Source organism: Bemisia tabaci, chromosome 4 (genome assembly GCF_918797505.1).
Source record: "Bemisia tabaci chromosome 4, PGI_BMITA_v3".
In the NCBI taxonomy this organism is placed as follows: domain Eukaryota; kingdom Metazoa; phylum Arthropoda; class Insecta; order Hemiptera; family Aleyrodidae; genus Bemisia; species Bemisia tabaci.
Window position 1 is genome coordinate 1,665,023 of NC_092796.1, and position 144,179 is coordinate 1,809,201.

The 144,179-nt window shown below is 40.0% G+C and overlaps 6 protein-coding genes across 9 annotated transcripts in view; 2 read left to right on the forward strand and 4 right to left on the reverse strand.

Annotated features, from left to right (window-relative positions):
* LOC109031318 (probable cytochrome P450 6a13) overlaps positions 1 to 5,609 on the reverse strand; it is a 15,124-nt gene extending 9,515 nt beyond the window's left edge. The window contains exons 1-3 of one of the 2 annotated variants that reach the window (XM_019042773.2): positions 5,469 to 5,609; positions 1,437 to 1,598; positions 1 to 144 (exon numbers count right to left, since the gene is read on the reverse strand). The exon at positions 1 to 144 is cut by the window's left edge and continues 53 nt beyond it. In XM_019042773.2, the coding sequence (XP_018898318.2) occupies positions 1 to 144; positions 1,437 to 1,598; positions 5,469 to 5,549 (387 nt within the window). In that variant the 5' untranslated portion in view covers positions 5,550 to 5,609. The remainder of the gene's footprint in view (positions 145 to 1,436; positions 1,599 to 5,468) is intronic. The other variant, XM_019042774.2, reaches the window with a different exon arrangement.
* Positions 5,610 to 5,716: 107 nt separating this feature from the next.
* LOC140224408 (probable cytochrome P450 6a20) lies at positions 5,717 to 14,344 on the reverse strand. Of its 2 annotated transcripts, none has more exons than XM_072299134.1 (3): positions 13,404 to 14,344; positions 7,363 to 7,516; positions 5,717 to 6,007 (listed from the first exon to the last, which is right to left on the reverse strand). In XM_072299134.1, the coding sequence occupies exons 2-3, from the start codon at positions 7,495 to 7,497 to the stop codon at positions 5,732 to 5,734; spliced, it is 411 nt and encodes a 136-aa protein (XP_072155235.1). In that variant the 5' UTR covers positions 7,498 to 7,516; positions 13,404 to 14,344; the 3' UTR covers positions 5,717 to 5,731. The 2 variants fall into 2 exon arrangements, with proteins under 2 accessions (XP_072155235.1, XP_072155234.1); XM_072299133.1 differs by lacking the exon at positions 13,404 to 14,344 and adding an exon at positions 12,532 to 13,163.
* Positions 8,121 to 12,726, forward strand: LOC109031319 (uncharacterized). Its single transcript, XM_019042775.2, has 2 exons — positions 8,121 to 8,981; positions 12,364 to 12,726. Exons 1-2 carry the CDS (start codon positions 8,667 to 8,669, stop codon positions 12,724 to 12,726), a joined length of 678 nt encoding a protein of 225 aa, XP_018898320.2. The 5' UTR covers positions 8,121 to 8,666.
* Positions 14,345 to 22,102: 7,758 nt separating the features above from the next.
* Positions 22,103 to 61,274, forward strand: tefu (Serine/threonine-protein kinase tefu). The gene is made up of 22 exons (XM_072299135.1): positions 22,103 to 22,286; positions 24,428 to 24,502; positions 26,248 to 29,090; positions 29,854 to 30,180; positions 31,026 to 31,151; positions 34,084 to 34,201; positions 38,002 to 38,154; positions 38,815 to 39,213; positions 40,128 to 43,834; positions 45,198 to 46,151; positions 47,403 to 47,571; positions 48,676 to 48,998; positions 49,308 to 49,660; positions 50,319 to 50,466; positions 51,025 to 51,159; positions 52,289 to 52,461; positions 53,368 to 53,594; positions 54,362 to 54,861; positions 56,085 to 56,275; positions 56,908 to 57,324; positions 58,553 to 58,704; positions 59,503 to 61,274. The coding sequence occupies exons 4-22, from the start codon at positions 30,100 to 30,102 to the stop codon at positions 59,700 to 59,702; spliced, it is 8,526 nt and encodes a 2,841-aa protein (XP_072155236.1). The 5' UTR covers positions 22,103 to 22,286; positions 24,428 to 24,502; positions 26,248 to 29,090; positions 29,854 to 30,099; the 3' UTR covers positions 59,703 to 61,274.
* mRpL46 (mitochondrial ribosomal protein L46) lies at positions 36,483 to 37,659 on the reverse strand. Its single transcript, XM_019042729.2, has one exon. The coding sequence runs from the start codon at positions 37,446 to 37,448 to the stop codon at positions 36,585 to 36,587; it is 864 nt and encodes a 287-aa protein (XP_018898274.2). The 5' UTR covers positions 37,449 to 37,659; the 3' UTR covers positions 36,483 to 36,584.
* Positions 61,275 to 61,739: 465 nt separating the features above from the next.
* Positions 61,740 to 90,424, reverse strand: CdGAPr (GTPase-activating protein CdGAPr). 2 transcript variants are annotated; one of them, XM_072299137.1, is made up of 18 exons: positions 90,288 to 90,424; positions 89,036 to 89,284; positions 87,279 to 87,503; positions 86,539 to 86,726; positions 85,787 to 85,929; positions 84,393 to 84,495; positions 83,558 to 83,788; positions 81,064 to 81,305; positions 80,388 to 80,510; positions 78,989 to 79,209; positions 77,750 to 78,014; positions 76,920 to 77,050; positions 73,238 to 74,431; positions 72,583 to 72,829; positions 71,463 to 71,687; positions 69,609 to 70,045; positions 67,218 to 67,741; positions 61,740 to 66,090 (listed from the first exon to the last, which is right to left on the reverse strand). In XM_072299137.1, exons 1-18 carry the CDS (start codon positions 90,387 to 90,389, stop codon positions 65,982 to 65,984), a joined length of 4,959 nt encoding a protein of 1,652 aa, XP_072155238.1. In that variant the 5' UTR covers positions 90,390 to 90,424; the 3' UTR covers positions 61,740 to 65,981. The 2 variants fall into 2 exon arrangements, with proteins under 2 accessions (XP_072155238.1, XP_072155237.1); XM_072299136.1 differs by having other exon boundaries at positions 80,388 to 80,513.
* Between the last annotated feature and the right edge of the window lie 53,755 nt (positions 90,425 to 144,179).

The window sequence follows — 144,179 nt, forward strand, 5'->3', positions numbered from 1 at the left end:
AAGACCAGGGCAGATAGACTCTAAGGTCCAGATGCTGAACCTGCGGAAGCTGAATTTCATCGAAAGCTCCAAGACTCGTCGGAGTTGGCACTCTGGATTCTGGATCGCGTTGCACTTGATACCCAGAGCAGAGGCTCCGATCACCTGGTAACAAAGCATGTAATGAGAAGTGTTCCATGGAGGTCGACTCCTGACCACTATACGCTGCCCAAATCCCCAACCGGCGCTTTGCGCCTTCAGAGAGCCGCCTCTCAGCGACAGAGACTGGTTCTAGATTGGACAATCTTGAGACCACTGGATTATCTGAAGATTACCATCTGCCCTCAGCCGAATAATTGTGGGAGTATTGATTGAAAAATTGCAAAAACGCCTACCTCTTTTGCGGTGTTTCAAAATCTCCTCCAATTTTATTTTATTAGATGGGAACGAACTGATATTGTTGCTTGACATTCTTACAACATTTTCTTCTCACAGAGAGAAAAAACAAGTTTTCAAGGAATCACGCAGTGGTAAAATAGTGCTGTCTTGCACTGATACACGATAGAACTCTGACCATAATATTTGAAAATTTTTGGACATTATTTACCTTATTTTTCCCGAAAGATATCGTGGCCCTAGCAGTATTCTATAGTGGTGTTTTCTTATTTTCAAGAAATGACGTTGAATATTTTTCTATTTAGGAAAAAAAATAAAAACAAGAAGTCGGCAGCGTCTCAAACCAAGATTCCCGTTCCTGCAGTTTCACCGTCGATATCGCGATATAACTAACAATTAGACAGGAATTAAAAGTTAGGGCATCGCAAAACCAATAGTGTTGATTGTTTGCCTGGGAAAACTACAGGCGCATACTTTGTGTCTAAAATTAACCGGAAATAATAGTTCCTAGATGGTAAATGGTATCTGACAAACGGAACCTGAGACAGGTGGAAATGATGGGGTCCAGTGACGTCAGTGGCGACAATGGCGCCGCCTCGTTCGCTCGTGGATCGTGGTCCGCATTAACTTATGAGCCCTGTCCACAACGCTCTTTCGCCATGCCCACGGCTCACGGGTGCCGCAAACAGTCGGCGTTTAGTTCCGTTAGGTAGAATGTAAAATCCCGCTTTTACATTTCCCCAATGGAAACTACTCCCACTTTTACATTATTTTGACTGCATTTTGCAATTTGGAACTATAAATTCTGGCTATTCTGGAAACACACTTATGTGCATTTGGAAACTAATGGCACATACGTTGTTTTTAAACCGGGCTAGAATCTATAGGTCCAAATTGCAAAATGTAGTCAATTTCTTATCCAGTTTTCTAGAGCACACCCCATCTCTCCCACTCGTCCATAGTTTCGTTTAGCAGCAATACGTCCAAATGTAGTCAGTTTATTCCATATACTTTTACCTCTCTTCTGCCATAATACAATTAAGTTTTAAAAATATTCTTACTTCCATAGAGTAGTTAGACATGAGCTCGTTGACACAAAATTCTGCCCCCTCTTGCCCCTGCTCCAAGCAAAGGCGCATAATATGAGCATCTAGTTCCCTCGCGCAATCCAGCAGTGTTTGGTACAATAGCCTCAATTTCACGGAGCTGAATGCCTGCGCCGCCTACAGCACAAAACATTTTAAAAGCCCTTTGTAAAAAGACAGGAGTTCAAATTGTCTATCTACTTGAGACTGAAATGATAAATGGATTGCATTTCGCAGAAAGGAACCAAGAGAAATTCGATGTTGCTAAGAATGTGCTCCTTACACTTTCTGCAATTAAAGTACTGAAATCTTGCAAAAAATTAAATTTATAAGGTAGTTTTCATTTCACAGTTATAGTTGATTATGAGTGAAGATAAAATCTGTTTAGGTGGTTAGTTTATATTTGCAAGGTAAAAAAAAGTTGCATAATCGTAGCGATATTGGAACACTCAGGGTTCCTTTTTGCAAAATGCAATCCAAATGTGACCATGACCCTCTCCCTAAAACTGAAGTCAAAAACCATGAGTCAAATGTAATCATTGAGCGGATTTAACCAGAATCTTTCATACTGCATTTCACGTTGCCCGATTTTCTATTCCATGGCAAGACTTTTTACGAGAATATCAAGGAACATGAAAGAGCGACGCCAAAAACGACCGTTTTTTGGCACAATTTGGGCCAGAAGGGATTTTTCTGAAACCGGGCCCAAACGATACCTTATGATACCCTAAAACTCTGGTTAAAATTTTAGCTTGAGTATACGCTCGGTTTTTGAGAAATGAGGGGGCAAAGTTGCCAAATCGCCATCATTCTGGACAGCATTTCTACAGCAAAAAGACGGGGAAAATGGACGAAAAAGTCAAATATTTGATGGGTTTCGGCTGTAAATGTTCTCATTGGGCCCCCAAGCATTTAACTGTGTTCAGTTTCAAAAATTTTGGTCGCACAGTGGTCCAAAATGGGGAGAAATCGTCGACAAATCAGGATTCTTTGTCAAATTTTTAGAAATGGAAGTAAAATTTTCGGTCTGCTGCAGTTTTCATGGCTAACAATGTTCTTATTGGTCCTCAATTTATGAAAATGTGTTCAGCTTCACAAATGTACATCGCACAGTGGTCAAAAATGGGGGAATTAGTGGACAAATTAAGATCCTCTGTCAAACTGTTGGTCCCCAGTAGAGTTTAAATCCCGGAAAAATGCATGTTTTTATTTTTTTTTAATTATTTATATATGTCAGACCGTATTGTTTATAGAACGTTGTTATAGAATAGACTTTGTAGCATTATTTCAATAAAATATGCAAACTTTCAGAAATTTAAAAAAAAGAAAGAAAAGTGGAGAGAAAAAACGTAAAAAAGATTTAAATAGTCAAAAAAAGAATTTAAAGAATTTTTCTGGGATCTAAAGTCTACTGGAAACCAATAGTCGTACATCATTTTTAAAAAGTTAGGCAGAAGATCTTAATTTGTCCACTAATTTCCCATTTTGGACCATTGTGCGATGAAAATTTGATAAACTGAACCCAATTGAATGCATTGAAGACCGATAAGAACATTGTTCCCCATGATCTCTGCAGGAGACCAACAATTTTACTTCCATTTTTAAAAAGTTTGACAAAGAATCCTTATCTGTCCACGATTTCTTCCCATTTTAGACCACTGTACGTCCAAAATTTTTGAAACTGAAGACAATCACATGCACGGGGGCTCAATAAGAACATTTACAGCCCAAACCCATCAATGGTGTAACTTTTTCGTCCATTTTTCCCGTCTTTTTGCTGTAAAAATGCTGTCCAGAATGATGGCGATTTGGCAACTTTGCCCCCCCATTTCTCAAAAACGGTGCGTATACTCAAGCTAAAATTTTTACCAGAGTTTTAGGGTATCATAAGGTATCGTTTGGGCCCGGTTTCAGAAAAATCCCTTCTGGCCCAAATTGTGCCATTCTTGGCGTCGCTCTTTTGAAATTTTCTAAAAATGTACCCAATATTATGATTTGCAACTGTAATCAGTCATACTTATTGCAAATCGCATATTTCGTCGTTCGCGAGGGACTAAGAAACTTTTCCAAGGTCACAACTTTTTGTCATGATTAGACCAACCCAGCCCCTCCTCTGGTCCTCCCCAAAAAAGTTTTTACAATAAGCCCTTCCCCGCAACTTAGCCACATTCGCAGTCGCACTCATTGCAAATCGTGTTTTTCGTCAATCGAAGTTACAGGCATAGCACGAATGCGTGCCGTTAAAGTATTTGAAAATTTGTTCATATGGGCACAAATTAATGTATAATTTTACGTGATTTGCAAATTTTTCACTCAAAAAATATTTAAAGCCTCTCTTTTGCAGCAAATTTACCACCAACAATGTTGTTTCAGCTTAATAGCTGGAAGATTACATGTTTATTGCGTAAAGTACCGATTTTAATATTAAAACAATCGTCATTTCGTGGATATGCACGACGGTCATTTAGTGCAGGGGTCAGGTATCTTGCTAAAATCAAAAATACAAAATAAAAACTGATTGTACCGTTGAAATCAGTATATTCCCTGCTTTAGTTTAAACTCAATTTGTTTAAAAGTTCAATCGAAATGCAGGAGGGACTTTAACACAGCGCAGAAAAGTAGGCGATTCAACAAATGGGAGTTACTTGCCGCATGAAGACATTAATTATTATTTAAAAATTTGATCATGCTGAACCACTCGAGGAATCGCCAAGACGGCAAAACGCAAGGCAGTAAGGATCACTTCAGAGACTTTAACTCAGCGCAGAAAAGAAGCCGTACCGACAGATGCGAGTTAGACGCATGGAGACCTTATCAATATCCAATATCATTTGAACGTTTGCTCATGCTGAACCATACCAGAGGTTTTTAAATCCTCAGTAGCACATTTGTTCCTTTCCTGAAATTTCGATCTGCAAAAATGTGATTTGCAATGAGTGCGACTAGTTATGGCTGCAAATGTGGTAAAGTTCCGGGAGGAGGGGGGTGGGCATTGCTAATCACAAGTTTTCAGATCTTTAGCGGCAAGTTTTTGTGCCTCGCGGGTCACTTCGATCGGCAAAAACGCAATTTGCAATGAGTACGACTGATATTAGTTACGAATTCGGCTACATTAAAGCATAATAAAGAAAAGACCTCTACTTGTGTTGAATTAAAGTATTTTCACTGGCCGCTACACAAATATTCCGCTCATGAAAAATTACAAGGTAAATTTCACAAAAAATGGTGAAATTAGAGGAGACGAAATGAAAATGCTCAATCCGGAACATTAGAAAATTTTGAACTTTTGATGGGATTACGACTAGTGTTCATCTTTTTTACCCTAAAAAAATATTCCCTCTGGCAGCAAACGATTCCGGGGGCATTATTTCTTCGAGCCACCCTGCTGAACATGCTCATTGCTCATGGAGCTGTTTTTTCACTTTTCACTGTTCATTGGACCACCGGACATGATGGGAATTTAATCATTCTGATAAATGCTTCCTAACCAGAATTTCATGTGGAACACGATGTTTGCATTGAACATTACTGAAATCAACTCCTAACTAAGATATTACCGTTTTTACATTACAATGGTCACGGGAAATTTTAATAGCCCGTTCACATAAAACGCAATAATCTATGTGAGTCAAATCGCGCATCACAACAATTGGTGGGTTTTTTCAATCGAGCGGTGTTCCTTTCCCTTCCTGTGTTGTTTAAAGTGTTAACAACGTGCAACAGCTAAATCGAAGCACTGAAATCAAAATTGCGATATTTTCATACCACGGAGACTGTTATGGTATACCGTTTAGTGCGCGATTTGACTTGCGTAGACCGTTGTGTTTTCATGGGCGGTGGGTTTAAATTCACGCGCTAAGAGACATTGAATACCTTGGTTAGAGTTAATTTTAGTAATTTTCGTTTCGGTAAACTCGTGTTAAATGTAAAATTCTTGTTAAGAGTCATGTATTAGAATGCTTAACTTTGCACTTTGTCTAGCGGTGCATTTGAAGAATTCAGGTATACCTTTTGCCGCACTTGATTCCAGCGGGGGCCGCGCAGGTGGACAAGGTCCCAGTGCACTGGGTCGTTCTCGCTGAGCTCCATGTTGTGCCGGTCGTGGAAATTTGAGAAGTTGTTGACGAGGACGGATCGTATGAGCTCGGGGTCGCGAGTTAATTTTAGTAATTTTCGTTTCGGTAAACTCGTGTTAAATGTAAAATTCTTGTTAAGAATCATGTATTAGAATGCTTAACTTTGCACTTTGTCTAGCGGTGCATTTGAAGAATTCAGGTATACCTTTTGCCGCACTTGATTCCAGCGGGGCCGCGCAGGTGGACAAGGTCCCAGTGCACTGGGTCGTTCTCGCTGAGCTCCATGTTGTGCCGGTCGTGGAAATTGGAGAAGTTGTTGACGAGGATGGATCGTATGAGCCCGGGGTCGCGGAGGACGAGGCTCGGGCGCACCATCTGGAACGACCCTCCATACTTGTGCCCGCGAAACGCATCGTGCATCTCCATGAATATCATCCATACATGAGTCCGCCCCAGCCACAACTTTACCGACTAAAACACAAGAATTTCACTCAGATTTATCAAGGCCGCGTGGGCGTACAAAGGAGGGATCCGGGAGGCCTGCATGGCCCCCCTAAAATTTATAAACCTCGTAACATCCTTTTTTTTGTATTTGTATTTTTATTTACTTTTTTTGCAGCAATGTATCATGGTAAACCCTTTTAATGAGCCCATTCAAAAGTTTAATTGCTGAATGTTACTCCAAGTTTGCAGAAATGGTTGCCTTCATGATGTCACGTTAAAGACTTCCTGAGAATGTTAACCATATGGCGCCTCATTGGAAGAAACCCCTCCCCCCTCCTTCATACTGCATCGAGACTTTAAGAAATACGTCTTTAAAGTTTTCAATGTAATTCATTCATTCCTCTCAAGTCACGTTCAATCCAATTCGTATGCATCTTAGCAAACGATCAATGCGCGGCAATGATAGAAACGCCTTGAGATGCAACTATAACTGTTTTGTAGTTGTGTATGTTGCATATTCATTAATGAGAAGGCGTTTTGATTTTGTCGCGTTGACTACGAACTATTAGCGCCACGAAATCCACGATCACTCGCGCTTCACTGTTCGACGTAGAGCAAGAAGGAAAGACGGAAAACAAAGCTGAAATACTACAATAAACAACCCGAGATGTTTCGACTCAAAACTGAGTCATTTTTAGTCGGAAAATACATTAAAAATTAATTAATTGATGATCATCAATTCATTGATTTCATCATCATCGAATCATTAATTTCATGGATATTTTTTAATTTTTATTGTATCTTCCGACTAAATATGACGAGTCGAGACATTTCGGGGTTTTGATTGTTGTATTTTGGACTTGTTTCCCGTTTTTCCCCCTTGTTTTACTCCTGTTCGACGTATTTGACATTATTTTGTCCCGAGGAACAAAAAGAACGAGCCAAAAAATTCCCCTATCGGCGCCTCTTTACGAGGTGCCATCTGAAATCAGTACTTCCATCGAACGACGATTGAAATTCAGAACGAACTTTGAATCTTTTGGAAAATAAATTAAAATGTTTCTTAATAGAAACGTCAACTTGATTTTCATCATTTCACCTTCCCAGAACTTTAACGGTGCGGCTACTAATGTTCGAGTACTTTTTTTAAAAATCTTTCACGAGCGGTTTTAGAAGTTAGAAGAAAATTTTCGGACCATCATTTTTATAGGAATGGCGGAAATTTTTCACATCCCATCGATGTGTAGGAAATTACTTCATATACTTTTTAATACTTCTCACGACATTCAGCAGCTTAACTGATACAGAAAATCATATTTGCTATTCAGTTGTACGAAATTCAAAGAACAAAAAGTTTTGGACCATTCGGTTGTGATACCTACCTGAACGAGGATTTCCCAGGTAGACATACTTGGGACTCCACGTCTTTTCCAGTATTGGTGCTTTTTGTGAACGTAGTATGAATTATACGAGACAATGCCCACCAAAACTAGAAAGAGGACACTTACAATCTCCATCGCATGGCATTAAATCTACCTGTAACAAAACAAAGACCATTCATGAGCAAAAAAAATAAAATATCCGAGCTTTTTCTTCGGTTTCGTATAAAATCTCAGTTGCATGAGCCGATGCAACAGTTCGTAGAAGCAGGATTACGGTTAAATGAAGCAAATAGTAATTACTGCAGTTATCCCGATTGCTCCGTAACTAGACTTGTTTGATGCGACTTGAGCCCTGAGCCTCATGAGAATGTATTCATGACAGGGCCTATGGTTCAATTATTACGTAACACACTTTGTCCGATTTGTCGCTCCCCCCCCCCCCCTTGTAACGCAACCGTAACGCAGAACTACCCCCTTTTGAATTACGTAACGCTTGCATCCTCCCCCCCCCCCAATTTTCAAAAAATCAAGAAAACGCTGAGTAAGCAGCTTGAAAGTTTTCTTTATTGGAGATATTTCGCGTTGCGTCGGCTGGGTCACGCGCTGAAAAGATTCATTCGGAAAGGGCGGGATTTTCAATTTTTTGCACGTTTTTTCAAAAAATTTCCGCCGGGATTGTAGACGCTGGCTTGACCAATGACCCCCCTCCCCCCATTGTCAAGCACGCCGTAACGCTGGCGCAAACCCCCCTCCCCCCTAAGTGCGTTACGTAATACTTGAGCGGCCCCTATGTCACAACTGAGAAAGTTCCTTCGCACGTAAATACGTCCAAGTTGAGGTATCTGACCTATCCGTAAAGCGTGACGAACGAAGCAGAGGCATTCGCATCATCGATGATGGAAAGTAGGAGGATATGTTTACGACGAAATTAAAATAGATGCCGGAATCACACGCTGAATTTGGCAGCTGAATATGGAAGTCAACAGTCATCGCTCAACAGCGGAAATTTCTCAAATTCGAGTTATTTTCATCCAGATGTGTATCAAATTTATTCGAAAAGTTCAGACAAATCAGACATTATCCGATGGTCTCTGAAAATCGTAGCTGAATTTTGCGCGACACGCGCAAAACTCAGGCACCGGGTCGCTGACTCCCACATTCAAGCCACATTCACCTCCCACATTCAGCGTGTGATTGCGGCAAGAGATAGAGTGCATCGCAAAAAAATGGAGGGGAAAAAAGAAGGGGAGAAAAACAAATTCCAGCTGCCGACAAGCGAGAGGTGAGTTTTCAAAAAAAAAAAAATGCACAGTCTTCCCGTCACGATGCTGATGAGGTGTCTCGTTATCGTGCTCATCGTAGCAAGTCTCGGTTCAAAGGTCACCGCTCCGAGGAAGCCAGCCAGTGCCTACGGTCAGCACCGGGACTATCTTATCCCACGGCACCAGCAGCGCAGGAGCAGAACTCAACCCCGCGACATCCCCCCACCCCCACCACCGAGTCCGCTCGAATCGGTGGGGTCGAATTATTCGAACTACCCATCCAAGTTGCAGCGACTGGCCAAGTCTTTCATTAAGTTCAACCGGCATGAGGCGACCCAGGTCAAAGTAGATATGACGGTGAGCAATCTTATACTCGTTGATACAAATTTTTACGAAGCAGCCCAAGACAACGGCGACAGGAGGAAAACGAGGGGAAAATCGGGAAACGAGGCTAAAATGCAACGATAAAAAACCCGAGACGCTTCGTTAGTTTTTCGTTAGTGTTTCCCGGACCTTGGCTGGCCACAAACATATGTACTGGGTACTGCCGTGCTAAGCAAGAACGTCGTAAATCCATCAGAATTTTCCCGCGTTTTCTGGAACTTAACACTTCATTAAAATAAAAACTGTTTTAAAGCATGCACCTCAAATTTTCAGGTTAAGTTCTTGATAGTATTTGCAAAAGAATTCTGTAAAAAAAATTTTCCTAAGGTACACAAGTTTTTCTGCTATGATACGTTGCTCCCAAAAAAATTAGAATGACCTTTACGGCGTTTTTGCGTTGCACGGCAGTGTAGGTCCCAGCTTTTTTCATAGATATTTTTTCATTTTTGATATTTCTGACTGAAAATGACTCAGTTTTGAGTCGAAATGTCTCGGGATTTTTTTTCTGTTTTTTTGTTTTTGTATTTTAGCCTTATTTTCCGTTTTTCCCACGTTGTTTTTTTCCTGTTCTCGTTGATACTTGGACTACATCATTAGTTTAGAATATGACGGTTTTTTAAGTAGTTAATCTTGATCTAGAGAATACATTTAATGTGACTTGAAAAATGAAGTCTCTTGTATGTGAGGTCAAGAGATGTTGAATGTTTTTAAAAAAATCGAATGAATCTATATAAAATAAATTAATTATAAAATGTTAATAAAATTAATAAAAATAATTAATGGCAAATAAATTAAATAGATGCAAAATAAATTCGCCATAAGAAAAATAAATAAAACAATAAGTGAACAAATTAAAAACAGAAATAAAATAATAAAACATCAATTAACTGAAGAAAAAGAGTAATTAAAATATTGTTGCATGGACTTGTCAAAAATTACTATTTCAGCATTATTACATATTGTTTTTTGTTCATGTGAGTTCAAAAAATGTGAGTAAGTGTATGAGTTTTATAAATGTTTATAAGTTTTTTAGAGTAATTCAAAGCTATAAACTTGGCAACGCTATTTCACCACCAATTAATAAATCACTTTTTGAATATAAACTTACAAAGACAAATGAAATATACGGTGGATTTACGCCTCAAATGTTAATGAAATATCCACGTAGGTCGCTTTGAAAACAAAGAACCTATAATTCAACATTTTAAAGTTCAAATGTATACCTTTGCAACGGTATGTCGTTTAAACTATACTTGCACTCTTGGTACGGTCACCAAGTTCGTTTTTTGATTAAGATGCTTGATAAAATGATCATTTTTCGGTGGTCTATAATGTTAACTTTGCAACGTTGTATATACAGAATTAGTAGTAGTACCCGTATCGATACAAGCATGCATTCAATATTAACACCAACTGTTGGTAAAATGTCAAAGAATATCATAAAATACCCAAAGCAGTGGTTTTTTTAAAATAAAATTCTTGAAAATATGAGACGTGTGCAAATTTGCAACGCTTTATTGCGAAACCAGACGTATACTGAAGCTAAATTTTTTCCGGAGGCTTGTTTCTCTGAAATAAGGATTCATTTATTTAAGCCACATACTAATGAAGCCCCTAAGTTCTCGACGAGGGGCCACTTTTGGGAAGGCTCTTAATTTTTTTTTTTTTTTTTTAACAATTCGTTGTACCATTCACCGTTAAAAAAAAACACAGTTATTCTACCGTTACAACGGTAGTAATGTCACGCGGGATTCCACGGTAGTAGAACCGTGGATTTTGATTCTTGTAACGATGAGCACGGTGTTATGACCGTCGAATCCCGTGTGACATTATTACCGTGCGTTACATTATTACGAGTTGCCTTTGTTTGGATTTTTTCCTCTTTTCGGGAAAATATTTTCGACGTATAAATGGAAAATTTTCAAAGAATAATCCCGGAAGCCGACCTAAAGTCCCTCGTATTAAGTTTTAGTTAGAGTGTTATAAAAATGCATGTATGTGTTTTTTCTTAATTTCCTTTCATTTACGAGCATAGGGTTTTGCGCTTTTTGGAGTGAGGCGCGCGACACTCCCTTTGCGCTATCGGGCTCATTTATCACTTTTTGGGATTGCAATTTTAGATGTTGCACTTTATGTCATCAATGATGAATGAACTTTACACATTATGGTGAAAGAGTGAACTCCAGAGCTCACCCTGATAAAAATTGGCAGTAGAATCTGTGTTCCAAAATACCATAGACCTACAGCCGGCTGTAAGATTTCCAATAGCTTCTATAGCCGGCTACAAAATTTCTCATAGCCTTTTATAGCCGATGGCGATTAAGCAACAGCCAGGCAATAAAGTGTATGCTAAACGTTACTAATTAAGGATGCTAGGACTTAGTGAGTTTTTGGAATACATGCTCTCTTTTTGGGCCGTAGTATCTTGATTTATTTTGCGAGGAAAGCTCCGTACTTTTGATGGATGCCTGTCATTACTAATATAATAGAGCGCCTTCAGTTTCGTATGATACTGTGCAATACCTCTGGTGTGAAATAGTTGCTTCAAGCGCCGTGGCAGGCGGGCAGCCAGCGCGGAACACGCACTGGCGCCTACAAACCTAACAGGGATACTTCACGCGTTGCGCATTGCGTGAAGTATCCCTGTTGGGTTTGTAGGCGCCAGTGCGTCGCCGCTCCGCTTTGTGTTAGGCTCTAATATTTAATCTGGCGGAGTCAGCGTTATTCAACTCATGATTTTGAAATGTTTGCACATTCTGCATGGATTATTCTCATTTTAATTGATGAAAAAAAATATGTATTATAAAGGAAAATATAATGTGTGTTTTGTAAATATTAAGGTGGTTCCGTATCAAACTTAATGATTTCCAAAGCACCTGAATTTCTACACAATTTCCTATAGCCTTTTATAATCGATGGCGAAAAAGCAACAGCCAGGCGATAAAGTGTAAGGCCCGGCGATAGGAACTATGGCCCGGCTGCATAATTTTTTATCGCTTCGTAAAGCCCGACCGTATGATTTTCTCCGCATTCTACAGCCAGTTATATGATTTTCTGTAGCCTTCTTTAGCCGGCTATACGAATTCCTGTGGTATTTTGAAACGCAGCTCTTATCGCCAATTTTTACCAGGGCAATTTTTCCCCGGGGTATTCACACGGAGACTAGTTTCGGTAAAAATACTATAATTTCGATTTTTTTTTAAAAATAAAAATTGACTTTATCTTTCCTCTGTGCTATATATTTTAAATTATCAGCAATAGAAAAATAATTAAATTTACATTGTCTATTGAAACAAGATAGGGGAGGCACACAACTCGTGATCTTCTCCCAACGATCGATGGAATTTCTTTTCAGGTGGGAGAAGTGGCACAATTGCTGCAAATGATGTACGCCGTGGTGCAAAATGACGAATGCGCCAATTTCAGTTTCGGTTTCCGGACGGGTTACTACAATTGCGTTTCCATGTACCGACAATTCAAACGAGTGCCCATTGAGTACCGGGGAGCCTGTGCGAATGCTTACCTTGCCGGTTGCTACAAGTGGCGCCTGTCCAACGGCGCGAGGAAGGGATGCGCCTTCTTCATCAAGACGTCTCCTGGAGAGAGCTCCCCTGTCCAGGGCCAGTGGCAATCCATCGAGACCTGCGCAAATGGACTTTTCGCAGTTGTAGCCCCGTATTTTCAGCAGACGGCTCCTCCCCCTCCTACCTTCGACTAATATGACGCCCTGTCACTCAAATGAATATAAATCAAAATATTTCTGAGAAAAAAAAATGGTCTTATAATTGTATCACTACTTTTGCCGTGAGTTCTATTACTTCTGCTAGTTTCAAGTTTTTTGCGGCGATTAAATCTTCCACGAGAAATGAGGGAGTGCCAACTCTCTGACGGGTTGTGGCAGGGCCTAGTTTTGTGGCGGTCAGGCGTCGCAGAGCGCCAGAGAGCGTTATGAAAGCGTCTCCTATTTATTTGGATATTTCATAAAAAATCCAAGGTAAAACTATTTTTTCGCACTTTGCACCTAATTTAAATTTTTTTCCTATTGATTTATCGTGACCTCTTCTACATGATAGGAATACACACCTTGTGCATAAAGATAGGATAAATAGAATATTCACAAACGACCGACTAACTTGTATCTTACTTACATTATTATTTAGCGAAGAATATACCTATTGGTCTAATTCAATTTTTTAAAAAAAAAAAAAAAAAAAAAAAATCTTAGACACCTGCAAGTTAGGATCCTGATTTTAAGTCCAGAGTAAAAAGAGCCATGAAAAGAGCCCGAGATAACATAGTTTTTTTCCAGAAACTTGTCGCCACTGTTCCATCCATTGTTCTAATTTAAATGAAACCAGATGAGCGAGAATAGTTAGATCATATAAAGTAACGTACCTAATAAGGTTGCAAACTTTAGTGAAATCGCGTGGTTCTTCAACTTCCCACTGAACAATGCACACAGGTAACCTGAGCTACTATCAAAGGCACGTAGGAATAGGGTTGAAGGGGAGAAAATAGTTATATTTTGTATTCCTGCATGATCTCATAGATACTCAAAAGTCCACTGAGATGGGTACAAAACTGTCTTTCCTCCCGAAGGACAGACGTTTTATGTTTAAATTCTTCCTGAAATTTGATTGATGGACAAACAAAGTCTTCCCCTCGTTAATAACGGCAAAAAGGTGAAAAGATGATGGATTGCATTTAATTAATTAGCGGAGTCAGTTGAGAGGTCAGGGTTCATCATCGCCCACTCAAACAAATTACTCATTATGTTATTACACTTACATACTGCACTTTTGCACTTTTCTGAATCACACTGCTTGAGTCAATTGTTTTCACAAGAGGGAACAAGTTCATTTTCAGGTAAGATCTAGTTTGCGTGTATTTTCACGCACCTCCGGGATTATGGAAAAAACGGACTTTATCTCTTTCGAAAACAGTTGATTCGATTATGCTGATTATTGCTGATACAGTCAGTGGTGCGTGGCGCGCTTTGCGATATATCGATTGACCTGCCACTTATACCTTCGGAAAAGGATCGATAAACAGGGTGTCTGCAACTATGGATCTTCATAATCAATTCTCCAGCACAACTTCAAATGGGTTCAACCGATAATCGATCATTGACGCCTCGCCACCGGATGCAGCTGGCATTGTATGGATATGCTTGAGGCTTAGCTTGAGCCACCATTTCAGGTCCAAGCAAAGAGGCCTTTCTGACCTATAGATCATGACGGGGCCAGTGTTATTTATAGCGAAGAAGCGTCTTATCTCAATGTTGGAGTAAGAACACATTTCAGGATTAGCTTGTGTGCGTGGACCCGGACTCCTATTGAAAAAATTGAACAAAATAAAAATAAGTATGCAATACCAAAAGAAAAAAATTCAGAGGCCTTCCAGGCTTATGTGATCTCAGTCTATCCATGGAAATAGACCTCCGATTCTAGAACCTTCCTTGAAATCGTTAAGATCAATGGAGACTGTCTTCCTTTTTCTTCAGTATTTGGTAGGTACATTATGTCAACTGATAAAAAATGCTAAAAACTAATATGGAGTAAGAATGAATCGAATTCCGAGTTTACGTGAACACCCAGCGCGTCGAAGAGGTAATTACTCAAACTGCAAACTTATGATGGGATCAAAGTTAAGTACAGTGAAATACCCTAAAAGACACGTGAAATTTAAATGCATACTAGTCCAGGCGCCTGGTAGCTAAAAATGAGGCTACCTGGAATTTTGGGTACACAGCGATTTTTTTGGCTTACTATAATTTTTTGGGTCGCTGAATCCGAATCTGAAGTTTCCTACCGCATATCTGGTGAGCATTTTCCGCTATTTTGAAAAAATGGACTGAAAAGGCCTTTTTTTGCGTTTTTTTATGTAGCGGCTACGCATGAGAAAAAAATTGGCCTCCGGCCAATTTATGCGCGGCGCTTCGCGCCGCGTACCGGCGCTACGCGCCGGCATTTGGGGGGCTTCGCCCCCCCATCCGCTTAGCGGATTGGTGCGGAGACCGCACGGGACTTTCTCGCTCGAGCCGGCGCTTCGCGCCGGCATAGACACTTTTACTGGAATATTTAGAAAAATACTGCCAATTTTACAAAATCATAAAGTTTGATCGGAATTTTGATCACAGGATAATAGTTATGAAATTTTTATTCAAACCACTGAACTTTATTGTAAATGTCTTCGCGATATGTGATGAATTCATATATTCGGACTCGACTTGTTGATTTTATGAGGCATCTTCAATTAAATATGTAATTGATTAACAAAGTCTCCTGTCAAAGATGGCGATCCGTAAAAATCTTACAAGGGGAACTTACGGACCTGCCGCCTCCGATTGGGCTGAATTTTTTTTTACAGACTCTATGGACCAATTCTAGAGGTCAATTTGAGCCGTTTTCCCGAATGCGCAATAGGAAGGGCGTAAAAAATTCCCAAAAGTTGCGTTTTCGGCGTGTGATTTGGTCGTGCGGCGCGTGGCAACACTGAAGCAGCCTCTAGTACCGCTTTATCGGCCTGAAGGTTTCAGCGGAGTCCGGAGCCCTACTGCACACGTACTGGTTCAATGATAGTGATGTCCCGGGTTCGATCCTCGACTTTTTATTTTCCGCATGATCACGTAACATTTTATTTTTAATTCTTCATCCGCATTTATAAATCAAGCAGTTCCGATCACTATCCCCCCCTCCCTCATTTTACGTACATTTTCCCCCGATATTTATTCACATTGGCCACATATAATCGTATGAAATTTCATTGATATAAATTAATGAATTAAAAAGCAAAGGGCTAAAATAATGTGTTTCTTGGTGACCCTTGCATGCACATGGGTTTGGGGTTGCTCTTCGATTTATTTACACATTACATATTTTTCCAGGAAAACATTTGAAGATAATGTAGTGACAAATAAGGTTTTCTTTTGCTTTTTAATTCATTAATTTATATCAATGAAATTTCATACGATTATATGTGGCCAATGTGAATAAATATCGGGGGAAAATGTACGTAAAATGAGGGAGGGGGGGATAGTGATCGGAACTGCTTGATTTATAAATGCGGATGAAGAATTAAAAATAAAATGTTACGTGATCATGCGGAAAATAAAAAGTCGAGGATCGAACCCGGGACATCACTATCATTGAACCAGTACGTGTGCAGTAGGGCTCCGGACTCCGCTGAAACCTTTAGGCCGATAAAGCGGTACTAGAGGCTGCTTCAGTGTTGCCACGCGCCGCACGACCAAATCACACGCCGAAAACGCAACTTTTGGGAATTTTTTACGCCCTTCCTATTGCGCATTCGGGAAAACGGCTCAAATTGACCTCTAGAATTGGTCCATAGAGTCTGTAAAAAAAAATTCAGCCCAATCGGAGGCGGCAGGTCCGTAAGTTCCCATTGTTAGCTTTTCTACGATTCATTAGGATCCATTAGATTCATTGACATCATACTTCAGATACGATTTTATATTATAATCTCTCCTTAAGCACGGTCAAAAGCCATCAAATATCTACTTGAATGGGTAGAATGACTATTCGATGTTCAAATAGTCTTAAAACTAAACGGTTTTCGCTTAGCATCTCCCAAATTTTAAATTTGGCGGGCGAATCTACCTGCTGGAAGGTTCACCACTTGCCCGCCAGGAGCGCCATCTCCTTACCGCGTATTCCCGTAATTCAAAGCGAAAACAATAGAGAGCGCTGCGCGCGATCTCCTTGCTGCTGGAGACTAGAGTCCCTTTATACCGTCAACAAACAGGTTATAACAATTATAACCTCCTTTATTAACAAGCATTAAATCAGTCATATTTGTGCCGAATTATTATATTATATTTGTGCTTAGTACCTCGTAAAAAGGAACCGCAAAAGATGGAATCTGCCGGGATTCTAAATTCATTAACAACAAACATATTAGTTTTTAATAAAGATCTAAGTGTCAGTTCTTGGCGTTAGCTTGATGATTCATTGTACCTTTATGTGTAATGTGAGTATGTACCTAATTAGTTGTCTAATTTTGCTTTGTGTATACCTACGGAGTAATTTTGGAAATAGTATATGATGCATTATATAATGCATTTGAATTCCTAGGTTTCACCTGACTCAAAGCGTTTGCTGCTATTATCTAGAAGCGTTCCGACTCATTTATCAGAGAATTGAGCGTCTCCTATCGGCCCCTCTGCAATTATGAGATTAGTCCAAGAATCCTTTAGGAACTTAAATTAATGACTCAGATGGTGCTTTTGAGCCAACTTTCAAAGAATTAAAGGCATTTTTTTCAAAATCTACAGTCCATGAGCTCTCCGTGTGACCGAAGTGCTCTCCTCGCTATATGACGCGCAACCCTTCAATTTTTAGTTTAGTCCAAAGACCTCATAGGAACTTACATTATTGAACCAGGTGGTGCTCTTATGCCAACTTTCGAAGAAATGAAAGGCATTTTTTTTCAAATTTACAGTCTTTGAAAATGAGTTGTTTGTGGAATGTCGCGGAGCAAAGTGCTCTACTTTTGGGCCTCGTAATCCCTTGAATTTTGAGTTTAGTCCAAAGATCTTTTAGGATCTTAAATTAACGACCCAGGTGATGTGCTTGATGCCCAATTTTAAAGAATTAAAGGCATTTTTTAAAATTTACAGTCCCTCAAAATGAGCTTTCCGTGTGATTTTGCTAAAAATGGACAATTGAGCGTAGCCCCCCCAAATTTTAGCGTACCTCAAAATCGTTGGACGTGCATAAGGAGACCATAGATATGGTGTCCTGTGCCAATTTTGAATGAAATCGAACAGATAGATTCTGAGATATCGCTGTACACAGATTTGGGGGACGCCACACGGACGGACACACATTTTTTCAAGTATGGTTATTTTGACTCCTGGGACCTTCAAACGTCTAGAAATGATGAAATTTCAACTTTTTTTTTTTTTTTTTTCTTGGAGGATGACAATACTTCCTCTCTACCCTATGGGAGCGAGAAAGTAAAAATCCCATATTTAGCTAATGTTTTGAATAGCTGACAAAATTTGGAAGAAAATGGTGTATACATATGCTAGGTTTGCTTAAAAATTGAGGAAGATCGCGCCCATTCACGTTTTCGCGGCGCACCCGTTAACGCGTGATGCGGCTCGCCGCGGTCAGCTAAGTTCCGAAGCGTTCCAAAGTTCCGAGATCCGAGGTTCCTCAATCTTTGAGCAAACCTAGCATATTCATATACCATTTTCTTCCAAATTTTGTTAGCTATTCAAAACATTAGCTAAATCCGGGATTTTTTCTCAAGCGTAGCCGCTATATAAAAAAAACCGCAAAAAAGGCCTTTTTAGGCCATTTTTTCAAAATGGCGGAAAATGCTCACCAGATACGCGGTAGGAAACTTCAGATTCGGATTCAGCGACCCAAAAAACATATAGTAAGCCATAAAAATCGCTGTGCACCCAAAATTCCAGGTGGACTTACCAGGCGCCTGGACTATACGGTAAGGATCGAATTTGCATTGGTTGAGATTCCGTGCGAGGGAAAAACGCCGTATAAACTCTCAGGCGTTGCCAAATTTCTTTTGGTAAATCACCAATTTTCGGGCAAATTTGAAAATATTTTTCCTCCGATTTTTCAGTGAATTTTGTTCTAGATTTGATCTAAATAATCTGAATTTTTCAAGACACTTCTTCACTTCACAACTTTCATCAAAAATAAAAAATTTCTAAGAGGAAATTTGGCAACTCTCGAATAATAATACGGCGTTTTTCCTTAGCACGGCAGATTTGTACCTCTGTCTGCCTGATGAGACCTATCACGAATGTTTAAAGAAATGGAATTCAGCAAAAAATTGCAAGCGCAATGGCTTGATCACGGGGAGAAGATCGTATAATTTGATTTTTTCCGATCAGGGACTAATATTTTCGGCTATCGGCATATCCAAGTGAAGCAGAATGAGTATTATCCCGGTCTTTCTCTCCAACTTTTTTTTTTAAATTAACACGATTCTCTGTTTAATATTCATTTCGTCATGTTCCATTGCCTCCGTTGATATTGGAGTCATCCAACAATATTCAGTATAACTTCCTCTAAGCTCCTCAGTTAACCGAGAAAAAACATTGCAAACAAAATAACGTGATATAAATCAATCGAGGTGCCTTTCCGGAAGATATACTCGGCATTTGAATGATGCGCGTAGCGTAAAACAAGGGAAGAATATTCGAAGTTAGGTTTGAACCCGACATGCAAATATTTTAACTCCGCGGTGGGCTGGGTTGCATACGCTTGATTTTGCGGGCGAAATCTGAGAACTGCCCACAGCCTCCGCCATTGGGTACAGTTGTAATAAGTGTTTCCCTGTAACGCGACCTCTATTTCAGTCGACTATTTGGACGCTCCTATCGCACATATCTGTAACGCGACACTAAACAGAATGAGATTCTGTCCGACAAACGTATTCGGCCTTTGAATAAGGCGAAAAACAATGGAAGAGTGTAGGAAGCAGGGTTTGAACACAGCATGAAATTTTCAAATATTCTTCCTTGGATTGAAATTCTAGTTATTTTGATAATTTCAAACAAAATAAGTCTTTACTTTTGTGAAAAAGTAATTCACTGTACCAATTTGAAATATAAAATGAAGTCTCTAATGATGTTTAGCTCTTGGACGAATATCCATATCAAAAACAGCGTGTCATAAAATGTAGAATTGTCAGATCTTTGATGATTTAAAATTATAAGGAGCATTTTGTAAAGTAAAATACACGGAAAGTCCGTAGATTATATAAAGTTTTAATTTCAAAACGTTTATAACTCCAGAACTCTTCGTAAAAAATGCGCTGAATGTGGTACGCTGTGATGATGAGTTAACTATTTACGTAGGCCTTCGAGAAAACGTCTGGTTTGATTACTTGCCTGCGACAAATCTATTTTATAATTCAGCAGTGGGCCGGGTCAAATACGCTAAAATACTGTTTGTACCTGTATGCTATCGCGAGCGCACGTAGGCAGTATGGGTACATCTCAGATTTCACCCACAAAATCCAGCATATGCAACCCGGCCCACCGCGGGGTTAAAATAGTTGCATTGGATCATGCAGAAGCAGAATCCAACTTTGTGTATTCTCATTGATCTTCGCGTTGTTTTGAGTTAAAAGAGCGGTCCTTCATCAATGATGCTAAAGGAAAGGCTCAGATCTTATCGAAGTGCTAACTCTTTAAGTATTCTCAGTCCGGTCATATGAACCGGAAACTGATAGAAGTGCGCGTGACAAAACAAATGCAAACTTGCAAATTGAATGCGGAATTTAAGTGGAATCTATAAATCAGATAATGGATTAAGATTCACTATCGTACTTTACATTCTCCGTAATGGGCCTGTTGCATGCAAGAGATACAGCCGTGCGAATAGACTTTTTAGAGGTTAAAAGACACGAAAATTACGATGGTCACATTAAAAAAGTCTGAAATACACTCCTTACTGCGCAATTTGTGTTGTTAGGAACGCGCTTTTTCAAAGTTCCCGCGTCTGGGGGCAGTTTTCTAACGGAAACAATTAACGGCAACTCGCGGCTATTTCCGTTCAACTAAAACTGACAACATAACCTAAAAATCTTTTTTTTTTTTTTTTTTTTTTTGCTGGTTTAGTGGCTTATATTCCGTTGGAACCTACAGCCATCGATAGACAGTATTTATTGTCCTTAGACATCATGGGATTTCGGGACATCCATGCTCCAGGCTTTCAAATTTTCAGGGATTAAGGCCGAGTGGAATCTGTTTCTGCAGATCCACTCGTCAGTTCCATGAAAATTTGTCGCCACCACCGGGATTCGAACCCGGGACCTATTGGCCTAGAGTCAGACGCGCTGACCACTAGGCCAACCTGGCCGGCAACCTAAAAATCGGAGCTCGTGACATCGTGAAATGAAATGTAGAAGGATTGCGTTGGATATTTAAAAGTTGATCGATTTGGTTACCGCATAAAGCGTATATGGACCACTATAGGAGATCACGTTGGGTTTGTAAACAAACTGAAGGAAAAAATAACAACAACAACGACTCGGCATCTTCCGGAAATCACCGAGCCCGCCGTTTGCTCGTTTCCGGTGATTAGAAAACTGCCCCCAGACGCGGGAAATTTGATAAAGCGCGTTCCTAACAACGCAAATTGCACAGTAAGGAGTGTATTTCAGACTTTTTTAATGTGACCATCGTAATTTTCGTGTCTTTTAACCTCTACAAAGTCTATTCGCGCGGCTGTATCTCTTGCATGCAACAGGCCCATTTAAATGAAGCCATTTTATGTGAAGGAAGAGAGTTTTAAATACAGCGGCAGAAAAGGAAATCGTATATTTAAAGTAAAATAGCGGTTTAAAAAACACTTACATTCCATTATTTTAAGTGAAATGTGATATTTTTTATCACACATTTTACAAATAAAACGTTCATGACTGAAATCGGACACTTTTCATAGAATTGCCCGCATGGTAGGAGAGGGTGACCTCCCTCCGCAGTTATGAGGGAGGGGGGGGGGGGCTGGGGTACAATGAAAATCCATCTCGAATCCGAATTTTACGACTTAAAAAATTCGTAAATCCCACAGGCCTCTTAGTGTTGACGAATATTACAGGACTCATCTGGTGCTTGCATGCCTAACTTTGCATTTGCGTGCTCAACTGACAACACTAAATTGTGCAAATTTTAATTTGTCAAAATTTTTCGGGCTGGAATTAAAAATTCAGAAAGAGGGCTTAGTGGTGCACAAATTCATGCTAAGTAGTGTCACTGGAAGATAGCTCAACATTATAGAGTTACCGGTGTGGTCAAAGAGCGCTCACGAATATTACCCTTAGGATTCTAATATACAATAGGATTTACTGATTATTAAAATTCGTAGGAAGAGAAAAAATTTCACTGAACCGAGATACGTGATCCTACGGTAAACTTAGTGGAAAAAGTAAGTCATGAACGGTCACGAACAGTCATGATTTTAAAGCACATCTCTAGGTCACTCTCCACGCAATCCGAATACAGGGAGGAGGGGGGACAATGCGCACCATTGGAAGGGGAGCGTCAATTTGAATTTGGCGCCTTTAGATGGATCAATAGAATTCAACAATCATCAAAGACAACGACGCCGCCATTTGCATTCTGTTGTGACGTGTTTCCATTTCACTTCCAGTTCACTTCGTCGTCGTTGTTCGACTTGATCCATGGACAGAGCGTGAAGTGTTATTTTTATCCTCTTCAATCTTCCTTGTGAAGATTAAATACTTTTAGTCTTTTAGTTCTACATTATGCGAGCAAAGGTAAGATTCTCACCAATCATCATTTCTTCTATTAATTCTAGTTGTATTCTTTATTTTCGCATTTACCGCAAATGACCAACCGCTCATACCCATCCTCGTAGGCCACCTCATGGTCTCCGCTCTCACGATAACTTAGTGATTCAGTCCTCTATCTTAGTATTGCTTCTTTTCCTCGCTCAGAGTTTCATTTCCATGAAACTATTATGCCCTATTTCATATGCATATCGCAATTAGGAGCCGGGCTGATCCCCTGACTCCCTTGCCTCCTAGCTTTTCTTCCTTGTGCCACTCAGGCTACCTAATTGGAACGGACTTAATCTAGAAACATCTCCGTTGGTATCACATTTGTGTGGCTTTTTCCACTATCCGTACTTAAAAGAGTACAATTAGCATATTTGAACAATGTGGTGTCAGGATTCATGATGAAATGTCCAACAGCCTGAACCAGGCTTCTGATGAAATGAGCGCATGCGAGAGGTCTATATGGGAATTGGGAAATTTTACTATTAATTTTACTAAGGAATGAGGGTAACACATTGAGGGGTACCGTCAGCCTATCATGTAGGTTAGCATTAGGCCTAGAAGAGCTACTACCTAGTTCCTTAATTTTAATTGCCTCTTCAGTATCATCTCAATTCCGACTAGAGAGAGACCAAGTTCATGAAATGATTCACGCATGTCCACTTCACTAGCTGTGTCACCTTTTTGGGATCTTCCCCGTCCGAAGCATGTATAGTGGGACTCGGATGTTGAGGACCAAGTGCTGTGCTTATTTCCTCCCTTAATCTGTTCTGTAACAGTGAACACTTCCCGGTGGCTGTTAGGGTTACTGACAAAATACTGCCCTATTCTACAATCCAATATCTTCCTTTACCATTAGAGGTCTAAATACGCTAACGTGCTGATGCTTCAGCATCTCTATCTGATCTGTCCAGACCAAGACCAATCCACACAGGTCAGTCATTCCCGTGGACGAGTTTTGGTACTCTACTGCGCAGTGACGTACTATTGAGTGCTTGCAATGTATTTCTTATGGGAGCACCCATTGTGACGTACTATTGAGTGCAGCCGAGTTAGGGCCAGGCGGGGAAGTGGCTTTCAAAAAGATGCGCAATGACTGACCTGTGTGGATTGGTCTTGGTCCAGACAATGCTGAACAAATTTAGGGTTGAATTGTGCCTTTCTGCAGGTTAAGATCCAAGTTTTAAACACGCAATGAAGTGATGAACCACTCCATCAATGCTGACGCTGTCTTTAGAGATTGTATCTTGAGTACATTGCAGTGAGATGTTAAAGGTGTAGGGAAGCAATTGGACTCCTCTTTACAGGCTTCCTACAGCTGAGGCACTAGGCTATTGTGAGAAAAGAATTTTATCTTTCATCGCATGCGGTTTGCTGCCCCCTAACCTTTGAACCTTTTGAACGTATTTCTGTCAAACGGAAGTAAGCACCAATTTGAGTTCCTTTTGAGGAATTTGTATGCCGTATAGCACGTTCCGTCAAACAGAACTAAGCGCAATGGAAACGTAGTGCGAGTACAGGATGAAATGAGCCTGATGCCCGGTTCCGCCGCCAATCCAAGCCCCCCTACCTTCCTCTCTCCTTGGCGCTTAGTTCCGATTGACAGAAATGCGTCCATACTACTGAATGACTTAAAGATGAATCTTTCGCTGAAAGCAGGATTATAGGAGTAAGGCAAAATACATTTAGTACTTTTAAGAGCCAGGGCAGATAAAGAATGGTGGTTGCATTTCGATTTTGACTACGATCCTGAAGCGCTGTGATGTCAAAAGGGTATGGATTTTGCCGTGCAATCTGAGGTTGAGCTGGCCCCCTGGGCCATTTACCAGACACCGTGTGATGTCCAGAGGGCACGTAATGCGACCACCATTCTTTATCCGCCTTTGGAGAGAGCTAGAATCAGAATGTTACTCCATGTGTCCTCATTTAGAAGATCATTTTCCTATGGTAAAGACCCCTTATACCATCATTGAGTCATTAAAACATTTGCCTAGTATTTTTGCAGTTTCTTCTACTTAGTTCTCCCTCAAATTTTGCATAGGCTTTCACAACAAAATGTCTCTCTCATCCGTTTGTTATGTCTTTTCACTCCTAATCCCCTTTCGTGTTCTTGTTTGCAGTGGAGGAAGAAGCGTATGCGAAGGCTGAAGCGCAAAAGGAGGAAGATGCGTGCGAGGTCCAAATAGACCCCATGGGTAAGTTCAATTCAATTTCTCAATAAGTGAAGAGTTGCCCGTCTGCTATCATGCAATGATATTCAATTAGTCAATTCACTATTCTGCCTCTATGAACCAACCATTTAGTGGTTTTGGCCATTCCAGAATGAATTGAAGCACAACCTGATGAAATAAACTCCAAAGCAAGGGGTTTGAATCTCTAAAACATGAGTTAAAAAACCAAGTTACCTGAGGTGCGTTTGTGATATACAGATGATATTACTTTGGTGAATTACCCATAGAGTTACCTGTTGTCCCCAACTGAGGCCTAATTACTGTTCATGTGACTTAGTTTAACACTTCAATGCTCCATTCACCACGTGCAGAAGGTGCTGAGCTGTTGCAGCAAGCATTTAACCTCCATGAAATTCACCAAAAGTGTTGTCTTGACGGAGGTTAAAGAATGATTGTCATACTCCGAATGCCATCACCAGGTAATTTCCGTTGAGGCCGGTAGTCCATCACGAACGCATCTTACAATAAACATTGATCTGTTGAATTGCTATTAAGTTATGTGGGCCTCCACCATATCAGTTATAATCACTTAATCCTGAGGAAGGATAGATGGCATTTTAACGGGTCCCTTTTAGCTTTCATTTTTTATCCATTTTTTCACACTCTTTCGCTTCTACAAGCATTTATTACGTAGTCCTAACTACTTTATTCAATTTTTATTGATAGGGTTAGTTTTTTTTCTCATAAATGCTAACTATGATGACCCACTTAGCAGCAGGCTCCCTCATCTGAGTGAACCCAAAACATTTTTATGCTGTCACAGCTGCCCTGAGTTAGTACATCTCTAAAACTTGTAGATTTCTCTATCTTTATGGCCTCCGTTTTTGCATGCCCAAGTTGAGAGAGAAAAAAGAATCTCCTCCTCAGGGCTGTTGGAAAATTCAGAGCAAGGTTTTTTTTTAGATCACTTAATTCTATTACCATGATGACTTTTTGCGGCAGGCTCCCTCATCTGAGCGAACCCAAAACATTACTCTGCTGTTACAGCTGCCCTGAGTAATAGAATCCTAGAAGTGAAATTTATTTTCAGAGCTTCCATTTTCTACAATTAGTGCAACGATTATGACATGCATGAAATTGAGGTTAACGCATTTTTTTATTTGCTAACTGTGATGACCATCTTTGCAGCAGGCTCCCTCATCTGAGCGAACCCAAACCAATTTTCTGCTGTCACAGCTGCTCTGAGTTAGTGCAGCTTTAAAACGAATGAACTCACCAATGTTCTGTGAACTCCAAGATGAAAAATTCATTTTTTCATTCACACCTAAAGACAACGGGCGTCAGTCACTCTTAAGTTAAATCATTAATCATCAGTGTAGCAAATAGCAAGAAAACCAGAATTCTCATCATTTCCAAGACACCCTAGTCTAATTTAGGGTTTATTAAAAATGGTATTTCACTCGGAGCTCCTCAGATGAACTTCAAAGAATTGGACCACATTTTGCATTAAAGAACCACTTTTTCTAGTTCATTCTAGAAACATCACATGAATCATCGATTATCCTATTGCAGAAAGGTGCTTTTATGGAAGAGTCAAAGATTGTGGTCCCTCATTGCAGAATGTAATCCATTTAGTGTGAGGCAGTCTTGCCGCCTTTGTCGCCCCCTCCCACCCTTCAGCAATTCTCCTTTGGCTCCCTAAAAGAGCGTCTTATGTTTTCAGCATGTTCTCTTAGTAATTTTCTCTTGTTTTTTTTTCCTTGTTGCAGAGACCGGTTGATACTTGCATTCTTGACAATGAATGAAACTCTGACTTCTCGAACAATGCGGACCTTCGTATCTGTCAATACACAACGTTAACAAATAACATCTGCTCTTGACTGAAATTCATTGATGTAAAGCAAACCACCTCCAAACATGCCCAAATTAAACCTTACTTTTTTAACTTTGTTATTTCGTCTTTTTGATTTTTTAATCGTCCAACATTATTTATATTTAAAACCTCAAATATCATGGTTATCACAGATTTCATTTTATTTTGCAAGATCCATTGAGAGATCTTATTTTCTCTTTAAGTATCAGGGCCAGTCTAGTTTATTTTTTCTTTCTTTTGAAAAATACTGTCAACGGTTCAATTTTTAAATGTGAATGCCAACCATACTCACAAATTTTAAATGAGTCTATCAAGTGAGTTTAAAGTGGCTTTAACTGTGTTGGAGTTGTGCTATATAATTTTCATATTGATAACCCCCAGTAAATTGACTGGTCACCAGAAATGCGCCAAGTTGCATCTAGTTGGAAAGGAGAAGAGGTTTGAAATGTTTTACTTGAGTAATTCTCTATGTTCAAGATTAACATGAAGTTTGTTATCATGTTTCAAATAGCCCCTCTCAACTTCACAGTTTTGTCAGAGGAATATTTACAACTAGTCCAAATCGCTCGCAATGAACTTTTTGCAGAAGTGCGACTTGTTGCGTCTTGGCTAAACTTGGTCCAAAAGAAGTAGGCATTGCACTTGCAACTTCCAGATCAACTATGGTTTAAAAGTTTAATTGAATCCTAGGGCTTATGATCTATTCAAGCAATTGTATACGTGTTCTCAATTATTGAATCAGAGTGTTGAAACTTTACCTTCTTGGCTTTCACGAAGTTAGTCAAACCTTCAATATCTTGCCTTGGGAACTGTGAAACTCAAAGAATTGAGATTCTGTAGCATTGTGGAAAGGAAGTTTTCTGATTTTTGTACCTATTTAATTTGTTTTTAATTATCTTTTCGAAATTGCAAAGATAGGTGCCAACACTCCTTTTATCGAGAAGTCTCAACTTACTGTTGACACATGTGCATATTGCACTATTCTAAGATTGAACATTTTCATAGTTTAGGCTATGAAACCCCTTTTTGGGGATTTGAGTAACATGCGAACAAGACAATTTTGATTTGCCTTAAATTTTCAGCTGAATCCAATGTTTTCTTCGTTTGACAGTTCCCTTGTGCACAGAGCATGAAGTTATTGGGAAAGGTCGAACATTACATTTTTTATGTTCACAATCATACACAGTAAGGAGTTCTTGCAGTAAATCGTACATCAATCTATGGAGCCACTTCCGAACTTCTACGTTCTGTATCAAGGAAGATATAATCTTATGAAGTTTCTACTTAATGTATGACCTCTCCCATGTAGCTCACTTCAGTTAAGTCAGGTCATATTGAGGAATAAATTATGTAAAAGATGGAAGCGAAAGATTTAATCATGTCTCAAAATTCGTTGATCGTGCTTATTCAGCAGGATTCAAAATCACTCTACTCTGAAGTATCACTGATGATCTGACACTAAAATTGTTGAAAATGTTTCACACTTGTTTCCGTACACCAACTCTTCCCTAAAGCTCTAACTCATTTATTCCTTCATTCAGTCATTATGACCCGTGGAAAAGGTAGTTCTTCAGACTCTTTAGCACTGCAGTGATATTCTTAATTCTCATCGTAGCTGCACTCTTCATGATATACAAGGTTTTTCGCGGTGTTTATTGCGTACTTTGCTTAGTGCTCCGAGTTATGTTTCAACAGAAGTTCCACATCTTCTTTTTAATATTATCTCCTGTTCCATTGTTATCACAAAATTTTGGGCCTCCATATTTTGAATTTGATCCCTCCAGGTTAGTAAACTATTCTTTCCATCTCATGCGCTGGTGTCCTTAGAAGAGGACTGCTTACAGCTTTTTCATTATATTCATAGGATATCTGAGGGTCTTGGAGGACAAGGCGCGTAAGTGCAGTCCTGATACTTTGAGAATATGTGTTAGAAGTTTTGAAATTTCATGGACCCTTATATCAGAAAGAAAGTTTTGACTTACTGACGCTTAAAAATTGGAATTTGAAAGCGAATTTTTCACGGAATATGCATTAAGGCTAGTTTTACCTGAAATCATTGACTTCTCAATTTTTCTAAAAACTGCACTGATACGCTTTGTCCTTCAAACCCCCAGTCTGGTATGCTTCGCCCGGCGGGCTATGGATTTAATTATTTTTCAAATTTAGCGCCACCAACAGTCTTACCGGTACTCAAACCTTAGCATAAATATCCAGTCTCCATAATTTCAACCCCAATCCTGGGTTCCATAATAAAAGTAATTAGTTTGAGCATCAGATGAATTAATGCTAGAAAATCTAAATATCAGAGAACAATGACTTACTTATATGTCGTGGATAGAATAATTTTCCTTTGCATTTCGAAGTTCTGGCTCCAAGACATTCTGACTGTATAAAGTTGTTACTTTGGAACTTTCAAAAAGAAAGTCTCTCTGATTGGTCAATAATCACACTGTTTACCATATTTTCCCGCTACGAATCTAACCTGCAAATTTCACTGTGGACTGTGCATGTGCATAATATTTTCCTTCACAACTGGCTACTAGCTCCGTCCCTTCCTTATCTGTTTTTTATGAGTATTTTCAGCTTGACAACAGTATTTCGGTCCATGCCAAACATCTAAAGTGCCTCAAGAAACCCCAACTCCATGGGAAACAATAAGTTGATTTTCAGTCGATTGGAATGAGCTATTCCAATTCTTCTTGTACGACCATTATTCGCATACTTGTCAGCATTTCTCAGGTGAGTTACATATATTTTGATAAGAACAGATACTTAGCTGATTGTAATACATGTCGATATTTCAGTCACAGTATATTGAACTTTGAAAGGCATGCAGTATATCAAAGATCTCATGTCATCAAAGTAACTTTTCTTTGCTAAGTACAGGTACTTATCATCTGTATTTCAGTTCCCCAAAATGGTACAACAGAATATGTATAACTTCTGTCACTGCAATCATTGGGTTTAAAGAGGTTGCGTTGGATGTATTTGAAATTCTAACAGTTGACTCAGAGAATATAAGTAAACTAACCGAATGGATGAACCACTGCATAAGCAACAGGTAATCCAGAAATCCATCAACCTCAAAAAATCATTGTGCCACTTTTTCAGTTAGCTCCGATGATAGGCATCAAAAAAAATTTCTGAGCCAACCGTCGGTGTTGAAACAACTTGCCGGTGTCAAGTAACCATGAGGAAATGTTAGTTAACATGTTATCTCAGATTGCAACTTTGACAGAAACATTTCTATGATAAGTTTCTCTTAGACTTGAGGTAAGTTTTAGAGGACAGCAAAAGAAAGTCGCTACCTATGGAAAGAAACCTTTTCCTTTAATAACAATTCATTTTAAAAAGTGATCGGCAGTCCAATGAAGTATACTCCCAAGGAACTCTGAGAAAGCAACAGGAACGTAATTGAATGGAACCATTTTCATATCAAATGTTTTTTCGTTGTGACTCAGTAGGCACTTTGTTTTATTTTGATCTTTTTGTTCTTTTTCAGGATACAATCTTGCATTCTTATGACAATAAAGTATTGAATACCTAGATCACTCAATGTTGAGACAGGTGCTTACTGGAGAGGTTTATCCACTCATCACTTTTATGATGAATTTTCGTACTTTTTAAGTAATGGAAAGGCTTTGCAGTCATCCCTAAGAAGAAATATCCTCTCATGTTATCTGTAGTAGTTTAAAGTAGCTGAAAGGCTGTGGTCCAAGAGTTCCTTTGAAGGAGAGATTATTCCAGGATGGCGTATAATCAGGAAAATATTTACATGCTCAGATCATGCATTCAATCATTAGAATCTACTGCAATCATGGAGAAGAAGGTAAGTATATTCCAATACTTTTTCCAAGTGAAAAATATCCATCCTTGTAAGATGTATCTTTTCAATTGATATGAGTTTCATTAGTATCCAATCAGTATTTTCTTGCTGCTGTTACCATTAATTCAATTCTATCTACCGTCTTCAATCAGGTAAAAGTTTATAATTTTGAAAGGTAATGTAAGTACTTAATCATTTTTTATCAGAAAACCCCTCCAACGCTTCCAAAATTATTTAATATTGATTTTATTGAGATGTTCTCATAAGGAAGTAGCTTAAAACAAAAGAAAAAGGTGTAATAATCTTTTTACCTGGTAATAGACCAAGAGAATTCAGATTTATTGCACACTTTCTGTATCTGACAAATGGGACTGTTGGATAATCTAAGAGTAGCCTTATTATTACACATAGAAGTTTCCTAGGTAACTTTTTGCAAGGATTGCGATGCCGAGTTGGCATGAGCTCCTAACAGCTTTTTTGACTGGTTAAAAGAGGCTTAAGTTGTGGTACTTATTATAAATAATTTCTCTCATTGGCCTGGAGTTGGCGACATCTTATGAGACAACAACCCTGGGTTTCAACTGTTAAGATTTCAATGTAAAAAGGCCGTTGCACCATCTTTGCCTTCGTTAATGTTGTCAATTTATCATGTTATGTTATGAAAATTCTGTTGGTGCATTTTTTTCTGCTTGATGTTTTGGTGATTCTGATAAGTTGTTTTCTCACCTAAAATTTTTTGAAAGCAGAAACATGTAGGAGTTCTCGTTCTTTACATACTCTTGAAAAATGAACTTAAAAGAATATACAAGAGCCCTATTTAAATTAATCTGGAAATTCAACTTTTTCAGAAAGGAGCGGAGGAGCTAATGGATCTTCTAAAAAATTCTGCATGTATTAAGATCATCAACGAGCAACCAGAGAATGGATTAACATGGTCTCACATTTTTTCCACTTGTCACAATGCCATCATGAGGGTAGGTACACTCTCAACTTGATCTTAACCTTACTTGGACGCATTTATGTTAAAAGGAAATATGCGCAAGTGGAAAGACGGGGTGTGCTTGTGGAAGCTGGATAAGAAACAATGTAAAAGTGGATATAGTTCCTTTCGAGAAAATGGAAAAGCGGGATTTGACATTAAATCAAAAGGAATTGAGCACTAATTCGTGAGCCGTGGACATGTGACAAGGGCGTTGTAGACAAGGCTCATGAGTCAAAGCTGCGCGAGAACGACAACGGAGACAGCTTCGTTGCCGCTGACGTCACTGGCGCTTTTAAATCCCCATCCATTCTTACAGCCCTCAACTGACGAGCTCACCCTATTTTCCTACTTGCACATAGTTCCATTTAGCATAAATACGTCCACTTTTTACACCATCAGATCATTATTCAAACTTATCAGAACATGAACCTGATAATTTACGCTTAAAGCGCCTCTCAAAAGTAATGTACTTTTTGGGGGTTAACATGGATTAAAATATAATTTGCGTTCCAACTAAGTTTATTTAGTATGTTAAACATTGATAGAGCTTGAGTGTGTCTTACTCTCTGAAAGTCCTGTGTTTGTACTTTTCCTTTTGGTTCTAGTGTCCTCCTGCTGGGGGTTGAGCTAGGTCAGGTACCGGGAGAGTAGAGCGAGACCCACCTGGTCTACCTTCCCTGCTTTCTAGTTCCTCTCAGGAAAATATTAGTTTTTTTAATGCAGGCGGTTTTCCCCCTATTTGCAAACTCATACTCAGGCCGAATCGATCGATTTGGTCGAAATCACAGCGGATTTTGCCATTTTTTTGTCCAACTTGGCAAGCATGTAATATATTGAACCTTCAATTCTCGGAGACTCTGTTCATAGTAGGATACGACTTCTTACTTACCAGATAAAATAACAAATTAAACCTTCAATAAATTAAATATTTAAATAAAATATTAAATAAAACTAATAATAATTATTAATAATATTCAATAATCAATTATTTTTCATTTTATTTAAATATTTAATTCATTGGAGGTTTAATCTGTTGTTTTATCTGGAAAAAATAAATTGAACAATGAAAAAGTAAGAAGTCCTTGAATCAATAAACCTTTACTTATCAATAAAAGCTAAAATGAGTAAGAAAAATAATTAAAATATTTAAGGTTTTTAAAGTGATGAATAGGAGTCAACAGTCATCTCTTCCTTGCCTCTGAGGAGGTACCAAAATAAAAAAACCAAAACGAAATACGTATTATGGGATCTTATTCTGCCATGAAAAGAGTCTGAAAATTGAAGGCCAAGATTTTGCGTGGTTGCCAAGTCACTCCAAAGCATTGGCAAAAATCGCTGAAAAGTTTATAAAAATTGTTTTTCCACGTTGGTAAGGGCTCCACGGAGGCATAAAAACATTCCCTGGCGAAATAATTATAAGATCCTCGTATGCTACTATGAAAAGAGTCTCGGAAAATTGAAGGCCCGATTTTTTACATGCTTGCCAAGTTGGACAAAAAAAATGGCAAAATTCACTGTGATTTTGACCAAATCGAGCAATTTGGCCTAAGCGTGAGCTTGCAAATAGGGGGAAAACCGCCCGCATCCGAAAAACTAATATTTTCCCCTAAACAATTACATAAATGGTTCCTAAAAACCAAAAATTGACTTTCTTCGTGGTTGCCAAGTCACCTAAAAAAAAATCAATAAAATTGTTGACCTATACGATTGGTAACTGGCCGTAATTGTGTTTTTTGCATTTTTAAGGGTATGTGTGGGGCACAAAAATTATTTTGATCCATAAACTAATTAGTATACCTTAAAGAACTACTAGAGGTAAGTTGATATTCCAAAAATGAGAGCTATAGTCAATTTCTATCTTGCTTAAACAGTGCGATGAAATCGCAAAAAAAACAGCTTTAAATATGAGATTTTTTGACACAAATTGCAAAAGTGGCACCCATAAAAATTTTTTTCGAAGAATGCTTTGCGCAACCGAATACCTAGGCGCAACTTTTCCTCCCTATACAATTTTGAAATTCAAAAGTTGATGTTTTTTGACTCGCCCTAGTGCGGACTGCAGAGGACTCCCTCAGGAGTCAGGGAGAGGATAGCTTTGCCAAGGATGTCACTACCGTTGAAGAGTGCCAAAGGGACATCCGACAGGGTAGAGTGCCAGACCACACTTGGACTGCATTTTGCATTTCCGAACCACGATTTCTAGTTCAGTCTAGAAAGAAACAACGCACGTACCATTGGTTTCTCTATGTACATAAGTGTTTTTACAGATGAGCTAGACACTGTAGTTCTGAATTGCAAAATGAAGTCCACTTATGCAAGGTGTGGTCTTGGAGAGGGTTATAGTTAGGGTTACAGCAGCACTGCTTTCTCTAACCCCACATCACCAAGATCCCATCCTAAGTGATATCTTCTGTCAAGAGGTGGCCTCAGATGACACACGCTAGCTGTTGATGCTGGTATTGTGTTCAGGTTGGCTTGTCTAGTAGTTGTTTAGAGCGAATTTTCCTCTTAGTCATTAAAAGAAAAAAAAATTGAGTGAGGTGCAAATAGGGTGAAGCTTTAGATGATGTGTTAAGCTAACCCTTGCAAAATTTTCGGGTTTTTTTTTTTTTTTTTTTTTTTTGAGAGAGAGAGAGAAAAGTAATTAAAAAGCCAAAGGATTTCATTCAATAAACTCCATCAAATTTTGGGAGAATTGACTTATATTTGCAATTTCTTTCTGAACCAACGGCCTATATTGTATTTTTTTCTAGAATGTGACAAATATTTTCAAAATTACCTTGTAAGCAAGAAAATACCTCTTCATTCGAATTTCTTGCCTGCAAAAGAAAAACGGTGGTGTAGAATCCACTTATTGATGTTACAGTAGCATGTCTACCTTCAGGCAACATTATTATATGTATATCTTCATTTTTCTGCCATAGGAACTGGAAAAACTTGGAGATACCATCAACAAAGGCAAAAGTCTTAGCGCAATCCAACATGCCCGTGTCGCATTATATGGGTCACTAATAAGTGAAATTCCGCGATTGGCTAATGAAGGTAAAACTTTGAATGCTGTTCTTATTTTTGCAAACATTCGACAGCCATTTATAAATACAAGGTGGAGAAATCGTGCTGGGTTCATACCATTTTGCGGGGAAACAAAGCCAAGAAATTCCAAAAATTAAAATAAGAGTCAAAATTAAATTTTTGAACTCTAATGTGTACCAGTACGAAACTGAGAGGGAGAGTGCTCAGCTCAGGCAGTTAGCATTGGAATATTAAGTTGGAGTCACGCCGAGAGATCTATACTAGTTTGGGCCTTATTAGACCTCATCAGCAGATCACACTCGGCAGTGAACCTAACTCAACATGCTGCAAAATCCAAGACGGTATGTTGGATTTTGCACCAGTATTTCAAGCAAAATAAGTTGAACATGTATAAAAGGTACAAGTAAGCAAAGAAATAGCTTATTGAGTTTAGATTAGAATCAGTTGATTCAAACTTTCTGATTCTGAAAAAAAAAAAACAAAGTTAATCACTCGGGTATTAACTGGAGTTAGTCTCATGAATATTTCCTCTCTCTTTGGATACTTGATTTTTTCAAGCTTCCGAAGGAAATTCAGCATGCTGAGAAGCATATCTCCGTATTAAGAGCACTGAAATTAAGGCACTGGATGCGAAAAGGGCACTTCTGGTTCCAGTGTTTCAGAGTCTCCTCTAATATTTCATTCATTGTAAGGAATACCTAAGTGAATGCATCCATTTCACTAAAAATTTACTTAATATTCCTTATGATTCTACAATTCTCTGTGGAAAGAATTCTGGAAAAATCACCCATTAAATTCTCCTCCAAGGGATTAATCAGCAACAGAGATTCTGAAACACCGCAATCGAGGAGTGCCCTTTTCACATCCAGTACCTAAATTAGATCGGTGCATGCTTTGACTTGAGTAGACTTTGGTTTTTTTGCAAGTTGGAAGTTCAAACTTTGCATCAATTATGGCTAATTCCTAACTTGTTAGTTAATTTAGAAATTTTCATGAGAAAATTTGTATTTTGATGCTTAATTTCTCCCTCAGCCTGGGAGTCTTGTGTAGAGTTAAGTCAAATAACTTTTTCTCACCTTCATAGTGAGATAAACGATCTGCCATCTTCATTCTTCTATTTACCTACTTTCAACGCCAAGTGAAGGCAGCAAATCTTCTGTCATTCTCTAAAATTGTGTTATCTCATCTCATTTGACTGTAATGCTTGGATGAAATTTTAGGTAAATAATTGTGAATGTCAAAAAAAAAATCATGCGAACTTCAGTCAAGTAATGCAGATTGGTTCCCTCTTAAGCAATTGAAGTATAGTAGCAATTATGTCTCTAATTGAGAGGTGTGATTTTATTTCATTTTTCACTTTTACTACCTAGTTACGTTAGTTGAAAAAGTTGAGGATAGGAACAGACAAACCTTCTCTTTCTAGTGAAAATTCATCGCCTTCACATCTATTCACAGAAAACTCTGTACTAATTTCAAGCTTTAGAGTCTGCTAATTTCTCTTTGCAAAAATTAAATAGGTAGGTGCAGGAATTTTTCAACAACGCAATGGAGTTATGTTTTTCTTTACTTTTGCCACCGATATGACTAATTGGACGTATTTCTGTCAAACGGAACTAAGCGCCATAGGGTGAGGAAGGTAGAAGGGGGCTTGGATTTGTGGTGAAACCAGGCGTCGGGCTCATTCCGTCCTATACTCGCAATGCTCTTCCATGACGGTCAGTTCCGTTTGACAGAATGCGCTATCCGGCATTCTAAATTCCTCAAAAGGAACTCAAATTGGCGCTTAGTATCGATTGACAGAAATAAGTCCAATTCTGGGTTTTATTCAGGTTATTTTCAATGAACTGAACTGATAGAGGGTAAATACATACCTTCCCAGTTTATGATTGAATTTTTTAGTTGATTGACCTTAACATATAGAAAAATTGTACAGCTAAAAATATGTAATCAATTCCTTATGGTTTTTGATACATAAAATTTTTTTTGGCGGTATCTTTTACTTTAGTTTTGTGCCTATTTTAACCTCTAAATTCAAATATATACTTTAAAGTCATGAATCTACCTCCGGTCAATTCAATTCCTCAAAAAAAAAAAATCCAAAGTGAAATTCATACTTAGTGGTGGCATTATAGGCATGTATATTATGGAAATATTCACCTAGAGGTACCCTGGATTCATCTTAAGATATGGTAGCATACTTAACCGAGATTTTGAGAAATTGCAATGAAAGTATGCTCCTTTTTTTAGCCATAAATCACCTATTTTTGATTTAAATGAAAAGATCAATATCTTAAGCAGTTAATTTTTTCCATTTTATTTAAAACTGTACAAAAAACTAAATTTTTACAAGGTAAGCACGTATAAACAAAATAATTACCAATTGCAGTTTATTTTAACTATCTATGTTCCTACTCTCTTCATCAATAAGGAACAAACTTACATCTTTATAGTACGGAGGAATGAGCAGTGTCTTCAACTCTTCCCTAGTCGCCCATTGGAAGTCCTCGAAGTTCTTTGGTTCGAAGCCACCATTTAGATATTTGGCCTTGTAAAAGAAAACTTTTGCTCCTACCGGCTGATCAGTTTCTTCTGGTGCCTGCTTATATTTGTATTGGTAATAACCGGCGGGTGCATTACCTCGCAATTTCACATTCAAACCATCCCCAAAAGTCTCTTTTACGATGCGTTCAGCAGTTTGTCTCAGAGTCTCATCTTCACGGTTCACATCTTGCGGCAGATGCCACAAACTCTTGTTACCTAATTTTTTCTTGATCACAAGCAAAAGGCGAGAGTCCAGGCATCTGTCTAAGGATTTTACATCTTTGTTCTTGTCTGCCTCTGTTGTGCGTGGAGCCGCCTGCAGATTGTTTAATTCAGCGGTATTCTTATCAATGAAGTCCTGTGATGGAATTGTTGCCTCTTCATCCTCCACCTGTGTACTAGTTTTCTTTAATTTGTCAAACTCAGCTTTTTCTTTTTGGTACTTCAGTTCAAAGTTGCACTTCTTACTATTCTCCAGCTCAAGCCTTTCCAGCAATGATGCCACTTTCGTCTCCATTTCGTTCAGTTCTCGTGACACAATTGGATTCCTTTCGATACACACTGCACTCATTACATCCCACTTTTCACTTATTCTGTTTTCAGGATCTTTTGACGAATGTTGAGCCAAAGAGCTGTATGATTTAGAGATACTACAAGCCACTAAATTGACAAATTTTAGAGGTATACCCCTCTGCACACAACTGACTTTGAACATTGTAGTAAACTGTTTCACGACCACATGTGTTAGGCAAAATCGCTGAAAATTTTCAGTCTTTAACGCGTTTTCTGAGCCGACATTTACTTTGATAACGAATGTAACTTTCCGTTCTCACTTTGTTTTGTCAATGGTTTTACCAGTGAATTCGAATTGTTAATTGTTTGCTAAGCATGCACCTAACCTCAAATTCGGCCTATGCGCCGATGAGTGATGTCCGCTGTTGACGCCGTAAGAGCGGGAACTTTCAAAATATCGTCACATCCGCCCGCCGCGCCGCGCCGGAGGATTGAGGAGGTATCTGAGGTGGCAAGTCGCAGTAAATGACACTTGATCCTAAATTTTGATTGACAAATGCAGATTCCGCTGAATAAAGTAGGTAGTAAATCTATTCCATAAAGCAGGTAGAAGTGGAAACTTCCGTAGTTAGAAATCAAGAACCTGTCTATAAGGGGAGAAGAAATTTTTTTGACGATTTTATTATGCAGCTTTTGTCAAGTCTCAACGATGTAACAATACCAATTGATCTCCTACTTCTTTCAATTTTTTGCAGGAACTCTAAAATGCAGCGATTTGATTTCATCGTTTCTACACGTTCACTCAGTGAAGAAACGTTGGTTTCTTAATGACTACGCCAATATTATTTTGGAACATGTTTTGCCGCAACCAAGGTTCTGGGCAGAGATCGATGTCCAGACATGGAATGGTATGTATATTTTTAGCAATCTCGATGAATCTTTGTCGAAGGGAGAACTTCCAAATTTCAAGTTTCAGAGACGGGGAACCTTACTTAGTACCTCCTTTTTAATTTAGTACTTTTAATCGAGCTCTCCAAAAGTAACTTTCATGCCCAAGCTCAAACAAGATGTAAGTAGTTTCATTTTGAAAGATTGACCAAGGTGTTCAAATTTTACTTCCCAACTTAATTTGAGATGGGATGGATTCCAATGACCAGTATGTACTTAGGTACTTGAAATTAAAGTAGACCGGCAAATACGAGTACTCAAAAAAATGAAAGAAATATTTAATAAAGAAGAAATTTTAAGTATTGATGATGTAAGTGCAAATCGCATATCTCCATTAGCAACGTTGTAGACTTTCTGTTGTGCATTACTTTTTTTTAGAAAACTAGTCAGCATAATTTTTTGAAAATTCCTTTGATTCTTCTTCTTTGTTTTCCAAAAATTCTGTATGAACTTCAAGCTATAAAGTTGGCTCGTTTCTCTCTGAAAAAATTAAATAAGAGAGGAATTTTTGAAACACATTAATTGAGACACACTGTTTCGCACTTTGGCCAGCGAAATGTACCTGTTTCCATCCATCTTTTTACAAATATGTTTATGCGTATCATGCTTTGTTTTCTTAGATTTACTGAAAGCGTTCCAAAAACTATACGGAGACCCTAATATGAAGAAAGTCAATGTTTTACTTGCCATAGAAAGGATTGTAAAACACGGCTGTCAGCATTCCCAGTTTCTACTGACTATAAAAAATGACATTTTTAAGTATTTAGAGGAGATTGTTCAAAAAGAGGAATATAATCGTGCATATCTAGCTGATACTACTCTGCAGGTGGCATATTTGGAGCTGTGTTCAACCGTTTGTTCTGTGCTTGGAGGTGAAGTTCGTGCCTCTATGTGCAAGTTTGGCGAAACCATAATGCCGTCTCTACTTCAGGTTTATGAGGCAAAGAATCAAACTGGCTCTCTTAAAAAAAGTGCGCTCTTCAGAATTCTTCTTCTTCTTGTCAAATGTCATCACCCAGGTACTTGTTTTTATTATTATTATTTTAAATAAATTATGATTCTTACCTGTGAGGACTCATAGGGCACAGATGAGCATTCTATGAGTGCCCATCTTTCTGATCAGTATTTGCTTATATATATATGTCCTTTTTTATGAAAAATTATTTTGGTTTTTATAGATACATAAATGGAAGCTCATCGACGGTGTAAGTCGGCAATCACATAACTCGGAAAATGCGATTTTTCAGGAGAGGGAAAAAACTCTCTACATTCCTCATCTTTGAAGGTAGAGGGGATTTAATTCTTAGAGACAGCAAGGATAAGATGCTTTATAAGACTCTATCATCATTTTGAATAATATTCTCGTCTGTCAGGAGAAATGACCGAAAAACCGAGTTATGTGTTTGTGGAAGTAAGGTCCAACAGTTACATGATTGGCGAATTACTGATTCAAACCTATTCTTTGCCGATGTTGACTGAATAAAGACTGAATAAGACTCCTCTCACTTTAAAAGTAGCCTAAATTAACACCGAGATATGTGTTTTGAGTTCTACGTTTTTAGGTGACTTCCAGATTTTTTTCGACTGAAATATTTTGATAGCAGGTAAAGGGCATCTTCTACACTTCATTTCTGCAGCTAACTCAAAACCGCCAAAAATGGAGTTATGTGATTGCCGACTTACACCGTCGTCATAGTACATGTATAATGAAAAAAATAATCAAGATTTTTTTTTTGCCTAATTCCCTCGACTAGCCTGTGAAGTGTGATCTATAACAAAAGCCTCTATTTTATCTGTATGTAAGGATTTTTTAAGGCAAGTTTGTTTCTCAAATTGATTTCTGTTTTGTATTTCAATCTCGGAGCAAAAGAGCTGAATGTTTCCTCATTTCTATGCCTCCATTCATCCATAATATTTTCTTTTTTCTTTGAAGGTGGAGCAAGTAATAGTCCAGGTGCCTATGCTTCTAACTGGGATGAATGGCGCAAGCAGCTGTTCAAACTTTGGAGTGTCATCGATTTAGAAGTGACGAACGTTCAAAGAAATTCATTTTTTTATAAGTCTAAGAGTTTTACCCACCGTGAACCATTCATTTCATTGGCTGCTGAGTTGGGGAAACAGATTGTAGTTTTGGACTCAAATTTTGTCGATGTAACCATAGCTCCTTGTCTAGACGATACCATCTTTGCTGATGGTGCTCCTTCCTCCAAGAAGAGGAGAATTGAGACTGGTTTATCATCTATAATGACCAAGTTGCGTTTGCAGACGAATCCTTTAGATATTGGGCCATGGCTTGTAATATTAACGGAGTTAATCTCAAAGCACCCAGCAGTCATCAAAAGTTCTGAGTTTGTACCGTTAATGCGGTTGATGAATGATCTACTCGGTTCGTGTAACAAAGAGTCGCCAGTCATGGATGACCTGTGTCATTGTTGTGCAACCATTCTGTCTGCTCAAAAATTCATCACTCTGAATTTAGTCGATCATGATGATGCAATTAACCAAATTAAAGCCATCTGGGAGACAGCTTTGCGGACAGCTGGTCTGAACTTATGTGAAGAGGGCAGTCATTATTTGTTACGATCACTCCTGATGAGCCATTATGATGAGCCAAAAGCTGCATCTTTACTGAAAATGTTTGTAACGGGAACCATCAATCTCAGCACCAATACTGTACTAACCCTTGATAGACTGATTTCTCTGATGACGTCACTTGAATCATCTATTCGTGAAACTTTGATGAAAAATCTTATGCTTCAGCTGTCTCAATTTCAAACGCAGTTCTTAATCGAACCAGACCTTCTTGCTAAAGTGTTCATCAAACTTATCACACGCTCTGATTTACCTGAGTCCACCAAAGTTGAAACTAAAATGCTCCCAATGGAATCTGTATATCTATCTACAGCGTTTCAATCGGGATTATTCATTGGCAAGCATCAAGAAGTGACCGAAAGTTTTACTAAATTGGAAACCAAGAGTGTGGACTACAAACTAGCTCGACTCTTTTCTGTAACAATTAAAGATTTGAAATTTCCTATTTTTGAGCTTGAGCAGTCAGAAGTAAAGAGTCAAATTTCTCTTTTGAGAGGACTTGTCATATTGCATCATGGCCTGGCACATTATGAAAGCCTGTTTGAAAATCATTTTCTTGATGACAGCGCTGGTATCCTCGAGACAACTCTTCTAAGATTTAATCAAAAGCTAGTCGTTTATTTAAAAAGTGCAGACACAAGAAATAATTATATCACAGAATTGAATAATGCAATTAAGCTGTATGAAAATTTTCATAAAAGAAAACTAAAAATTTCAAGTGGCCTTTTTGATGATGAGTCCAGTGATGGACTTGTCGAAGCAATTAAAAAGTTTCTAAAGTTAAAGACGGTCACTCACATTGCTGATGATGCATTTGGAATGTGCTCTAATGGCATAGCTAAAAAAGCTCAAGAGAAGGCAGAGTCTTTTCTTAGTCCAAGTCTTTTATCAGAGGAGGAGCTTTTGAAACTACTAGCTGTCAAACTTATGTTATTTTTCGTCTGCTCAACAGAGCAAGTTCTGTGCCCACAACAAGAAGGACTAATATCTGATCTGCTCAAAATTATAGACGAGAAGATGGAGAAAAAAAGTGTTGTTAACCTTCAAGTGTCTATCTTAGCTTTAGAAAGCATCAACAAGATACCAAGTTTAACAGATGAACAGATTGATAAAGTCTTCAACATAAGCAAGAATGTATGCCAGGTCTGGCGGACAAACGGCGAAGTGATCAGCAGAATATTGCAAGCTTTGACAGGCATGGCGAAGATTATTTTTTCCTCTAACGAAGACTTTAGGCGCATGTATTTCATATTACTTTCAGGTTGTGACACTTTTATACAGAAAAACATTTTTGGTCCTTCAGTCAATGTTGACCTGGTCAATTGTATCATCCGAACGCTTGAAGTTGATGAAGTGAATTGTTGGAAGGCAAAGCTTGTTGTAGATGATTGTAATGTTCCAGCACCAATTCGCATTTTGTCATTTTTAAAAAGCCCCTATCACCAAAGTCGCCTTTTGGCTGCAAAGTACGTCCCTACAATATTTGGTCCTCATGGAGATTCTGAACTTGCTTTCAAAATTCTGAAAGACATCATTGAAGTTATCTACATCACTCCAGGCAATCTGAGTCCAGAACAAACCCTGGACGAGGGAGCAAATAGAACTTCAATTCTTCTGCACACACTGGCATCTGTAATTTGCTGCTCGGAAACGCATCGGAAAAAAGCTCTCTTGGAGTTACTGAAAGTTACAGTGCTGAAACAAATCAATGTGGGCTTAGTAGAGTCTGTTTTGAAGTTGATTGTGAAGTTCCTCAATACTAATGTTGAAGCCTTCTTATCAGACCACTTCTACTATCTGATATGGAATTGGCATCATAGATTCAAGTCCATAGACAATTTCCCTCACAGATTCCTCGCCTGCAGCTCCTTGCAGCAAATGTACTCCAAATATGAAACAGATCTTGTCTGTTTGTTGTTCTTGAGTAACGATGATGATGCCTTGAAAATTATGGCAACCAAATTAGACACATCAGTAAAAGCTTTACTAGAAAGGAGTTTTGCAAAACTTATGGCAATATTGCTTCCATTGGTCATGGACAAAAACCTCCTCCAAAGCTCAATCAGATCAGAGGAAGTATTAAATAAATTGAAAATTCATTTTAAGGTGGATTACCGAGATTTTGAAGCATTAATGTGTAAAAGTATTCCTAGCATTATCTTAAAATTCATTCATATCCTTGGGCCCAATTCGACAGCCTTGCCCCCAATGTACGAGTTTACAACAGCAAAAAATTTTTTCAGCTATCTTCAAGGCTCAAGTGATTCACCAGACATTCCTTTGATTTGCTACTTGTGTTGTGAGTCTCCTCAGGACATTCAGAGACTTCTTTTGGCCTTGACTTTAGACATACGCAGAACTTCAACCAAAGAGCTAAGAATTTTGGCAATGGAGCAATTTCGAGTTGTCTGCGAAATTTTGGGTGAAAATTCACAGCACGTCGGAAAAATGAGAAACTATATTATAAAATATGTCATTAGTATTTTATTTCATTTCATCAGAGAGTCCGATGAAATAAGGCTGATAAGTCTCACCACTTTGAGTAGTTTTGTCCGATCTATTTTACCTCATGGTGGGAAAGTGGTCTCTGTAATTCTACCGCTTATAATAACCACATTGGTTCCACTAGCACAAGAAGTATCTAAAACAGCTGATGCAGCTCAGAATCTGCTGGAATATTTGATTTTAACCTCTGCAGAGATTTTAGAAGATGGAATAGCGAACCTGGACCCATTTCCGCCCAAAGGAAAGTTTAGTCTCATGAACCAGAAATATGAGGAGATCTGTTATCGTTTGTCACCCATGAAGACTTTAGAAAATGAAATCAAACATTTTCTGCAAGCAGGATCGATCTGTAAAGTTGATGCTAGTACACGTATTCAAGGTCTGAAATATCTTAACTCCCTGCTGGCGAACAAAAAGGAAGAGTTGGCAGGATTATACGCAGATCTTGATCTTGTCAGAGGGTTCTCAGAAGATTGCGCAGAAAGCATTTTACACCGACTGATTTACATGCTAGTCCAGTTGGCATCATCTCCCAATGTTGAGGTATGATTATCGTTTTATTAATCAACTATTATCATTATTATAGGCATGCGCACTGTCATGACCAGCACAACAACACCCACTACCTTCAGACAACACTGCCACTGCCCTGATCTAAAAGAGGTGCAGAGAACTTGTCTTGAAAAAGTATTCAAACGAATTATGCACTCTGAGTTGTGGTCTGTAAGACCATTCGATCACTCTCACCAAGGAGGGTAAATTTCTGCTCAACATAATTTAAAGATAATGACCGCCGCGAAAAATTGTGAATTTAGAAATCTCGCTCCTAATCTTCGAATGAGTCTTCAGAGTTCAACAGACCACTTCAAATGGTCTCATATAGACCACAACTTAGAATGCAGAGATGATTTGAATACTTTTTGAAGACAAGTTCTCTGCACCTGTTTTGGAGCAGGGTTGGCAGTGTCGCCTGGAGGTAAGGGATGTCTCTGTGCTGGTTGTGATAGGGCTCATACCTTAAGGAGTTATTTCCAGACTTATTTTTGGATGATTTGTTTTCCTCATGAAATTTGGAAGAGAAAACATAACGCATAGGTAGTGCTTTGACTCTTACCTTGTTTAGAGACTCACTAATGTTTGCATTGTCTGATATTCTTCCTTGGTTTTCTACATTTGAACTGTACAATGTTCAGTAAGCTACCTACATAAAAAAATGCTATTTTCAATAAGAACAATTTAAGCAGCGGGTAATTTTCACACAAATACCACCAAAACGTTTCGGCTGAAAACTCAGCCTTCCTTAGTTGGATAACAGTCAAAAAAATTTAAAAACCTAAAAACTTAGTACTTGCTTGTACCTTTCAAAGCGAGAAAAATATTGTTCGGGATTATTCTGAAACACATAGTATTTCTTAGACAGTTCTTAGGCTTTGAGGAGCCCCCCCCCCCCATTCTTTTTTTTAATTTGTATGCTCTCAGACGTTGGTAGTCAACCGACTTCTTTGAGAAGTCTTCCTTGAGAATAGTTGAGAAGTTTTTGAGCTTGGAAATTCAGTTTTTTATTCCAAAGAGACAAAACTTTTGAAAAATCTTTTGTACATTATTATTTGGTCAGATACTAGTCCATCGTTCCATGAGTTTTGAGTATCTTGTGTATGCTTGGAGGTATCATGTAGATCTGGAAAGAGAATCTACTTGAGATGAATAGGTATTCTTAAAGATCTCATTGCAAGTAAAGTGCATTTTTGCAGTTGAAGATCACTAAAAGTTCTTGAAAATGTTTGATATTTTCTTAGCTTTGTTGAATAATCCCTGCATGTAGGGATTTATCGTACTATTATATTATATTATATTATAAGAACCATTTCTATGCTTCTATCATTTGTTTTCAATTTTTATCTTACAGGTCAAATTAGAAGCATCAAAATGTCTTGGTGAGCTTGGAGCCACGGACCTGAGAACACTGATTCTCCATCCTGAAACCTCCAAGGATGGTCAAACAAATCACTCAGCCGAACACTTGTTTCTTGTCAAATCGCTTCAACTTTTAACCAACAATCTTACAAACAAAAACATACACCTGATAGAAGTTGCTAGTAAATCCCTGTACCTTATCTTTGCTACATGTATAGAAGAATCTTTTATTAGCAGGCAACTTAGCGTTGAGGATAAAGAGTTCATCTATCCTTTTATTTCTGCTGGCAGCTCACAAGGGAAAAAAAATTCAAAGGATCTGTTGAGCTCGTTTGACGTCGAGCAGTTTCAATTGAACTTTTCACCTTTAGAATCTAGCCTCACCATTCGAGATGATATAGACTTTGAAGAGTGGCTCACGCAATTGCTTTTGTCTATTTTTGATGCTCTTGCTGACAAAGAGTGTTTTCTGTATTCGCTGAAAGCTGTTTGTGTTGCAAAACCGGGCATTGGAGAGGAGCTACTACCATATATTTGTTATTTATTACTGTCCAACAGCATTAAACCATTCCATGCGGTCTTTAGTCGTTATCTGAAACATTTTTTCAAGGCTTTGTCTACAGCCGTAAATGCTACAATTCCTGGCAAATTTATATTTCTGAATCACAAAGCCGTTCAGTTGCTGTTGAATGTTGTGTTGTTCATACGGTTAAAACAGAAGAGGCCAGATCTGGATGTTCTTAACCTCAACTATTTGCATGTGGCACAAGGGGCGCAATATTGCTCAGAGCACTTCTCAACAGTTTTCTACGCTGAGATTTGGTGGAATCAATTGATAATGGATAATGATTGGCCTTCACCCTGGGGACTGAATATGACTGCTGTTGATTATATCTGTGAGCAAACACCGGAAGATGGCAAAGTCTTGCAGAACTTACTGCGACAGGTAAATCTTTACATCTTATTATTTCATTTAAAAAGAGACAAACTAGAAAATGTTAATTGTCAACCCAATTATATTTTATTATATTTGTAGATACAACCTCAATCGCCCTTGTAACTTTGGTAGAAAAGAAAAAGAACTTGGAATAATAATCAGTGATGAGCCAATTCATTTTCCTCTTTTTTTACTAGAATTTTTGTCAGCTTGAAAGACAAATGTTGGCACACATTGTCACCTTCCGGCCAAAGTATCTTGAGCTCCGTGCACACTTGGAAGCTATGTTGCTAGACATCTCATTATTTTTTCACTTTTTCCTTCAAAACTGTAGCACATTTTTTTGTGAAAATTTCAGAATCTTAATGAAAGAAGAAGCATCAGGTGAAATTTTTAATAGATTCTGTTGATTAGTTTCTCTGTCAAAAATCGGAAAAATTGGATAAGTTTAGTAATACTGTGCCCAAACTCGAACGCTGCTTCTGATACTTTGGCTAGTGAGAGTGACGATATTATGAGTTTCTGTAGACCTTGACCTCCATTCCCTCATTGAATTTTCTAAAAATGACCCAACATGTTTCTGAAATTTTAAGCATTTCTGACTGGAATCAGTATTTGAGAGTCCCACTCTTAAACTTTTCCTTGTATTCATTTTTCTTTGAAAACTGTTGAAAGTTTTCTGATTCATCATGTAACTTTTTTAACAATGAAAAATTAATTGAACTGTGAAGTTTTGTCAGATCAAACTATCTTTCTTGAACCAGTATTCGATGTAACATTTCCAAAATGTCTATTTTTAACATTTTAACTGCCACGATTAGCCTTATAATTCGCTACAAGTTGAGAGGCACAAAAAATTGCAAGGATGACAGATATCGCTTGAGGCTGTAACGTCCTCTCTCAGACGCTAATGTTGTGTGGAAATGATGTATAATGGCCTCCATAAGTGCCAGTGTCTCCGTGCTCTACATGGCAAATGAGAAGCATACCAAGATGTAAAACGTCCATGCTGACTGAAAATGTCCTTGTTTCTTATCAAATTTTTAATTTCTTCCCTCTGTGGTCACTGAAAAACTTGAGGATTTTCATCTGAACAAAGAATTATGAAATTTTTTAATATATCATTTAATCTGAAAATGATTCTCATCTATCTGGCTGTGGTAAATGCTGCAGCTTATTATATGCATTACGCTCCATACCAAGTTAATAATTCTTAATCTCGAAATAGGCCTCAATTTTTCTCTTGTCTCTGATCCTCAGGCGTATACCAGTCTTGGAGACATTGATGCCGTAAAAGGTTGTGGCAGTTATCATTTGTTGGATGTGGATTCTCATGTTGAATACTATCGGCAGACAAGTCAGTGGCAGAAAGTGCTTGAGGAGCAGGATCTTCAACTATCAAACTCTGGAAGAACACATATTCATTCAGGTATTATTCTCCGTTTTGAGTTTCTGAGTTTTCCTGACAATTTGAGCCCATGCTCAATAAGTTTACCCTTGCTTAGACTGCGACAGAAGATCCGACGTCTTGATTCTTGCATTTACTTTCAATGCTTATGGGATGTCAGATCTTTTGTTGCAGTTTGAATGTGCTTAAACTTATTTGGCAAGGACTTTAGCCCCTAATCAATTACTAAGTTCCTGAAATGGTTGACAAAGTTTGCTGAAATTTTTATGTCTTTGGGCCTCTCTGAGGCACCCAAAAGCTACAAAAATGATTTTGATGTTAAGAAACGATTATCATACTAAAATCCACTGTAAATTTTGTGCGTAGCGCGAAACTATAAGGGGTGTTCAAGTAGTACACTATAATTTTTTTTGCAAGTTTTTTTTTATCAAGCTCTTGTATTTGTATTGAAGAGATATTTTTTCTTTTCATATTCAATACAAGTAAATAAGAATTTTGTTTTACTATTATTTTGAAGCAAAATATTAATGGGATAAAGTTTTTTGAAAATATTCAGGTATTGCATGACAAGGCGGAGGGGGGGAGGACGGATCTGTGTTACAGCAGACTACAAGAACCTCAGTAGTGTGGCGTACTTTGCGATCTATCGATTGACCTGCCATTTGGAACTATGGAAAAGGATCGATAGTGACGGGATGTGATGTCAATGACATCACTATCCTACAAATTGCAACAAGCTCCTTAATAATCGATTCTTTACCATGGTTTCAAATGGGGAAATATCCATAATCGATCACTCATGCCTCGCCTTTGATGTACCGCAATACTTGATTTTATATAGATGGGAAAAGGGAGGGGACAACATTACATAACAAAATGATTTCGGACTCTGGAAAAAAACCTTTAGATTTACCTAACATAGTTTGCCCCTCTAAATAGGTACATCCTGTAAAATCAAAGTCTCACTGCAAAGTAATTTCCATTTGTTAAAAAGCATCTCTGAAGTTTTGCTTTATGGTGTAGTTTCAAGGTTAAGTATGAACTTTTTGGTCACCTCACTCCTTTGTCTATCTCTTTAAGTTTAAAATTACCATTCCTAAGTTTTGGTTCTTTCTCTGAGCACAGATATTATGAATTCAATGAAGAACTGCGGCCTCTACAGTTTGGCAGACCAATTAATGAAATCTGACGAAAGTGAGTCCATATCGGACTTGCAGTATGATATTAGCTGGCGCCTATCCAACTGGTCCCTCAGTATGAATGGAAATTGCAGGACGTATGAAAAATGGCACTATGCAGCTTTAAAATCACTCCATGTTTTGGACGTAGAGAGTATGAAACTTAATCTCAAGGAGGCAAGACTCAGTGTTCTGGAATCTCTGTCATCGGCCAGCCTGCAATCCACGAAGAATATCTACCCATTTTTATCAAAACTTCAGTGTCTCCAGGTGCGTTCCTGCATTGATAAGTTATAGTTTTTGCTGTTACTTCAGTTTACCTGATTCGTTCTTGCAGCCTCTCTTTGTGCTCAAAAGTACTTCAATTTTGAGGAATGAACCAGATATATTTGAATGAACTTGAAATTTCCTTTAAAAATGACTAAATATCTGAGGAGAATGTGTAGAAGAATCAACAAAACATTTAAAATTGATCAGAATGCACATAACAATCGTTGTATGTTAAAAATTAGTGATTTACAAAACATTATTCAGGTAGTCTACATCATTTTAATTAATGAAACGAATTTGTAATTCTAGGAAATTGAAGATGTTAATGAAGTCCCCATTTTGAGCTCTGGAAACAGTATTGACTTCCTGTACAAGTGGAGAGCTCAGACACCGTCTAATGGTCACAAGTCCATTGAATTTGAGTACCTGGAGCCCCTCTTGAGTCAGCGTGCAGTGATACTATCAATGAAAAAGTTAGATGAATTTCCACAGATGTGTATGGAAATAGTAAAAACAGCTCATTTGGAAGGGCACAACCATGTTGCAAGAAGACATCTCAAAATGGTTGCCAGATGCCCCGATCTCAGTGAAGATCTGCGACACAAGTTGCGTCTTGAAGAAGCCCAGTTGTTCTGGTCTGAAGGCAATGTTTTTATGGCAAGGTATTGCATCTGTTTTTATTTATGTCAAATTTTTCAGTTTTGTCCTCTCTTGCAAACCCTAAAATGCATCATGCATTATTGAGGCACTGGATGCGAAAAGGGCACTTCTTGATTGCAGTGTTTCAGAATCTCTGTTGCTTATTAATCCCTTGGAGAAGCATTTAATGGGTGATTTTGCCAGAATTCTTTCCATAGAAAATTAGTAGAATCATAAGGAATATTAAGTGAAATGTTTAGTGAAATGGATGCATTCACTTTCCTTACAATGAATGAAATATTAGAGGAGACTCTGAAACACTGCAACCGAGAAGTGCCCTTTTCGCACCCAGTGCCTCAATTTATGTTTTTAATGGTCCTCAAGAACAGAGACTCTTCTCAGAAGAATAATTTTCAACAAAATTTCAACTCAGAATGTTGCTCGGTTTTTTTTTAATTAAAGGACACATGAGAAGAGATTATGCAGCGTCTGATGTAATCAGGCCAATTCTGGTTAAATGAGCTAATTTTAGCAAATTTTATTATTAGTTGATCCCTTTTTGTTTCTCATTCCTGTGAAATTAAATAGACCAATCTTTTCTTCCAATTTTCTTTCAATTATCACTTATCAGAAAGTTTTGGAATTCTTGCCGGTTTGATTATTTCAATTGCTATTTCACAGAACTTTGATGAGATCTTTATTGAAGGAACTAGAAACTCAAAGTGTCATGACTAGCTTCAAATCAGAGGTGTTCAGAATCTATGGTGGTTGGATGGCCGATACAAACTCAGACAGTGCCCAAAATATAATTGACAAATATCTACTGCCGGTAAGTTGAATTTGTCTTGTTGAAACTTAATAGTATTAAAATTACTATGATTTTGATCCCCTACTGAGGATATGTGAGCTGTAAAAATATGATGAGCTTTAGTGCAGCCATGATGTATTTCTGCAGTCCTCATGCTTGAGGAATAGCCTCCGTAACATCTTTTTGAGTGTCCTTATGTTCGGACTTGGGTTGCCCTAGTTGGAGTATACTCAAAAAACCTGGGAATGTCAGGGAAAATGATGAAAGTATTGGGCAAGAATTGCTTATTGAAATGAGTTTGACGTTTCGAGTAAGAAATTTTGCCAGAAAACCATTCCAAATTATGTTTTTTAAACTACCTATTGTACAAACCTTCAAATGTCATAAAATTTTACTAAATTGTGTGAGGGAAATCAAGAGAAATGTCAGAGTTTCATATTTAAATGTTGTGGCAACCCTGGGGTTTGATATTTTTCAAAATTTGTGGATTCAATGTAAGCTTATCATTGAAAGGGAGAGAGCAACTTTCAACTCAAAGGGCCATTAGTTTTTCAGTCTTCTGCTTTCTTTTCTCTGTAGGCAACAAAAGTATCCTCATCAAGCAGTGATATGAAGAATACAAAACTTGCCGCCTATGATCGCCTTGCCCGGTATGCTGACTCACAGTATCAAAATATTCAGCGGTATATCAAATCGGACACTTTTCAAAATAAGGTATACTCATTTGCACAGGGTCTCTTTTGGATGCTATTCTGTACCCATAGTATTTTGATTTTGCTGGAACTACGTTCACGAATTACTTGATGGCCGCAATCACACGCTGAATGTGGCTTGAATGTGGAAATCATCGGCCCGATGCCTGAATTTTGCGCGTGACGCGCAAAATTCAGCAACGATTCTCAGCAACCATCGGACCAATTTTGAATTTTTTTGAACTATTCGAGTAGATTTGATACACATCTGGATGAAAATAACTCGAATTTGCTGAATTTCAGCTGTTGGGCGATGACTGTTGACTTCCACATTCAGCTGCTAAATTCAGCGTGTGATTGCGGCATCAGCCAAATAAAAATACCAAATAGTGGATTTGAATAATTGATCAATGTTTTTAGGCTTTGCACTCTACTTACATAGACGTTATTCTATGTAAGTAGAGTGCAAAGCCTAGGTAAAGTCTAGGTAACCGAAAATTTTCAAGGTTTAAAATGCTATGAAAGAGATCATTGAGAAGAGGAGAGTGTGGTATGAGTACGTCAAAAAATGGTCATGGAATGCTCGGCAAAAGTATTTGTCAGAAAATTTGCTTCATATGCATTTCAAAGAGTTAGGAGCAGAGCTGACCCTCATCTTTAAAATATGAGCACAATATATCATCTTGCAAACTGTAGCAGGTCTGTCTGATGTATTATTCAAATAATTTTAATTTTCTTGCTTCATCTCGCTTAGTTCTTTAATGTTTCTCCAAATAAGGAGAAAAAAAAATGCCTTTAAACAATTATAATAATTGTAAAAGAGATTGATAAAAATGTGTGAGATTTCTGCTCTTTTAGATTAGATTTTCTTACATCTCTCTCTTTAAGCATCCCTGATTTGGGAGGAGGAAGAAGTGCCTTTAGATTTGATAAATTTAAAAATGTGCAATTTGGACTACGCAAAGCGAGTATCGAGAAGTGAATTTCAGACTTAAAAATATTCTTAATATGATTTTTATGTGATGTTAATTAGTTGCATGATTAACTTGCTAAACCCACTATTGCTCATTCCAGTAATTTCAGTTTTTTCTATAAACAAAGGTCTGAATCCAAGTAGGCTAATCTGGTTTTTTTCTGTTCTGTCACGTCAGAAAGCGGGTGTTGAATGGCAAGATGAGGTAGCTGGTAAATTCAGGAAAGCAGGAACCACGACAACAGATGTCAGACGTGCTGTGCTTTTACACTCAAAACAGAGTATCAACGATAGTACAGAAATTAGAAACACCTACAAGGACCAGGAAAGAAGTTTACTCCTAGCCATGCAGTGAGTTTTCAGATTCGCCGTCCACATGGCCGACCAAAATTTATCACTTTAAAGTTTCGATTTCAAGTAATGTTAAGACCAAAAAAAAAAAAAAAAAAAAAAAAAGTAGGTACAAAATATAATTTTAAAAGGATCTTGGAATGTAATTTTCAGTTTCATCATTATCAGATCAAACCAATTTATCAATGTCATAGAGTTCCAAAAGATGTCTGCCTTCCAAATTTTTTTAAGCTCACAGAGTCTCTAGATTTGCCCAACCCAACAGTTCAAAAATTCAAGACAACGATTAAAAGTTAGAAATATTCTCAACATCTGGGAATGGAAGGCTAAATTTTCTCAATTTTCTCATATGGACGTATTTATGCTAAAAGGAACTTGGTGCAAGTGGAAAGATGGGGTGTGCTTGTGCAAACTGCACAAGAAACAATGTAAAAGAAGAGTGGATATAGTTCCTTTTGAGGAAATAGAAAAGCGGGATTTTCAATTAAATCTAAAGGAACTGAGCGCTAACTTGTGAGTCATGGACATGTGACAAGAGCCTCTTGGACAGGGCTCATGAGTTGAAGAGTCCTGCCACCAATCTCCCCGTCATGCGCGGGCTCGTTCGTTGCCGCTGACGTCACTGGCGCCTTTAAATTCCCATTCATTCTTATGGCCCTCAAGTAACGAACACACCCCATCTTTCCACTTGCACAAGTTCCATATAGCATAAATACGTCCATGTAATCCATATTCCGCGAGATTCTTTGCTATATTCCTGATTAAGGCAAGAAAATTGGAAGAATTATATTTTTATCCTAGAATGATTTCTTACTGGGAACGCCGTTTTGGAGTATCAATTGTATCTTTTAAAATTTTAGTTACTCTCTCAACAACGAAGTGTTAAAACTAATTAAACTGTTTCAGATGTTACATCAGAAGTTTAGCTGATGGAGACAGTGAAGACATGAGAGTGTTTCGTGTTGTTGGTCTATGGCTAGAAAACACGACCAGTAAAGATTTGATGGATTTTTTGGTGAAAGCTTTAAAATCTATCCCAACCTACAAGTTTATCCCTGTTCTGCCTCAGTTAATTGCACGGCTGACTGATAAATTGGATTCAATCTTTGCTCAAACTCTTTTCACTCTAATAGGTTAGTGCCAGTGTCAACCTGTTGTCCTATCACATTGTTTTCATGCACTACAAACTACAAATCGGATATTAATTTTGGAATAATTAGTAGTGTCGAACACTCTTAATAATCACAGTTAAATTGAAGTGGTGATAAAAGAAAGCAAAAAAAGCAAATGGATTTTAGTCAAGTCCTTTACAACAAAATTATCATCATCTTTAAATATTTTGGCCTTCCTATTTTGATTAGCCTTTCAACTATTTCTTTAAATTTAATTTTTTTTTAAAGACAGAGGTATGCTTGAGCTTTCAGGGTGTCTTTAGGTGTGAAAAATCTTGAAAAAGTGTGGAGATTTCAAAGGCTGTCAGAAATTACTGGCAAAATATAAAATATACATGAAAGGGCAAGAACTTGTTGTATTAGAGATGATGGCTAAAGAAGCTGTCTTGAGCGTTAGGCTACAACTAACTCCAAGCATGTTTGACAAAGAGCATAAAGTGCAAAAACTGGTAGGCTAGCCATTTTATGAGCATCATATCAAGTTGTCCAAATGCTGTACCCGAAAACGTCCTCAAAAATACTGTATTCCTTTTGGGGATACTCAATTTTCAGTTGTTAATTAGAAAACTTTAAAATGTCCTCAATATTTAAAAAAAAAAACCTCAGTCGAAAGGTTATCATCATTCAGGTTACTATAAAGACTTGGATAGTGGACTGTCCATTGGCATTTCCAGAAATAGTTTTTAAATTTTCAGTAAATATTTTTACTCTGTGTGTTTTTTTTTCAGAAAAATGCGCTGCTGAACACCCTCATCACACATTACCCCTGATTTACGCCCTTGCAAATAGCTATAAAGATCGCGAAACGGAGCCAACCCCCACAGCTCGAGTCCTGGGTGCTAGGGCATTGATCACCAAACTTCGTGAGCGAGCAACTCTTTCCTCGATGCTCAAAGACATGGACATGGTATGCGATGCGTACATTTCCCTGGCTAACCTTCCTATTGAAGCCAAAAGCCGATCAACCTCATTCACAATCCCGAAAACTGAAACCATCACAAAATTGAGGGACATTTCCACAGTTTTGTGCCCAACTGTCTCGCTGCCTATTGACAAGAAAGGAAACTACTCAAATATAGTGGGCATCAAGTCAGTAGAGAATTCATACTCCACCCCAGGAGGCGTCAATGCCCCAAAGAAAGTTATATGCCTTGGCACAGACGGGATGAAGTATACTCAACTGGTCAAAGGTCAAGATGACCTGCGGCAGGATGCTGTCATGCAACAGGTACATTATTTTGTTTAAACTCTATTTTCAATCTAATTCTAAATCTTTTTCATATTAAACGATGCTAGATGCTATTGCAGGGTAAGTTACATGACCTGTTATGGAAACCCACAAAAATGCTCCTGTAAAAGTAAAATTCGTTGCTTTTTAAATTTTGCATGCAGACTAAACGGTCTTGACTGTTCTGGTCTCTTCAGGTTTGACTTAACTGAGCAATTTTTTACAACAGCAACCGGGAGAGAACCGCACTAGAAAGAGCCAAACATTAGGGTAGCCAAAACGGAGGTTTGAACCGCATGCTCATTGTTTTTGTATTCACCCGTGACAATAAAGATGGCAGCGAAATTCTTAGTGAAAGAATGCACATTAACGTTGTATGTTGTTTTTTAGCAGAATTTTTTAGGCCGTGCCAATTTAATTCGTCAAACAAGTTTGGCAAAAGTTTTACCATTGTTTACAAGTCTGAACCAAGACCAAAATATGGAGTCTGCTTCTTCCTCAGAACGTGGATTATAATATTTCAGTTACTTTTTTAATTTTTTTTGGCCTCGCCAATGAATTTGATTTGTATCGTTCAGTAGTATTCCATGTAGGTTGATATTGTGAATCCCTCACGTAACTGTCATCTAGCTCTGTTCCAGCTCTCTCTACCATATTATTTCATTTATGTTTTTGTGATCTGACATTAAGTTAAGTGCACTGCAAGCTGTGTTGGTTTTAATGTGCGGGTGAGGCCTTTCTCAACAATTAGAGGGGAGATGCGTGCATGCAAGTGCATGCACTTCGATACAATTATAACTAGGTTGATAGATTTATGATTTTCTTATGAGATTTTGATCACTAGCTGATCCTGAAATCCTCTCTATTCTAATAAAATCATTCTTAAGACGCTCGACGGACGGGGTGAGGAAGGAGAGTTAGACGGTTCAAAGGTCAAATTCCAAAGAAGGAATCAAAATTCAGATGAAGGAGAAAGCCATTAAGAATATTGTTTGGCAAGAGTTTTTTTTTTTGGAACATTGTTTCGTCATTCAATTATAATTATTTGCTCATTGATCGCCAACGGACGATTTCGACGATTTCGCTGTATGTGAAGCGATGAAGCGGGCCTTTAGGGGCACGCAGCGCCCCGAATATTTCAAAAAATGATTTTTGACTTTATGATGCCACTTAATATTTACTACAATTTTCATATTTGAAATTTCTTTTCCTGTGTGTTGTAGGTCTTTTCAATTCTGAACAAACTGCTCTGTGAAGACAAAGACACAGCAAAAAGGAAGTTGTTGATTCGCACTTATAAAATAGTTCCTATGTCGCAACGTAGCGGTGTTTTAGAGTGGTGCATGAATACACAGCCTCTTAGCATGTACTTAGTGGGAGCCAATCAACGCAGTGGAGCTCATGTTAAATACAGGTAATTTCATTGAAAATAGGCACTAATGATCTAATTTACCAGGCCTGTTTGTTCCCTTGTAAAGGTCAGAAATCTGAAGGAGATACGAAGAAGCAGGAAATTGTAATGTTTGTGTCAGCATCTTACAAGACAAAAACATACATTCCCCAGCTCTTTGCACATCTGAAGAAACCTGTTAAAATGGTAGAATAGTGAAGAAATCAGAATGAAAAAAGTGTGATGCTTCAAGTGTTAATGATGTAGGGCATTTAAAGAGGTGGAAAAGTCCAAGAACAGTTTTGAATTTTCAATATACATTATTTGCCTTCAAAAGTGTAGTACATACTTACTTTTCTGCATCTATTTTCTTTTTAAAAATTCCGAAATTATTTTATTTCAAAAGAAAAAAAGTGAAAAATGAGTTGCAATGGAAATAAGCTGTAGTAGTTAAAATAGACGTATTTTGATTTTGAGTTATAACCACTCATTTCATTTTGATCATACTGACTTCCCCATTAAAAATGAAAATGATCACAAAACCAAAGTTTATGATAGGTTCTTCAGCTTTCCATATTTTTTATAACCCTGTCAGTTATTTCATGTATATCAAATCGTTCCGTGTTTTACTGTAACCATGTATTTAATTTTTTTAGGCCCAAGGACAAGCCTTGTTCCGAGTGTCGTTCTGAAATCGATAAGGCTGCGCTGCAAAAGGCCAGCAACCAAGAGAAACTCAACATTTTCAACAAAATTTGCAAAGAACTGCAGCCTGTGTTCCGTTACTTCTTCTTTGAATATTTTCCATCTCCCGGCATATGGTTCGAGCGCAGAATTGCATACATTCATAGTGTAGCCTCCTCCTCAATGGTCGGATATATTCTTGGCCTTGGAGACAGACATGTAGTGAATATACTTATTGATAACTCCACAGCCGAAGTCATCCACATTGATTTTGGCATTGCGTTCGAACAAGGACTCACACTGCCATGTCCTGAAACTGTTCCATTCCGACTGACCAGAGATATTGAGGATGGTATGGGCATTTGTGGCGTTGAAGGTGTCTTCAGAACGTAAGTAGGGATCTCTCTATTGCGCCAATAGGTGATCCTTAGGCTTAGAAGATCCTTTGAATTATTTTAATCGAAACACTTGGGACAATTTTTCAAAGACATGCAAAAATATGTGAGGTCCTAAATTGAACTCTCATGTATTAATTTTTTACCATCTCATTCATACAAAACCGAAAGAAACGAAAACAAAACCAAAACTAATAGAAAAAAATGAGGCAACAAACAGTGAGCTGGATGGATAGAAAGAACAATAGAAAAGAGAATCGAAAAATTGGAAAACTCAGACTAAAGAAAGTAATTAAAATAAACGCCAATGCAGTTTGTTCTTCCTTTAAGGCTGAAATTCCAACTGTCAGTCTTGTTATCCAAATCAAATGGACTGTATTGTGCAATTAAGAAACCACTATTTCTGACAAATCTATAAAAACTCTATTCTGCCGAAGGAAACGAATGGCTCATATCGACGGCGTAAGTCCGCAATCATATATGTATCTCGTCTGCGGTGTCTGAAAATCTCCGCCTATATGTTATTTTTTAAAGGAGAACAAATTTGACATCATTCCTTGAAGTTTTTGCAGAATTTTTTTCGCACAGAGAAGAAGAATCACGGCAGTTTTAAAGAATTGCTGCCGAGTAGTTTTCTGTTAAAAAATAAAGTATGACAGGAAGTCTGCAACGTCGCAAACCGAGTTATGTGATTGCCGACTTACTTTGTCGATATGTTGCCTCTGAGTGAGGCAGAAGTAGTATGTAGCAGCATCTTATTGCGCAATGTATTCCAAATGCTCTTTGATATCTGCTCTATACTGAATAACTCTGACATTTAGGATTAGGGTGAATACACAATGGTAATCTGCAGTAAGTTTTAATGAAACCATCTGATTTTTCGAAGTTGACTGATGAAATAAAGTGGTTTTGGCAAGGCACAGTGCTCAAAAAAAGGCAGCACTGCGACAGTTTATTTCAATGAAAACCCAAAAAATTTCAACAGTTGCCATCTCCTCCTCTCTTTTTTTTTAACTTTCAGGAGTTCTGTTTTATACAATGTGAATCCCGACAAATTTTTTGCATTTTCTCGATTCATTCATTCATTCATTTAATTTCTCAAATACTTCTCAAAAATGCTTTATAATTTCAAAAATACCATCATATTTCATCAAGTCTGCATATTTCCCAATGAGATTAAAAACATAAAAAAGATTCTATTTTGGCTTATCTTATTTCACAGTTGCTGCGAGAAAACCATGTCAGTTCTGCGCTCCAACCAGGAAATCATTTTAACAACTCTGGAGGTTTTGCTATATGATCCTTTGTATTCTTGGGCCATGACACCTGAGGAAGCAGCGAATTTCCAAATGAACAAAAAGCGATCAAATACAGGTATTAGTCGCTTCAACAAATTATTAACCTGTTGATGGCCATGCTGGCCTAAAGGGACCAGTAATGAAGGGTCCCACAATTCCACAAGGCCACAGAAACTGGCAAAGAAAGTAGAAAATTGATTTACATAGAAAGCTGCCAAGAAAAGCAATTATGATGAGATATCATGATATACTCTTCAAGACATTTTAGCATCGTTACATATATGAGGACTTATCTGTAACAATAGCGGATGTGAAAAATTACCTGTTTAGAAACACGCTTAAAAAACTGTTTTGTTCACACAAAAATTTAATATGTTTGGCTCTGGCATAATGTACAGATCTCGAAGATCACATCTCAAGTATTTTCTCAAAATTTTCTCGATGCCAAAACAGTTTTTTTAATGTGTTTCGGAAAGGTAATTTTTCACATCCGCTATTGTTACAGACAAGTCCTCATATAGCAAACTGACTAATCGTGCTAGCAGCGCTCCAGAAGCTATCAAACAAAAGCCAGCGCTGGCGTAAAGCCAGTTTCTACAGGTACTAGAAAGCTTTGGCAGTCAGTGTGTCAAAGTTAAGCCTTAAAGGCTGATTTTGGTTGAATTCGTCCAAGTTTAAGTCCCAAATTCAATAGTTATCATTCCCATGAAGTAAAGCATTCATTACAGAGATCTCGTGACTCATGCGGTAATCACCCATTTCTAAGCAATCATTTCTCTGTCATTAGTTAGAATGGGCTGTGCTCTATTATATTGAAATTGAGGTTGTAAAATGGTTCACTCATTGAGTTATTTTTCTTTTGAAATTTTTTCAGTGGACAACAGTCCTACATCACAAACAGAAGTTAATAAAACAGCAGAAAGAGCTCTCGCCCGCTTGCGCCTTAAACTTCAAGGAATGGAAGAAGAGGGCATTGCAACCAGTATCGAAGGCCAGGTCAACCGTTTGATTCAACAAGCCAAGGATCCTGCAAATTTATGCAAGCTTTTCCATGGTTGGCAGGCATATCTGTAGGCTGTGAATAATAAAGACATAAAAGCTCGAAGAATCTCAGGATCCTCTCAAAAATCTGACTTTGATTGGCCTGACCAGGAAATAAGTAAGTCCTCAAGGTCCACAAGGTCGATTCTAAAATTTGATGCCTAATGAAAAGGAAAATAAAAAGTTCATGAAGTTAACATTGCTAATATTTAGATTGTACTACCATTTTTAATCAAGCAGGCTTTTTTCTCCCAATCCAATCTCCTGATTTTGTCTCCTCCACTCCTGCAGCTTGATTTATTAAACTTGGGATTTTTCTATTAGACTTAACAAGACTAAAGTGTAAAATGGTGTTATGTGATTGGTCGATTAAGGGGCGGTAATTCAAGGAATTCACTAGGATTAAGCAATTTTCTATGAAACTGCCAATCTGATGAAGTCCTTGTGATTTCCTCATCACTTGTAGAATTTTAACTTGAGCCGTTGAAGCAGTGTTAATGATACTTTTTGAGATTGAATTGTGATTGTAAATTATTTATTTCTCTCAGGATGTTTGTACGTAACTATTTTTTAGGAGTATTAATTTATATAAATCGAACTGCGCATAATTATTTTGCAATTTGCCCAGGAAAATGGAACATTGTTTATTGTGGATAAAACCTAGAGTTCAGTGAATCCCAGCAGTATATCCAAGAGCAAAAATTAAGCACTCGGAATGTTTGTCTTACGGCCAAGCTGCCGTGATGTACACCCGAATTTGTTACCCGAAGTACTCACCGATCTTTTTCTATACTCATCACCTTTTTAACTTTCAGTACAAATTATACCGGTTTAGTTTGTCCGCTGTGAAGAGCGATTTTTTCCTCTGTACCTTTTTTCATTCCTTCTTTTTAGTTTAGTTTAGAGCCAATTTTTTTTTCCTGCATTGTTAGTTCCTTCTTAATTTTTTTTAAGTTTAAATTTTGCTTGCTTCTTTGTTTGTATTTCTTATGCTAAAGTGTTGAACTAATTGAAAAAATATTCTTCCATCACAATCATCGCTTTTAGCAGGTTCTGTTTGTTCAGCACTCAAAAGTAGACCTAAGTTTTCTTTTTTTTTTCTTAACTTTTTTTTAACTTCGTCGGGTCTTACATGTAAGTGCCATATTTTTTTTTTTTTTAACCCCAACTGTCAATAGGTCTTTAATTTTGTGCCTTGTTCACATGGTGCATCAAACGGGTAGAATTCATTGTTTCACCATATGGCCTAAAAATATTGTTTTGTATTTTTCTAAAGAATCCTGCGCTGTTTAAGTATGTTCTTATAATGTAACCTCGCCCGAACCTTCCGATACGAGAGGATATTGCAGGTCTCAGACATAATTGAGGGTCAGGTGGGAATTGAAAATTTCAGTAGGCTCTTTTCTAGATTTTGTTGTTTTAATTTCTCTCTGATAATCCTATTATGAATACTTGAAATTGACCTTCCTAAAATTTAATTCTTAGTGTGAAATAATAAGAATCTCCAGGTTACTACTCCTAATTATACTCATTTAATTTTTATACCGTTGAATTTATTTTTTAATAAATCATGTTATTTACTTTTTTAAAAAATAGTTCTCATTTTTTTCCAAATTTTGTTGTAAGAATTTAAAAAAAAAAAAAAAAAAATGTAGAGGTCTGGAGAAGTACAGTGGTAATCATACAATTTATTTCTTAAGAAACAAAAAGTTTCATACTGAGTATCTCCCATTGATGTGAAAAAACTCTCATCTTGGTAATTTTAAGTGAAATGTCTAGACGTCCTTTGATTGCTTATCTTGAGGAATTAGTTACTCGCAACAAAACAGACACCTCTTTTGTTTGGAGTGCATTTGCCAGCCCTCCTGTATCTCCAGATCTATGTGCTGTCACACTCTTTACAGGCCCAGGGGTTCTCACGTCAAGAGGACTTCATTAAAGGTTTCAACATTTTTGTGCTAGTCCATTTTTTATCATGATGAAAGTTGATGGTTTTTTTACCGAATATTTTTTCAGCAGATTTCTGACAGAGCTAGGATTAAGGAGAGTGACAAGAAAAAACTCAGAAAGTTTAACTTCGGCAATTGTATTCATTGTATGCATACAATAAAAGACATGCATGTAATATGTACAAATGCATGTGTCTAAATGCAGTAAAAAACATGTATTTACACTAAAATTACAATTTACAAGAGCAAAATAAAGAGGGCAGTTTATTTATATAGGTACATGAGACTGATTTAAAATTAAAACAAAATATCTTAAGCAATATGACACAGCTTATCAATAACTACATCTTTGGATCTAAAACATAACAAGAAAAGACATTCTTTGTGAGAGCTATTGTCGATAAATTATGCAAGCTTCTATGACGCCCACAACTTAAAATTCAGCAAGGAAAAGTAAGGCTCTTAAAAATGTCCACAACAATATTAATTGAAGGAATTAATTAATAATCCTAGTTATGATTGAGTGTTGCAGAATAAAAGACAAATTAATAACAATATAAAACTTACATCCAAGAAACCAATTTTTCTGATGAATGAGAAATTTTGCGTTTTAAAGGGACTAAAACTAGGTACAGCATAGATAGTCAGCAGACGCTCACCAAGACTTTATTTCTATTCTTTTTTAAAATTTTTCAGTTTGAGCCGAGTTGAAGCTTGTTATCAATATTTTTTCGACAGATATTGACATTTATGTTTCATGCAACTTTTCCTCTCCAAAATATCAATTATGTCATGACCTTGCCAGTCCATTTGATCTGCTAAAATTTTACAACCAGCTTCAGCATTCATTCTGAAATTTTCTGCCGCCTTCTTATCATAGATAACAGCAGTAAACAAAACACATTTTCTTGTTTTTTTAAGTACATACAGGAGAAAACGAACAGAGAACCTGTGCTCTGAAAATATACTGTAAAGAAATAAGTAAAGTTCTGGGTAAAAATAAAATCATGGCTTAAAAAAAGTTACTGAAAATAATTTTTAAAAACAAGTGGGAAATTTGGACTCTGAGCTGAGAAAACCACTGACAAAAATTGCCAGTTATTCAGGCTTTACAATTAACTAAAATTGTGATACCAATACAGGCTACGATTGTTCAGATTACAAAGTTTAGTCGAGCTTTACACCAAACATAAATCAGCTCTCAAAAAAACTGCACAGCAGTTCAACCAAACAGATTGCCAATATACTTGACAAGCAATGGAACTGGGACAGATCGGACTGCACGTTGCAAAAAAGAATCAAGAGCATGTGATCTTGCTGAGATTTGTTTGATACGTTAACTGAAACCAGTTCGAGACATTAAATTTACAGGGTGATTTTCTAATTTGATTGTTTTTTTGGCATTACCAGACAGACGCAGTTTAAGATTTTAGGTTCCCTTGTAAAAAGGAATCATACAATCTTGGCAGCAGGTGCAGCAGTCTTGTCTTCAAACCTTCTTCAAAATTTGATCCAATTTAGAAAAGGAACTTCAAGACAGTATGATAAAAAATAAATACATTGTAGGTGAGAGTAAGGGTCCTCAAAAAAATTATTTTCTGTTGGTTTCTGTGAAAGAAATAAAGAATAAAAATGATTCTTTTAATTGATATGTGAATAATTACACTATATTGTATTTGCAACCAAAGATGACTATAGCACTCGGTCAATGGGCAACTGGACAAGATATGAATTAGGAAAAAGTCTCATATTTCTCTTCAAAAATCTTACATAGAAAACAATTCACACAAGAGGAAGTTCAGAGGTCAACTTCAGAACGAGGTATTAACAAATATTTTCAACACAGATCGAATGAAAGTTAGATTATACAAATGAAGTGATTTGTATTTTTACTATCTGACTAATGTTGATCGTATAGGCTTATATCTTCTTAAAGAGTTCATTTCCATACTTCCTCAGGTGTGATTCGTTTTTCTCATAAAATTTTGAAGAGAAAACATGTTACGTAGTGTTTTATTTCATACCATCTCCTTCGTTTTTTTTATTATCCGTTCAGTCCTAAAAAGCTAAGGTATTTTGCTTGATCTACAAAAGCAAATTTCCTAGATATATTGAAAAATTCCTGATGTATATTTTCCTAAATTATGATGAAGTATGATTAATATTGATTATTGGATGAAATTCAAGTACATATTAAATACTGATAAAATTGATCAAATGAGTTTTTGTTAATAGCTTCCAAGGCAAAGAAAGACAAGGAAATACATTGAAGAATAATAGCGCAATAAAGAGTGGACCTCCTGTTTTTCACACCACAGATATTGAGAGAATTCATGTAAGAGAAACTACTAATACTCATAAGACCTGATTTAAAATTGAAAAGCACAGGAAGACCGACATTTAAGCATCTTAAAAGGACTGAATGTCAAATCACAGCCAAGTTGGATAGATGATTAAAAGAGTAAAATAAAACAAAGTAACAACTTAGGTAAATCTGATAAATGGTATACAATAGGCAGATGTCTGATTCGTGCAAACTTTGAAGTTAGGGTCAAAATTTTGAGTATTCTTGGAAAAATGCATCAAGTAATGAAATTGCACATGCAATTAGGAGATATTAGTACAAAATGCACCAAAAATTATGAAACAAGCACAAGTATTCTAAAACGAAAAATGTTTACATAGAAATCAGCAGTTTGATCATTTTAAGACAACGTAAGATGCCTTTGATTTGTCAGCTTTCAGGTAAGACCTTTGAAACCTAAAACCGCATTTTCTCTAATATAATACTGAAGCACATATGTTAATAGTGAAGCTGAGACTCCATTATTCCTTTTTGATGCAACAAAGCAATACATAATTCTGCTGCAGCTCAAATTTGAACAGTTCCCAAATGGAGAGGAAAATCATAAAAATGACTGTAAAAACTTGGCAAAATGGCTCATGCAGAAAAGTAAAATTTTCATTCTAGCTGTGAATTCAAATCACGATTCCAACTTGAAAACATTTATTTCTGAATCGGTTCCTCCAGCTGAGTAATAGATAAGTCATTCCTTCTAAAATTACAGCTGAAGATTATAGCTCAAATGATGAGTCACGAAGGTTGAGGGGAGTGGTGCCTCATAGTCTTGAAATGAGCTCAGGCCTTAAGATAACACAGGTTCAAAGGGTTAAAGCTTTTCCATACTTTTCAGGATTTAAAAGTCAAACAGTACTTGTACAGGATTCACAGTTTGCAAGATTAAGATAGACTTGAGATAAAAGAGTCAAAAATATACTAACAACAAAAAAATAATCCCGACAACTGAGTCTTCATCAAAAACAAGTTTTTAGATTTTCAGCTCATCAAGGAAAATAACTTTTTGAAGATTCTTCCCACTTTCAATAACCACCCTTGATGAAAAAGCATTCCTAGCACCAAAAGTTAGTTCGTTATCATGTGTTTTTGGATCCTTTCAGTAAGATTTAAAAAAAAAAAAAATGACTGCAGATTATTAACAAACAGAGTGTGTTGACAAGATAGAATTACAATAAAAAATTAAAGACCCTTAAAAGGACTAAGGGCGTAATCTCTAGATCTAAAATATAATCAGATTCAACAAAGTTTACGTCTATTAAAAAAAAAAAAAAAAGTTCACTGGGCCTTTTTCATCTCTTTGGTTAATAATGATTTGTGATGTCATTGTGTACAAGACAGATGCCCTGCCCTTCTGATCTGAACCTAATCTTCTGTTTCAGTGAGGGTAATATAATTCACAGGAGAGTAAAAAAGTAACAAGCAGAGAGTGGCGTTTTAACGAATTTGATTTTTCTGTTGAGAAAATTTGATGATTGAAAATTGAAGGGCGGGAGAAAATTACTGACCTCCTGACAAGCAACAAGTAGTGATTCATATTTTTAAGTAGAGGACCATACTTTTGGCCATACTGTAAAAAAAAAAAAAAAAAAAAAAAAAAAAAAAAAAAAAAAAAAAAAAAAAATATCCTACTGATCTTTATTTATTTGCTATAACATGCACAGGGCTTGGAGGTACAGATTTTTAAAAGCAGAAATTGAAAACCTGAAGGATTCATCCATTTCTTTGTAAGCACTGGTTATCAAACTGAACAGATGCAGTCTAAAGCATTCATACCGATAGACTTGAGGACTGAAAATTTTGATGAGCTCATAAACCAGTTGAAACATTCTTAAAACTCAATACCCTTTTTTCTGAAGCAAAAAAATAAATCAAACTAATATGCTCATATGAGTTTAGCTAGGATTCAGACATACAGAGCAAAAATAAAAAAAATAACAAACTATCCCAAAGGCTAGTGTCTTGACTAAATAACAGATATAAAAATAATTTTTGATAAAAGTTCCTCTATGACTTTTTGGTCAGTTCTTCTGGTTTTTCAAACAATGCAGCCATTTCTTTGATGCAGTACGGAGTGATGCGATCGCTTGCGCTGTGAGCTCGCTGGCGATTCACCCTGGAACAAAGAAGCATCTCATTTTATTTCTGAAGATCTCTTCAAGAAAATAAAAATAATGCAAAAAACTTGAGTAAAAAATCGAGTTAAACATCCAACATGTTTAGATAAACAGCCCACTCATAAATTACTTCATGGTGAAATCTGGGAATTTAGACCCCTTTTAAACACAGGTCTGCATCCCCTCCCCTTAAAAAATTGCACAACGCTTAACTGAACCTCCTTCTTACTGTACAAAGACAGAATTTATTTTTTATACTTTTACCAAATTAATTTCACATTTTTAGAAAAGTCAATGTTCTACATTATATCCCTCTCACAAACACCCCTCCCACCTGGAGCATTACATAATAATTAAAGGACAGCTCCTTTTAATTATATTAACTTTAATTGGACGTGTTTCTATCAAAAGGAACTAAGCGCCAATTTGAGTTCCTTGTGAAGAATTTAGAATGCCGGATTGCGCGTTCTGTCAAACAGACCTAGGCGCCATGGAAAAGCATTGCGAGTATAGGACGGAATAAGCCGGACGCCTGATTCCGCCGCCAATCCAAGCCCCCCTCTACCTCCCTCACCCTACGGCGCTTAGGTCCGTTTGATAGAAATACGTCCAATTGTTCTTTACCCATGTTATTATCTTTATTGATGACCATCTACTTCAAACTTTCATAAATACGACAAAGGAATTAAGTTCACCTTGTTGATAAAAGCACCAATCTGTGTAGGAAAATTGATGACAATTTCTTGTTTCTCAAATAAGTCAAAGAAGTTGGATCTTTCTTGCATAATGCATTCCGATTTGTGTTAAAATTAATGTCACGAAACCAAAGAGCAATTTTACTCATTAGCTGATTTCTCCTACTTATCCCCTCCAAAAGAGTGCTGACGAATGATACTTTTGTCATAAAAATGATAACAAATGGACTGCATTTTGCAATTTGGACCTATAAATTACGGCTCATCTGAAAAAAACACGTATGTGCATAGGGAAACTAATGGCACATACGTTGTTTTTATACCGGGCTAGAATTTATAGTTCCAAATTGCAAAATGCAGTCCAAATATAAATAATGTTTTCGTCAAAGGACTGTAATCCTTATAATGCTTCCTTATTCGATTGTACTTACGCCACTGGAATTTGTCTTTGGTGTGAGAGAGATGTTTTTCGTGGTGCTGGAACGACACCATCTGCGGGTCCAATGAGTTGGTTCACACGCTGCGACACTATGCCCTTGCTCTCTGGGCTGATTTTTTCTTTCTCTTTCTTTTCAGGACTAGACCGAAAGTCAGCACCACTCCTCTCCCTTGAAGAATAGTCTACGCTTGACTTCAATTTCAATTTTTGAGACGGCTTTTCTCCATCTTCACTACTTTTGTGTTTGATTGTGATGCAGGTTGCATTTTCTTTTGAAGCTGAGACTTCATCTTGTACGGCTGCAGACTTCGTGTCAGTCTCAGGGGTAATTGTTTTCCTCGTTGGAGAGTAACAGATACTGATTAATGTTTTGCCTGATGATAGGACTCCATTATCCGAAACAGATCGGGCAAAGATAGGTTTCTTGAAATTGGTTTCGGATAAATTTAAATTCGGAGGCGCCTTTTTGAGCTCCAAGTTCAGACATTTATCTAATACTGACCTACGGCTATGATTCTGGAAAGAAAAACGAAAAATATTTTTACTAGTTGCATTTTGGTGGTAAAATAGGAGTGAAGTTCTTTAGGGTTTTTTGAGCTTCCATGTAGTAGTTAATTTGAGAAATGTAAGCATTTTAGAAATGGTAAGTCTTCACTCAGAAATCTTTTAATAAAGTCAAAAACTTGGGCTAAACACAGAAATTTTCTGACAAAAATTTTGAGAGCCTGAACCGTGCCAAAATTATGTGCTATACCATGTGTTCATATAAAATATGATTCTTACATCTTCCTGCCCAGAGGACAACAATTCAGTGTGTTAATGTCTATTTTCTGCTGTTCTAATATCTCATTACAACAGACTGCGCTAATCATCATGCTCATGAGCAAACTCGGCACTTTACTCATCAAAAAGAAGGGAGAAATTTTAAAATTCATCAAGAGAAACCACCCTCATTGAAGCTAAGGAAGATTTGGCTTAAAAATTCAAGATATCGCAAAACACACTTGGCACAACACTTAAGAAGTGACAGAAAATAGAAAAACTTGCAGTTCCGACAAACATGAGCTCTAAGTTTGCAAGAATAGTTAAATTAGTTAAACTATCATTGGATGTTCTCAAAGTGTTATTTAGTAGGCATGCAAATATAAGTCTATCCCATGTCTTACAAGGGGAGGCTACCGATTGTCCCCCTCAGATCGGGTTCAAATTTGGCAGAGAGGTAGAATAGGATAATATAAGAAACCGTACTTTTTTTAGGTGCCAATGCCCAATCATTTTTGAGTTATGAATTTTTAAAGTTGCCGTTTTTGCGTTTTAGCGACGCGCTCAAGTTGAGCCTACTGTGCGCGCACCTTTTAATGCGATCCGAGTGTCCTGACGTTCATGTGAGACAGTTGCCCAAGCAGTAGTGCACTCGCCTACGGTGCTGCAGGTTCGGGGTTCGATACTTCTTCTGTGAATTACATTTTTGCAATTGATCATTTTGTTTTTTAATTGCTTCATCACAACAAATTGTAAGTCACCTTGTGGACATTATGATTCTAATTATATTTTATGTATTTTTTATTTTTTTCAATGAGTGTTTGACAAAAAAGGAAAAAAATATAATTAGCATCACAACGTCTACAAGGTGACTTACAATTTGTTGTGATGAAGCGATTAAAAAATAAAATGATCAATTGCAAAAATGTGATTCACGGAAGAAGTATCAAACCCCGAACCTGCAGCACCGTAGGCGAGTGCGCTACCGCTTGGGCAACTGTCTCACATGAACGTCAGGACACGCGGATCGCATTAAAAGGTGCGCGCACAGTAGGCTCAACTTGAGCGCGTCGCTGACACGAAAAAATGGCAACTTCAAAAATTCATAACTCAAAAACGGCTGGGCATTGGCACCTAAAAAAAAATACGGTTTCTTATATTAACCTATTCCACATCTCTGCCAAATTTGAACCCGATCTGAGGGGGAAAATCGGTAGCCTCCCCTTGTTAGTCTGCACACATGCGCACATACTTCTGCTTGGTATCAAGCACCACTGAATATATGATTTACTTCAGATTGTCTGAGATCGATTCATCTTGTAAGGTGTAAGTATCCATAGGGTGATATTCGTAACTGCTTTCCTTGACACTTGTAATAAACATGCCACAAGAGTTGAAAATATGTAAAGAAAAAAATTGCAGGTGGAAGAAATTTTATCGAGTTGAGCAGATGCTTTTTTAGTCGCAATTTCAAGTAGCCTGAGTTTATTAACATTAGACTGACGAAAATTCTTTATAACCAAGCACAAATTTGACTTGGCTGAAAATTTATCTTACACAGCGTAAAACTTTGCAGGGATTGGCAGTATTATATAAAGAATAATTGAAGTAATACACTTACGTCGGAAACTGTTGTTGAGTCGGCACTGATTTTTTGAGATTCTGATTTGTTTTGCAGGGTATCATCCTCTGATTTTTGCGACACCTTCTCAATGGGACCACTTTCTTTCCCTTCGGATTTTAATTTGTATCTACGAACAACATCACTTTCTTCTGAGCTCTTTAGATTTTCCACGCTATACTTTTGCCTCAAAAAAGTCCGCCTTTCCTCCTTGTACTTTTCGATTCTTTTCCGACGGTCTAAGTCTGTTTCATTTTCAGGAATTTTCTCGACACTCATCACTTTACCAGCATCACCCAGTTTTGCAATAACAGGCTTGGACAGATCTGTATTGCTAGTTCTGATATATGAGTCTTTAGAGCTATATTTTTTGGGGGAAGTCTCTATTGAAGGAACTTCAAAACATGACAGGAGCTGGTGAACGCTTTTCGTACCATCTGAAACAAAGGAAATAAGACAAGTTAGAGAGCTACTTAACTACATTGCTAGATAGAGAAAAATTATACCCATTCCATTATGATGGTAAAAGCAGTAGTGATAAGTAATTAGAAATACGATTAGGAAAATAAAATAACTAAATGCTGTAAGTAAAACTTATCACACGGAAAAAAAAAATGCTGATTCAACAATTCAATTGCTAAAAACAGTGAATGCAGTGTTTCAACGAAGATTTTACAACAAAAAAATGCTACTTTAACCACATTGTAAACTAATTTAACCACGGGGGTGGTTAAAGAAGCATTTTTTTGTTGTAAAATCTGCGCTGAAACATTGCACTCACTGTTTTTAGCAATTGAATTGTTGAATCAGCAATTTTTTTTTTTCCGTGCAGCTAAGGTGACCTTTAGTAAAAATTAGAAAATCTGGATTGAGATCGCTCAGAGTTCACTAGGACTGGAAGATTTTCAAAACAGGAAAATTTTAATGCTGTATGAAAAGTCAGATATTTTTATGGTATTAAACTTCATGAAGTTTCCTTTAACACAGAGCAATTGCTTTCAACAGAAATCAAATTTATCACTGTCAAAAAGTGTCATAACACTTATCGTTTACCACTGACATTAAACACACAGTTTGACACACAAACACACACACCCTCAATGATACGATGCCTTTCATTGCCACTGGCAGTTTCATTTGATAATTAAAATATTTTCATGTTAGTTTGAAATTTCATTTGAGACAAACTGTTGCAACTATTTTGCGGTGAAGCTACAGGAACTTGTATCTTAATTGCGGTGTTTAAAAACCTGCTCCCATTAGATTTTATGAAAGACGAGTATATCAGCACTGCTGCTTGAAATGTTCATTAATTATTCTTTATACAGAGAAAAAAAATCAGAGAGACTTTTAAGTATTTATCCATTTAAAAAATAAATGCAATGTTATAAACTGAGACATGCGCTCCTGCTGTTGCACCATTGTATCGTACAAACACAGGCCATTCAATATTTTTAATTTATAAGTTACAGATTCAAATCTTTTGAAAAATGAAATAATGTGTATGAAAGAAAAAAAATCAGAAGAATAATATTATAATGTCCTAATATTGTCCAATTAATACACATTAATAAGGTATTAAAAGAACACTTTTTTCTTATTATTAGTATTACTAATGTCCTGTCATATTTGATTTTTGGAGAAGAAGCTAAAAGCTTGAAACTTTGCTCAATTATCTGTCGAGACTCGGGGCTCCTAAATTATTCAAATAAAATTTGATGTACAGATGTTGCTCCATTTAATTTAATGCGATAAAAAATTAGTAGAAATTGTGAAATGCAACTATCAAGACTTTTTATTTAATTTTATTTTAGGTACAAGCAAGAATTAGAGAGTAAAAATCTTTCTTCTTACCTGATTCACTATTTCTAGACTCTGGACGTTCCTCTGTTCTTGGCTCTTGAACATCTTGATCGTTAAGATTGATTAATAAGGAGTTACTTCCAGTCAAAGAGATGTCGTTTCCAGTATCATTTTCTGGGTTCCTGATGGAGCTATCTTGTCCTTCTTTCTTTGGAGACGCACGTGTGTTTCCTACTGGCGAGTTCTCTAACATGACTTCACTGGGAGGTACAGGGGCTACAAAAAAATAATGGAGAAGTAAAATATTTAGCATCTTAAGAGAATATTTTTATTTGACAGTAAGAAATAAAATAGCTTGATAGAGATCCTATATTATTTGAAATCAATTTCTGTTGATAGCTGCAATGTACAAAAGAATGGATAACGACAAGTACGGTATACGCTGTTCAAAAAGTTAGGCAATTTTGTTTGCCTTGAACTATGACATTAAGGTTCATAGCTTTTGTTCCTCTTTTAATTTCTTTCTTTTCTAATTCTTCCACCTGAAAATGGGGTTTTTGGGACCTCAAAAGGCACCAAAACTTATATGGTGGCCTTGGTTTCCCTTTCCAATATTTGGGTGTTGTACTTTATCATTTGCCTCCAGAGATTCCGCTTATTGTTGCCTGCATCTTAACTGTTCTTGGGAATTAATGAGGTTCCCAGAAATAGGAGACAGCACTCAAAAATTGCCACAGGGATGCAAAAATATCTAAACCCCTTACTCGGCGAGTCACAATCCGTTGCATGCAAAAATCAAAGGGTCCTAAAAACAGATTTTAAAATTGGTAGGCCAGCAAAATTGCGTATTTTCTTTGCAAAACTACGGGAGTAATAAGTGACAAAGTTTTTTTTTCGAAAATTCATTACAATTCTTACACATTGAGTCATTCATGGGTCATCACTTTGAAACTTCCTACGGGAAAGGGGTTGTTAAAATAGGAGGGTTACTAACTTTCTGCATTCCTGAATTGCCATATCATTAAACAAAGGGAATATGAGATTACAGGAGCTGATTGTGCCAGTGTTGTACTAGGTATTGTGTCACATCATGGAAATAATTTTGTTATCAGCCATTATAATAAAATGATAAGTAAAAATATTAAAGAACAAAAAATAAATAAAAGCTCACCTTTCGGTGGTTGTGTGTGTGAGAAGGATTCATTTTCTGCTTTGTTCAGTGGAGTAAGCTTAGGCACATCTTCAGAGGTATCCATATCCACCAGTTTGTCTTCTGACTTTGGCGGAGTTTCAGTCATCTGGACAACCTGACTATCATGATCTAACATTTGGTTAATTTCTGTTACTGAACGCTTAAAAAATTTGACTTGCTGATAGAGCTCTTTTGAATCTGGGACATTTTCATACATTGTTTCCTCCTGAAACCCAACCAAACATTGATAGTGAGATAAAATTGAGAGAGGAACATTAACATTACATAAAATTTACAGGTTTAATTTGAAAGGTCATTTTCAAAATGAAACTACGACAAATATTGGTAAAAAAGTCTCTCCCAAACAAAAATATTAATTGATAACAGGTAAACGGTTTTCCCCCGACAAAGGTACCGTCAACAATTTAAAAAACCTTTATTTTTGTTAGAAACACATAGTTCGAATACTCTTAGTGTTTTACACCCCAATCGTCAAGAAACTTCTTTGAGTAAATAAATACTTCATTAGATCAAAGCATTTAAATTTCTCTGTGCTGCAATTTCCTTAGTTTTTAACTAATTTTGAATATTTTTGAAAACTTAGGGATATATAGATTGAGATTGTTGAACTCACTTTGGAATCGTCACAGATGTTGGTTTCCACTTGCTTCTGGAGGTCCTGATTCAAACTAGAGGACATGCTGTTCATACTTCCATCATCATCTTGAATTAACCTCATATTTTCATGGCTGTTGTTAAGGTCACAGACATGCCGCTTTTTACTGGTTGGATTTTCAAAGAAGACATCTTCATAACATGAGTCATCGTCAATTGGTTCATACTTAACATCTCTACTAACAGACATATTTTCATAAACGACAGGAGAATTGTCATGGCGTGGAACGTTCTCATAGACAACAAGATCATTGGTGGAGGATGGCGTGTGACCGCCCGACTCATTGCTCCCACTTTTGTCGTCTGCTATTAAAGCTTCCTTGTCAGGTTCCAAATCGCCGTAATGATCATCTTTCTTAACTTCTAACTGACTAGTTAAAAACGTAGGGAAGTTTAGTCTGTTGCTCTGCAAAGACTCAGTTGGCGAAGAAACTAATTCCGAATTACTAGATTTTTTCTTATCTGCATTGGATTCTTTTTCATTCTCAAAAATTTCATACTGTTGGCTGGGCGAGCATTCTAACCGGCTGTACCCGGAAAAACTTGTCTCTAATGGAGATGACTTTTTACTATCATCTACACATGTTTCTGATTCATTTTTTAAAACTTCGTACTGAGATACGTCAGTCAAAGGACTAGTCAAAAAACCTGGAAAACTCCGCCTGTTGGGCAGGAGTTCTGTTCGGGAGTTGGGTGTATCTTGGTAACTGTGCCGTGATTTTCCAAAAGGTGAATCCGCAGGTGATGCGTCAAGACTAGATGGTGAATGGAATGTGGATGCAGAATACTTGAGCAATGAGTATTCTGGTGTGAGAAGGTTCCCATCACTGAAGCTATCCTCTGTGAGAGGAGTGTAGTTGAGCCGTGGAGTAGACATGCTCAAAGATCCATTTTCAGAGAATGTATTTTCTGACGGGCTTTGGGATTCATCACGACTGTGAACATCTACTTGCGTTAAAATTTGCTCGGGTGACTGACTATCAATATACTGAAGCTCTCCAGAGGAGAGACGTTCCTCCAGCCGACATCGTTTAGACAGATTGTTAGTTACTATGTCACCTTTGTTGTCTGCGTCAGTTTTGTGCTTTTTAGGTGATGGGTCTGAACTTAGAGAGTCTTCAGTCAAAGCAAGCATTGGCTGTCTTTTCAGGGTCTGAAAGAAATAAATGAGTAAGTTATGAGACAGAGAATTAAGTGTTAACAACCTAATAGAAGGATATTCAATATGATACCTAATATTCAGAATTTCTTTTAGTTTCCCTCAAATTGATCCAATTATAATATTGAGATGCAGATGGGACAAAAGTACACAAAAGTCAAGATATTAAATCAAATTTTGTTGAATTACTTCTTCAAATGAACCAGTGGACAAGGTACAAATACAAGCATCCTGATACTTGTTTCTTAACCAAAATTTCACGTAAAACACGATTCGCACGGCAAAAATTACTGATATTATTTCCTAACCACGATAATAACGTATTTAGGTGCATGAATTCAAACTTCCTACTCATGGAAAAAACAATAATCTACTTGAGTTAAATCGCACACTAAACATCACTGTGACAGTATCTGCAGTATAAAATATGGCAACCTCAATCTTGACGTTTTAGCTCAGCTGTAACAAGTTGTTTACACTTTGAATAGAACAGGGTGGGAAAGGAACAATGCTCGATTAAGAAGCCTCCAAAAACCGTTATAGAGCCCGTTTAGACCAACCGAGAATATATTGTTCTTCTTGTGACCAGGCAATCCAAATTTCCCGCAACCCATGTAAAAAAAACCGTTCATATCTTAGTTAGAAGTTCATTTCATTGCACGAATCGTGTCCTCTGTGAAATTCTGACTGAGAAACATTTATCAGAATGCTTACATTCGTACCTTGTCTACTGATCCATTGGAATTGTTAGCAAGGAATAAGTTGAATGCAACTATATTTAAAGTGTCAGTTCATTTCCAAAACTCTTCTCTGTAAACCTTCTATTATCACTTTAAGGATAACATCAGGTGCCAGCATGTTATCAGGCACTGGCAACATACAATGCAGGAGGCAGGTGAATATCTACTAGTGAAGTTATTCAAGAAAAAAATTGGGAAGTCAAGCCAGTTTTACTTAATACAAAAAGGGGAAGTGACTGGTTGCCTTACTGATACCTGACAAGGAAAGGATTGGGGTTAAAAAGTTGGTTACAACACCTTGCGTAGTAATTGAACTACTAGACATATTATATATAAATATTTGTGATTAAATCAAGATTTCTTGCAATGTTGATCTTAAATATTAGAGACCTTTTCAGGACGAGTATTGTTGCCATGTTGACATGCACCTGTATCATTAAACATGCATAGGACAAAGTTTCTCTGTCAAAAAGAGGTTAAAATTGAGGATAAATCGTCTTTGAGGTCAAAGCAAACCTTCATAACATCTTTAAAAAAACGTGCATTTTCCACAAAACCTCTCGAGTTCATTACAGCAACACATTCAATCCCTGTCTGAGGGGGGTATGCGACCATCCAATCTGAAGCTCTTGTGATGAATAACCTGAGTCACTTAGGTTTTAAAAGCTTACGATGGTATAATATTTCGTTTCAGAAGTCTTAAAGGTTCCCTTCATCTGATTAAAATTTTGACTGCTTGCTCCGATCAAGACCATGCATATTTTACACTGCCAAGTTGAACGATATTTTCTTTTCCGTTTCAAGATTTATACACAATGTTTCGCTAAAATCCCCATTCTCCACCTGATCCCTCGTTCAACTTTCAATTTGATGTCACATGCTCTCTTGTGCTGCATTTCTCTAGAATAAATTGAGTTACGTGACTTCTGAAGTGTCGCAGTCTTAACGCAGTTGTCGAAGGAAATTTATGCGGAGGAAATTCAGCAGTGCATTTCGCTGCAAACTGACATTTCTGATCATAGTACACGGCATCTAGAGAGGAAAACATGGTGGAAATATATTTTTGAGAACTAACTAGACTACTCTATGGCGCTACTGGTAAAGAAGGCAAAAAGATAACTGAACCTTTGAACTCAAGACACACTTAGAAAATGTTAAAAGTAAGAATCAGGACATTAAAGGGGGAGAGGTTTGCAAAAAACACTGATAGACAAAAACAAACACACCAAATATACAGATACATAAACTTCAAGTTTATAATCCAAATTTTTATGATTCAGAAACATGTATTTCTAGAAAAAGAGGGAAGCTACTGAAAGGCACAAATAAAAAATTATGTTAAATTAAAATTATTTACACATTGACTGCCTTATGAAGCTCATATGCATGAAAAAAAAAGTTTTCCCAATTGACTATTTTAAGCTTTGCTTCATTTCTGTGCAAATTATGTGGCATGTCGTCAAACTTCAGGGCAATGCGTGTCCCCATATTGAAGGGGTAAACACAACAGGGTGTTACACCTGAAAATTTTGGGCTGAGTATTCTTTAACCCTCGGTCTAGAGTTTTTCCAATTCTCTGAGCAAAGTGCGCCATTATTTCCTAGGGAGGAGGATAAAAATGCATACAAGCTTGTTGACAGTCAACATGGTGAATCAAGTTTCAGCGAAGAATTCCAGTGTTAAAATGACAGGTGAATATTGGAAAGAAAACCACATGAATTCTGCTTAGTAGGGTTTCCTACCTGCATTTGCTCACTATTGCTTGGACTGCTGAAAAATTGATTGGTCTCATCTTCGGTAAAGATTTTCATTTCAGATTCTTCAAGATCAAAATTGACTTGAATCTCACTCAAATCCAGTGATAACGAAAGACCTAAAACAAAAAGGATTTTTTTTTATTATCTCAACAAAGCAAAAAGCAGAACAAACAATCAGGAAACAGAAAATCCTCAACATACACCCGTGGTTTAAAAATTGAAAAAATAAATATTTGTCAACAAATTCATTCTAGGCAAGGTGAAACCGCTTGAAATTCTTTACTCCTAAGTTTTGCATTCTTGAAGAGACCACATTTTTGGTTCCTATCTAAACAACTATATATTAAGTAACCTAGAGTTAAGAGCAAAATACCCCACACCATTCTTCAACAGAGAAATGATTGACCGATAAAAATGGACTAGAACGTAAGACACTTAAGCATCTCTACTAGAAAGCCATGTTGATTGCATTGTATTTTTGAAAGTGCCCTGAAAGTATCTGAGAAAAAAGTGCAAAGGGAAATTTTCCAAGCAAAAATTCTCTAAACTCTACCAGGTATATCTCTATGTAAATTTTGTCTAATTCAAATAGGGGCGTTGGAAAAAACCTGCGAACTAAAAAATTTGACCACTAGGAGCACATGGCAATATTGCCTGTTAGAAAGAATGAGACGCAGTTGATTTTCAGCCATGCAAGAAAGTACATGGCTATCCTGTGGGATATTTCTCATAGATCAGAAAGGATAAAGAGTAAGAAATTAACCGAGTTTGTTGAATTTAATATATTAAGAACTGAAAATTCTTCAAGCACAAACCTTCATCATCATGCTCGTTAGCGGAGGAAATCTTTTCTGATGTAGATTCAGCAAGGTGGTCGAAGTACGAGTCATGAGAGGAAGACCGATTATGGCCAGGCACGGAGGGAGGAGATGTGATCGGGAGTCGCGGAGGAGGTGTCTCTAGGCAACTAGAATTACGAGCCGAGTTGTGAGCACTTCCTGATGTTAACGACTCAGCACTCCTCACTGGCCTCAGATTCGTCTTCACTTCTAGTAGCTGCGACTCAGTTTCAGTCGTCGTCTGTGAGGAAAAAACAAAACATATGGTGAGGAAATTGTTGGAAAGTGTAAAAAAAACCGAATGGAGGAAAATATTAGGAGAATCTCTTGATAAAAAATGGACACATGAATTTCCTTAAATAAAATAGAGTCCCACAAGATGGTCTTATACTAGTAAACAAAGAATGCAACTCTCTCTCTTTTTCACAAAATAAAGAAAAAATGAAAACATTCTTTTTGCACCTGGATGGTTCCTTTTTCAGAAATTGCGATATGTCATTGTATTACAGAAAAGTAAAAATTCCCCTCTACTTTCAAAACTATCATCTATGTAAAAAAATTACTTCTCTTCTTGTAAATTGCTTGAGTTAATGGGGAGGAACAATACAAAGTTTCTTGGCAAACGAATGGTGTGCTTGTTGGAGGAATTCCATGAGCATTACTACGGCGTTTATGCCATTCTTTGAATCGATTTCACCTTCAGGAAATCTGAGAGGGTACCAACTAAGCAAAAGGTCACTAGACAAGGCCTACTAGAAAAAAAAGCCACATGTTCTCTCTCCAAAGCCTTACCTAGAAAACAAATTATACGGTAAGAATTTCAGAATTAAAATCCTAAACGAAATATTAACGAGTATTTTAACACAGATCAAAGAGAGGTACTATTTCAAATTATGATTTGTATGTGCAATCTAGCGGAAACGATATATCTGGCTGATCTAGCAAATTGGCAACGTCGTTTTTCTCCATTTAAACATATGAAAATGTGTCGATTCTTAGAGGGGCCAGGTGCTCTGACAAGAATTGGTTATTTAGCATAGGTTTGAATGGAGGAAATCCGTTGTTGCTAAATTTCTGGATCAGCCTCTGCTGTGCCTTTTGAATGACAACCAGATTGTAATAGAATAAGCAGGGTCCAACAGTTTTATAAAATCCCACATTTCGTAATGAAATATATTGTAATGAAGAATATCCAAGCAAAAGATTTGTACTTACATGTCCAAACTTAATATCACTAGGAATGGATGTTTTACGTTTGTCTGCAGCCTTACACGTTGCTGGTGACCTACTCTTGCGAGAGGAGCTGGAAACAGAGCTAGAGCCTCGGGAAAATAGCGACTTCCAGCCCAGCGGAGATCTTTTGGAACCACCACGTTTGCGCGATGGCAATTCTATCACAGTGTGGTATTCTTTTGGTAAACAAGAGGGTCCTCCTCCTATCGAACAAGACGAAAATGAGAGTATAATTAGTAGAGTTCATGAGTCAAAAGTTGAGCATGATGTTACCAACATACACGGTTAGACTCTTGAGTCGTTCAGACAGAGAGGTAGCTAGTTCTTTCCATCCAATTTGATGTCAAATCTGTTGTAAAAATTAGGTTTTACATATATGAGGCTGCAAACTTTACTTATTATTTTTACTGAAAGTAGTGGAGTTTGAATAAAATTACTGTAGACTTCTTTGTGCCAGCTTCTAACAGTAACAAAGAGAGATGTGGAACAGATGCTTTTAGAAAAAAAAATATCTTATAATTGGGGGTGTTAAACTTATTCTTCTTGGTAAGCTATCAGTATTGCTTCTTTTGAAGTGCTGATACAAGCCGGTAAGGCTGTTCTTGTTAGAAACAAGTGGCTTTATCAGGAACTGCATGAACTCTAAGTCGAAGCATTGTTGCCTGCCTTGTATGTCTCCGTCTAATAGGTTACTTGGCCTGTGAAACTAATTTAAAAGACAATGGCTCGTTTTCACCAGCTTTGAGAACTCTGTCAACTAACGGTAAGGGTCTTTGTATCTTTACTACTTTTTAGACAAACTGTCTCAATGGCTTATGGGAAACCAATAGGACATCCTTATGTATCATGGCCCTACAACAGCACATTGTGGGTCTACTTTTCCTTTGCTTCTCATATTTATTTTTTTTTCTGAGGGGAAAAATTCGCTTTAAGTGCAACTCAATAGGGGGGCGCCAAAGCAGTACCCCATGAAAGGCGTCCCATCAAATACCAGTGCGGCAGCAGCCATTAGCTGGTGAAGGGCCGCCAAGGCAACCCCTAACCGACCCGGCCGCTTAGACTGTTACTATTCGGTTATAAGGGGTTGGTACACGCCGCAGTGTCCTGACCCACTAAACAACCCCTCCAGGTCACACCCCGCACAAGTCTGCTTCTCATTTAAAAAGACAAAAATGGTTGTTTTTCATGAGATATCTTATGAATTACGATTTTCCTGTATTGTAGCAGCCCTAAAATAGGGAGGAAGTTTACAGCCACGCTCAAAAATTTGGCGAGAACTTGATTGAAAGTTTTTTAGCACATTCCCTTCTGGAATGGGAGTAATATAAAAACAGCAGTATGATGGTAAAATTAAAGATGAGATAAAGAGAAGAATACATACCAACTTCTATATAGTCTTGATCAGGTTTGCCTAGCAAAACCCTGCTCTGCGCTTCTTCTAAGGATAATAGCCTAGTTGGCGTAGAAACAGCCAGCGATTTGGGTCTGCTCTTCTTCGGAGTGCCTGCTGGGAAAGCCAAAAGAAATAATTAATGATTTAGCAATAATCCACCAAGATTCAATCTCTAAAAAACAAATATAGACATGAATTAATGTCTAGCAAAAACTGGATTCATTGTGTTCAAAAACTCTCATTCACCTGTCGAAGATTACAAAATCATTTTCAGAAACCCTACATTTCACCTGAAACCATTAGAAATTGGAATTTGTCTTTTGATTTAACTAATGAGAGCTCAAGTTTTGGCATGTGGATGAGTTCGCTTTTGCTTACGATTTTCAAGAGAGACTTGTTGCATATGGGTGGCTAAAATGTACATCTACATGACAATAATTCGTTTTCACAAAACAAAACTAGGATTTCAGCAAACATTTTTTTGACATTCCGTTATTTCTTCAGTTTCAAAGAGGATCACCCTTCTCCTGATTAGGTTCTAGTCTTACTGAATCTCTTGTTACAACTTCTACAAAAAAGTCTTCCTCGCCAGCTAAATGATCTTTGGAACCTCAAAAATTATTCAATTCCTCAGACAATACAAAAATAATAAACGACAGCTTACCATGAGGAGGCGGAAGATGATGAATGTTAGAGGTAAAGATAAGGTGCTGCCAACGAATGAGAAATTCAGTGACAACTGCTTGGACACCAACAACCTGTAAAGCTGCAACTCCACCGACCTCAAGTTCTTTGCACCGGAGTAAGTTCGGTGCCCACACAATTGCAACGTTGCGAGCTGTCATTCCTGTTGACTCACCACGCTCCGCAACACGCGCCAAGTGTCGCATTAAATATTCTAGGGTTCTGAAATAGAAAAGAACAAGTTATTTCGACACAACAATTAAGCTATAAAGATTGATACTTCAACCAAAATTTACCTAAAAATATCAACGAACCGAGTTTAAAAATAGCAGGTTCTCCAATTTTCATTCCTCCACTATGAGGCTTTGTGTATTAGAGGATATTAAATGACAAAATCACTGACATTTTTTTAAAAACCTACATTAAACAGCATGCGAAAATTGAATCGGCTCGTGCAAAAACCGCTAATGTCCATTTTTTTCAATTTTGAGATTATTGGGTTAAAATACTCTCGGAGGTCAGACCCACTCATTAATGTGGTGAAAATGTTTGTTCTTTAGGTTTGAAGCCCTTTTCAGGGGGGCCAGGGTCCGAATCATGCGAAAACCGCTAATGTCCATCTTTCGTTATATGCCTCATAATACTGTACAACATACCAAAATAAAGAAATGTCTTCTGGATGACATTTGGTGATCTTCATGCATTTTGAGGCGTTAAATCCGAATATGACCTCCGTTTTTTCCATCACCCTCCAATTTTCCGGAAAAGCCAATTTTACTCGGAAAAATGACCATTTCTGGGCATTTTTAGTGTTTTTCTGACCGTTATCCCCTGCAGAATGTAGGTAACATTTTTCGTAGCTACGAGATTCAATTTTGCCGATGTCAAATTAACTGATGAGTCCAGAAATGACCTTAGTTTTTCCCGTTCACCTCTCAGTTCTCCGGGAAAGCAATTTTTTCCTCGGGAAAATAAGCAAATTCCACGTATATTTGTCGTGCATGCAATTTATTTTTATAAATTTTCCTAGACCCGTGGTAGTATGTGACTTATGTATTTTGAGCTTCTAAATCCGAATATGACGTTGGTTTCTTTTTATCTCACTTTAGATTTCCGGTAAAGCCGATTTTTCCAAGCCTAAAATTGCGAATCGTAAAAGCTTTGCCGGATCGAAGTGTAAAATTCATTTTAAAAATGCCTCTGATGTGTGATACATCGATTCCTATGTGCTTTGAACTGTTCAATTCAAATATGATCTCAGATTTTTCCGACCCATTATTTATTATTATATTATACCCCCATATTCCTTAGAGCAGAAAAAGCATCGCAAAAATATCTGAAAAGAGCGTTTTCTTAGGAAAACAGACTTTTCCAGAAAAATAATAGGTGATCGGAAAAATCTGAGATCATATTTGAATTCAACAGATCAAAATACAAAGGAATCGATGTATCACACATCAGAGACATTTTTAAAATGAATTTTACACTTCGATCCGGCAAAGCTTTTACGATACGCAATTTTAGGCTCGGAAAAATCGGCTTTACCGGAAATCTAAGTGTGATAGAAAGAAACCAACGTCATATTCGGATTTAGAAGCTCAAAATACATAAGTCACATACTACCACGGGTCTAGGAAAATTTATAAAAATAAATTGCATGCACGACAAATATACGTGGAATTTGCTTATTTTCCCGAGGAAAAAATTGCTTTCCCGGAGAACTGAGAGGTGAACGGGAAAAACTAAGGTCATTTCTGGACTCATCAGTTAATTTGACATCGGCAAAATTGAATCTCGTAGCTACGAAAAATGTTACCTACATTCTGCAGGGGATAACGGTCAGAAAAACACTAAAAATGCCCAGATATGATCATTTTTCCGAGTAAAATCGGCTTTTCCGGAAAATTGGAGGGTGATGGAAAAAACGGAGGTCATATTCGGATTTAGCGCCTCAAAATACGTCAAGATAACTTTATTTCGCCCGAAAGGCATACTGAAAAATATGCGTTTTCGATGTTTTAGAACCGTCCACGCACAAATCATGCGAAAACCGCTAATGTCCAGTTTATTGCTGGTAGTTTCGTGATGAAACTTATTTAAAGTACCGCAATTGTCCAGAATTTTATTTTTTCAACTTTATGTGAATGATAATCTACCGCTTTAATATCTTTAGAATGAATTTTGAAAATATCAAACGGCTCCAAAACTCGGAGATTTTTACGTATCATGCGAAAACAGCTAATGTCCAGAGTCCTTTTTTTTATTACTTCGTCCCAGACAGAGGAGGAGCTGGAAACTGTTAGGGATCCTTTTCTACAATCCATTCTTGTAATAATTAACTTCCAAACATTTTCTAATCCCGCATTTAAAAGGCTTCTACAGTTTTTTGCAGTTTACTCAAAATAAGAGAAAATGGACATTAGCGGTTTTCCCATGAGCCGATTCAATTAGTTTAACGGCTAAAAAAATCTCACCTGTAATGAGGTGGGGGCAGTTTCTGAACTGTCTCCCTCATTTTTGCTAATCTAATATTGTCTTCTTCTTGTTGCACAGCCGTAACGAAACTGTGGTAAAGTTGATATGTGCAAAGGGGATTTGGAAGCTCTCTGAAGTACATCTTCAGCAACGACGCCACACTGTGGATATCTTGCAGAATCGCTTCATCGTCATAAAGCTTGGGAACACGATCTTCATCGAATGTTGATCTAAAAACCAAAAATTGAGATATTAAAATCAAATATTCATACTTGTATGACTGAAAAGAAAGCAGGAATGAGGATTTTGATGGGTAAAGCAAACTTAAAAAAAATATATATATTATCAGAGAGAAAGGAACTGACAGGACGTCAAAAAAAGAACATTCACTTGTAATCACAGTCATTTCATACAAGGCTGCATTTCCTCCACTTCACATTTTCACCAGATTTTGAGGGGAAACTTTTAAAATTGTCTGACCTGGTTATATGTAAAATAATTGGAAATTGGAGGGAAACTGCAAAATATTACTGAAAATTAGTAAATTATCAATAAGTTGCGTTTTCCTTAACGTTTTCAACAAAAGGATAAGGATGTCCAAATTTGTCTTTTTTCCACTGTAACTACTTCATTTCATTTAAAACGATTACATGCACTTTTTAAACTTTAATTTCTTGAAATGCATTGTTCCTTCCAGGATATTGGATGCTGATATTACGGAAATTTTTTCCCGACTTTCTAATAGAATGAAAGGAACATCTGACTTTTCCTCCAGCAAGACACTGTTCATCTATTGAGCATGCTCCAAAGCAGGTCATAAAAACAATAACTTACCTTAATTTTTGTATGTTTGAAGTGACGCCCGACAATCTGTAGATTCCATCAACTATTCCATGCTTTTCAATAAATTCTGAACAACATTTGAGTACCATTGGAACTACAGAGGAAACAAAAGGAATAATAACAAAAGGTGAGTCTTGGAAATAAGATGTTTACAGATAACTACACACAGAATATTGATCAAAGAGTGCGAAGGGGGGGGGGATGTAATATTGCAAAGAACATAATTGAGAAGTTACATTTTTTAAAATGACTGAATAAAAAGAGATGTTTTGAATTGAGAAACGATACAAATTGATGCAGAGATTTTATTTTCATTGAGATTACTGAAATTCTTTCTGTTAAACTGTCAATTAGGTTTTCAACCTCAAGAAGTAGACTGCCAGTATAATTTGATTAACTAGTAATACCAATGGGGTAGTTGCATGAAATTTTTTTAATTCAATCTCTAAAAGTTTGAAGTCTACTGAGTATTGAGGTATTTTTTAAAAAAATTTCCGGTCACCAGAACTTTGAGAAAAAGCTCCTCAAAGTCAAAAGCCATTTGAAACGGGTCTTTTCCCGCGCTTCGAAACTGGGACTTCGTGACGTCACATGGTATACACCTAGGTTCGCCCTATGTCAAATACGTGTAAATACGGTCTTTTCAAAAATTCGCGAAAAATCGATTTTTTTTGTCTAGATTTGATTTCTTTGCGTCCATGAAAATTTTAGGATTTGATTAATAATTTCAAAACAATTTTGAAAGCTCTCCATCATGATTTCTTAGTGAAAAAGGGAGTTGAAATAGAGCTTTTCGGGTATCTTCTGCCGCTGCCGAGAGCCGTGCGGTCCGTCGGATTCGGGTGCGCCCGGACTGCTTCGGCAGTGTTAGTGCGTTGTAGCCAATCATAGCCTGAGTTGGGCTCTCTAGGCGCTGGTGGCGCCGGTGACCAAAAATCGCAACAACACCATAACATAGACTTGTTCTTATCACTTTTCTGATCTCAACTAGCGCTGTGTTTGAGTTTATGATCAAGATACGGTTCTGAACACCTTTTGGCATGATTTCCGACAGTATTTTCTGAGGAAAAAAGATAATTTAGACGCTTTAAATGGCACAACAGATCATACTTCGGCTCGGTAAACACACGGTCGAGATAGGGATGATGGCGGTGGGCGGGCCTTGTATACCAACTGACGTCACAGCCAATGGAAATCGTTTATTTCTTACTGCGATTTTGCGACTTTTTATCAAGCTTTTACGAAGCTTTCGACTCAATTTTGGAACTTGCAAATGCGAAAAACGGCTTTTTCGCGAAAAGTTCTGCCAGAAACAGTCATCAAATTTAAAATCCCAGCTGCATGCAACTACCCCATTGAGTAGTTATGGAAACGGAAACACTTACTGTCATGGCCAGAGTTTAGTAAATGCTCTCCAAGGTCACAGCCAAATACCCTTTCTCTCAAAATTCCAGTCTGCTTCAGTCTCCGCCTGGATGGTCGAGCGAGTATGAATGCTCGGAAAAACGCAATGAGCTTTCCATGTTTCCTGTAAAAAGGGTGCAGGAAGAAAATTTAAGCAAATGGGCAGAAGAGCTTTCAGTTATACTTTAATTAATTGGATTGCTCCATACCTTTTTGCCACGAGACACTGAAGACTTTAGGCGGTGAAATGAAAAAGTGTTGGTCTAAAGATACAGGAAAGTTATGCCTCTTAGTGCTTCAATCATACACTAAAGAAATCACATGGATTTCATAGGAATTCAGCGCTAGCTTTATTTTGTTCTTGTTTTTAATAAGGTTCTTTGGGAATTCCTGAGAAAGATAAAAACTATCACAAATTTTCCTCTTCATGTGCCAATTTCGACAGAAGCCTGGTTCAAAAAATAAAATACATCAGCATTATTACACGCATTTTTTAGTGGAAATTCTGCAACAATAATTGGAGATAAAGGAGAATGTTCGTATTATCATTCCAGCTGGCGTGGTATGAAAAGCTCTATTTAATCATGTAGCTGATGCTCTGTGCAAATTCCTCCCTCCATCACTGGAGTCTTACTGGCAAAGTTTATTGGGAAAACATTTCCAATTTTTAGATTTGTAATGAAAAAAGTAAAAAAGGTAAAAAGTAAGAAAGGTAAAGATGTAATGTGTATACCGTAACACAGGTTTAGAAGGTTCCGTGGCAGATAGTACTTGATGAAGATGAAGAGTTCGAGGAACTTTATCCGTAATCACCGCAACACAATGGAAAGGGAAAAACCCGACTAGAAAACCTTTCTTCCCTCGCCACCAAGAGCTTTCTTCTGGTGGAGGCATATCAATCACAGAGATCATGTCACCAACCTGCCAAAAAAGTTAATTTTCATGTTATATATTTATAAAAACGCTCCTACAATGCAATCTGACATTCTGCAACATCCAAACGCCACATATGTCGATACTCCCAGAGGTTATTGGGCAACTAACACTGCAACATCTCTTCATCAATGCCCTGCTGCCATCCCTTTAAAGATTTTGAAGATCATAATCTCTTTTGATCTAATGGACAGCCACCCTATAAGATTGATATTCGCCAGAGAATGCCTCCAGGGTATAAATAGGCCTGGTAGATACCCTATGTTGGCAAATTATTCTGTGATGTATAACATATCATGGAAAAATCTTCCTATAATCATAATTTAACGGTAATATTTACTTTAACTCTGGCCGGTTTAAATGGTCGAAAATAGACAACTTTATAAACTGTTTTTTAACGTATTCATCAATCATCTCCCATCTATACTCTTTCTTTAAGGAACGAGATTTTGAGATGACACTGAGTGGAGTCATGAAATCTTGGAATAATTTCTTAGAGTGGATTCTTTGAATAATTGTTGTCGTCAAAGGAAAACTTACATCAAAAGAAATCTCATCTGCAGCAACTGCATTATATTGCTTGATAGCATAAGCACCTGCCACAGCAGGCGTATTAATAAGGCAGTTATCAGCACCCGTTACGAGAAGTCTCCGCCCTCGATTGTCAAGTTCCAGCCAGCTTAATACGGGTCCGCAGTTGATCAGACTTCCAGCAATGTGGGATAGCCTCTCCAGATATCGGACAAGCAGTCGCCTTATATATGCCTGCAACAAGAATAATTACATGAGAGTATTCCGAAAAAACGAAAATACAGAGCCTCAAGAATGAATGTAAGCTAGACTGGGTGGAAGGAACAGAATCGTAATAAGTCACCGCTCACAAGATGACAACGAAAAACCGAGGACTAAATTAAGATATTGGTGCCATAGCTCAGAGGAGTATTTTAAAACAAAATTATGGCTAGGAAAAGTAGCAAACAGAATTGTAATCATGATAGTTTGAAGTTTTTAATAAAAACAGGGTTTCTACTAAAACAGGCTGGCTAAAAATTAGTACTTTTACAGTACTTTTTCAGTACATTCCCAAGAAATTCAGTACCACCTTAGCGGAAAAACTCAGTGCTTTTTCAGTACCTCCAATTGCCAAATTCGCAAAATTTAAAAAATTTGAATTTCTCGCTCAAATTGCGACAAAAATGACAAAAAATGCCAAAAATTCCGGACCTCCAGCGGAATTTCCGCACTTTTTCAATACTTCCGGACCGCCCTTGAAAAATCAGTGCTATTTCCGGACTTGTAGACACCCTATAAAAAAAGATAGATTCAAGTTGATTTACAAGAGGAGAACTTGAAAATATTATAATATTTAATGGGCCCATTTTAAAATGGTATTTTCTAGACGACACTCAGGTAGGATAGGACGGGACAAACTTTCCAGTGCCAGTATCTCGGTCTACATAAGTAACGAATTCAATAGTTGTTGATAATAACTCCTTGATACAACTATTCGTACTCTTTGGATGTGCGTGTTGCATATGGAAAAATGGAAGGCACTCCGGTCACCGATGTCCATGAAGCAGTGCACGCAGCAGCGTAGGACGTGCGGCGCCGTTTGAATACGTGGCGGGATGAAATTCTCCGATAAAAACTATGGCAAGAGAACAGGAAACGATACTTTTGCATCAATTTCACAAATCAGGATATTATATCCCACCGAAGTGCCGCCACACTGATCGTGAGTCGTGACAGCGTGTCACTACGCGCACTGCTCCATGGGCCAGAATGACCGGAGCGCCTTCAATTTTTAGTATGCAACACGGATGTCCATAGAGCACGAATAGTTGCATCAAGGCGTTATTACCAATATCATCTTCTTCCTGTGCTCTGTAATCAATACTACAGCGTGAAAGGAAAAACTCGTATGAACAGTTGAACACTCTTGCATTGTCTCTCATATTTAATTACTTAACGGACTGAAAATTCTCAACCAAAGTAGAGAGCCATCTTCTGGATCGAAATTTGATTTTCATCAGAACTTCCCCCTCTTTTTCTGATTTGTTACAGTTAACATTCTTTCATCATTGGCCTTGAGGCAGTGGCGTGGCGTGCTTTGCAATACATCGATTGATCTGCCATTTAAACCTATGGAAAAGGGTTGATAAACAGGGTGTTCGCAACCAACACCTTGATAATCGATTTTTTACCATAGCTTCAAATGGGGAAATATCGATAATCGATCATCCACACTTCGACACTGCCCTGAGGAGATGATGGGTGCCTTCTGCACTGGCGCTTACCTCAGGATCTGTTTTGTCTTGGAGATTGTCGATGGGGTAAGGCAGTTCGGGAAGGGCGCTGAACTTTCGATCGTAGATACATCTGTGCAGCTGTTTGTCGAGCATCCGAAAGTTGTCATAGGTGCGCCGCAGAAGCCAGCTCTGGTCGCCGGAGATCACTTTGACCGTCAGGTACTTATTTTCGCAGTTCTCGTTGTTCCCCTCCAGGCTCGACAGTGGCTTCAGATCCTCTTCGTCATACAAGGATATCTGTGAAAATCAATCACGGGTAGTTGAATTATGGTCCCTCCACTTTTCTTCAAAGAGAATAGTCATTTCGCAAAGACTGCTCACTTTGAGGATTACCTAACAGACCCATAAGAAATTCATGCCACTGTCTCTGGCGTCCAAATTGTACCTTCCTACAGTTGGACCGCGTTACAGGCAGAGGTAACCAAGCCACATCAGCTTTTGTTCAAGTTAATTGGGCAATTTAATTTTTTACATGAAAACGGTTGTGCAGATTTTTTGTGTAAATAACGGTAAATTTTCTGCATATACCGAAGCAAATTGCTCAAAAATTTAAACAAAAATCCGCACAAACGTGCTCTTGTAAAAAATGAAACTGCTCAGTTAAAGAGGTGTGTGAAAAAACAGGCAAAAATGCCCAAACGCATTTTCGAATTTTGATCTTGTGCTCGTTAGAAAGGTGAAAGGCTGAACTTCCATTTCGACTGGCTGGTTTTTGCTCAGATTCCGTCGTTTCAAAGTCTGTAGTAAAATGAAATCCAAACCAAATTTTTGTGTTTACCAAAAACTGCTAGAACCGCGTAGTTGCCGCCCAGAGCCAAGTAAACCCAAATAACTATACGCCGATAGAAAGCTCTATTTAAGAGGAACATTTTTCAAAAAAAGCTCATTGAAATAGACTTACTGGAGAATAAAAGGGACTTACTGCAAAGAACTCCGATTGAATACGAATCAATGATGAGGCTGGTAAAACATATGCGACGTTCCTAAGTGTTTGCTCTTTACTTATTCCTCCATAAAATATATTCTTAGATGAACATAAATTTTTGTGCGAAAAATTTTCAAAAAATAAAGAAATAAAGAAACAATAATAATAAATACAAATACAACTGGAAAAAAACCACGGATACTCGAAACTTTGCTACACGTGTGCATGTTTTTTTGATTTCACTATCGATTACGTGCATATTCCTTCTTTAAAAGAAAGTCAGATGAGACGTTTGGGCTGCTCGAGGCGGCTTACCTGGATTGGTCCCAGCTCGACGTGTTCGTAGTGGAAGTGGGCGCAGTCCTCCAGCTTGGGGAACCGCGATCGACCCTCGAAACTCCCTGTCACTGACGTCATTCGCAAACTCCCGCCACTCCGACTCTCATCCAGTGAGCCCTGCACAAACCAGATCAAACATTTGAATAAAAATACAAATTAAACAATCGATGATACAATCTGACGAGATTTTAAAAGGAGGATTTGCGGGCAGTCCTACGCCCCCCCCCCCCTAAACACCTGAAGGCATTTGTGGACGCTCCTAAGAACATCGTCTAAACGGTCGAATATCGTAGAGTATCTATATTGAGAGAGTATGGCCACTGGGGTTACCACCTCTGATTGGCTCAGCCATCTTAGGCTGAATGGGGCCCTTAGGACCCAGAAAATGGCAGAACTCCGTACATTAGTTGTAATGCAAACTGACTCAAAATAGCACCGTGCAAATCGTAGAGTATCACGAAAATGAAGGCGTTTGCGACATTTTTACATATTTTTTAAGGCTAATCGTGTGCAATTTTTGAGAAAAATTATCTTGGATGTTGTAAGGTTGGCAGCAAGTGCGGTTGGTGATAACCGTCAAAAGTTGGCAATGACCCCCCTCCCATCCACAAAAACCAAAACAAAGCACCGCCATTTTTGGGTCCTAAGCCTCTCCATGGGGCCCAGTGGCCATACTCTCTCAATATAGGTACTCTAGAATATCGTTCGTCGAAAATCTGCGAAACTTTCTCAACAAATTAGATTTAATTCGGTAAAAACTACAGAGGAAATTAGATATTACGGCTTTGCTTACAACGACAAATCGGTCATGACAACAACGTGATCTCTGGTCGATCTTGCGGCTGAAATCCCAATAATTCAATGCATTTTCGCGTCAGGATTGGCTAAAAAATCCGAGTAACGCTGGTCCCGAGGAGGTCGTTTTATCCGATTTCCAGTGTAGCTCCATGAACTGGTCGGCGTAAATCCAGCCTGAATATTCAACGAATTGTTCGAAACCGCCTGGGCCTGGGGCCGAATTTTGTCGGCTCTTTCACACGGAGATGCAACATTCATCGATGAGTCCAAACTGCACCGCATCGACCAATCAGAAGCGCTAAGTCGGACTTAAGTGCGGTCGGGACTCATCGTAAGTATATTTAAGTACGGTGAAGGGACCGAACAAATTCGGCCCCTGGCCTTACGATCGAAACGGAAATCTTTTCACCCGAAGAGGCTAAAATAAATACCTCTGACGAGGGCATGTGCCACGTACGTGAAACGGAAAAGGAAGACGTTTCGACCCAAAACTGAGTCATTTTCAGTCTGAAAATGTCACAATAAAAATTTTAAAAAACGATGAAAAACCTGAGCCCTACATGGTGGTGGCTGGCCGGGATCTGAGGGGGAAAAAGGGAGTTTTCATCGTTTTTTTTAAATTTTTATTGTAACATTTCCGACTGAAAATGACTCAGTTTTAGGTCGAAACGTCTCCATTTGTTTTAATGGGCCTGTTGCATGCAAGAGATACAGCCGTGCGAATAGACTATTTAGAGGTTAAATGACACGAAAATTACGATGGTCACATTAAAAAAGTCTGAAATACACTCCTTACTGCGCAATTTGCGTTGTTAGGAACGCGCTTTTTCAAATTTCCCGCGTCTGGGGGCAGTTTTCTAACGGAAACAATTAACGGCAACTCGTGGCTATTTCCGGTCAACTAAAACTGACAACATAACCTAAAAATCGGAGCTCGTGACATCGTGAAATGAAATGTAGAAGGATTGCGTTGGATATTTAAAAGTTGATCGATTTGGTTACCGCATAAAGCGTATATGGACCACTGTAGGAGATCACGTTGGGTTTGTAAACAAACTGAAGGAAAAAATAACAACAACAACAACGACTCAGCATCTTCCGGAAATCACCGCGCCCGCCGTTTGCTCGTTTCCGGTGATTCGAAAACTGCCCCCAGACGCGGGAAATTTGAAAAAGCGCGTTCCTAACAACGCAAATTGCGCAGTAAGGAGTGTATTTCAGACTTTTTTAATGTGACCATCGTAATTTTCGTGTCATTTAACCTCTAAGAAGTCTATTCGCGCGGCTGTATCTCTTGCATGCAACAGGCCCATTGTGTGTTTTAGCCTTGTTTCCCGTTTTTCCCCTTAGACTTTCTTCTGTTACCATTGTCTCGGGCTGCTCTATAAAAATTTGTATCTGTTTGGAGAAGAGGGACCCCGAAGTTTCTCACTCCGGCAACCCTGCCTAGAGGTCCTCGACGGGAGCTCGCGATATGCAAAGATGCCATTTCTCATGCGGCGGTTCCGCGATGATTGGTGCGTTCGTTGCTTCGAGGTTGCATCCCTCACGTTTTCCGATGCACTCTGCGCACGCCTCCGCCTCCGCCCCCCTCCACCCTCCTCCGTCGGTGCAGTTGAGTCGGGTCATTAGCGGGCGGCGAATCCGAAATTTCATTAATTCACTGGCAGGAATCCCGCTCGCACAAATGTTGATCGTGTTCGCACATAGCCGGCGGATTCTCGCCCATGTCGAAAGGAAAGCGAAAGTCGTCGCGTTTATTTTCGGACTCGCCGCCAACATCTGTAACTGTCTCGTTAACCCATCACGTCAGGTCGTTGCAACCGTGCGGGCACAAGTATGTGGCGAGGAATTGCCCGTCCGGGCTCACGGGTCCACCGAGTCTGTCTTCGTTGAGATTTTCGAAAAAAGACGCATGAGGATAGTTTTAAGAATGCTATCGTATGTTACAGGGTTGCCGCAGTCAGGGAAAACCTGGAAATGTCAGGGAAAATGACGAAAATGTCAGGGAAAAATCGTCAAGTCACCTTCATATGCTTTCTCGAGTGGGTTGGACGTTTCGAACGGCAAATTTTGCCTAAAAACTATTTCTAACCGTGGCTTTGTAACAATCTGGCATTTATTCAATTGTAAGGGAATTTCAACAAAATGTGTCAGGGACATGTCAGGGAATCTAATTTTCCAAATTCTGTGGCAACCCTGAATTGTTAAATCGGAGCGCGTAAGAAATTGGGAAGGTTAAGCGGCAGTCATATTAAGGGACTTCGCAAAAACAGGGTTTGCGGCGATCTGAAAAACTTGGAATGTCATGGAATTTCCACAAACGAGGACAAGTGAGGGAAAGTCGAGGAATTCGTGAAAAAAGTCAATTTTGCCAAAAGCGCATCGGCTTGGCGACGCATCTTCACTCTTCAGCCGATCCCATTCGAGAGACCGCGAACAACTTCCAAGTGCCTTTTTTCCATGATTTGAATCAGTAGTAGTAGCGCGGCGTCCAAGGTTCAGTAACAGTCAAAGGGGAAAAAGGGGGGGAAAGGAAAAAAATTAGGTGAAGTTTTGTTCGGAAGATCAGGGAAAAGTTAGCAACTTTGGAAATTTTAGAGTCTAAAGGAAAAGCACCAAAAATCAGGGGATTTGGAAATGAGGAAATTATGCACATCCTGAAAACAACTTTGGTGTACAATATGTGGCGAACTTAATTTTTCCGTGTAAAGGTATACCACCTTAGAAATCGACCATTTTTGCAGAAACCTTACAAAACGGCGACTGATGCTCAGTGATCTCACCTCGGCGAACAGTCGCTTCCTGGCCCGGGAGCAGTCATAGAGAAAAAAAAGGAGGTGTTTGCATTTCGGGCATCTTGGAGTATTTTGATGACTTGATGACGTAGGTGGGTACAGCTGGTACAGGGACGTCCCCTTCACACTGTACCCACCTACGTCATCAAGTCATCAAAAAATTCCAAGATGCCCGAAATGCAAACACCTCCTTTTTTTTCTCTATGGGGAGCAGTAGGAACAGCAACTCGGACATTAATTACTGTTTTCGCTCGGAGGAGCGGGAGTGGAGCGTGCTGATTGAGGATGGGCGAGTGGAGTGGCCCCCTTGTTTTGCCCCCCCCCCCCCCCCCCCGCCGAGGAGGGGGCAGGAGCGCCCACTTTGATGCGAGCTCGTTAATTACTATCCCGCTCGTTTCCAACCGCTCAATCAGTTAGATTCGGGGCCCGTTCCTCCCCCCAGATTCGTGGCCGCTAATCGCCCGTCCACCAATTGAAACTTCGCGGGAGCTTTGATGACATTTGGACCGCATTAAACAGAAAGGAACCGAGCCACATCAGCTTTTGCCAAATTCAACCGAGCGATTTAATATTTTACAAGAGAGCGTTTGTACGGATTCCTTTGAAAATTTTTGGGGATTCGCTTCGTACTATGCAGAAAACCCACTGAAATTTGCATAAAAATCCGCGCAACAGTTTTCGTGTAAAAAATTAAATTGCTCAAATAAATTGGGCTACAGCTGATACGGCTTGGTTTCTTTCTGCTTAGCGTAGTCCGTTTGTGGGTTCGGATTCCACCGGGGGGGGGGGGGGGGGGCGTTTGTGGATTTGTGGGTTGTGGGGTCGCACCTCCAACACTTCTTCCCTCGGGGAGGTTCTGTATAGGGTCTATGGGTATTGTAATCGAAGGAGCTTCAAGAATGCCTTTACTGGAGAAAAAAATTCACTTGGATCTGGATTCTCGAGTCGAGACCCTTAAACTGACCAAAAGCAAGAAAACCCCAGAATGCTTGAGATACGGCGAGTGAAGCGTGACTGTCTGTGTTTGCGTATCACGCGCAAGCGCAAGTATAATATCAGCTTGGGTTAGCTATTCGTTAGTCGTTAGCGCGTGGCCGCTCCAAGTGGGTTGTGGGTGTCAAGGTCGGCTCCGTTCCGTCCAGCTCAAAATCCGACTCCGACGAGCCCTTTGTCCAGAGCTTTCGAGCACTTTGCTCGACCGCAGCCTCCGGGGGCCTCCGGGCCCCTTCACCTTGTGGGGCCCTCGAGTGCGTCAAATTTTCATTGACTCAGTTACGCGACTCCATCGATCCACTTTCGAAGGGACTGCCGAATCCGACCAAACACCTGGATCGAGTTCGCATCACTCACATGCTCACTGATATTTTCCGTAGAATTTCAAGAGTTTTTAAGGCTTCAGCGGGCTGATTATTGACATTATAGACAAAGCTATAGACAAAGCAGACAAGGGGAAAAGGAGCAAGACTTTGGGTTGAAACGGGTAGTTGTTAAGGATATGGAGAAGTTTCATGGACTAACTATAGGGTCTCTCATGGGCTGCCGCAGAGTGGATCGAGTCAATCAAAAAGGTCGGAGATGAATTTTTTTAACTAAAAATGCAATTTTTGATGTTAACTGAATTCGTCACATTTTAAATTTTGAGGGGTCTCCTAGAAGAAAATTTCACGAGGAAACCAAAGGAACCACTTTTAGAACCTCAGCATTTTGTATATAAACGGAGTTATAAGCTTTAAAAGTTTCCACATTTTGTCCGACCTCTCCAATTGACTCGATCCACAGTGTGGCGTGGAGTTCATTACCCGCTTTCTTCGTCCATTATACAACCACTCATTTTCACCGGTGGGATTCCGCCGGTTTCCTTTTGTATTTTTTGTCTGCAGCTCTGTCTGGCAATTTCAAAAATCAGCCCCGGACAGGGATGAAAGAAGGAATCTCTGTGGGGCAGTGCACAGAGGAACACGTTACAAAGGGGTACTACACGTGATTCCCGAGCTTTGTATTGAGAGGGGTTCGGGTTCCTTCCTGGACGAATTTGAAAATTGAGACGCCTCAGGAGAAATTTTGAGCTAAGCTTGCCGATAAATTTAATGAAATGTGAAAATGACAGGGTTGGTAATAAGTGGAGCAAATCATAACTTTCAAAGGTTAGCAACAACCCCTTCCCACAGAGTCGGCACCATTTCTGCCGTGCAACGCAAAAACGCTGTAAACGCCATTTTAAATTTTTTGGAAAAATGTATCATAGCAGAAAAACGTGTGTACTTTGAGACAAGGTTTTTAAAGAATTCTTTCTCAATACTATCGAGAACTTCACCCGAAATTTGAGGTGCAGAGATAAATTTTTTTTTTTTATTTTTATTTTGATGGATTTGCGGCGTTTTTGCCTAGCACGGTAGATTTGTTTCCACTCGGAGGGCCTCCGCGGGGTCCCGTGTCCCTGTCCACACTCACTCGGTTCCCCACACGGAATCACGCGTGCTAGGTGAATTGCGCTTTGGATACTCTGCGCGATGAGCTGAAAAATCGATGGGGCGACAGCGTTGGGGGTTGGCCGGAAAAAACCCGGCGAAATTGCGGGGAAATGGCGGATAATGAGCCCGGGTCGGCAACAGGGCTACGCGTAATTGAAACGGGCAATCAAGCGGCGATCAAGGCCTCTTAAGCGAGGGCCGAGAGAGAGCTCCACGCCGAGCGCGGGCTCCCGCGGTTGCGCTCATCAGTTATAAAAAAATAACAATTAACCAACTTAACGCGTTAAGATGCCGGGCGTGATCGCTGTACACCGTCCAGCTCGGTTGGGTGTTTAAACACAGCACGGTAGAATGAAAAACGTACCGCGCGGCGTTGGTGTTCGGCTCCTGCGACCGTCCTAAACGACCGTTCGATCAAACAACGTTCTCAGTCAAGTCTCGGTTATTGCGATAATCCGGATCGGCGATGTTGGGTGCCGCGAATAATCGAAGTCGCGGATATATCGAAGAGTCGGGATAATCGAGTCGCGGATATTCGGAGTCGCGGATATTCGGAGTTCGCGGATGTTCGGGGTCGCGGATAATCGAAATCGCGGATAATCCGAGACTACTTGACGCTCGATTCAACGCGAATTAACAAAGTCGCGGGTATTCCGAAAGCACTTGACGCTAATTCGTGGCTCCTACATATGGCGTAAGGGCGTATCTCGATTTCCGCAGGAGCCCCAGAAAGCAATTCAGCGGCGGATCCGAAGGGGGGGGGGGGGCTGGAGAGAAGGGAAAAAAAAAAAAGGGGGAAAGGGGGGAAAAGGGCGAGAGAAAGAGAGTGCTCTTAAAAATTTACTGTAATGGTTTCCAGATGGAACTGTAATAACCAAAGTTTATCGAACCAGAGGTTGCTCAACACCGCAGAAATACATACATTGTCCATAGACTAAAATAAAATTACGCTAAAAGAGGTTTTATTCGTCAATTTTCAACTTTCGAATAATGCACAAATTGTATGCTATAACTACTTAAGATTCAATCTAGGAGGGCCTATTTTCTTTCTTCAAATTTTCCGATGGAAGCCCCCCGGAACCCTTCCTCTAGGGGATGTGAAAACTTAAATCATAAAAATTAAGAGATATTCGGGAGTACGTTCACGACAAACGAAAGACTGATGTGAGTTTGAAACACCCTGACCTTCGAAAGTTTTTACTCGCGGAAATTTTACGGTCCTTTCTTCAGTGTACAGAATCGTTCAAAATCGACCCATGAGTGCGCGCGCGAGCAATTCAAAGCTCTTGAAATATCTCATGTTCGTTCGACGAAGGACAACTCATTCCAGCCCACAAAAGTTTTTTTGCTCGAGCGAACGGCGAGTTCTGATCCAGAACAGATGACCATTTGGAGCTTGGAGAGTCGGCGCGGCGGCGGGCACCGAGTCTGTGCTCCGATGACAGACGAGTCGCAAATCGCAATTTGGAAAAGGCGAGGCGACATCTCGAAACTAGAACGTTCCACAATCAGAGATCGTATCCAGCTTTGCCGCGTTGTCACGGTTCTCGCATTTGTGTGATGACGAGAGTGGAGTATATATGGGTGAGTAAGGACATGTCGAAATACGGGGCTCTTAGGGCCCAAAAGGATAGCCAACCTTTGAAAACGAAAAATGTCACTGTCGATCTTCAGCTTCCAATATCAAACCCAGATGGCCAAGAATATTCATGAATCAGCGTTCTTCCGCAAAAATGAATCAATTTAAGCAAAAACTAAGTCAAATACGTGCTTTACCGATGGCGAGTCGTAACAATAGTAATAATTATATAATAAATCACTCTGGACCATTTGAATTCGTAGATTGGCTTCCCTTTTGGGCCCTAGGAGCTCTATAACCTTAACTCAAAATTACCGATGTCCGTGCTCTCCTCATACATATGGTACCCTAAACGAGAGTATCACTACAGTCTATGGTGCCCGATAAGATCAACAATAAAATCCCTGACTTTCCTCTAACTTAGAAAGGGGGGCGGGAAGAGGGAAGAGAGAAAAAATCCAGGGCCGACCAGCGCGAGGGTTTACTGTTAAAGCGGTTTTCTCCCGAAATTTAAAAGTTTCCTGGCCTATACCGTGACTTTTCGCTCACTTTTCCACGTTTTTTCTGTCATTTCCCTGACTTTTTCCTGTAAGTCTGCAATGGTCTATTCTTGAAAAATTACACGGAATGTAAACGCTGAAATTGCGCGAAGCATTCCGAGCGACATTTTCTTTTGAAACCGGTAGATTAACTCCACTTCAGCTCCTTTGGAACTTTTTCAGAATCTTTGTGACAAATACGTCTGCAGAAACTTCTGAACGCAAAGGTCTTCTTGCGTGGTGGCGCACAACAGATGGGAGGGCCAGAGAATGGGGCATAGTAGAGATAGCTAGTTGGCACGAGTGTCAAAATCGTGTGATATCCGCGGATAATTTTCAAAGAGAGAAAGGAAGGGGGAGAAAGGGGGTTGAAATTAAAAAATCGGGAGGATATGAAAAATTGTAAATTTTCAAAAAGGGAGAGCAAGTACATACGACAATGTGATCACGTTTCATTGGGCGTTATATTCAGATTAAGTTCAATTTTAGTCGCATTTGAATGCGTCTAGTGATCCTTCATGATTTCTCCCACTCACGACGTTCATTTTCATAAGAGTCGCGATGTGTGACATCGTTCTCATTGTCTCATGTGTGAAATTGCCACCTGAGAACGGTGTCAGTACGTGTGACGCCGCGTTGAGCCAGATACTTCGTTGACGCCCCCTATCCTCAACTCAACGGTAACCTTTAATAAACGTGCAATCTGCAGCCAAACTGGGAGGTGCCCCTAAAGCTCCTGCTTGTCCTTTTTCTAATGATAAGGGCTCGTAGTATTTTTACATTTTCTGGATATTCCTTGACATTTAAGACAGTTAAGACATTTAGACATTTGCAGAGCGATAGAATTCAGCATTGTGTTCGGCCAAAACTTTCAATTTTCGCCATTTACCGGTGCATCTATTGTTCGGCCAAAACTTTCAATTTCCGTCACTATCCGTACATCTATAGTTTGGCCAAAACTTTCAATTTTTGCCATCTGTCTGTGCATCCATGGAGTGCCGAAATCCCTGTTTTTCACTGTTTCCACCCCGATTCTTCATTTTTTTGGGACTTTTCTCGGATGCCTGATAATTTTATCGAGCTCCTCAAATATTCTCAGAATGGCCACCGGAATTCAGGATTAGAATTTAGAATTCGACTTTGCCTGCCTAATTTTGAGATAATTGTCTGACTTACGAAACACCGCGAACTAAGGAATAATAATTTTAAAAGTTTTCAATCTGGCATTAAGACAAACTAAGACTTAGGGACGCGACAAATTTAGATTCACCATTTCCATTGACGAAATTTCTCCTTAACTTCTGGGTCATTTTATTCCTATTTCCTGACTTTTCCTTTAGAGTATTGAGTCTCGAAGATTTCAAAATTCTCCAATTTTTCGACACATTTTTGGCACGATTTCGAGAAGAGAATTTCACAAAAAAGCTATGATCCGACTGGAAGAAAAAATTTAAAGGTTCCGCAGTGAAATGCCCCGACTGGTCAGGATTGGGCGAAATTCCCTGTCCTTCCCAGGTTTTCTCAGACTTTTCAGGGAACTTGTCCCCGGTTTGCTCTGATTTTGGGCACCCTGAATCCCGAAAGTTCTCCGGATTAAGCTCTACTCTCCCGGATTGGCGATGGTCGGTTGCCCGAACTGACAGCTGCGCACCGGGTCGCACGACGATCGGCCGGGAGGGAGGGGGGGGGGGGCACACGAAGCAACACGACCGGGACCGAGGATTTGCATAAAAAAAGGGAGGATTTATGAGCGAGAGGACGACAACACTTGGCGTTGGCTCCGCTTGCTCCGCTCTGCGCCCCCTGCTCCGACTCCGGCTCCGGCTCCGGCCGTGGCGACTGCTCCGCCAAATGAGCACTCTTCGGCCGCGCATTGTCCGGCCCCCGCCCCCCCCCCCCCCCCCCCCCGCGAGCCCCAAAACCCGTGAAACACCAAAGGACGAAAGGATGTCCGGATTGTCCGGCGTCAGATTCCAGGATTAGAAAGTTTTCCCGCCGCCGCACCGTGGATCCAGTCGATTAAAAGAGGTCGCACATGAAATTTTTGGCTCAAATTTCGAATTTTCATGTTGATTTTGTTACAAATTCATTTTCAAGGCATGTCTCTGGAAGGGAATTTCACGAAAAAACCAATGAAACCAATTTTAAACTTTTTTGTTTCATACTTTCGAAATACATGCTTTCAAATTTTCCAGATTATGTTGATATGTTGTCCAACTTCTTCTATTGACTCGGTCCAGTGTGCGCCACCATACCGGAGAAATCCTCCGCGACGGTCGCTCAGAACAAGTGCCCCATTTTTTTCGCTCTTAAATTTCCACGTGACAGTTCGGGGAAGTGGCGTGCCGTCATTGGGGCACTGTAGCACCCCACTCCCCCCCCTCCAACTTTTTGAGGGAACTAGAAAATTGAAATGAAGAACTGGGATAAGCGAGAATTGAGGATCGGAAGAAGATGGGCAAATGTGTACGAAAATAGAAGGAGGGAAAAGTAAATTTTGGAGGGTCTGGATTTCATATTTTTTGAGACACAATTGTACGGAGTTAAACAGAAAGGAACCAAACCACGTCGGGATTGAACCGAGAAAAAGAGGTTTAAAGTTTGGCTCCTGCATAAAACTCAATGTAAAAGATAAACTTCAAGTTCAATTTCTGCAAAATTTGCTCCAACAAAAACTTTGAATTTTTGGCGATAGATAGTAGAGTTCAAAACCACTATTGACTCAATTTTTTCCAAAATGTGGGTTGGTTACTTTCTGCTTAACTCAGTCCAATTTTAATAATTGGCCCTGGAAATACACGTACATCGCTGAGCAGATTGGCGCACAATAAAGCGAGATCGTAAAAGAGGTCGGACACGAATTTAAGGGCTAAAATTTCAAATTTTGATGTTAATACCGTCACAAATTCAATTTCAAGGGGTGTTTTTGAAAGAAAATTTCACGAAAAAACCAATACTACCACTAGTAAGCTTTTTTGTTCCATATTTTCGGAACTACTTTCAAATTTTCCAGATTTTGTTCGACTTCTCCGGTCCAGTGTGCGGCGGCTCTCAATCGGAGGCTCACGAGAAAAGTCAGCGGGACGAAAAGCGAAGCGACATTAAAAAGGCGAAGATAGGATCAAAGTTCTGAGGCGAGGAAAGATGAGAGAGGAATGCAAGAGAGAGAAGACAACCTTGAAAACGAGTGCTATTAATATTTTGACTGACGAGACATCATATAGCTTTATGATCTTGCATTTCGAAAATTCTTGTTCTGGACGGGAGGAAAAATTTCATGATTCACTCCATGTGATTATCTTTTCCACTATCCGTTTATCACATTTTTCCGAATGTATCGTCTCATTAATACGGTTCGAAAGACGACAAAGCGAGGGAGAAATCAAATTTCAACGTAAACAGAAAAATGGTAATTTTGGCATCCTGCTTGAAAGTTCTGAGTAAAATTAAAATTTAAAAGCAAAAAAGTTTTGGAGCCGGGAATAGATCAGGAAAATTAAAAGAATATTCGTCCATGCTTCAAGTTTCGAGGTGATATTAAGGACTGCACCCTAGCTATACCTATAACTGCGGTGCTGAGGAAAAACGCCGTATGAACATTCGAGGGTTGCCAAATTTCCTCTGATAAAACGCTTTATTTTGGAAAAGAGTTGTTCATATTTTCCCTCGATATTGTCAGGTATTTTAGATTCAAGTGCGAGCAATACTGTCTGAAAAATCGGAAGAAAAATATTCACAACTTTCCCAGTAAATTAAAATTCCGTGAGAGGAAATTTGGTAAGGTTATACGTACGGTTATACAAGGCTTATACGACGTTTTCACTTAGCAGTTTACTTAGCCCAGCGACAATATACGATAGAGATACCGCCCTAACGATCTAAGCAATTTAATCTGGTGAAACAAAAGTTCATTTCGGACGTCAAAGCTACTTTTCGCCTAATGAGTATTGATAAGCAAAAAATAAAAAAAATAATAAAGTAAAGAAAAAATCGCCTAATAATGACTGATGACTTTCGGAGTGAGCAACGGATATCTCATTTCATATGCAGTAAAAATTGAAAGAGCAATGTTTTCCCTTGCGCTTACAGGCGCAAGCAGCATAATATGACAATGATAACAACGCTTTGACACAACTATTCGTACTCCACGGATGTCCGCGTTGCATATTCAAAAAACTGAAGGCGCTCTGATTTCCTCACGATCAGTCGCAACCTGCGTACGACTATCCGAGTTTTTGCAGATTAGTTTAAGATTGCTAAACTTACTGCCCACTCCTCGGTCATCAGTGATCATTAGGCGAATTGGAGCGTTGACTTCAGAAAATAATTTTTCTACTATGGGGCAAACCAGAAGAGCGGGGTCTCTAAAATGTATCGTCTCTGGCTGTTCTGTCAAGAATATCGACGGTGTAAGTCGGCAATCACATAACTCGGTTTGCGACGTCGCAGACTTCCTGTCAGACATTATTTTTTAAACGAAAAACTACTCAACGGCAATTCTTCAAAACTGCCGTGATTTTTTTCTCTGTACGAAGAAAATTCTGTACTAACATCAAGGAATGATGTCGTCAATTTGTTCTCCTTTAAAAAAATAACATGGAGGCGAAGATTTTCAGACACCCAGGGTGTCTACACGAACAGGATGGCCAAAAATCACTACTTTTACAGTACTTTTTCAGTACATTCCCAAAAAATTCAGTACCTCCTCGACCGAAAACTTCAGTACTTTTTCAGTACCTCCAGTTGACGAAATTCGGAAAATTTCAATATTTTGAATTTCTCGCTCAAATTTGCGACTAAAATGAAAAAATTCCAGACCTTCTTGCGGAAATTCCGCACTTTTTCAGTACTTCCGGACCGCCCTTAAAAAATCAGTACTTTTTCCGGAAATTCCGGACTTGTAGACACCCTAGACAACGCAAACGAAATATGTGATTGCGGACTTACGCCGTCGATATGTTTTCTACACGAAGTTGAGTGCCTAGGTACGACAAAAACACAAATACAGGATTGTACGTGGTGCGCAGTGTGGGCGTTCGAAAGGGACCGCTAAACTGAGAGCGATTAAAACCGAAACTTTCGTGACTTTTCAGGATGCTCAAGTTGCGCGCAACAGATCATTTGACTCGCACGCGTTCGGCGGTGTTTTGAACTTACGGAGAAGTTATGTGAGCAGCACAGCGGCGGGTTGAAAGTTCGGCGCACGACGGCGCTTCGAACTCGTCATGCCCGAAAGGAAAAAAAAAACATTAAGAAAAACGACGCGACACTATGAGGAATGAGGATTTGCATGTTACATCACAGCGAGCAACTCTTTTAAGGAATATCAGGAACTAAAATCGAAGGATCGTATTAGTTGTTTATTTCACCTCATATAAATGTCGCGTCGGTTAAACTCCTCTTGTTTCAGAAAAAGCGGGTCATTCGGATATTGTCCTTTTTTGGTCCTATACTAGAAAATAGACGCGTTGAGATTGTTATGGACTTTATTGTTACGACGAGGCTGCAGTTATTTTTAATCCTGCTTGTTACACAAAGAGGGGAAACACCTTCTGTTGATAAAAACTAAGGTTTGGTTCATCAGGCCAACAGTTTTTGCTTAAGATGACCTACGTTTTTGATCTGAGAAACTGTACTTCGACCCAAACAACCGAAGTCTTTGGTATAGATAAATTGAAGTTTCAGCATAGCACCTGAAAAATTTTAGGGACCAGATTCGGAATTTAGTTATTTTCTTCGCCGTGTATAGTCGGATTCCGTGAGATGGTTCATTTCGCGGGACTATAGTCGTCGAATCACGCACTTAAGTATCGACGATTTTTGCCGATTATTTCTACTAGGTTCTTTGCTGGTTAGCGATTAGAACAAAGCTCTAAAGAAAGAAAATATGTATAAAAATATATTTTTTTGTTGATTTTTGGATTTCAGAAGCACAACTGGGTCTGACTTTTTCAGAGCTTTACAAGGGTAAATAAAAATCTGGCAAATGTACTGGGAAAAAAGATGAAATGGTAAAATTTGGGAGCACGTGCTTACGAAAATACGAAACATTCAGAAATTCTCTAAATAAAAAATCAGCAAAACCCTTGTCCTTTAGATTGGACTTAGCATTCGAAAAAACTCCTTTTTTTTGTTTTTTGTTTTTGTTTTTTTTTTTTTTTGGTTCCGACATTTGTTCAATACTCCAGCGACTTTTTCTTGAAATAATTTGATCGAACGTGCACATAAGACAATTTTTGAAATCTTCATTCAATGTATGAAAATTGGTGAAAAAATATTGAATATCAAAGAGACTTATCGATTACCCTGACTTGCACCGCTGGCCACTAATAGGAGAGCCGGGGAAGGCATCGATGAGCCTCTTTGAAGCCTCTGACGCTTAACGCCGAGCGCGAGACAACGGAAGAACCCGTGACCTGATACGCGATTCGTTTTTTTGTCACTCGGAATTTTATTATTGACTCGGCGACTATTCGCGATTCGCGAGTCTTTCGCCATCAGTAATGCTGTTACGCATTCAGAGCAGCATTGTTTCCTTCCTGTTCCCTCGCAAAGTTCACTTGCAGTCTTCAAATTGGTGAAAGTTGTCCGAGTTTTGCGGATGTGGCCCAGGGGGCCGGAGAACTAAATGTGAACCGTAAATTTTCAATGTGCCCGATCAGGGTGTCTACTACAACAGGCTGGCTAAAAATCAGTACTTCAACGGTAGTTTTTCAGTGCATTCCCAAGAAATTCGGTACCGCCTCAATAGAAAATTTCAGTACTTTTTCAGTACCTCCAATTGACGAAATTCGAAACATTTTAAAAATTTGAATTTCTCGCTTAAATTGCGACAAAAATGACAAAAGTTTCCGGACCTTCTTGCAGAATTTCCGCATTTTTTCAGTACTTCCGAACTTGTAGACACCCTGCCGATTCATCACTTCCCACACTGAGAAAAAATTTCACGTTGACCACCAACATTCTTCGATGTTTACGGTCGTGGGAACCGAATATCGATTTCCGTGAACTAAAACTTCGGTTACCTGAATCGAAAAACTTCACTTTTCCCACTTTCATTCTCTAGTTAGTGGAAACTTTGAGTTTGACCAGATTTACAGTTTTGATAAAACTTCACACGATTACACACCTTCTTTTTTCCTTGACTTAACTGAAAGAATTCCAGACTTTTTGAACCGAAAGTCCGTATTTTTTCCGAAAAGAATTCCTGACTATACACACGCCAAAATTCCCTGACTTTTCCCTTCATTTCCTGGACGTTCCCAGAAAAATCCCAGGCTACGCATGCTGGAGTTCCTCGATATTTTTTTGAACGGTAAAAAATAAACATTGTGATTGAAATAACCACGGCAAAAATCCGGAAATCCGAATTTTTGTGAATTAGGTTTAGATTGCCAGCCCAGTTGCTCGGCTTTTCGTTGAGCGAATCTGAGCATCAACTTCTGAAAGTATAGCTTTCCATTTTAAGGAAGATAGCAGAGTGGAGTCTCTAAAATTTGCCTCGTTTGTCTAGAATTTTTGACCAGGCTCATTCCCTGATTTTTTCCTGATTTTCCCTGATTATCAGGAGCTCATTCCCTGATGAGAGACCGAAGTTTTTTCCCCATTTCCCCGGAATTTTCTGGGGGAAAAAATATACTTCTCTAGAGTTCCATATATGGATATAGATTTAAATTCATCTTTCTGCCATTTCTTTGGCACACATTCAAACTTTTAATTCCGATAGCTTTCCTTATGATTATAGTATCTGGTCAATGAATGCTTCTCCATTTTTTTAATAATTTGAAGCTTCGAATGTGTAATTCAAGAAGCCAATAAAAACGCTCGGTCGTCAGATTAGACCGCCAAATTTGAAAACGAAATGATCCCTAAGCGGCAGAAGAGGAGATTCCCGGTTTCTGGAACAGATTCCCTGATTTTCCCTGTAAATTTCTATTCCATGTTGAATCCCGGTTTTCCCCGTTCCAGACACCATGAGTTAAATCTTTTCGTCTCTCCTGGCGTTGACTGAGACTAGCTTATCACAACGTTGCAGGGTCCCTGACTCCCTTTCCAGGAACACGGGAACCTCCCTGAGAGCGAAGGGGGAGTGGGGGGAGTCGGGATGCTGCGACATTCCAACAGGAGTATCGATCCCGGTGGAAAACGCGGGGGGGTCGCGGGTCGGGGGAGGAGCGGCGGGGGGCGGGGGGGGGGTGTTGACGGTGGCGCAGCGTGGCTACCCCAACGCGAAACTCCTTCCACCGTGGCCGGGAGCGGGATTTCTAGAAAAAGCGGGGAGCGCCGCGCCGCAGCCGCACTGCTGACTCCCGACCCCGTCCCGACCCGGTCCGGTCGGGAGGATTAGCCGACGAAATTTGACCTACATCCTCTTCCGCGATTCCGCAACCTCCCGCGTCGCCGCCGCCGCCACCGCGCGGGGATCCCTCCTCGTTAACCTCTTTCCGCACTCGCTTTTCGGCCCAATTACCCGGGTCCCTGCCTCGCTTCCCGGGGACTCCGTTGCGGCACTCTCCTCCGCCGCACGCGCGGGATCCTCTCTCGCGGTAACAAGGTCAAGGCTGCCCACGGAAATTCTAGAAGGGCATCACGTTTGAACCCACTCAACTTCAGTACCTGTACTGTCGTCCTAAGGAAAAACGCAGTATCAACATTCCAGAGTTGCCAAATTTCCCGAGATAAAATGTTTACTTCTGAGGAAAGCTATATGAATACTTTTCCTTGAAATTGTCAGAAACTTAAGGTGAAATTGCCAACAAGATTATATGAAAAATTGGAAAAGAAAATATTGACAAATTTTCCCAAGAATTGGGGATTTACCAAAGGAAATTTGGCAACGCCTGAAGGTTCGTACGGCGTTCTTCCTTAGCACGGCAGTGTGCTTCCATACTACACAGATAAAAGCCAACCGTTCCTTATACAATGCTCATAGTGCTGCCGTTATAGCGAAGCGAGCATTAAGTATCAACTTTTTGAAATCGAGTTTCCTTCAAAATTCGTCTAAACTCCTCTAGATGAAATCCCTGAAATTGCTGAAAAAGCAAAATTCATCTTATTTGTATCAAAACGAGACGTATGAAAAAGCCCTAATTTCCCAAAAAATGACGTAGGATTGGACAAGACAGCAGTAAGTGGCATTATTCCTCTAGGAAGCCAATCTAAACACCTGAAAATGTATTTTCCTAAAACGCAACCACGAAAGCATGTAGAAGATAGCACTTATGGCTGTCTTACCTACCACTGGCCTAACATGAAAATGAATAATACCCCTTCTATACCGGTGGACCTTTTAACACCCCCCTCCCTCCCACCATAGATCCGCCTATAGGGTTTTTTTTTTTTTATCCGAACCACTGTGGTCCACAACGGAACGCATCACTTTTTTATCGCGTTCCAATGGCGCGATCCAACTGTTCCATGTGTTCCAGTGGAACGCTTGGATCACTCTTACGAGGTAGGTTGAGGTTGGTTACCAGCTTGAACCGCTATCATCGCGATCCATGCGTTCCAAGGATTAAAAAAAAGCCCCTATGAACAGGCGACCGAAAGACAGAATCCAAACGCGAGGTCTGCGTCTTTCGAAAGGAGCCACTCGATTTTGATCACGTTTAACAGAAAGGAACCAAGCCACATCAGCTATTGCCAAATTTAACTGGGGAATTCAATTTTTTACGAGAGAACGTTGGTGCGGATTCCTTTAAAAATTTCAAAGAATTTACTTCGTACTACGGAGAAAATTTACCGAAATTTGCACGAAGATCCGTACAACCGTTTACATGTAACAAATACAATTTCCCAATTAAATTTGGAAATAGCTGATGTGGCTTGGTTCCTTTCTTTTTAACGCGGTTCATTTTACCCATGACCCACTTGGGCGTGAATTCGAATTCGATGGAGCGTAGAAAAAGTCCCAATTGGGTCGGATGTCGGGGATCGGATCCGAGGTAGGGTTCGGGCGCGGGTGCCCCAGTCCCTGTAGCGTGCGGATTGGCAGGGCGTCGGGACGGAACGGGTGAGTCCAAACAAGCACGAAGGTCGGGCAGGACCCGCGGAAGTGGGTCGGTTGGGTCAACGACTGATCTTTTCACCAACGACACCCGCACCCCGCACCCGACACCCCGCACCAGCACCAGCACCAGCACCAGCAGCACGAAACAAAGAACCGGCGCGGCTCATTACAGCACTGCCCGTCTCGTTCAGTCCAGGAAAAGCTCGGCAGTGCAGCGGGGAAAGACCCGTTCGCAGAATTGGAAATGGAGCTCTTGCATGTCACGAGGATTTGCAAATTAAGTACCTGGACGCATGTCAGATTTCGCGAGACGCACGGTGCGGTGGTGCCACTGGTCTCCTCAGAAACCAACTCTTAAACTAGGAAAAAAGCGAACCTCATTGGCACGCTTAAAACAAGTTGAAAAGGTACCTACTAGATGCTAGATGGGGGTCCCCGTCGTTGGGTAAAACTTCACCTCTGTATCCGATCAACCTCTCAAAATTTCATTCGTGAGATTTTGCGTGAAAGATTTCGTGGAAATTCAAAACTGGTCGAAAGATACTGCAAGATTTAAATACTCGTAAAATCTTGGATTATTATCAGCCCACGTTAAATAATTACCAAAAGGCTGCCACAATGGGTCAGTTGCGCTAGTTACAGTACTTTCGTCTCCGTCTTCGTAAAAACTAATGAAATACAAATTGAGCACGAGAAGAACATAGGCAGATTCGGGGGGAGGGGGGCGTAGGGGTTGCCCGCCGTCCTCCCTTGGCCCGAAAAAAAGGAGGACAATTTCGAAAATTTTCGGGGGAAACCACCGGACACCCCTCTCCCCGGATTCTAAGTGTATGTGAATCCGTCGCGTCGGCGAAAAAAAGAAAAAGAAAACAACACATTTTCCGGTTCATGGAATTCAATGAGATTCTAAAGCAACTTATTCCTCGACTTTTCTCACTTAACCGGGTTCGGGGAGCCTGCGAACACCACAGTGGGGCGAGTGCCACAACAAAATCTTCCAACTTCAGGAAATATCCACATCCTAAAAACATCGGTCAATAGGATGGAAGGAAGGACTCAAAACTTTTGATCGAAGGATTTCTTAAGCATCAAGGGACAGGGAGATGGGGGGCAGGGGAGGGAGCACGAAAACGCGCCCTTCCGAGGGTAAAAAGCTCCGACTCTGATCCAAAACGAAGGCGGGGAAATTCTGCCGGGTAACTAGAGCCTGAAATTATTGAAAGCCTCCCCTGGCCCTTCAAAGTTTCCGTTTGATGTAGGTCAGGCTGAGAGCGGTCGCATCCAGTTGGGCCTTAGGCTAACCGACCTTGACAAAACCGGGAGACGGAGGCTTCTGAATGGAGCCCCCGTTGAGACCCAGATCCCCCCCTCCTCCGCCCATTCGCGCCTGTGCCGAGATTGGTGCAGCCTGTCTTTCTGATTTATCCAGGCTTACGACTACGAGTTCACTGGGAGAAAAAGTCGCTTGGATCTGGAGTCCTGACTCTTGAAAACAATGACAAGAAAAAATACTCTTGATTCAATCGGATTTTTGCTTGAATCAAAAGGAAATCCGCTTAGATTAAGAGGTTTGGTTCTTGATTTAAGCAGAAATCCGATTGAATCAAGAGTATTTTTTCTTGTCAATGTTTTTAAGAGTCTGGGTTCTAGATGCAAGCGACTTTTTTTTCCAGTGTAGCGGCTTAGTATTGTCACGGATGAGCTACCGAATAGTATTTACTCATCGGATGAGGGAATGAATCACTTAACAGGGTAAATATCGTTCTTTCCCATAAAATAGGGCGTAACTCCATTCCAAGGTCGCAAAATTGGCTCGATCAATTCAATTGTTTACTAAAATAAGGCTGCAAGTGTGAAATTTGTGATAAAAATTTTGCTGATTCCTATCGTGTAATTTGATGAAGTAAAATTTCCAATATAAGGTACGCAACACCTTCTTAGCGAATCTACATTCTGTGGGTTGAAATTTCACAGCGTTGAAAAAAGGTGACGTTCTTTTGTCTGAGAAACGAGAAAATCAGCCGACTGCAGGGGAAGCTTTCTCATCAAAATTTCACGCAAAATGAGAATTTGAAGAATCAATTCACGAGTGAGAGATAAGCGTTCATTGCCCACACTAGAAATAGTGAAGTAAAACTTTTTGCTCTTGAAAAGAAAATCCAAAAGCAACGTGCGCTAAATCGGTCTAAAACAAGAGGTCATTAATTTTACATTCTTGGGGAAAAAGGGGATTATTGTAGGGAATTTTTGTAGGCGCTATCCGTTTCACGCTGTCCGCAATAACCGCACTGTGTTTGATGCAATGCGTGAAGTACTCGTGCAGTCTTGTAGGCGCTAATATGTGTTACATGCCGATCGCCGCGCCGAGGGCTTCTCCTTTTCATCTCAAGTCCTCGCTACATTTCTCTCTAGGAAAGTCGCGCTGTTCCAGGCCAAATTGCGTGTTTGGTTTCTCTCTTAACTCGACTATTTAAAGGTGCTGTCTCTTGTATCACTGAAAGACGACAAAAGTAGAAATTACTATACTCTCAGAAAATTAGAGATTTTTTCGCCTTTTCTCGTTTGTAATTTTTTTTCTGAATCCGAATTTTTTAATACCTACATTTAAAAAAATTTCAAAATTTGCCGCCCCCTATAGATTTTCCGCCATGGGCCACGGCCCATGTGGCCACTCTCTTAATCCGGCCCTGGGAAAAGAAGGGGTTCTGCGCAATCAGAAAATATTCAACTAATCAAAACACATCGAGGTTCACCGAGTAGTGGGAAAAGCTCTTTGACGTTCTTCGGGAATTGGACTAAAACTAAATTACTGTACATCACCATTTCAGAAAAGCTCGTGTATGATAAGCTGATTTTTCTCTTGGGATAAATTGATAGTCTTATACTTTCAGAAAACATGCTTACTAATTACTCACAATGAATGACAAACGGCTAAAACTATAGAGTTCATGACTCCTGCACAAATTTACCTGAAACAGAACAGAAAAAAAAAACAATTATTAATACACGCCATACTGTATGTAAATACATCTAAATAGAAAGTGCTCAGTAATATCACGATCACTAACTCAATCGCAAAATTTTAACTTTTAAATTGGAGTAGTTTCGACTGATCCATCGTTGCCATTATTTTCCATTCTGCATCATTATCTTAAGAGCTTACTACCTTCTTGAAGGCATAAGGCGCGATACAACTAATTCGACTTTCTTGTAGCCCCAATTGCATAACCGATTAAATAAAGGAACGCTCGACCGAACTTGAGCCCAAGCACTGCCGTGATGGCGAGGAAAATCGTGAGTGCAGTTTTAAAAAAATGGGCTCAGAAGCGTCAGAGCAGGAAATTTTATTAGAGGAGGCCCCGTTCTTTGTCAAATTACCATCAATCAACCGAATGACTCTCAAAAATAGCCTTGATAATCAAAAATCGACGACTTCTATTTTCAACTATGTAGGTATAAAGGGTCTTATTTGCTGCAGAACGGTGCTAAGTGACTGACGGCAGAAGCAGAACAGCGCGACGCATAAAATTGTGGTTTGTTTGTTGTTCTGCGTTTTCCTTTTACTTAAAAAAATTTTAGGTAAAAATAATAATGGAGATAGTGATTTCACTTTAAAAAATAATTGTTTCTTTTGATAAAATGCTCATTTTTGGTTCCCCTGACTTTTCTCAGTTCTCCAGAATTGCAGTTACCTTCATCCTTGTTTGTCACATAGATCCCATAGCTTACTGTTCAGTACTGGAAAAACTGGAGTATGAAAATTCCGACGCTGCCATTTCTCTCGATAAAAGACAAATTTCTCGAAAACTGGCAAAAAAAGTCTAACTTTTCACAACATTTTACACATGATTTCACCTGTTGGAGCTGAAAATTCTATAGAAAAACATTCAAGAAATTCGTCAAAAATAGGTATTTCATCGAGGGAAATTCAGCAACATCCAAAAATAATTACGTCGATCGTCCTCAACACGGCAATACGGATCATCGCGAACGACAAAACCCTGCTCCTGCTACACTGACTTGCTAAGAAAAAACGCCGTATGAACCTTCAGACGTTGCCAAATTTCCCTTGATAAAACACGTATTTCCTGGGAAACTTATAAATATTTTCCTTCCAATTTCTCAGATAATTTTGTTCGCAATTTCACCTAGAGCCCCTGAAAATTTCAAGCGAAAATATTCATAACATTCCTCAAAAATAATCATTTTATGGAAGGGAATTCGGCAACTCTCGAATGTTTATACGGCGTTCTTCTTTAGCACGGCAGCACACATCTAACCATGGTTCCGTTCCCTGCACCGGTGTTGTCGCTTTGCACGTAAATCGACGGAATTTCATTGAAGAATACGTGAAATAGTGCTCGGAGCGGCAAGGCTGCGTGCGACGCACTTTTCGACACGGCTCGCGAGGTGCTTTTTGCGCTGCGGAGCTTAAACGAAACTAATTGTATCGTTGTTTAGGCTCGGCTCACAATGGCCCAATAAAAATTGACTCGGTCGAATTAGATCACCTAACCTTCACAGCTAATTTCCTGTCCCCGGGCTCCAAGCCCCGGGCGCAGAGTCGCCTCGCCTGGCTCCCTGCTCCCTCCCCGCGGGCCCCCCGGCCCCAGGGAGCACACCCACCTACTCCTTATTGTTTCTTTAGTGTTGCGATACTCCGCTGCCAAGTTCTGATGATGGCACTGGTCGTAGGTTGCTTTCGAGTACTTTCTTCGGCACTAAAAATAAATTACGGGCGATGTAGATTAGACATACCGTTGGTTCCTGGCCTGGCTCAGGGGCCGAAAGTTCCGGGTGTTGGAGCCGTAGCTTCGATTGCTCCATCCGGGTGTTACGCCCGGAACTTTCGGCCTCTGAGCCTGAAACGCGGACGGTATGTCTATACAGCCCGTGAATACGGCTTCTACGCCCGGTTTTTTTTTCAGTGAGGATGTCTACTAAAATTTCATTATAGATTTTCCTGATATTTCAAATGAAATTTTCTCATGTTTTGGCGATTAATGTGGCATTCGTTTACTTTCACGAAGCGACGTATTGGTTGACTTGAATCGAATGTTTCACTTTTGCATGTGCTAAATTGCATGTAATTGAAAAACGCTTGACGCACTCTGAATTTCCTGGTCCATGACCGAATTTCCTAACGTTTTCCTAATTTTTCCTGGTGACATCGAAAATCCTAGGTAGTTTCCGATTTTTACTGACGGTGGACTTCATGTAATTATACAGAGTGATCCAAAAGCCTCGTGCCACTGGCATCTTTAATCACCTCTGTAACTTTTGAACGAATGGCAACAGACTTGACATTTTTTGAAAGCTTGGAGGAAAGCTTGCAGGACGAAACTTGGGCGCCGATTGAAACGTGATACTTCCTCGGAGAAAAAAGAATCTGAGCCTGAAGTCAGGGCTAGGAAACGGTTTTGTTCGCTTCGCCCTCGAAAAGTCTTGTTCACACAATCTCGTCGAGTGCAGGACACACCCTTTCAATCACTCCTGTGTAGCTATATTTAGTTGACGAGGAAGCTCGCGTCGCCCGATCGGAAATAAAATAATTCCATCTCTCGTCCGCCCATTAATAGCATCTTCCATCGATGTCTAATCGAGAGGAATAAAAATAACGAAAATAATTACTGTCGGAAAATAATAGTCTGGGAGTTTACTAAAACAGGCTCGCCAAAAATCAGTACTTTACAGTAATTTCCCAAGAAATTCAATACCTCCTCAACAGAAAAACTCAGTACTTTCCAGTACCTCCATTTGACGAAATTCGAAACACGTCGAAAATTTGAATTCCTCGCTCAGAGATGACAAAAAATCCGGACCTTCTTGCGGATTCTCTGACTTGCTTCCGGCTCTAGCTATGTGTACGGAGGGCCAAAATGGACGTATTACTGCCAAAACGGAACTCGTGCATTAAGATTGAGCCTGAGACCCTTAAGATTATATGCATCACAAGGCACAGTCTAATTGGACATAGTTCTGTTTGGCAGAATTACGTCCAAAATGTACATCACCAACATAATTGCACAACCTATACATTTCGAAAGAGTTAATGGAGTGGTTCCTACGTTGGACTTTAGACTCGGGACAACTCGGTCAGTGATTGCAGGTATATATTTTGCGGCGTAAGGAAGAAAGCCGCATGAACCTTAAGACGTTGCCAAATTTCCTTTGATAAAATACGAATTTATCGGGGAAGTAATAAGTATTTTTCTCTAACAATTTTTCAGACTATTTTGTTCGCAATTTTATCTAAAATACCTATCTGAAAATTTCAAGGAAAAATATGCATAAATTTCGTTAAAAACACATGTTTTCTTCGAGGCAACTCTCGAATGCTCATACGGCGTTTTTTCTTAGCGAGGCAGTGTTTCAGTACACTTGGTTGGAATATTCTATTGATTAAGAGTTTTCAAATTTTTTACTAATGTTTGACAATACTCAAGATCGTTTTTGGTGTCTCCAAGGCACGCATTAAAATCAGTGACGAGTTTAAGTACATACCTTCATTTTCTTTAAAAAAGAAAAAAAAACCCTTAAATGCTTATGAAGAGACTGCCTAGTACCTATAAATTACGTTACATTCATTTTTACGGATTTTAGTCACCACATCTCATCCACTTCGCAGTGGTTTTGTAAACGTTGCAATGAAACGCCCTTAAAGAGTACGCGACGTTAAAAAATTAGTTGCGTAAGCCTTGTCAGCAAACACCCTCTACATGTTAACGCTTGGGAATTATAAGGACCCTCCTTCCGGGGATTTAATTATAATTAAATGCGGCCCCAAGGAGAGAATCTTATGGGCCTGGCATTAGTCCATCGTTTTGATTAATTTGCTTAATCAAACAGCTTTCTCTTCATACATGATCTATGGTTTTTCGAGATTCCCATTGAAAAATTCCTCCGGGTCTCAGAGCCGTAATTACGAGTTGTATATACTAATATACCGTTCCAGAGGCCGGTGTGCTAGGCTCAGGAACCGTAAGTTTCGGCCACCAAACCTGGAAACTTTAAACGGAAACCCTTCGAAGAGGTGAACGCAGTGGAATATATATACAAAGGTAAGTACTTGAAAAGAGATCGAGGAAATGCGTGGGTGCAGATATATTTGTCATCGATTTTCTCGGAAATGTTGCGGTTCGTGGAAAAACAGTAACATTTCACCGACTGTTTTTAAACATGTTTTGTGTTCAGTTGCGCAAAAACAATAGAATTAGAAAATGGAATTCCCTGACATTTTCCTAATTTTTCCGACACATCTTGGTGAAATTCCCTGACGATTAAAGATATGCCAGATCGTTAAAGACGTAATTCGAAATAGTTTTCTGGCAAGATTTGTTGTTCGAAACGTCGAACCCACCACGTAGAGAGCAAATAAATGTGATCTGACGATTATTCCCTAACACTTTCGTCATTTTCCCTGACATTTCCCGGTTTTCCCTGACCGTGGCATTCCTTTTGACTCTCGACTGGGCGTTCGACCTGGCACGACGGGCAACTCCGTCAATAATTACCGTTTAGATCATCTCGACGTCACGCGAGAAGTGTCAGGCATGTTGACGCTTTGTTTTTGATGTCTCGAGTGCGTGAGGCGTCGCGTGGCGTCGCGTCGGGCCCTCCTTACACCGTCGGAGGCGTCGGCGTCGGCGTCGGCGTCGAGTGACGAGACGAGGCGAACGAGGAACAAGGCTCCCTCGGGGCTTCTTCGAATCCCGTCGATTGATCGCCAGAAGTGACGTCAAAGTCACCGACGGGGGCCAACATTAACGTGTTAAGGAAGAACGCCGTATGAACATTCGGGAGTTGCTAAATTTCCCTTGATAAAACCTGTATTCTTGACAAAATTCATGCATATTTATCCTTGAAATTTTCAAATATTACAGGTTAAATTGTGTACAAAATTGTCTGAAAATTTGATAAAATTATATTCACAATTGGACGTATTTCTACCAAACAGAATTGTGTGCAGGTGAGAAATATGGGGTGTGCTCTAGAAAGATGCATAAGAAGCAATGTAAAAGCGGGCGTGATTCCTTTTGTGGAATTGGAGAAGCGGGATTTTACATTCTATCAAACAGACCTATGTGCCAACTGAATGCGAGATTCATGAGCCGCGGGTACGGCAAGAGAGCGTTATGGACAGGGCTCATGAGTTAAAGCAGACCACGAGCGACAACGGCGACGATTTCTTCGCCGCTGACGTCACTGGCGCCTCATTATTCTTATTACTCTTACGGCCAAAGAACTGACGAGCATACCCCATATTTCTCACCTGCACATAGGTCTGTTTGGTAGAAATACGTCCAATTTTCCCAGTAATTTCGCTTTTATCGGAGGAAACTTGGCAACGTCTGAAGGTTCATATGGCGTTCTTCCTTCCGACAGCAGAACATCCAAAGTCGAGGGCGGCGGGGTTCCTTGCTCCCCGGGGCTCTGCCATAAATTACGTGACGCGCTTCGAGGGATCGGCACTACGTTACGTCGCTTTCGATTTACGGGGTTTTCACGCCCCCTTTCAACCCCGCTGATGCTCGGCCCACCTCCGACCCCCTTTGAAGCCCAGAACATGCCAGACAAAAAACAAGTATTTCCTCCACTGTTTTTACTCGGATTGTTTCCAGAGAGTCAGGAGTGCTGATATTTTTAACGCCGTCGACTGTTTTTCGCGATCCGGTGTTCCGGCCTTAGGGCAGAGTTCACGAAAAACTTGGAAAAATCCCATTTTATTTCACAGTACCCGTGAAGAAGAAGCATAGAATAGGCCTTCTAATTTTTTAAATTGGCCTTTCCATTTTTAAAAGTTGAACTTCCCACTTGAAAAAACTCCTTTTTGCTCCAAAAATTTCGAGGAGATGTCTTTTCATAGCTCTATACTCATAAATTTCCGCGATTTTGCGTTTTTGCAAAGCACGTGATATATACCGCAATTTTACAGAAAAACCATGACTTTTACCGCAGTTTTGCTTTGATAAAGTAATCGCGATCTAGCCAGCTTTCCTATTTCAAAACAGCGTTTTCGAGGCCTTCCCGATTTCGCACGCGACCGATGAGATCGCGACCTGCCCGGTGGCGTGGTCGAGAAGTATTTGCACCCCTGGCGAAAGGTGCATCGGCCTACAGGAAGGAGGAGACGCCAACATTACCCAACTTAGAACTGCCAGTGCTTGCTACAACGACGTAATGAACATTTCTCCGTTGGGCAAGGCCTCCTCTATTTTCTCTATGATGGGTATACCGAATGCGGTATACGCAATGGAGTCCCCTAATGGACGCCGATCGGGGCGCGATCTGGTCGGGAGCTCGGCGCCCTTTGTGTGCGGTGACGGGGACGCTGGCGGCGCGGGTCGCGTGCGGACGAGTCGATTCGACTTGTCATCACAATAAATATCTTATTTAAGGAGCCTCTTTCACCGGCTCGTGTTGCTCCGCGGCGTTTTGATCATTATCGCGCGCTGTCGCAATCGCAATCGCGCTGCGCTGACGCATCCGTAAGGAAATTGACCGCAATTTCCAAACACTTTCTAATTCAAACTGACGTTCTCCGCGCGGGCTAGGATTTGCCGTAGCCAACAAAGAATCGGCACCGTCAACCAAGAGCACACTTCGTCACAATGGAGATGCTGCATGTGTGAGGAATTTGCGATTTGACTGTTGATTCTGATGTAAAAGTTCGCGAGAAACACGATGGTGCCACTGGTTTTTCTCTGAAATCAACTCCCAAGCTCAAAAAAAAGCTCTCAAAGTGAGGCAAAAATGGAGGGAATATCCCACCCTACCCTGAGAGTCCACCTCTGCATCAAAACAAACTCTCCATGCAAAGATAGGGAGCAAGTACATTAGCAGAGATGCCGTGTTTTCAGTTTTGGAGTCCCCAAATAAAGTGGCAGCCCTGTCAATGTATTTCCTCCCTATGCATGGAGAGTTGGTCTTGATGTAGACGTGGACTCTCAGGGTAGGGTGGGATATCCCCTCCATTTTGGCCTCAACTTGAGAGCATTTTTTGAGCATAGGAGTTGATTTCAGAGAAAACCAGTGGCACCATCGTGTTTCTCACGAACTTTTACATAAGAATCAACAGTCAAATCGCAAATTTCTCACACATGCAACATCTCCATTCAGAGGGTACGATTGTGCCCCCTCACGGGGATCATCCCAATACATGGCTTAAGAGAGGTAGGTATGCTCTTGCCAACCCCTATGGCCGATACGCAGCTTCTCGTTTGCGCCACTAAGGCCGTGGTGGGAGATTTGAATTGATCGACAACTTTGCAGTCTTGGCCGAAAACAAATATGACCTATGAACATACGTATTCTAAATCTAGATTACAGTCTCGCTTAGAAAGAGAAGAAAAAACGGAGGAATCCCGACGGTAGGGCAACGTCGCTCGTTAGATGCAATTATACCGGAGCGCCTCAGTAGATGGTGCCTGGAGCCTGCTCCACAACTGCAACTAATGGGGCATTGCCCAAAGGAAGAAGGAAATTGCCGCTGTTGCTCAGTGGATCGAGTCAATTAGAGGTCGGACATGAAATTTTTGACAAAAACTGCACATTTCAATGATTATTTTGTCAATTTTAAATTTCACGGGGTGCTGTCAGAAGACAATTTCACGAGGAAACCAATGGAACAACTTTTAGAACCTTGAAGTTATGTATAAACGAAGTTATAAGTGTTTAAAGTTTCCAAATTTAGCCCGACCTCTTCTATTGACTCGATCTACTGTGTGTCAATGCAACCCGGTGCTGTGTCCCACGGAACCGCGCCGCATTAAATGTATAAAAGAAAAACGAAGAAAAACAAGAAAAGAAAAAAAAAACAGAGAAATTGATCGAGTTCAACACGGGAGAAACCGGTGACATTAACGGGGCACCCGCACCCCGCAGACTTCAACAAATCAACATGGTAAAGGGGCTTCTAGGATATTAAAGCACTGTGAAAAATGTTTTCCTATGAAATTTGGTAAGGAAAATGAACCACACAACGAGAAGTTTGAAGATTCTAGAGAAAAAATAAAAATTAAATTTACTTAAAATTAACTTGTTTAGATGACAAAAATAATACAAATGGCATTATCTGTAAAATGTGACTTTCATTTGATCCATGTTACAAACACTTGTAAACCCCATTCAGGAGTTGACTTGGGACCACGTTGTGTGAATCGTTTTCTACGCAAGTTTTGAAAGGAAAACATGTGACTATTTTTCAGAATCAGAGCTTACCTCCTTTTCGGTGTTCTCTAACATTAGCCGCAATGGGCCACCAGACAGCGTAAGTTCTACGAAACATTTTTTCCTCATCGGCATTTAATCTGGATAATTAACCTAAATAACCTGGATTTAACCTGGATAATTAACCTGGATTAAATTATCTTGGATTATTTAACTAATCACAGCTAATGGCCATTCTTCTCCTTTGTTTATTTAATCTTGAGTATGGTGGACATACTGAAAATTTTGGAATAAAAAAAATTGAGTTTCAAGTTCTCGGTAAATCGAATTGCTCGCAGTGACTTTCCTTGCGCTCAGTTGCGTATGACAATCATAACAGCGCCTTGATGCAACTATTCGTGCTCTACGGATGTCCTCGTTGCATATACAAAAAATTGAAGGCGCGCGCTGATTTCCTTGCGCTCATAGTCGCAATCTACGCATGGCAATTCGAGTTTTTGCTAAGTCGGTTGGGATTGCCGAACTAACTGCTCAATTCTATGGTCATCGGAGATCACTAGTCGAATCTAGGCGTTGACTTTCGGAAGTAACTTTTAAACTTTAGGCCTTGTCTCCACGGGACATTTCATGGGATCTGTCCTAGGGAAAAATCTCACTTGCGAAATTGGGAAAAATATTGAGTTAGTCAATACTAATCACAGGACCAACTAAGAGTTCTTGTGGAGTCCCAGGAACGATTAAAAAAGAAGAGGATGAAATTTTGTTTCGTTGTTTGACAGGAAAAAGCTCAGATGTTTCATTCCTGCGACTCGAACTTGGGAAAATTCCACGAAACGTCCCGTGGAGACAAGGCCTTAGAGAAGATAGCAGGGCACGATATTGTCTGAACATCGCAGCCATTCTTCAGTTCCTTTTCCTCAAGGATCTCCATGGGTCTAGTGTCCATATTCTCCTTCTGTAAAGGTACTCTACACGGGAGTATTGACTCGAGCCTGCGGGACATGATCGGCAAACTTTGAAAAACGGCGCCTCCTCTGGGAACAAAGCGCCTCGCATTACGGCACTCGGTCGAGGACAATGAATCACCGATCCGTGTGTAAAACATCAATGGGCGAAGGTCTGCGCATGCGTGACGCGGAGAGAGGATTTACCACCGCGGCGCGGCGAGGGGTGGGGCAGCTGCAGCTTGCTCACTTTCACTCTCCGGTGACCCGAGCTTTTTTTCGTTGCGACCGGCGACCAAGGCAAGGTTCAGCGCCGATCAGTATTTGTCAACGTGACGCCGGGGACAAGGGGGGGGGGGGGGGTGGAGGAGGAAGGAGCACTCACGGCGCGACCGGTCCCCGATGATTTAATGTCTTCTTTTACGGTGCGCTTGCGTATTCAATAGTCGTAAAGAAAAGAGAAGGTGTAGTGGTCGCTGCAGTCGATTTCTACCGTGTGACGTAAAAATTAAAATGAAAAATCTTTGTTCTCGTCGCAGCTCGTTTTACGTGGGGCACGGTACCTACGTAGAGAGAGTCTATGTCTGTGCCACTCTCTAAATGGTTCATCAGTTGTGTGCCTTCCATTAAGCGCTTAGGATCCGATGTAAACAAACCCAGAACGCAGGAATTGGTAATTGCCAGAGAGAGGGTGAGGAATGCATTCATTCCTGGGTGTACTTCTCGGGGGATAAATGATTAGACTTGGTTTAGAACTTGCTCAGGACTGTCATTTAGAGAGTTGGAAATTGGAAATTTGAAATGTCGTATCACTTGGTCAGAGTCCTCTATGTTTACATTCAGCCTTAGAGGCCCCATGTGAAATCTTAAAATTCGCAGACGAGTAGAATCAGAACGTGCAAAAACCGCTAATGTCCATTTTTCCAGTCTTAAGTTTTGTTGAGTACATAATACATTTAAAGAGTTGATACAACCACACAACTGCTGAAAGGGCTCGTTTTGGGATTGAGGAAACCCAAAGACGAGTTTTAACGCCACTTCCTCGGTTGCAACCAACTCCGAAAAGTAGGTATATTATGAACTCAACAAAACTTAAGGCTGAAAAAATGGACATTAGTGGTTTTCGCACGTTCCGATTCAATTAGAGAGCGGCACAGTTTCTCTAAGCTATAATGATTGCAATGACAATGCCCCTCCTATTGTTGTACTCTTATAAATCCAATCATCAGTGGTTATTCATGGAGGTTGACAACACCGTGCTTTGTCCATTCAAATGCATTTAAGTAAAACGACCGGAATGATCTGCCTCAGCCACAGTCCATTGATTATAATGGATTTAAATGGAGACTTAAAAACTTGTGAAAATCACCCCTAAGCATCTCCTCCGCTGCCATTCTAATTTCTAAGGAAGAGCGCCGCATGAACCTCCAGACGTTGTCAATTGTCCAATTTTTAGGAAACACGGATTTTCTGAGGAGCTAACGAATGTTTTCATTTAAAATTTTCAGAGAATTTAATTCAAAACTCAATCCACAGTGTCTGAGAATTTCAAGGGCAAATATTCATACCTTTCATCAAAAGTAGATGCTTTATCGGGAGAGACATGTGAACACTCACATTTTCATGCGGCACACGGTGGATCGATTCAATAAGAGAGGTCGGACAAAATTTAGAAACTTTAAAAGCTTATAACTCCGTTTTTATAAAATTTTGAGGTTCTAAAAGAGGTTTCATTGGCATCCTCGTAAAATTTTATGTCTACATAGCCCGTAACTTTTTTTTTCAGGGTACACACTACACATCGAGAAATCCGACCTTGTTTCAATGCCATCCTGAAAATCCACCGGTTACCAGTTGTAATACTGCCGTGCTAAGGAAGAACACTGTATGAACCTTCAGACGTTGTCATATTTCCTTCAATATAAAACGAATCAATTAGGGAAATTTATGAATATTTTTCTTCAAATTTTTCAGACAATTTTATTCGCAATTTGATCTAAGATATCTGAAAATTGCAAAGAAAAATATGCGTAACTTCCCTCAGAAATACATGTGTTTTATCCGAGGGAATTTGGCGACTCTCGAATGGTCATACGGCGTTTTTCCTTAGCACGGGAGAATTCAAGTCCAGATTTTTCCGGGCTCGAGGGCGAAAACGGCTTGGGCTCGCGAAGTCGGAGCACGCGATGGGGCGGAACGCGGAGGCAGGCGTCCGTCCGTCCGTCCATCCGTCGTTGATCCGTCGCGCGTCGTGAGTCAGGCGTCGTTGTCGGCCGCAATTGCGACACCGAGCACCGAGTCATCCGAGTCATCCGAGTCATCGGGGTCCCGCAAGCCCGCGAGCCCGCAACCTCAAGCACGGCCACTTCCCAGAGCTACCCGTCTTCCTGCCGCCCAACTCGTGCTCCAGCCAGCCACGGCCACTTAGCGAAATCGGAGCTTCATTTCGCCGGCAACGTTCGAAACGGTGGTCGAGGGTATAGGCGTGATTGCACACTCCTTTGGTCAAAAAGATTTCTTTTTAGTATTTCGTCGATGATTCCACTCCTACTCTCCGTTCATACCATCCGCTGTCAGCAGCGTGATTGTTGAAATTGATGGGGGAAAAAATATAGACAAAGAAGACAGAAGGGATATGGAGGGATCCTATTGGTGGAAGCGGGTACTTGCAATAGACTGAGGAGGGAGGTATCCGGAAATGCACGAGAAACCGTATAGTGAGTCCATCATTTTCTCCTTATGTCCATAGGAACCACCCATTTCAACCGATGGGATGGCTCCATACTCCCCATGTCCTCTTTAACTATATTTTTTCCATCAGTTTTAGCAATCAGTTCGCTGGATGGCGACTCAACACAAAAAAGGAAAATCTCCAACTTTTTTCGGGGTTTAACTGTCAATCCTCGATTGCAAGCAGAACGTAAGCAAGCACCAACTTAGCTGACGGCACCGCCACTCGTAGGTTTAACTGTCGGGCAAACCTGAGAGTAGGAGTCTCCGCGACTAAAAGTTTTTTTTTTTTTTTTTTTTTCAAAATTTACTTGTATTTCATATTTTCATTTTATAATTTCCCAATAGTGATCTATGAGAGGGCACTAAGGTCAAAGTGCGTGACCGGCGACGCGGAGGAGCCCCGCCTATCATAGCGCGACGGTGGATCGCGGAGTCTCCGATTGGCGGCGCACACTGGAACGAGTCGAGGGGAGACGTCCGACAAAATCAGGAAACTTTACATTTTCGAAAATATGAGACAAAAAACGGGGTTGCCACAAAATTTAGAAAATAAAATTTCCTGACATTTCCCTGACACATTTTGGCAAAATTCCCTGACGATTGAAGATGTGACGGATGGTTAAAAAGACATAATTGAAAATAGTTTTCAGAAAAAATTTGTTGTTGGAAACCTCAAACCATTCTAGAAAGCAAATGAAGGTGATTTAACAAATTTTCCCTGACATTTTCGTCATTTTCCGACATTATTTGACATTTCTCGGTTTTCCCTAACTTTTTAAAATTCCCTGACATTTCCCGGTTTTCCCTGACTGTGACAACCCTGAAAACAGTTCAAGGGTGGTTCTAATGGATTTTTCGTGAGATTTACTTTCAGATAGACCCCTTGAAATTGAACTTGTGACTGCATAAACATGGAAATTTGACAATAGCCGAAAAATTCATCGCCGATCTCTTCTAATAGTTCAAACCACCGTGCGGCGGTGCAGTGCGGCGTTGATCCTGACCCGCGGTTCGCGGAGCAGGTCCCGTTGCCCCCGCGGGGACTGCTCCCGTGCTCCCCGGGCCGCGGGTCACCGGGTCCACCACCCGTAGCAGGAGGGAGCGGGGGGGGGGGGGGGGGAGGAGGAGATCAATCGCGGAGATACCGGAACTTGGCAGCTGGAACTGCAGCTCTGGAACACCCCAGCCCGATGCTCGAGCAACGGGGCTTAACGGGTTCCCAGCCGAACCGAAACACCGCTACAGTCGCTGACGTCACCGTTACCGACTTTGTTTTCCAGGCTCCCATTGATCAGATCGCTTAGGACGATTTCATTATGCGCCTCATACAATCCGTTCGACAACGAATCATCCGATCACTACGACAAAAAGCGAATTTATTTAGAGATTCGGTACGACTTTTGCGCCCGAACCTCCCAGCGGTCATTTTATTTTGAGTTCGGTACTCTCGATCCGGTGACTTATGCATCGCAATGTTGGTGCATAAGACAGGTTCGATCCCTCGAAAACCGACGGGTCTGATTGGTCGAAACTGCGGCAACGGTGTCCATTGGTTATTGGTTGATGCTTGATGAGACGAACGGTCAGAGCTTCCGAAAAAGGTTCGGAGAATAAACGTTGAATTTGCCAGTATAAAATGAATCACAACGTTACTTAGAACTTACAGGAGTGGTGCCTGCAGGTCGATTATTGAATCATTTTCGAACGACCTTGATCGATGAATCCCTATCTTCGCAATGATATTTGGACGTATTTATGCTAAATGGAACTATGTGCAAATGGAAAGATGGGGTGTGCTGGTTAGTGCTCGGGCCATAAGAATGAGTGGGAATTTAAAAGCGCCAGTGACGTCAGCGGCAACGAACAAGCCCATGCACGACAGGGAGATCGGTGGCAGGACTCTTTGACTCATACTTGTCACATGCCCATGGCTCACAAGTTAGCGCTCAGTTCCTTCAGATTTAATTGAAAACGCGCTTTTCTATTTTCTCAAAAAGGAACTGTAACCACTTTTACATTGTTTCTTATGCAGCTTCCACGAGCATACCCCATCTTTCCACTTGCGCATAGTTTCTTTTCACATAAATACGTCCATTTATCGATTGAATTCATTCGATAATGATTCAACAATCGACCCGTTAGTGCTAGTGGTGCGAAACTTCTGTATAATCCTGTAGATTTCATTCTTGGACCCTAGGACCCTAATCCGACCCATCTATAGGGGCCAAATCACACTGATAAAAATATTTGTGTTCTCGTGTTACTTTAGGTTGATATAGGAAATGAAACACAAACAAACACTTTTGTGTCGATTATGGCACAGGTTGCGGTGAATTTAGCTCAGAAAACAACGGAGGGACTGGGAAAATGCGTTTTTCCGATTGCAACGTTGTTATGCACCACTCGTTTTTTATTGAATTACTTCAAAAAAACTAGCTAGCATTTTCTCTTGAAACCGTCAACCGAGGGATTTGGTTATTTTGTGTTTTACTTCCCGTATTAACCAAACTTTTGTGTTGCAATTTCTTCCTGTGCAGGACTGGACACCGGTTCGGATTGAAACCCCTGCCTATAAACCAATGCTCAATCAATTCCTCCGAGATTACCAGCTGATGGTGTGCCTATTCAAGGCGTTTCCGGCGCCCTTTTCCCGGAGCACTATCTCACGATCAGTAATTCTGATTAATGTTCTCATTTGTTCATTTCCAAGTCCTGTTTTTATACAATTAATTTAATTTCTGTGTCTTATTTTTTCAATTCCAATGAAAATGTAATTTCATTTCTATCAATTGCTATGTAATAGCTGTTTAAACATGGTTGTTTTAGGATATTTGGACCACGTTTAACAGAAAGGAACGAAGCCATATTGGCTATTGCCAACTATAACGGGGAACTTTAATTTTTTTCGAAAGAGCGTTTGTGCGGACTCCTCCGAAAATGTTATGGAATTTGTTTCGCACTATGGAGGGAATTCACTGAAATTTGCACCACAATCCGCACAACCGTTTTCATTTCAAAATTAAATTGCCCGATTAAAATTGGCAATAGCTGATGTGGCTTGGTTCCTTTCTGTTTAACGCAGTCCATTTAGAAAGCAAATAAAAAAAAAAAAAATAATGCTTCATCATGAACTCGTTTTTACCGTCGGGGGGTAAGAGCACTAGGGAAAGAGCGTTACATAATCCCTTCAACACCTTCATAGTTACCGAGCACGATGGCACGACGCTGGTCGTACGCCAGGAGCCCACGTAGTACTGGCGGCAAGTTGGCTGGTGACTCGGTCACAACATCCAGGAGCATGTCCCATTGTTGCTGCTCGGGCATCCCGGATCCGAGCTTCCGCGTCCACGCTCGGCACCCGCAGTTGATGTGCGGAATTATTGTGCAAGCCGCTGTTCGAGTCACGGGTGCGCTTTCTGGGGCGGGGGCGGGGGATGGGGTGGGAGCCGGTGAAGGGGCTAACGGTGCTCCCGTCGCTTTTCCTCGCGAGGACACGATTCGCCGCGCACGGAGCACGCGCCGGCCAATCGTGCGTCCCATCGCCGCCGCCGCCGCCGCGGTGACCCCCCGACGACGCTTAGCACCACCACCAACGACTCTTTCAAGCTGACGTTCCTAGTCGTCCTGGTCCACCGATCCCGGTTCCCGCGCTCCAGAGTCCGCAGCCCCCCCCCCCCCCCTCCGCAGTCGCCCTCTCCGGCTCGCACAAATACACTGGGGGGAAACAACTCCGGCCGTGGAAGCCGTACTTACGGGTTATATAGACATACCGTATACCGTCCGTCCGCGTTCCGGGCTCAGAGGCCACAAGTTCCGGGCGTAGCACCCGGAGCAATCGAAGCTATAAGGCTCCAGCATCTGGAAGTTTCGGCCTCTCAGCCCGGAGCGGACGGTATGTCTACACAGCCCATACCTTTTTTTCAGGGTAGATTCTTTGAGCTGCGTATTTGAAATGGCAAGTTCTTGCGGTTGAATCCTACGACAAAACCCCATTGAAGTGCTTAGACAGTTTTTGTGGTTTCTCTAAAATTTTTCCTTTAGTAGTCTTTCTCTATCAGGCATTTTGTAAAAGTGTAACTTAGCGTTCAGACTAGACGTGACTTCGAAAAGTTCAAAAAGGAAGTCCTTTTAGAACTTTTCGAAGTCACTAGAGAAGCTCAAAAAGTTCAAAAAGGAGATCGGGATACAAATGTGTGGTATCACAAAGATTACCTTTGTTTCATAGAGGGTCGCCACTTGCCCTAGAATTTGGAAAATTAAATTCCTTGACTTCCCTGACACATCTCGGCAAAATTCCCTGACAATTGAACAAATGCCGGGTTTTTAAAAAGACATTGTTAGATACGGTTTCCAGGCAAAATTTGTAGTCCGAAACGTCAAATCAACTCAAGAAAGCAAATGAAGGTGATTTGACGATTTTCCCCCGACATTCTCGACATTTTCCCTGACATTTCCAAGTTTTCCCTAACTTTTGAAATTCCCTGACAGTTCTCGGTTTTCTTGGTATTCCCTGACTGTGGTAACCCTGTTTAAAGCGTTTGTCCTCACGGCACAACACGAAGAAAAATCTATTCATTAATTTGTTTGTAATAAAGTTGGCAGCTAGGTTCCGACATGACTGAGCTTGGCGGGAAAAAATGATGCTGTCGCTACTAATTTCCCATAAAACCATTGGGTTTCTTTTCGACTTTCCGCGGCGGATATGCAGCCGACGGAGGAGGAGAGAGAATGAAAGAGGTAAAGAGAGACGGAAGGACGAAGGGGGGAAACGTGGGGACAGGGATTGATCGTTCCAAAATTGGATTCGTTCCTCGTTGGACTTTGCCGCTGCACCGGGGCGCGGCGCGCAGCATGCGTGCGCTCTCGACTTCTGAGATGCACGAGAACAACTGAGTTAAGCTCTTCGGCTGACAGAAGACACAACTCGAGAGAGGAGGAATCAAAATTAAACCCCAGGTTGCTTCAATATCGTACACGCACCGTTACTTTTGACGTCGGATTATTATTTTCGGATTCATTATAATGATAATTAATTTCCACAGTTACGAAACGCGTCTACTGGATAAACAATTAAAGCTTTGACTTTTACGGAACGGACCCCCTCGAAAGTAGCCTCTATTGAGTAAAAAAATATATATTTATTCAAATAAGTGTATTGTGGCTTAATTAAGCGTATTCCATTCGCATTCTGGGGTTTTCAGGATTATTAACACAGTAAATAGAATTTTTCAGGCAACGTGCGTTAAAAATCAGCATAAAGCTGAAAATCTCAATGCCCCCTCCCTTAAGGGAAGAAGTTCATATGAGCATCATTTTAGCCTCAAAGAGATATGATGCTTGGTGCAACACTAGTAACGACCATTTAGGAAAGCAACTGCAGACGCGTTTTGGATCTAATTGTACCCATATACTCAGTGCAGCGCAGCCTCCTGAATTTCCTGCTACCAAGCTCGGAGAGGTCGTGAAAACTAGCCCGAGATAGAGATTTTCAGCTTCGTGCTGATTTTTAACGCACGTTGGCTAAAAAATTCCAACTTACAGTCTTACGACTCGCGCGTCTACCGCAATCAATTTGGGATTATTGACACTTACCGCACGCTTAAGACTTTGAGAATCAAACCCATGAGAGTATTTGAAGGACTCACCTGGAACAGAAAGTATAAAAAAGCAATATTAATAATCAAATATAGAGTTCACAAGGTATTATAAGCCTTCAAAGTATTGATAGTTACACTGGAAAAAAAACACATTGGATCTCTTAAAAACATCGACAAGAAAAAGTACTCTTGATTCAATCAGAATCTAGCTTAAATCAAGAACCAAGCCTCTTAATTTAAGCGGATTTCGTTTTGATTCAAGCAAAAATCCGATTGAATCAAGAGTATTTTTTCTTGTCAATGTTTTCAAGAGTCTGGACTCTAGATCCAATGTGATTTTTTTTTTTCAGTGTACGTCGTTTTGACAAGATTTGCTACGGTCCTCCTGGGCTAAGTTTTTATTCTGCCTCGTATCAAGGACTGAAGGAGGGAATTCGCCTGATTTTTAGCGTGGGACTATTAGGATGTGACCTAAAGAATGAAACTAGTCCTGGGATTCATAAGAATAAAAAAAATTGCAGCGACGCTTAGAGACTATATAATTTCGAGTACAATGTAAAAGTTACTTCTGAAAGTCGTCTAATAATTACTGACGACCGAAGGATAGCGATTGGTTTAGCAATGCTAACACAAATGCCAAAACTAGGAGTTTCGTATGAAGGTTGCGACGATGAGCTCAAAGAAAGTCAAAGCGCCTTCAATTTTTTGAATACGCAATGCGGACATCCGTGGAGTGCGAATAGTTGTATCAAAGAGTTGAAATGATTGTCATACGCAGATTGCGACGATGAACGTAAAGAAAGTCAAAGCGCCTTCAATTTTTTGAATATACAATGCGCACATCCGTGGAGTGCGAATAGTTGTATCAAAGCGTTGAAATGATTGTCATACGCAGATTGCGACTACGAGCGCAAGGAAAGCTAGTGCACTTTTTTGATTGCATATGCAATTAGGGATATCCGATGATTACGCGAATTTCAATTGATTCGTAGCTCAACGCGTCGTCCATCAATCATCATCAGGCAAAAATGAGCGTGACCTCAGATTTAAAATTTTGCCTCACTCGATCATCGCTTAGCTTGGAGTCTCTAAATATACAGAGTGATTCAATGGTCCCGCAACCTAAGCGCCAAGCACCATCTCCGTAACTTGTGTACACATCGAGATGGAAACTTGACATTTTGTGAGTGCTCCTAGGTCGATAGAAACGAACTTTCAAAATTTTGAGGGGGCCATCTTGAAAAGCGGCAAAAACTGTAAGGAAGAAATGGCGCTGGACTTTTGGATGAGCTTGGATATTTTCTCCGGGGCCACTGTGCGGTCTTGGCGCGGCGATTAGCGCGGCTCCGGTGCAATTTTGGCGACTCCAAGGGCGGCGGGGCGGGGCCCAGGCCGGGTCTCTGCCCGTAACAAGATCAAGATCCGAGTTGAACGAACGTCCACGTCTCGCCGCGCCCGCGTCCTTTGCGATACATCGATTCATCTGCCATTTAAACCTATGGAAAATGATCGATAGACAGGGTGTATGAAACGAACTCCTTAATAATCGATCTTTTACCATAGCTTCAAATGGGGAAATATCGATAATCGATCTTTCACGCCGCGCCGGGTTGTATGCGGCGATCGGGGGAAAAAAACGACTCTCGCCGACTGCAACTTACTGGGATCGGATCGCAACCGAGCCGCCGCCGGCTCGCTCTGACGCAACTTTCACTCGCGTTAATTAGTTACACTCGATTATTGATGTTTTGCATCATTCGAAGCGGTTTCGTTACCGATCCAACCCCCTCCCCTCCCCCCCCCCACACACGCGCGCGCGCTCCCCGTATACACTCTCTTCAAACTTGGAGCTTCCATCGATAGGGGCCGGCACCGACTCGACTACTGATGCAGAGGAATCAAAGAGGAGGGAATGATTTGGCGGACACTTGTGCCCTCTTCAATGACGTACTCATAATCATTTTTCATGATCATTTAAGGTGGTTTTATGGCTCATTGTGAATGAATCGATGGATCAATCTATAAATTTTCGATTTTAGACAAACATTTCAGGGACATCGGTGAAAATTCTGGCATTTGTGATTGAATCAATGAGGACGAAAACCCACCAGCTCGAAAAAACGAAAACAATCAAGACAAACACAAAACTGCAAAGTAGGCGAAGAAGTCAATACAAGGTAAAGATTTTTGGTGCCGAAAGACAAGTGCTTAAGGACACTTTAAAGGTCCAAGTTGGAATAGATGCGCTAACTTCAATGACCTCAGGAAAATGGACAGTCTTAAATGAAAAGTGAGCGTTTTTGAGCCACCGAGTTGGTGTGTTTTCGTTCTCACTGATTCAATTTTCCTTCATTTCATGAAATAAGCAAAAACGGGAGCTTGGGTACCACAATAGCCACGTCCGCATACTTTGATTCTGTTATGCCTTCAAACCATCGAATAGGCAAAAAATGTCACTTAGGAGCCACAATAGTGGTATCCGAAGAGTGTGGCGAAGCTCGTACCACAATTTTATGCCGCCTACAGTTAGTGGTATACTCAAACACGGGTGCTTTGGAGCCACATTAGTGCACCCTCGAAAAGGTCATTACAAGATGCTGTACCTTCATCAGTTCATAAAATAGGATAAAATGAACTCAAGTAGGCCACTACTGAGTTGTAATTGTCGTCTTGAAGTTTGTTATGCTTCTTAAACAACAAAACACATCTCACATCTTGTAGGTATATCTACTGTTCATGCATTGTCTCGATATTAGTGAACTTGTTTTGATATTTATTAGCATAATAATTTTGAACTTTTTAATGAGTCTCAACAAAAAAAAATTGGCAATGAAGAGTTGAGCACTATTTTGTTCAAATAATTTTTAGGAAGGCTTGATCGAGCAAGTCATAGAATTTCAGTTCCGTGCCACTTTGTTGACATGCATGAAAGACTTAAGCTCAGAAGTTCAGTGCTAAGTAATAAAAGCAGAAAAAGCGGCTAGGACGTTTGAAGGAAATGTGTGGAAGAAACAGGTTCACGAATAAGGAGAGAAAAGTTCGAATTTATAAGATTATCGTAAGACCTGTTCCAACGTGCGCCGCTGAGACCCGTGCGGAAACGCAGCGCACCAAGCAATAGTTCCGGACTTTGGAGATGACGGTCCCAAGAAAAGTAGCCAGATTTACAATGTGGGACCGGTGGCAAGGTGCACTTACTCTCGATGAGTGTCAGGTTTAGGACGTAGTTGAAGAGAACCGCGTTAGAAGGATGAATTGCGGTTTGAGCACGTAGATAGGACGGAGGATAAGAGCCAAAATGTGCATGGTTGGGCGAACACGGGAGAAAAGGACCACAAGAGGACGATCAGCAAAAGATGGGCCCAGAGCTGGAGGATGACTGATTTTATTTTGTGAAACAAAACCCAAGAAAATGGGATGGGAAACCAAGGCTAAAAAGAAGCAGAATGCCTGGGAAGTTTCGGGGTGGTTTCAACCCCCGCTCCTCGTAAAAAACCAAAAACCCCTCGGACCCCCTTTCGTGATAACAAGAAACAGAGGTTATCATAACAGAGACATAGAATAAATTCCATGACAGAGGTCCATACCCATGCAGGTGCTAAGACCGAGGATGGTTCCCAATTTTTGTGTGTTTTCTTTTGCTTCGTTGAATTATTCGGGCTGTGTTGATGTATCATTATTCTTTAGTTTTATGTTCTTTGACGACTGTCCGGTAGGGTAAACTTCACATTTTTATCAAATTCTATCAAGTTTTAAAAAATACATTCCCTTTATTCGTGCTTGATGCGAGAATGCCGGGGAAAACAGAGCTTATATGCCCTATACGAGGGGTGAAGACGAAGAATCAGAGGTAGAATCACAATGCATGTTCATACGGTTTTTCAAGAAAATTCAAATTGAGCAAAACCCATAAACCTTCGTAATTGCAAAAAGGTGGAAAAGGAGGCTAGAATAAGCAGCGAGGGCTTAAAAAGAGACAGATGGATTTCCATGGTTTAAGACTTTGTTTTATAAGGTTCAGAGGCATGCTGGCGCCTCCAAAGGAAAATAGCGAGAGCAACTCCATTTCTTGGTTGACAAATTGCGAATCACACACGTCATCTTCATGGTTCCCATCCTCTTGATTTCCAGCTCCCATGAGGTAGTGGGCGATCGCCTCCTTCTATCACCGTAAGTTTTTCACAATTTGTTTACGGTTGAATAACGTTCACTGATACTTGGAGGTTGCTCTCGACATTCCGAACACACGACCCTAGCTCGTGATAAATTCCGGACAAGGCTGAAATGCGCCCGTGCTTTTAGTAACAATGCAATGCCCCGAAATACATCCTGCTTTCGAGCGATCTCTCGACCGAGCGGGGAATCATTCGGGTCGATCGCTTCTATTACCACGATTAGTGGATATTCAGCACTCACGGCGCGACTCGAAAATCGAAAACGCATTCCTGCATGAGCTTTTAAGCTCGCGAGGGGGAAGGGGGGGGGGGGGGGGGCTCGCTTTGGGCGCGGGAATGCTCCGTGCTCGCCGGGAGTGCGGAGTGCGGACGGTGGCTCGGAGAGACCGCACGCGGGGAGCTCGGAATCTTCTCTATACTATAAGCTCCGAGACCTCCTAATTTTGCGAAACCGGTGACGCTTAGTTCCAGCGTTCTACCAAGCCGATTTTTATGATTTTTGCGGCTATCGACGGGCAATTGTCTCTAGATAAGCCAACTCTTTTCAGATTTTCAAAATATGGCCCAGGTTTTTTTATATTAAATGGTAAAGTTGCGAATTCTCCCATTTAAACAATGTAAATTTATATTTTTTGTCATAGTTCGTTTGAGCGTTCTACCGGGCCGATTTCCAAGTTTTTTGCGGTAATCGACGGGTAATTGGCCCTAGATGAGCCCGCTCTTTTCAGATTTTGGAAATAGGACCCAGGTTTTTTTACAATCACGTTATAAAAGTGAGTGAATTTTCAGAATGCTCCGAGACTGCTACCGCTATGCGCGGGAGGATGCGCAGTGGTCGAGGAGGTTGCGCAGTAGCTGTGTAGCCTGCGCATCAGCTCTACACTTATCTACACAAGATTCGCTCTGCCCCCTCAAGACGAGCGGTGGCCGAGTCGTCAAAGACGTCGGAAGCGTCCACCTAGATCAAGGTGTGGGTTCGATTCCCGTCTCCCGGTATACTTAATTATCACCTGATTAAAATCGTTCGTTGTTTTACTGCAATATTTCATCAAGCAGTCATTCCAAAACGCGTCCTTTTAATTTTAAAGTAATTACAAGTAAAGTTTAAAATTAAAGTATACCTTATATCGTAATTTTTTAGGGTAAAAATAAAACTAACACTGATAGGAGGGTAAAAATAGGGCCGCGAAGCGGCCCATTGATGGCGCAGAGCGCCTTCAGGGGGTTGGGCCGCGTAGCGGCCAGGGGGCGCAGCCCCCTAGTATTCTGATATCGGTTATTAGGCCCGGCAGCCGGCACTCTCACTGGCGCTCGGGGCACGCGCGCGCGGGTCGTGATACGGATGCGGTAATGTCGCGCCAACGCTACCATCGTACTGCCGTTCTAAGGAAAAACGCCGTATGAACCTTCAGGCCTTGCCAAATTTCCATTTCTAAAACACGAAATTCCTGGTAGGCTCGTGAATATTTTTCTTCCAATTTTTCAGATAACGTTGCTGGCAATTTCACCTAAAGTTCCTGGTATTTTCAAGGAAAAATATTCATAACTTTCCTAAGAAATAATCATTTTATGGAAGGAAATTCAGCAAAATGTGATCTGAAAATGCTTCGAAATAACCCTGAGGGCAGGTTAAAGAATTGAAAATCGCCAAACAGAGGAGGAGAGCTTTAAGATTTTCACTAGGAACGTACTTCCGAAGTTATGTATTCTCTGATTAAATGAAAGTCAATACTTGACGCACCTCTTTCACATTCACGGATTTTTGAAGGGGGAGAGGGCAAAATTATCGCATCCACTGATCGATTCTCTAGCACATCGTTTGCGAAGGAATTGAAAAGACGTCCATTAAACCTTCCATGGCAAACAAACGCTAATTTAACCTTTCACTCCTGAGGCTACTACATCAACCTCGACCTTCTCACCTGACTCCCCCCCCCCCACTCCCCGTGCAGGAGATTGTCTCGTAATTGTAGGAGGCAAGGACGCTCGGCGAAATCTTGACTCATATTTCGAGCAAACAAGGAGCTCACAATACAAATACATGAGAGCCCCTCAATTTAAAAAAGCAGACCCTCATGACCCGCGTATTAGAACACGTTTAAGGAGCGTTTAAAAGCAGATTCTTTTCAAGAACATGAAAGGGGACTGATCCACCCTATTCGCGAGCGGAATAATGTGAGCATAAGCACCTCACTCTCGCGGTGAACTTTCGAGTGCGCTGTTGCCAAAATCCTACCTTAATTTTAAGAATCAGGGGACTTGATATTGGAGTCCTCGCACGGCCTGGCGCCGTTCTCGCGATTGAAGGGGAACCGCGCGAAGTCTCAAGTTCAAGACGATACCCAGTGACAAAGGTTCCCGGCTTTTGACTCCGACTCGAATTCTAGCTTGTTGAGCAAGAACCTCGTCGTTCTGGTGGAGGTTCCGAGGGATATTCGTGGTTTTTGCGTGACATGGCTGCGCTTTCAGAGCTCAGAACCAGCGCGCAGCGCGGTGACAAAAGAAAAGAAAGGTAAATGCCGCGCTGCTCAGCGATGCAGTGTGCCAGGTCGCACGTTGAAAGTAGATATGATGTATAGTAGGACCGGCGCACGGTGGGTCGAGTCGATGGGAAAGGTCGGATACAATATGGAAACTTTGAAAGCTTATAACTCCGTTTATTCAAACGCTTTGAGGTTCTAAAGAGGTTCCATTGATTTCCTTCCAAAGGCACCCCTTAAAATTTAAAATTTGACGGAATAAACATCAAAATTTGCAGTTTCCGCCAAAAATGTCATGTCCGATCTCTCTGATTGACTCGATCCACTGTGCGGCGGCACTGCGGAGCTCGTGCTTTTTCAGGATTTTCGATGAGTGAGTGTTTTTGCTGTAGTGGCTATAGGTATTTTGGGGTTTATTGTTTGAGGTCATCATATATTTACAGTTGGGATAGATGTAGATACTCGAGCTTATTTCACTTCAGCTACTTCAGCTTACATATATACATCTCGAAAACCAAAAAAAAAAAAAAAAAAAAAAAAAAAAAAAAAAAAAACCCTACTATCACACAGACTAAACTTTCGACCCATACAGATCACCTAAAGTTTTCTGTCCAAGTTAAAAAAAATTATCAGTCGGTACTTGTTAGATTTTATCACGAAAATTTCAAATTTCCATTCTCTCTCGCAGAAAATTCGTACCTTTTCCGTACTTCCCTGCCGACCTTCCGAAATCCGCGCTTTCTCAGAGTATCCATACTTTTTCCGTACAGTAGACGACATTCGGAGAACCACAGTCTGAGTCAGGAGCGACCTGACACCAAGCTTAAGGGGAGGGGGGGATAGATATTTTTTACAGAGAAAGCGGGGGTCGTGTTCATTTGTGTGACTCGTTTCGGCTGGCGGTGGTCCTGATCCCGGTGGCGGCCGCGGTGGCGCTCGCTGGTGGCTGCCCATGCGCGTGGCGAGCAGGACGCGTGGCGGCATTTAAAGCCGACGCTTGGCGATGCGTCGCGACGCGCGGTGCTGAGTTACGGGCGCGGGCGCTCGGGCGGATAAATCATGCGTCCGTGAGCCGTGCGCTTAGCGGCTCGGGCACCGGGTCGCCCTCTCACCGGCCCAGCGCGGCCCCGCGCCCCCGACGACGCACGTGTCGCTTCTCGCCGCCACGACGTGACGTGACGCACTCCGCAATGCTCTCTCCTCAAAAGAGTCGAGACCACATCGTGTGTGGGGGCCATCTTAAGCTACTTTTTTACGACGCTGAAAAAATTTACAGGCTATGGACATACCGTCCGTTCCGGGCTCAGAGGCCGAAAGTTCCGGGCGCTGGAGCCGCAGCTGTGATAGCTCCCGGTGCTACGCCCGGAACCCTCGGCCTCTGAGCCCGAAACGCGGGCGATATGTCTATATAGCCAGCCCGTGAATACGGCTTGCACGGCCGGAGTCTTTTTTTTTCAGAGTAGACGTATTTTGTTTGTCACCATCGATGACATCACCATATCATCATAAGAACTTGGAATTTTTCTGAAGGGGAGAGGGGGCACCCCATCAAGGGGATCTGAGGGGGCACAGGAAAATCCCACCACGGAGGGCTTTTCTCAGCTCCCAATGAAATCTGAAAAACCTAGCCGGAATTTTTTTTTTCAACCTGAGGCGCAATTTCGACTTGTTTCTACCGAAGAATTGTTTAAAATGCAATTTTAAAAGTGACAGAAATGCCACGCACTTATTCTGCTAAATCTCATACATCTTCTAAGGGGTTTTACTTCATTTTTATAATGCCACGGTCGGTGGATAGACTTCTTTTGGTTCACCGCTATTGATGCCATCACAGACATGGGTGAAACTATAAGAACTGTTTGTGGGGTAAAGGTGGACAGAGCACCTTATTAAGTGGAGTCTAGAGGGCATAGGAAGATACCTCATCGAACAGGATCAGGAGGGGCTTATCTATCTCCAAAAGGAGGGCCAGGGGGCATCGTTAGTAAAATTTTGAAAATTGAAAGCCTGAACTAGTCTGAAGCCAATTTGGCGCTGCTTTCCCCAGAACAATACATGAAACACAACTTCGAAGATGTCAGCAATTACACGCACGCATTTCGTAAAATCTTATGACTTTTTGGGAGAAGACCAGGTAGAGTCTGTTCTGCGGCCTCTTCAATAGAGCTAATGATTACGATCAGAGTTTGATATTCAAGATGTACATATACCGTGGGGGCTTCCTCCGTTTGTAAAGGACTGACCGAAAATCGCCGGAGTTTAAAATCAAAAAAGTTTTCACGCGATGTTCACATGAAAGCATGTTCGCGATGTTCATCGACTTAACATTAAGGCGGGGAGGGGTTAAGAGATAAAATTGTCTTGAAAATAACATTTATTTGGGGTTATTATTTTTTTCAAAATGTAACTTATACCAACTTGACAAAAAAAACATATCTTCACTTGCCGGTATGCTTTGTTTTTGCTCGTGCACTTCCGCAAGGACGATAACGGTTCCACAGTCTGCAACTTACTTAGAGTTCCAAAAAGTAAGTAAAAGTAAGTTGGTTGAACCATAAAGTAAGGTGCAGATAGCGTAGTCATGTCACCTGACAAAGTGATTAATAACCAAAGCCTTAGATAACGGTTCCGCTCAAACGGATTTTAATAATTTTCCCACAATTTTCCCATTCAAAAATAAGGGAGGAAGCCGATCTAGCCGAGTCGAAATATTCAAAAATACGATAAACCCGTAAAAAAGGAAAACTTAAGACACATAAACCCAGCTGCCTGCGATTGACATTTGACGGGAAGATATCGAAACCGCACCGATTCTGCAGTCTCTAGGAGCGAGAGCCGAGAGTCTTGCGGATGGCGAGGACTATTCTGCCGTGCTCGGTAAAAAACCCGTAACTCCATAGGATCTCCGGAGGATGAACTGGGTTTTTAGCGTGGCAGTCTAGCCTACGCCAATCCATTTTGATGGAGCCTTGTCCATCTGCTTGACATTAATGGGCGTAGCCGGAGTCGTTCGCCAGTCCTCATGCCGTTGCCACCTCGGACTCGAATAACAGAACACTGGATGACTCGATCCGAGAGGATCTCTAGACAGGGCTCAAAATCAAGTTTACAGCCATGGCTAAACTTGGAAAAACCTCTACCTCGATTGCGGTGTTTGATTTTCCCTCCTATTCTATCTCTCTTCGCGGGAAACGAAACGACTTCACGATGCCTTGAAAACAGAGACAAGAGACCCTCCACTGTCTCCACTGGTCTGCCGTCATAGCGAAGAGAGCAGTAAGTGCGAAAATGAAGTTTTCAGAAAATAGGCTTAGAAGCGTCTGACCGGAAAATTTTATTGAAAGAAGCCTCCGTCCTTTGTCGAATTGCCCTGATCGTCCGAGAGACTCCTAGAAATCGTTTGGATGATTGAAAATTGACTGATTTTATTTCATTTTCATTTTCATGCTAGGCTATTATTAGGCAAGACAGTCGTGAGAGCTATTTTCTCATCGACATGTTTGCTAACTAAAATTCCGCTGGATACACTAAAAATGAATAATGTATACTAAATATTAAGAGATGTCCACGTTCGTGGCCAAAGGACATACGTATTGTCCACGCAGGACATTTTCGCGAGATTTTAGATGCAATTCCTTCCGTGAACGAGTCTAAAAAATTTTATTTCATCAAAATTGGTTACAGCAACCGCAAGTCCAGTCAGTATCTCAAGACCTCTTTTAATTAGCAAGCTTCTGGTGCGCGGTATTTTCCTGGGCTCTCAAGTTTCATGTGCATTTGATCTGACATGATTCGATATTTACACGGGAATCGAAAATTCAGAATTTAAAATGGATACCAGTCAAAATATTACTTACCACCTGTCGTCGAACATTAATTAGCCGAAATACTATCAGGGTAGGTTTCTTCCCAAAAAACTATTTGCTCCTTGTTTACTATTTTTTCGGTTGAAAAAATTCATTGCGTTTGCGTTATTCCGTTTGATGAGTACTCTGAATTGTCGATTTCAATGAATTTTTTTCCACGACGAAGTTGATTCACGCAACTCGTTGCAACACGTAATTGCATAAAAGATTCCCGTGGAAATAAGACCGATGCAACGCAACATATTGAACAAGAGGAACAACACATAAATACTTACTGCCTCCACATTAAAGGCTAGGTCATAATCGTCATAGTGTAAATGAAAATTTATCTCTTGAAGTTCGTTTTCCCATTGAGCTTTTCCATTCCCTACAACCCCAACGGTTACAAGATTTATTGGATTATTTCTATTTCCCTATTTCCGACTATTCTTGCTTCCTATTGCTTTTTAGAGTGTTCGGTAAACATGATTAATTTTAATTATAAAAATTTCCAGGCGTTGGGATCCAATCACGAGAAATTCTTTGCGCAGGTGTACATTCGCATACGTAAGGAATAAATTCTTGATTTTGCGAGAAAAACTCGACAGATTTCGATATTTAGCAGCGAATATCAATAAATAGTTCGAAATTTTCACATTTATATAAATTTCCAAGTTTTCCATATATTTCGTAATTTCTTAAGAACCAGCCTCTAATTTGGCCTCGACTCCATCAAAGCACTAAGCTTCCTGCCATATTTTTTTCGGAGTGACAGTCTCCCTGGTGTCTAAAATTTAACTTATTCTCATACACCAATTGGTCATTATCAACATTCATTTGCATTCCTATAAACGCGACTTCTGAGAGACTCAGGACACGACGCACAGCGGATCGAGTCAATTAGAGAGGTCGGACAAAATTTGGAAACTTTAAACGCTTACAACTCCGTTTATACAAACCTTCGAAATTTCTAAAAATGGTTCCATTGGTTTCCTCGTGAAATTTTCCTCTGCAAGCACTCCTTAAAATTCAAAATTGAACGAAATAACCATCAAAATTTTCGGTTTTGATAAAAAAAATTAATGTCCGACCTCTCTAACGGACTGAATCCACAGTGCGCCGGCTAGCCTTAGTGGAAAACTTCAACTAAAAAAACGTAGGGAAAAGGGACCGCAAGAAATCTATTTACCCATATAAGGACGAGGACGGGTCCTCTGACGTCAGCAAGGACGGCCAATACGATTCCTCAGCAGTGGGGCAACGTTGACGAGTACTGTGTAACAGCAAGTATTGATGATAGCTTGCACTGCCAACGAATATTGTGTAAATGACATTGCTCGCATTCTTCTACCCACACACGCGCGCAGGAACATTCTTATACACCGCCTACTTTGCACCTTCTTCTTCCTCTCTCGTGTGTCGATGCCATCATCAGCATCGTCATCATCATATCATCCCCGCGATGGCCAATAAAATGTCTCGAAGATCTTTTGTTCTTTCTTTTTCTCTCGGTTCGTTTCCTTCAAAACGGTGACCCGGCCCTAGGGTAAATGAACTATGATCGACAGAGAGGAAGCAAGTTAAAATTTCAGATCAGAAGGAAAAGAGTGATGTGCGTGATTTAGAGCTTAACGAGTGCTCAACTTCACCTGCCCAAAAATTAAAATCTATTGAAAGTTTTTGATATCAAGTTCAGTTTTTAAGTTAAGTTTAAGGCTGGGAGGGACTGCTTTGTCCTCTAAATTTTTAGACTTGGACCGCCTAACCTGTCCACATTCAAACGCATGTTGTTCTAGAAAATATGAAAAACGAGAGCTTTTGAGGTTGCATTTTGCCTCGATACGAGTAATTCAGCAGATTTTACCATTAATACATTTTTCAATGTTGCCGCGGTGTTGAATTCGGATCATTCATAAGGTACTTCATATTAGCACACTGGAAAAAAAAACAAATTGGATCTAGAGTCCAGACTCTTGAAAACATCGACAATAAAAAATACTCTTGATTAAATCAGATTTTTACTTGAATCAAAACGAAATCCGCTTAAATTAAGAGTCTTGGTTCTGATTTAAGCTAGATTCTGATTGAATCTAGAGTACTTTTTCTTGTCGATGTTTTTAAGAGTCTGGACTCTAGATCAAATGTGTTTCTTTTCCAGTGCATTTAAATTGTTTGTTTTATTTACCTCACGCATTTTAACAAATAGTGTCATCATAAGATGTTTTGATTACTTGGATAGTGGAATTTAAGAAAATATTACAGTATGTTCGAGGAATTTTCCAGGTGTCAAGAGTCATGCTGTAAGAAGGAGCCCCCAAAAACGAAATCTAGAGTTTTAGACTTCGCAACAACGTTCGGATTGTTCTTTATGAACTTGAGAGGCGATCTATCAGGCATCAAGACTCGATTACTCTCGCCTCCAACGGTCATTAAAAGCGATGGCGCGGAATTTCGATAGACCGCGGGAAGACGCTATTTCCGCCCATTACCTATGCTAAGTTCCGAAGAGCCCGTTGGTTTTTTTTAAAGGGCCTTTTCGATTTAGTTTCCTCATACGGCTCGGAGCCGGGGACAGGTCCACGTGGGCAGGATTAGTGGCTCCTTCCGCCGGGCCTCGGGCCCGAACTAGCGCCTCGGAGTCCGAGTAGGCCGATAACGCGATTTTTCGAACTGTTTCCTATAAAAACGCGATGCAATGAAACTGGCGCATGATACGAGTGAAAGTCCAGGCCGATAGGACGCCCACCTATTTCGACGGGTTTCAGCGATTCTCGAAATCTATGAATTCCCAATTGATGGAGTCTATCGCCTATTTCGGAATCGAGGGCCTGATTGGATTACATTATGCAAAAAGGAACCACAGTTTCTGGCTCGTTTAAAAAAACACGTGCATGTCATTCATTTCCCAGCGCAGGTGCATGCTTTCATGGAAGAGCCAGGAATGGATCGAGCAGTTGGCAAGGCGTGGATGATCCATTATCGACAACTCTCCATTTGAAGCCGTGGTAACAGTATCGATTTTTAAAGTACACCCTGTTTATCGATCCTTTTCCATCGGTTTAAATGGCAGATCAATGACAGATATAAAAAATAACATCATCAAAAGAATCGTCAAGTTATTAAAATAAAATATCTAAAACAATCAATCATCCTCAGCGGGCTGATTGTTGGAATGGATAGACAAAGCTCTAGACAAAGACGACAAAAGGGATATAAAGGGATTCTATTCGTGGAAGCGGGTGGTTGCAATGGAAAAAAGTAAGGAGACTAAGACGGCAACTCACCAGAGACCCTTTAGTTAGTCCATCATTTTCTCCCCTGGCCTATAGGAACCACCTATTTCAAACCAATAAGATCACTCCATACTCTTCATGTCTTCTTTTTCTATGGCTTTGTCTATCAATTTTAACAAGTAGCCCGCAGCGGGCTGATTATTAAAACTGACAAATGGATAGACAAAGAATACAAAGGATAGATGGAGCGATCCTATTGGTTGAAATGGGTGGTGCCAATAGACTAAGGGAGAAAATGATGGGCTACTATGGGATCTCTGGTGAGTTGCCGTTAGTTGAGTCCTATCTCCTTTATCCATTGCATCCACCCGCTTCCACCAATAGAATCCCTTCATATCCCTTTTGTCGTCTTTGTCTAGAGCTTTGTCTATCGATTCCAAGAAGCAGCCCGCAGGAAAAGAGACACGGTTTGGCGCCCCATCTCTTGGGCGGTCGTCCGAGTAATCGTTTCCTTCGGGGTTGTCCACTCATGCGAACTTTCGCTGGTCTCTCTTCATCAACACGGTCCGGTCCATGCATGATATTTCATTTTACTAAAACAGTGAGCGATTAAAATTCAACAAAGCCGGGGGCAGGTCGCGGATTAAGTTGGAGGTCGGAAAATTAGCCCGGATCGGAGAATGGCGCACAGTGGATCGGAACGATGGGAGAGGTCGGACAAAATTTGGAAACTTTAAACGCTTACAGCTCCGTTCATACAAAACTTTGAGGTTTTAAAAGTGGTCCAATTGGTTTCCTCGTGCGACTTTCTTTCAGAGGCACCCCTTACACTTTAAAATTTGACGAGTTGAACATCAAAATTTGCAGTTTTAGTCATGAAGTTTCATATTGGACCTCTATCGATCCATTGTACGGCGGCCGGCGAATTTGATAGCCGCACCGGGCACCGGAGGAAAGTTTCAACACAGCCCACTTAGCATGCACAATGCTCTCCCCAACACAAACAAACAAACTCGCACAAAAGGACGCCAAACACAAACAGTCTCCGAGCCGGTATTTACATATTTACCTCCCGTTTTAAACCGGGCCCTTCTCTCCCGTCTGCCCGACAGCGGAACGGCTACCAGTTCTTCGCTCCTCTTGAAAAACCACCTAACTTCACTTTACGACCGTCCATACAACCCAATGCTTTCCAAGGCTCGAGTTAAGATTTAGATACGTTCTTCTGGACGAGGAGCGACGACAAAACTCGATCTCGAGACCCTAGGAATGATTTTAATGATTGCGTCACAGGCGTCGCGAGACACCGATCGGTGAGCAAAATATGCAAGGGAGTTAAGGACAGTATATAAACGATCGGCGTGATTAGGTCAGATATATTAGAAACAACATTATGAAGTTCCAGCGAGTTCGCTATTTTGACACTGTGCAATTTTTCAGGTTCCATATTGAAGTTTCTTAGATGCAAAAGCTTTGGTCTTGATTGCAAAATGGTTGG

Excerpts from the sequence above, each read along its gene's own strand:
- LOC140224408 (XM_072299134.1), bottom strand. The coding sequence starts at position 7,497 with ATGGAGATTGTAAGTGTCCTCTTTCTAGTTTTGGTGGGCATTGTCTCG. Across the intron at positions 6,008-7,362 it reads CCTGGGAAATCCTCGTTCAG|TCGGTAAAGTTGTGGCTGGG; the intron begins GTAGGTATCACA and ends CTTGTGTTTTAG.
- LOC109031319 (XM_019042775.2), top strand. The coding sequence starts at position 8,667 with ATGCACAGTCTTCCCGTCACGATGCTGATGAGGTGTCTCGTTATCGTG. Across the intron at positions 8,982-12,363 it reads AGGTCAAAGTAGATATGACG|GTGGGAGAAGTGGCACAATT; the intron begins GTGAGCAATCTT and ends ATTTCTTTTCAG.
- tefu (XM_072299135.1), top strand. The coding sequence starts at position 30,100 with ATGGCGTATAATCAGGAAAATATTTACATGCTCAGATCATGCATTCAA. Across the intron at positions 34,202-38,001 it reads TCCGCGATTGGCTAATGAAG|GAACTCTAAAATGCAGCGAT; the intron begins GTAAAACTTTGA and ends AATTTTTTGCAG. Across the intron at positions 49,661-50,318 it reads GGCAATGTTTTTATGGCAAG|AACTTTGATGAGATCTTTAT; the intron begins GTATTGCATCTG and ends GCTATTTCACAG.
- mRpL46 (XM_019042729.2), bottom strand. The coding sequence starts at position 37,448 with ATGTTCAAAGTCAGTTGTGTGCAGAGGGGTATACCTCTAAAATTTGTC.
- CdGAPr (XM_072299136.1), bottom strand. The coding sequence starts at position 90,389 with ATGACGTCAGTGACAGGGAGTTTCGAGGGTCGATCGCGGTTCCCCAAG. Across the intron at positions 71,688-72,582 it reads ACACACACAACCACCGAAAG|CCCCTGTACCTCCCAGTGAA; the intron begins GTGAGCTTTTAT and ends ATTTTTTTGTAG. Across the intron at positions 70,046-71,462 it reads GTCTAGAAATAGTGAATCAG|ATGGTACGAAAAGCGTTCAC; the intron begins GTAAGAAGAAAG and ends CCTTTGTTTCAG.